General features: G+C 33.9%; 13 protein-coding genes across 26 annotated transcripts; 9 read left to right on the top strand and 4 right to left on the bottom strand.

Moving 5' to 3' along the window:
- On the top strand, window positions 1,856–3,501 carry LOC109330858. The gene has a single exon (XM_019565132.1). It carries the CDS (start codon window positions 2,025–2,027, stop codon window positions 3,183–3,185), a length of 1,161 nt encoding a protein of 386 aa, XP_019420677.1. The 5' UTR covers window positions 1,856–2,024; the 3' UTR covers window positions 3,186–3,501.
- LOC109330872 (nicotinamidase 2-like) lies at window positions 4,555–7,965 on the bottom strand. Its single transcript, XM_019565143.1, has 2 exons — window positions 7,935–7,965; window positions 4,555–5,256 (listed from the first exon to the last, which is right to left on the bottom strand). Exon 2 carries the CDS (start codon window positions 5,236–5,238, stop codon window positions 4,633–4,635), a length of 606 nt encoding a protein of 201 aa, XP_019420688.1. The 5' UTR covers window positions 5,239–5,256; window positions 7,935–7,965; the 3' UTR covers window positions 4,555–4,632.
- Window positions 8,006–13,338, top strand: LOC109330843 (abscisic acid 8'-hydroxylase 2). 3 transcript variants are annotated; one of them, XR_002105717.1, is made up of 9 exons: window positions 8,006–8,453; window positions 8,591–8,909; window positions 9,024–9,173; window positions 9,613–9,861; window positions 9,968–10,057; window positions 10,137–10,322; window positions 10,876–10,994; window positions 12,961–13,138; window positions 13,188–13,338. XR_002105717.1 is itself a non-coding variant. In XM_019565119.1 (8 exons), exons 1-8 carry the CDS (start codon window positions 8,203–8,205, stop codon window positions 13,064–13,066), a joined length of 1,470 nt encoding a protein of 489 aa, XP_019420664.1. In that variant the 5' UTR covers window positions 8,006–8,202; the 3' UTR covers window positions 13,067–13,338. The 3 variants fall into 3 exon arrangements, 2 of the variants coding, with proteins under 2 accessions (XP_019420664.1, XP_019420671.1); XM_019565119.1 differs by having other exon boundaries at window positions 12,961–13,338; XM_019565126.1 differs by lacking the exons at window positions 12,961–13,138; window positions 13,188–13,338 and having other exon boundaries at window positions 10,137–10,233; window positions 10,876–10,981.
- LOC109330829 (pentatricopeptide repeat-containing protein At2g35030, mitochondrial) lies at window positions 14,142–17,394 on the bottom strand. The gene is made up of 2 exons (XM_019565107.1): window positions 15,216–17,394; window positions 14,142–14,210 (listed from the first exon to the last, which is right to left on the bottom strand). Exon 1 carries the CDS (start codon window positions 17,339–17,341, stop codon window positions 15,470–15,472), a length of 1,872 nt encoding a protein of 623 aa, XP_019420652.1. The 5' UTR covers window positions 17,342–17,394; the 3' UTR covers window positions 14,142–14,210; window positions 15,216–15,469.
- LOC109330840 (geraniol 8-hydroxylase-like) lies at window positions 19,436–21,913 on the top strand. The gene is made up of 3 exons (XM_019565116.1): window positions 19,436–20,216; window positions 20,541–20,713; window positions 21,067–21,913. Exons 1-3 carry the CDS (start codon window positions 19,496–19,498, stop codon window positions 21,688–21,690), a joined length of 1,518 nt encoding a protein of 505 aa, XP_019420661.1. The 5' UTR covers window positions 19,436–19,495; the 3' UTR covers window positions 21,691–21,913.
- Window positions 26,302–53,844, top strand: LOC109330799 (sacsin). 2 transcript variants are annotated; one of them, XM_019565083.1, is made up of 13 exons: window positions 26,302–26,761; window positions 27,431–28,154; window positions 30,042–36,022; window positions 37,026–38,530; window positions 41,654–41,917; window positions 42,818–43,038; window positions 45,876–46,147; window positions 47,445–50,472; window positions 50,554–50,683; window positions 51,225–51,748; window positions 51,853–52,761; window positions 53,103–53,276; window positions 53,438–53,844. In XM_019565083.1, exons 1-13 carry the CDS (start codon window positions 26,418–26,420, stop codon window positions 53,633–53,635), a joined length of 14,274 nt encoding a protein of 4,757 aa, XP_019420628.1. In that variant the 5' UTR covers window positions 26,302–26,417; the 3' UTR covers window positions 53,636–53,844. The 2 variants fall into 2 exon arrangements, with proteins under 2 accessions (XP_019420628.1, XP_019420625.1); XM_019565080.1 differs by having other exon boundaries at window positions 53,097–53,276.
- Window positions 55,568–61,205, top strand: LOC109330809 (protein S-acyltransferase 11-like). Of its 2 annotated transcripts, XM_019565092.1 has the most exons (5): window positions 55,568–55,671; window positions 56,760–56,985; window positions 58,232–58,530; window positions 60,104–60,615; window positions 60,917–61,205. In XM_019565092.1, the coding sequence occupies exons 1-4, from the start codon at window positions 55,651–55,653 to the stop codon at window positions 60,584–60,586; spliced, it is 1,029 nt and encodes a 342-aa protein (XP_019420637.1). In that variant the 5' UTR covers window positions 55,568–55,650; the 3' UTR covers window positions 60,587–60,615; window positions 60,917–61,205. The 2 variants fall into 2 exon arrangements, with proteins under 2 accessions (XP_019420637.1, XP_019420633.1); XM_019565088.1 differs by lacking the exon at window positions 60,917–61,205 and having other exon boundaries at window positions 60,104–60,835.
- Window positions 63,123–72,439, top strand: LOC109330781 (transcription initiation factor TFIID subunit 15-like). Of its 4 annotated transcripts, none has more exons than XR_002105716.1 (9): window positions 63,123–63,210; window positions 64,198–64,365; window positions 65,567–65,922; window positions 66,029–66,211; window positions 66,817–66,900; window positions 68,298–68,376; window positions 68,454–68,580; window positions 69,401–69,665; window positions 72,321–72,439. XR_002105716.1 is itself a non-coding variant. In XM_019565068.1 (9 exons), the coding sequence occupies exons 2-8, from the start codon at window positions 64,246–64,248 to the stop codon at window positions 69,604–69,606; spliced, it is 1,155 nt and encodes a 384-aa protein (XP_019420613.1). In that variant the 5' UTR covers window positions 63,123–63,210; window positions 64,198–64,245; the 3' UTR covers window positions 69,607–69,653; window positions 72,301–72,439. The 4 variants fall into 4 exon arrangements, 3 of the variants coding, with proteins under 3 accessions (XP_019420613.1, XP_019420606.1, XP_019420619.1); XM_019565068.1 differs by having other exon boundaries at window positions 69,401–69,653; window positions 72,301–72,439; XM_019565061.1 differs by lacking the exon at window positions 72,321–72,439 and having other exon boundaries at window positions 69,401–69,758.
- LOC109330772 (probable xyloglucan galactosyltransferase GT17) lies at window positions 75,970–78,348 on the top strand. Its single transcript, XM_019565054.1, has 2 exons — window positions 75,970–76,959; window positions 77,700–78,348. The coding sequence occupies exons 1-2, from the start codon at window positions 76,015–76,017 to the stop codon at window positions 78,201–78,203; spliced, it is 1,449 nt and encodes a 482-aa protein (XP_019420599.1). The 5' UTR covers window positions 75,970–76,014; the 3' UTR covers window positions 78,204–78,348.
- Window positions 78,768–85,719, bottom strand: LOC109330754 (titin homolog). 2 transcript variants are annotated; one of them, XM_019565045.1, is made up of 9 exons: window positions 85,538–85,719; window positions 84,686–85,391; window positions 82,993–84,640; window positions 82,707–82,865; window positions 82,439–82,618; window positions 82,085–82,288; window positions 80,262–80,360; window positions 79,559–80,161; window positions 78,768–79,389 (listed from the first exon to the last, which is right to left on the bottom strand). In XM_019565045.1, exons 2-9 carry the CDS (start codon window positions 85,381–85,383, stop codon window positions 79,048–79,050), a joined length of 3,933 nt encoding a protein of 1,310 aa, XP_019420590.1. In that variant the 5' UTR covers window positions 85,384–85,391; window positions 85,538–85,719; the 3' UTR covers window positions 78,768–79,047. The 2 variants fall into 2 exon arrangements, with proteins under 2 accessions (XP_019420590.1, XP_019420583.1); XM_019565038.1 differs by having other exon boundaries at window positions 82,993–85,391.
- On the top strand, window positions 91,019–98,688 carry LOC109330738 (pyrophosphate--fructose 6-phosphate 1-phosphotransferase subunit alpha-like). Of its 2 annotated transcripts, none has more exons than XM_019565029.1 (19): window positions 91,019–91,146; window positions 91,268–91,440; window positions 91,971–92,083; window positions 92,450–92,524; window positions 92,626–92,739; window positions 92,829–92,896; window positions 93,076–93,159; window positions 95,299–95,352; window positions 95,437–95,517; window positions 95,603–95,696; window positions 95,784–95,857; window positions 96,063–96,173; window positions 96,275–96,319; window positions 96,409–96,465; window positions 96,858–96,962; window positions 97,058–97,174; window positions 97,305–97,408; window positions 97,507–97,672; window positions 98,283–98,688. In XM_019565029.1, exons 1-19 carry the CDS (start codon window positions 91,057–91,059, stop codon window positions 98,406–98,408), a joined length of 1,851 nt encoding a protein of 616 aa, XP_019420574.1. In that variant the 5' UTR covers window positions 91,019–91,056; the 3' UTR covers window positions 98,409–98,688. The 2 variants fall into 2 exon arrangements, with proteins under 2 accessions (XP_019420574.1, XP_019420567.1); XM_019565022.1 differs by lacking the exon at window positions 95,299–95,352 and adding an exon at window positions 93,994–94,047.
- Window positions 102,747–109,367, top strand: LOC109330727 (long chain acyl-CoA synthetase 2-like). Its single transcript, XM_019565012.1, has 19 exons — window positions 102,747–103,092; window positions 103,377–103,440; window positions 104,192–104,284; window positions 104,381–104,437; window positions 104,581–104,629; window positions 104,787–104,863; window positions 105,160–105,199; window positions 105,311–105,405; window positions 105,621–105,785; window positions 106,359–106,469; window positions 106,568–106,655; window positions 106,807–106,873; window positions 106,948–107,023; window positions 107,096–107,213; window positions 107,514–107,759; window positions 108,023–108,162; window positions 108,440–108,622; window positions 108,706–108,825; window positions 109,119–109,367. The coding sequence occupies exons 1-19, from the start codon at window positions 102,944–102,946 to the stop codon at window positions 109,155–109,157; spliced, it is 1,977 nt and encodes a 658-aa protein (XP_019420557.1). The 5' UTR covers window positions 102,747–102,943; the 3' UTR covers window positions 109,158–109,367.
- On the bottom strand, window positions 109,485–119,462 carry LOC109330697. Of its 5 annotated transcripts, XM_019564994.1 has the most exons (16): window positions 119,198–119,462; window positions 118,542–118,944; window positions 117,899–118,065; window positions 117,662–117,801; window positions 117,172–117,191; window positions 116,225–116,669; window positions 115,739–115,839; window positions 115,144–115,288; window positions 114,935–115,003; window positions 114,764–114,809; window positions 113,456–113,907; window positions 113,121–113,200; window positions 112,292–112,427; window positions 111,445–111,640; window positions 110,046–110,128; window positions 109,485–109,795 (listed from the first exon to the last, which is right to left on the bottom strand). In XM_019564994.1, exons 1-16 carry the CDS (start codon window positions 119,313–119,315, stop codon window positions 109,670–109,672), a joined length of 2,727 nt encoding a protein of 908 aa, XP_019420539.1. In that variant the 5' UTR covers window positions 119,316–119,462; the 3' UTR covers window positions 109,485–109,669. The 5 variants fall into 5 exon arrangements, with proteins under 5 accessions (XP_019420539.1, XP_019420531.1, XP_019420514.1 ...); XM_019564986.1 differs by lacking the exon at window positions 117,172–117,191 and having other exon boundaries at window positions 113,456–113,747; window positions 114,916–115,003; window positions 116,225–116,822; window positions 117,888–118,065; XM_019564969.1 differs by lacking the exon at window positions 117,172–117,191 and having other exon boundaries at window positions 116,225–116,822; window positions 117,888–118,065.

Genomic DNA, 121,896 nt, shown 5'->3' with positions numbered 1-121,896 from the left:
CTCCTCTTACTATAAGGTATTTACTTAGCCAATATTTAGATCCGAAGGAATTAGACAACCCTAACCAATTATATTTAATGATAATTCATTCATTGTTGGATTCTTTTACAAGTCCTATTTTAATTGGTATTGTAGATTTCTCATTTTCGGATAAGTAGTTGACAATGAACATTGAGAAATTATTATGGTTAAAGATTAATGATTCTGATTAAATTTTAACCATGATGTAGTAATAATTAAAAGTTAAATGATTTTATTTCAAATGAGTTCAGAGATTTGATTAAGATATAAAAATTTGTTTGAAAGAATGCAAAAACCAAAGCTGAATTGAAAAACAATATAACAAATGAATGAAAAATAACATATTAACTATGTATAAATGAATTACATTATAATTTATTTGAAAGAATGGAAAGACTAAAGCCACCAAACTGAAAAATAATATAACAAATGAGAAATAATATATTGACTATGTATAAATATTTACACTATATAGATATTCATGGGAATATTATCAAATCGACTGTCAATGCTAGATTAAAAGCAAGATGAAATCCCAAATTAAAAATATAGTTTATTTGGCTTTCACTCTCTTTAATATCTAATAGTCTTTAATCATTTTAAATAATTTTTTTATGAGATGCGAATACAAAAATATTTGAGAAAACAAAGGTTAGGATGAAATTCTTTAATTGTCCTGTGCGATGCATATGTATAAATGATAGTTTCATTTAAAAAAAATAGTATTAACATTAAGACACGCAACTCTAACATTGACGATGTAATTAGATATGATTAGATGGTGAGAACCGATTGTGTAATAAATACATTTCTAAGATAAGTTAAAATACTTAAATATCAATATCACTTGCAATTGAGTGGTCTTTAGATTTCTCATATAATAGATAAAGAATGTAATATATATTTTCATTATATATATTCAATATATTATTTATCATTAATTTGATTTAATTTTTCTCTAAATAATTTAATGACAATGTATAAAATTCTTATAATATTAGTGCATACATTTGTCTCATACATAGTTAAGAATAAACATTACAAAAATATTTTAAAACATTTTTTGTAGAGTATAATATCTATACATCATTAGTGTGAATGTTTATATATATATATATAGTTAACCCATCATACAATATTTTCTTATATTTAAAAAGAAAGTCAATCATGATTAGATTAAGTATAAATGATTTATGACACAATAGTGTAAAATACTCTTATATTGTTATACATTTTATTTTTTGGTATATCAATTTTTTGTTTCTTCATAGCTGTTATATACCCAACATTCTATATTACTTCATCCATCATTAATAAAAAAATATCCACTTCATTAAAAATTCTAATAAGTTATTTTTTCGATAGAAATTGATTTATTTATTTTTAAGGTGAATGTTTATTATTAGTAACAAAAGAATTACCATACATATCAACAACACGTTGATCTAGTGGTTTAAAACTCTATTGGATCCATAAGGTTGACACCTGTTGAAAGTAGCTGTCACGAACTCCAAAAGAATTAATTCCTAACCGAAAGAGACGAATGGATACCTTGGTAATAAAAAAAAATTACAAATATAATATTGAAATTTTTGTTAGACCAGACTGCTACCGGGAAGCCTCCAACCATCGGGAGCCTCCAACCATCGGGGAGTTCCATTGTTACATGAGTACGAGAAGAGTGAAGAGTCGTGAGACACCACATCTTGAACTCTTTCACTCTTCCCCGCATATATAATGTGAGACTTCACACTTGAATAAACCCAACAATTTTGTATTATAGTTTGGCAGCACATCATGCAATCAATGAATGGGTCATCATTCACCAAATAACATATCTTTCACTTTGGAATTACGTTGCCTTAATCTTAGTTCCCATTTCTTCACTTAAAATTCCAACAACATACTTTACAAATTTTGCTTCCATTCAACAACTTAGATAGCAACTATGTTCCTCTCTAAAAAGCAATTTACTACGAAAAATACAAATGAAAAGTAAATAAATGAAGCCACAAAGTTCTTTTAATGCTACCAAATTTATATTCATTAGTTGCTCTTTCTTCATCAACTTCAACTTCAAGTTGAATATCTCAACCAACACCAGCAATAACAAAAAATGTTCTTATTTATTTGAACAAAACATAAATTACTCACAGAACCATAAAATGAATACCCTTTTCTGGCTCTCAGAATATCCAACATATAAACCAAGTTTTGACCTAGAACACTTCCATGCAACATTCTTCAAATGCATCAGTTGGGAAGTGGAAGAAACCTTTGATGCTATCAACTGCCCTTATCATTATGTTTGTGATAGAACATATCCTTCAAATTATTCTCCTGTTATTGATATCTTGGTCCTTCTTTTCACTACAGCTTCTTATTTAGTAACCCTAATCATTTTCATAAAGGATATGAGTTCAAGAAGAGGAAGAATCTTTGTGTGTCAATCAAAAAGATACTTGTTACCTTCTGGTCCAATATCACTTCCACTTATTATCTTAGCCTTTGCAAAGGGTCCTCAAATTAATACAATATTTCCACTCTCTTGTGTTGGTCCTGCAATTCTTCATCTAGTTCTCATTTCTGCCCTATCTTTTGACAATGGATCTGACAAGGATATTAAGTATGTTTTTGTTGCAACCTCAACAGTGTCTGGTATTTTGCATGCAAGCTTATATCTGGATTTTGTTCTTCTACCTTATTACACAGGTTTTGATGCACTAATGTCTTCAACATTCTCAGGTCAGTGTGCATCTTGTGTATGCAGGAATGAACCTTTAGTTGTAGGAGGGAAACTAGTGAGTTATAGGGGTTGGTCAATGACCACTTTTTTGGTTGTTGGGGTATTATGTTTAAGGATTGTGTGTAAAATCTTAGGAGTAAATTCAAGGAAAGTTTTGTATATAAAAAATTTGATGGAAAAATGTAGCTGGATCTTAATAACTGTGGATTGTGTTTATCTGATTGCAAATTCACCACCAGAAAGAGTGATGTTGAGAGTTGCTGCTTTTGGAGGCATATTTCTTTTGATTTGCCTTCATGTCCTTAAAGAAGCATGCTTTCAAATTTGCACAATGGCTTATGTAGCCGAAAAGTTGAGATGGGCATCAACTTCATCGCAACCGAGAAATGACGACATAGTGCAGGAGACTCCTACCTAGTCGAGTATGGGAAAGGCAATAAATATATGCAACCTTACCTTTACAAACTTCGGTGCAAATGAAGATAAACAAATTGTCCGAATAGCAATGAAGTTTTCAAAATCAATAGGTTAGTTTTGTTCTTTGTCATATAGTTAGCATAGGATAAAGCCTATTCTTTTAGTTTTGCCAAATGTATCTCATGCTCCAAATAGTATAGTAGGTGCCATAGTATTTTCCCAACTTCTAATTTTGTATGAAGTTTTTTATATTTCCTATTTTACTCTTTACTTGATTTTTGTGCCAAAACTAATGCAAATATTAGATTGTAAGGTGATTTTTTAAAGGCTCTACTTGTTAAATTGATCATAACCATAGCCATTGGTATAGAATAAGGCTCTACATGTTACATGAAAAATCTTAATTAAATTGTTATTTTGAGTAAACTTTGGTGCATTCTCACTTAGTTTAGAATAAGCTTGAGTTATATACTATTTTGTGCAGATTTAATAAAAAAAGTTTTAGATAAAAATTAATACAATGTAAGATATGATGTGATAATGTTAACTCATTTGCTCCAGGATAAGATAAAATAAAGGTAATACAATGAAATATATGGTTTAATGGTATTTCTTATAAATAGATATGTTATGACCTCATGTGAGCAAAAATAGAGGGTGCTATTGAGGAATGATGATCTTCTATTCCTAAAAAACCACGTCTCCATGTATCAAGCCAATCAAACACTATCAACTAGCATAAAAAAGTTACTTTATCATTTTGTGATTTTTCTTTTTAAGTAGATGACAATTTCCCATTGAGTTGGGACACAATGGGACACAAAAAAGTGGGACAAGTGATCCCCATTCGCTATAGACACACATTCTTCACTACCCTATTATGCACAAAAATTAGAGACACGTTTTGATGAGGGTGCTATAGCAACTCAAAAAAGGATGTGACATTAATGAAACTTAATTCTTCACTTGACTCTTACTTTGTTGGCCAAATAAAAACCAGAATTGTAGAGATGGGTAATGAAATAACTGAAGCAGCACCACTAGAATAGTTACTTGGAACTTAATAATTTGAGCATAATATGTTGAGGAGAATAATGAAGAAGAAGATAGTGTGGCTTTGAACAAACACATTTTTCAGGAACCAGATTTTTGTCCTGAAATCTTTTCGTCCTCATATCCCAAGTTAATCATATCTTACCAAATCACATAAAAAGGTTATGTTATATTTTTTTTAATTTTCTTTTCTAGTATGTGTCAAATTTCTATTGAATTGAGACACAATAAAACACAGAAAAGTGAGATAGCTGATCCTCATTCTATACTCAAGACCATCAAATAAAATATAACCACCAAAACCAATATAGATAATCAAGATTATCAAATAACACATTATTTATTCAGAATTGATAATATCATACACAATAGAAACATAGAATAAACCTAAATTTCTAGTTTAAAGAAATTGCTTGTTTAAGCTTATGACAATCAAGCAAATAAGCAAAACCATAAGCCATGTTCTTCAAAGTAGCTTCATGAAGTTCCTTATCTGAAGTAGCAGTAGCATCACTAGAAAAAAACACCCTAAACCCTCTAACAAAAGCCTCACGCGCCGTCGTCTCACAGCACAAATTAGTCATCACCCCTGTCACTATCACCTCCTCCACCCCCATCTCCACCAGCTTCTCTTCCAGCCCCGTGTTCCTAAAAGCACTGTAAGTATTCTTCTCCACCACCATATCATCTCCGCCGCGGTCTAGCGCCTCCATGAGCTCGGCCTCAGGCGTGCCGTCGAAGACAAGGTCATCAAACCACCACTCACCAGGCATGCCGTAGTCGGAGGGGGATTTGTGGCGGTGGCGCGTGAAGATGATGGGGATGGAGGCGCGTCGGCAGAGGGAGATGGTAGTGTTGAGGAAGGGTAAGATAGGGGTGGCCATAGAAGAGAAGTAGTTTTGCATGTCGATGACTAAGAGTGCACATGATTTTGGGTTTGGGTTTCTGTTTCGGATTTCGTATTTGGAATAGGGTGAACATGATTTCAGAGAAGAAGACATTGTTGAGTTTTTCTGTGGGTTGAAGAGTAGCTGAAGTGTGGACATAGATGATATGTGATAAGGATGTAACCAGGAGGGTTACGCGGTCCGTTACCCGATCATGATCGAGTCCAAATAGAATCAAGTCTTATTGAGTTTAGGGTTGAGTTCGAGTTAAAAATTAGATCCAAATAATATTTAGGACCTAGTAGGAAACAAATATGATTCGGCCCAACTCGTTTCATTGTTACTCACGAATCATATTTGTATATGTTTTATTCAATTGTATATAGAATAATGTCATCTCTTTTTTCAAAATTATCATTGGTTTTCTAATTTTTTTGTCATAAATACATGATTTAATAATATATACATATTTTATTTCATATATTAAATTACATATCTGTAATAATAAGTAAATATTGATAAAACTTTATTTAAAAGATATAATTATATTTAATCAGGTCTAGGTTTGAGTTTGAAGGTTGTCCCAGTCGATATTTGGATCATATCTAGGGTTGGATTCAGGTTCAAAAAATGATATACCAATATTTAGGATTGGGTAAGGGATAAACCTTACTCAATCCAACCTGACTGATGCTCACTCCAAGATATAAGATTATTTTTTATCCCAAATCATGTTTAAACTAATAAAAATATATTGTGCTAATTAAAAAAATTAATGTTCATTATGATTATGATTGATGTGATTAACATAAGATTTGTTACAACAAATCCCTATTCAGGATGATCAGTTTGGAGACTGAAATCTCGTGACTTAACTGGGGCAGGTACAACCGATCATCTAGTTGCAAATCATAAGAACCGATCATTAGTTGCAAAGTTTCAGACACTAGAAACATCATAAGAAGGAACTTTACCTAGCAGGTTATTACAAAACAAATCAGAAAAGCAACTAATGGTGCTTTAGGCTACAACAATATTTTAAATTGCGCTCCACAACTGCAATTGCGGTAACAATATTATTTTTCGAAGACTCCGCAAAAGTATCACAACCACAATTACAATTGCATTCATTTTTGGAGACCCTTATAGGTTGTGCTACCTTCATGTCCATGTCCTCCACCCATCTATCTCTCTCAATTGATGTTTGTTTTACAATATATGGGAAGACAACAACCAAACAGGGAAGAGTATATCCCAATTCCCAAAATCAATTACCCACTTACCAACCCACCCGGCCCATATCCACCATAATATCCCATTTTATTTACTTGTATAATTTAAAGGGAAATAATATATATATATATATATATATATATATATATTTATTTATAAAAAAAGAATGATGAACAAAGTGTCTATAAATATTTAGATTGATACTACATATATTATATTAATAGTTGCATACAATATCTAGAGAAATATTTTCTTTGAGAAATTTGTATATTTTTATGAGTAGGAGCTACCTCTAGTCTGATAAAGTATCTTAGAGAACCAAGATCTTTGATTATAAAAAGATTGTCCAAGTGATGTCTAAATTTTCTTAGCATTAGTTCCACGCAAAATCAGGTCCTCAACATAAAACATTAAAATGATGAACTTGAAACTGTTTATCTTAGTAATGATAGGATTATTTGTAGGCTTAAGAAATAAGAGTCGTATAAAGCTTGTAATAATATTTCCTACTAGCTTGTTTTATGGTCGGAGTGATTTATAAAGTTTGCATACCAGATTTGGTAGAATTACCATATTCATTTCTTGGTCTAGATAACCATGTAAAAAAGCATTATTTACATAAGTTGATGAAGTATCCAATTTTAGGAAGTAACAATTGCTAGGAATAATCTTAGCTCACGTATAGAGAAAATTTGCCAAAATAATCCAATTCATCATATCCATACTTAACATGATAGACCCATTTAGCACTTATGGAATATTGTCATGAGCATTTAATTCATTTTTCATAGCTTCAATCCAATGCCAAGATTTAATAGTTTGGTTATAAGTTTTAGGCTGTTTTGCGGAGATAAACAATACCTAATGCAGATAAGTGGGGGAAAGAGAACAATATGATAAAATAGAAGAAATAGGATGTGTAATAAAAAATGCTTTTCTATCAAATTTTGGTCATTTGTAATGGATCTTGACGGTTGATAATAGCTACTTTTCTAGTAGTGAATGGAAGTGATTCTTCTAGTAGTGATTTTAGGGGAAGAACTGAAAGGTAGACCCTAGAGTCTACATAATTGATCTTTGGTTTTTAAATCGTGAAAGTAGGTGTAATCCTTGAAGGTTTGTTTGTGAGTCGAGTTTCAGAGTCATCTCACAAGTGTATTTCATGACTCTGAAGTATTTCATTTTCTTTCATTCTCCTTCAAAATCTAATTCACAAACATACCCTAAAAGGTTTAAAGAGTATTATACATTTGAAAGTGATTTAACCCCCAACTACCAAAGGTTATTCTATGTCATTTCATATTATTCTGTTCCTCCTATACATATATAAACCAACAAACAATATACAAATGTAAGAGTTTTATTAACACAACAATGTGGCTGCTTGTGGTGTGTTGTTCAGCTTCCTTCAAATAGTCACAAACATCTATAATATTTATTTTAAACTTGTCAACATGCATTGATTTATATTATTTTTATATGAGAGTCGATAATATTTGATAAATCAATAATGAATGATTCGTTAACAATATAAAAAACATTTACGATATCAGTATTTAAATATTAAATCCTATACTAAATTACATAAGACATATCACATGGGATAGAATCTTCTGAACTATCCAAACTCTTCAAAAATATTAACAGAAGATTCGAGTTCAGGATGTTCCCTTAAAACTAGTGACGCTTGTCCAAACCCTAAGCTGCCACTCTATAAAATCTGCATCACCCTTTCACACCTTCACATCACCGACTCCATTTTCCTTTTATATTAATATCTTCTTCACAAAAATATTCAAGTAAATTACCACTTTCATATCCTGTTTCCAAAACACTTGTTACACCATGCAACTTTTTTTCACACCTTCACATTTTGATTCTTATTATCAGTTCCTTATTAACCACCCTTCTTTTCTCACATCATTCATCTTCTGTTCCTTCTTTCTTATTCTTTTTCATTTCATGCAATGGTGGCAGCAACACCACCATAAACACAAAAGGTTACCCCCTGGTTCCATGGGTTGGTCCTACCTTGGAGAGACCCTCAAGCTCTACACTCAAAACCCAAATTTATTCTTCTCCAACAGGCAGAAATGGTACATACTATATATATATATATATATGTCATTTGGCTTTCATCTTATGCACAATATAGACAACAATTCAAAATCTTGATACAATTTTCATTTGAAGTTGTTATTGATATTTGATGACTCTGATGAATTGTACTTAGGTATGGAGACATATTCAAGACTCATATCCTGGGTTGTCCTTGTGTGATGATATCAAGCCCCAAAGCAGCTAGAACTGTGCTTGTGACTCAAGCACATTTGTTCAAGCCAACATACCCTCCAAGCAAAGAGAAGTTAATAGGTCCAGAGGCTGTTTTTTTTCAGCAAGGTGCATATCACTCCATGCTTAAGAAGTTGGTTCAGGCCTCTTTTTTACCTTCTACTATTAGGAATTCAGTCTCTGATGTTGAACAAATTGTCCTAAAACTGCTCCCAACTTGGGCCAATAGAACCATCAACACCTTACAAGAAATGAAGAGGGTAAGTTATACATTACATGATGAGTTACTTAATCACATAATCACACAACTTAACTAGGAAATATAATAATTACATCATGAATCTCAATGAAAATTTATTGCCTTGTTTTGTTAGTATGCTTTCCAAGTAGCTGCAATCTCGGCCTTTGGTGAAACAAATGAACTTGAAATGGAAGAAATTAGAGAAATGTATAGTTGCTTGGAGAAGGGCTATAATTCTTATCCTTTACATCTTCCTGGAACTTCTTATTGGAAAGCAATGAAGGTAACTAAAATAAAATTCTTTTTTGGTTTAATTATATGTTTTACATTTTTTTTGTGCACTTATTTAGTCAAGAAGAAAAAAGTGGTCCACTCCATATAGTGGAGTATAAGAATAAACGATATATATAAATAGGTCGTTTGCATTTGAATTCATGAACTTTAAGTCATAAACAATAACCTTATTGTTATGCGAGGGCTCACAATCTAATTATATAATAAAGAGTACTCAATTATTTTGAATGCATACTTATGCGCTCAAACGTCCATTTGAATGGAAAACGGAAGGTTTTACAGGCATATCATAAGTGTTTTACATAACTAATATACCTTCCATTTTAATTTCTTACTTTTCAACTTTCAACTCGTAAACTGATCCTGAATGATGTATCTTGGTAACACAGTACTTAACTATTTATTTATTGGTAAAAAAATATGTGAAGGCAAGGACGGTTCTGAATGAGACAATAAAGATGTTAATACATAGAAGAAAGGAAAGCAGGAACCATGGTGGAGGGTTATTGGGAGTTTTGATGAGAGCCAGAAGTCACAATTTATACCAACTCAGTGATTCTCAGATTGCTGATAATCTCATAGGTGTCATATTTGCTGCACATGATACTACAGCAAGTGTTCTAACATGGCTTCTGAAGTTCTTGCATGACAATGCCAATATATTGGAAGCTGTTATGGTCAATATTACACTTTTTCTACTATTTTTTTTCTTTTTATGTTTCTTAATTTTCCTCTTACTCATGATTTTGATTATTATTTTGCTGAATATTTGAACTTACGTAGAGGGAACAGAAAGGAATTAAAAGCAAATTAGCTTCAGAAAATGGTGGACTTTCATGGGATGATACCAGGCACATGCCATTCACAACTCGAGTAATTTCACAATCATAACCGTAATTTAAAACATTGGTATATAAAGGTTGTAATAGAATGCAATTAAAATGAGATTCAGGTAATCCAAGAAACCCTGAGAAGTGCAAGTATACTATCATTCACATTCAGAGAAGCAGTAAAAGACGTTGAGTTGGAAGGTTACACTATTCCTAAAGGTTGGAAGGTTCTTCCACTCTTCAGAACCATTCATCATTCACCTCATTTCTTCCCTCAACCACACAAGTTCGATCCTTCAAGATTCCAGGTAATAATAGTAATAATAATAATAATAATCCATGTAGCTACAACATTGAATTTTGTAATGTAGTAAAAGGATGGAACATTACATTAGGTAATTTAGTAGTAGTCACTTAGTGAAAGAGAAAGAAATGAAAAGAAAGACTTGAGAGCCATGAAATATAGTTGTAAGATGACTTTCAAGCCTTCAATTTTCCTTCTAAAATTCAACTCTCAAACTAATCTTCAACAAAAATACAATACTGCAAAATATCTAAGTTTAAAGGATAACACGTTCAATAAAATCATAAGTCTAGAAGAGTCGTATATTAAGACTGAAATGTTATATCACATAGTGATGTTTGAAGAAGGTAATCTTACCTATAAACAGATAAATTGTTTTCAGGATTTAAATCTATCACTAGGCAGCAACCAAAGATGTGAATTTTGTATTACAATATGATAACTAATATCTCTAAACATTTTGTTCAACAATAGTTGGTATATATAGTTCTAATTAAGAAAATAAACAAGAGTTGTTAAATAAATATGAATTTGAGTTTGGTTATGGAATGTTGTAGGTGCCACCAAGACCAAACACATACTTGCCATTTGGAAATGGAGTTCACTCTTGTCCAGGCAGTGACTTGGCTAAGCTTGAGATTCTTGTTCTCCTCCATCATCTCACAATTTCTTACAGGTTCTTAATTTTCTATTGAATTTCTAGGAGCAACACTTATTGAGAGTGACAATCATATATTCCGAAAGGGATTAGATTGGGGTTATCTTTTATCATGATATGAAGTCATATAGTAATGCAAATGGGAAAGGTTATGACTGGGTCATTTATTGATAGAGTGAAGGATACTTGAATACAAGTCTTATTCATAATGGTGGTTGCTTAAATACTTAGAATATAAGATTACTCCACCTAATTAATGAAGTAGGTGTTTTTGTTGAACTCTTCTTATGGCTTAAGTTATAACATGGGTTTAGTACAAAGAAAAGGCACCTCTCCTGGTTAACCCCTCAATCAATGAGTGAAATACCAAAAAAAAAATGTTGGTATAGTAGTGTAAGTCTATCTAAATCCTCAGAAAGAACAAAAGTTCAATGATTTAACTCTTGGGAGCGACACTTATTGAAATGACAATCACATATTCTGAAAATGATTAGTTCCTTACGTATACAATAAGTAATATTCTTATTAGTACAAAAAAAATCGACAAGTGGGACTTTACACTGAAACAATAGAAATGAGATGTTCTTTAGTTTCACAACCAAACTTGTGAAAGAATTAGGCAAAACTTCATACTCGTAGGACCCTATCAATCATAGAATGATACTTAGGAAAATAAACGTGCCTACTCTTTTGGGATAAATTTTGTTGCCTCATACATACGTATCACTTTGTGTGCTACACGTAAAAAAACAAAATTCTAAATTATTTAATTTAAACCTATAATAGCTTAATGATTTTTAACCAGCTAGATTATATAACATATGGGGTGGCATTACTTGTGAAATAACATATTTGGTCCTTCTTTAAATTTATAATTGGGAAAGTTAATCTTAAACTTGTTATCTATAACTTTGTTATAAAAATTCTCTATCCAAGACTCTAAGTGATCAATAATTGATGAATACAAGATAAAATGAACTCATACTTAATACTTCAAACCCTAAGAAAACTTAGGAGAATATACATTAAATAAACTATTTAAAAAATAGTATGTCCAATAGTTTGGTACGATATTAAGATCAGCAATAGTTATAAGGTTAATATTCAAATCCTAGAAACAATACTATATATCCTCTTCAGACTCCACTAAGTTAGCCACTACCCGTTTATCCTCTAGCCTATTGAGTCAACAAGTGTGGTACAATTTTAAAGCATTGTAATATATATTTATTTATCTATCTATTTGAATCATAAAAAAATTATTCCAGGCAATTTGCCACCTTGATCAAATGACAGATTCACATGTGGATTGCTACTAAAAATGACAAACTTAATGGGACATGGATTACCTATAATGACTAATAATGTCTCATTCTCTATCTCGGGTCAATCACATATTATCATATAAATAAAATAAAAAATTTAAAAATACAAACTAATATTCTGATTGGCTCATGATAGTGAATGAAACACCATTCTGGCCGATGATCTTCATCCAACATATTATTATTGTTAGTAGTTAGGTGTCAATTTTCAAAGGAACAAGTTTTACTCAAAACCACACACAGCTCTGCACAATTACACACGACATCATATTTCTCCTTGTCCTAATTTGGAACGTGACTCTGACCCACTTCCTAATTTTTCTCTTACAATCCAAACACATTAGTTCGAGAACATTGCACTAATCCCATCAGACAAAATACATTTCGTTCATGAAATTGACACATTACAAAGGAAAATTGGTTTTATAGTCATGTGATTAAAAGCATTGTATGACTTTAGCTGTTAATAATCTTTAGCTAATGTTTAAAGTTTTATAATTTTTTTTCTTAAAAGTTTAGTAGATATAACATGTAACACTCAATTTTGATAAGTGATGTAGAAGAGTAAGGATTGAAATTAATGATTTTCCGAAAATGTAAATTTATCATACAGATTTTGTCAAATTTGTACCCATCTTAGTTTTGATTGTATGCTTTAGGTGGCAAGTGGTGGGAAATGAAGATGGAATACAATATGGTCCTTTTCCAGTACCAAAACATGGATTACCATTAAAGATAACCCAGAGGAAGAAGATATTTACCTAAAGTTGCAAATTTCAAACTAATAAAGGAAGTTCAGATTCATAAAATGTTAAGAAAGTGGACCAAATCAATTTGTTCCTTGTGAAGATAATCATTGTTGACTTTTCTTTTTTCTTTTTTCTTTTGTAGTAGAGATTCTCCTTCTATGTTATAGGCCATTGATAGGATGGATATAGCTACCACTGATTACACTGTATGATCAAGATCTGTGTGTACAAATATTTGTGCAAAAAAATGTACAAGTGAATAAGATATTTTCAAAATGAAATGAAAATATGTGATTCTGGATACTTGAAGATAAGTGTGCAGATTATGTTAAATAACTTGATTTGATAATTGCTGGAATAAGAAAATTTGTATTAATTATGAACCTGTGTCTATGTTGTATAGGATCAATGTGGTTATAGATAAGATATGGTGAAGAAAGCTTTTATGTTGTATACTTAGACTATGCCAGATCCACATAAAGTTATAGTTCTCCACAAACCTTGATAACCCTTCTTATTACTAAGCAAAAGTTATAATTGGTGATAAGGATACACTTTAATTTCTTAGTAGTTCATAGTTTTAAATTGTGATTTCAATCAATTATGCATATAATCAAGAAAGGTCACATTGAATCCTCCTGTATCGTATTAGGGTAAGGTTAAAGATTTAATTTTTGGAAGCAACATTTGTAATGTAAGACAACTATATACTCAAAAGAAAGTTTGATTTTTGGAAGCAACATTTGTAAGGAAAGATAACTATATACTCGAAAGAAAATTAGTTCCTTATATAAAGATTTTTAGACACAATTGTATGTATAGATTGTTAATGGATTTGTTGGTTGTGTCAGACAAAACCAAATATGTTAAAATCTCTTGTCATTCCATGATTTTGCTTTTGTTAACCTAGAAATCAACTCTCCACTAACATATTCTTTGGACACAAATTCTTCCAACTATTTTCTGATAAGATGCTATGCTTTGTCTCATGTTAACTTTCATGATAAGCTATGAAAGATCCATGATGTTCAAACAATGCCGACCGCTTGTGTTGCCAGTTATTTTCTGAATCTTTTACAATTCATGTGATATTGGACCAGTCCAGCAGTGACTAGAATAGATCATTGGGTTGACGTGTGCTGCAAGTCTGTATGTTGAGTCTGCACAGATTTGAAGGGAGAAATGTTATCAGTCTAAAATCTTGGTTTTAACATAGAAAATGAGAGAGAACAATGACTCAACTTCTTTATTTAAGCAAACACAACTTTCTCCACATGTTTATCATGAAGCTATGTTAATCTGGTAAAACATTTTGTCTCACTAAAGTTATTGAGCGAAAGCAAAATATTTAGTAGTATATTATGAAATTGGTTTATGTATCCCTTGTTATTATGAATTAACTATTCCAAAAACACTAGCTGTTAGCAAAAGTTTGTGATTTATATCTAAATCTAACATGTTCCCTCCTGCCATGGGCACATACATCAGGCTTGAAGCATGACAATGCACATGCCAAAACAATTTTATGTTTCAGTTCAACTTCTTTTTTAATTTAAAAGAATGGGGCAACAAAGATCGAAATCCTAAGTCCTAACCACACGATCGTAAAGGCTCTGAACCATGTCAGCAATCCACTATTATAATAAAAACTTCAGCTTTTAGGTGAAGTTGCATGACTAATTTCACATCTAATACTTTCCTAGATCATTAAAAGGGTGAGCCAAGGTGTATTGGTAAGGTTGCCAGTCTTACGACTTGGAGGTCATGAGTTCAAATACTGGAAACTGCAGCTTTGTACACTAGGCCGCCTCTCACTTTCTAAGATCATTGATTCCTACATGCATCATATAGACATAATAAAGTAACTGAACTTGTTAATAATTTATTCTGTAAGTGTCTGATCACCTGAGCAAAAGCCATAGCGGAGATGAGCTAATATATCCCTCTTTAAGTAATTTACATAAAAGTCAATAAACATGATTTATGATAGAGCATTATGACATACTCTGATCCATGTAGCCAACCCCACCAACTGGGATAAGGCTTGGTTGTTTTATGTAATCTACATAACACTATACATGTTAGTGTGCTTGGGAGGGGATGGAGGCCAAATTATACAACCTAATTAATGATTTCGGTTGCATAAAGTTAAAGGTAGGACATACCAAATACCAGTAATCTTTAACAGATATCAATTCCATTGTCCAAGCTTCGAGCCAGACAGCTTTATATTTACTAAAATCCCACACCAACTAATAATTCATCATCTGGCTTTTCCCCAGCCTTCTTCAATTTCGCATGTAGAACAAGAACAAAAATGAAGTTAAAGCTGTGAGTGAGATGTACCAATATCAGTAAACTTTCTCAAATGTCAAGTTCACTGCATATTCCAAGCTTTGAGCAACACAGATTTATATTACTAAAATTCCGCACCAACTAAAAAATCATCATCTGTCTTGTCCCCAGCCTTCTTCATTTTTCTATGTAGATCAAGAAGTAAATATCCAAGCCGCTCAAATTGAGAATGCGACTTATCACCAACTACAAATACTTGCACTATATTGCCTACTTCAATCCAACTACAACCTGGCTGTTTCTTTAACCCCTTGTCCTTCATTTTCATCCTGACATTGGCAGCTTCTTTCCACTTCCCTACTGAAGCATACATATTTGAAATTGATAAATAAGTTCCTGCGTTGTCTGGTTCAATTTTCAAAATGTTCTTAGCAACAAGCTTCCCGATACCTTCGTTTCCATGCACATTACATCCTGCTAGGAGAGCTCCCCAAACAGACAATGAAGCCTCTTTCCCAAGTCTCTCAATGATATTGTAAGCTTCTTTCAGCCTTCCTGCCCGGCCACAAAGATCAATCAAACATGCGTAGTGGTCTTCTCTGACTTGTATACATCTGTTTTTTAGAAGCTCGTCGAAGTATTTAAGGCCCTCCTCGACTAAACCAGCATGACTGCAAGCTGTGAGAAGTCCAACAAAGGTGACATCATTAGCTTGGAAACCAAATTCTTGCATTTCATTATATAGGTTAATTGCCTCCTTGCCATATCCATGGTGTGCATAGGCGGCAATCATACCATTCCAAGATATCAAATCCCTTTGGCTTAATAAACCATCATCAAACATCTTCCTAGCAATATGCAGCTCTCCACATTTTGAGTACATATTTATCAGCGCGGATACAACATATGCGCTATCCTGAAAAACTGTTTTACTTATTAGTTGATGAATTTGTTGTCCCTCAGTAAGACCAGCTAAGTCGCTACAAGCACCTAACATTGTCACGAAGGTTCCAGTGTTAGGTTTTAATCCATCGTCATGAGCTTGCATTTTGTTAAATATTTTCAACGCTTCTTCACTTAGGCCATGTTGCACATACCCTGTCATCATCGCAGTCCAAGTAATGACATTCTTTTGTGCCATTTTATCAAATAACTTTTCTGCACGATTCAAGTCCCCATTCTGAATGAAACCAGTGATCATTGTATTCCATGAAGGCATGTCCCTCTCGGGCATTCTCTCAAACAACTCTAGAGCCTCATCCAATCTCCTATTTTGCGCATAACCCGTGATCATTGCATTCCACGAAACCACATTACGGACAGGCATCCTATCAAAAAGTACCCGAGCATCATCAATTCTCCCACTTTTAGACAACCCTGTGACCATAGTAGTCCACGAAATCACATCCCTTTCCTGCATCTTATTAAAAAGCCTCTGTGCATCCTCAACCCTCCCACACTGTGCCAATGCCGTTATGATTGTATTCCACGACACCAGATTCCTCTCTGGCATCCTCCTAAACAAATCCAAAGCCATCTGGGTTTGGCCATTTCGCGCATACCCATCAACCATCGTGTTCCAAGACACAACATTCCTCATCGGCATCTCATAAAACAACCTCTCAGCTTCCTTAATTTGATTAAACTTGATGTACCCACCGACCATAGCAGTCCAAGTGACCACATTTTTCTTCGAATCTAGTCTATCAAAGAGCTTCCTTGCTTCTTTAATCAAACCACACTTGATGTACCCACTTATCATTGTAGTCCACAAACCAATGTCCCGTTGAGACATTTCATCAAACAACTTGCGTGCATGGTCAATTTTCCCTTCCCTGCAAAGGCTTGAGATGGAAGAATTGCAGCGTTTAATGTCAACACTTAGACTAATTGTGGATGCTAATCTGATTGTAAGAGTGTTTATGATTGGTGGGTGATTGTAAGAGTGCTTAGAAATATGCAACAAAGTGAATGATAAATGATATAGATTCTTCATTGTTGAGTCAGTGAGTATCAGAGGAATGAGATATATAGTGCATAATCACTGGGTTACGAAATCATGGTTTTTAGACAAAAAGGCATACAATAAATTATTTCTCCATACTATAATATCATTTATCTCATTTCACTAATATATAGTATGATAAGTGTACTATTTTATTTAAGAAAAAAATGATTGAAAATGATATATATTATATTTTTACTGTTAGAAAGAAATAACTAATCTCTTTATACGAGAAGTGATTTATTATTCTTCAACATAAACTACATCATTCCTTTTTCTTTTTGATTGATTTGTATAAATCATTCAAATATTATATGTTTTCATTTAAAGTTCAGTTTTTTTTAATAAAAATAGTAAATCTAATACAATTTTAAGTAAAAAAATATCTATTTTAAAATAATAAGTTTAGTACTTTGGTAAAGTGCTGAATTCTCATAAAAATATATAAATCAATAATAAAATATTAATTAATAAATAATAAAACTTGTAATCTTGATTTAACATCTGAGTTCATATTTTCACCTTGGTCTCACTCCAATGCATGGATTTTTGTTGTTTGATCCAATATAATTGTGGTCATCATGGTCCTGCCATGTTTTCTTCTGCTTTAACTCATCTTATTTATTCTCGCATAATTCCTTTGAGAGGCCTTGTCCACCGAACACGTCTTTCACTCTCTTTTGCATAATGTGGCACCTCGACTAAGAGCCATCTACTAATTGTTGAGTACAAGCGATCAATCAAATAGAATAAGACTCTAAGGAAAAGAGAAAATAATATAATGAAATTGGTAATGAGTTTCAACCATATGTGTCTATGTCTCGGGAGCGCTGAGCGACTACCAATATATATTATTAGAGAATAAATATTACAATATCTAACACACCAATGAGTCCAAGTGCAAGTGCCCATCGAGTATTTCTATTTAGTGCGATGCTTATATTTGGTGCATGTTATAAGAAAAAATTGAGTCCAATATATAACGTTAATCACTTTATTTCATTTCACTAATCTAGAATTAATACAATAACATATTTGAATCATCCGATTCCGTAATCATATGGGGGTATTTCTCATACCTAACAACGTCCAATAATGAAATCTTGAATGGACAGATACCATCCATCTCTGTGAATTAAATATGCAAGGCCTCACTATCAACATATATAGAAGGGACAATGAACAGATATCATACAATATAATAACTTTTGTTTTAATATATCATTAGTCAATTACATGATTTAATACAATAAATACATGTCCATATGCAAGAATGCAAATATCACATATTTTCTTCTCCTTTCCTTTCCTCTTCTCTAATCTCATCCCTCTCCAATTAGTGTGATTTTCTGAAGATGGACACAATCAAACATTTAGAGAATTTTTAAAATTATTATTATTGTAACTTAATTTTAAATGAATTTAATTTTTATTACAATTTCCCAATCACAATTTTTTTTATCCCAACTTAAAATCTGCATCCAAAGATTAAAAAAATATGCTCATTAAATCAATTGAATTTTTATTATAAAAGTTTACAATTACAATTTAAAATTCAATTTCAAAAAAATGCTCTGATCAATACAAAAAATTAGACTCAATATGATTTTTTTTATACTTGCACGGCCAATGTGTATCATATACGTCCATGGCCTACTCTGTTGACAAGTCGTTTACGCGCAAAACGACGTCTCCCAAACCAGAAGTCGTCTACCTTGAATAAGACGTCATCCAAGCTAGAAGTCGTCCTGGCTCAAACCAACTTCTCTACACGGTGAAGTCTTTCTTCTCCAAACCGGCTTCTTTATAGTAAAAGGTTACCGATAACGAAATCAACGGCTCAGATCAACCACATTATAATCCAACGGCTATACACGGTTCAGTCCAAACCAAAGTGAAGTTGACAATTTAGAATTTGTCATATATGTATGCATGTGTGGATTCCATAATCATAAGGGGACCCTATACTTATTTTCATACCTAACATAGTCCAAATAATTGAAATCTTGAACCAACGGGTAACCCTACGTAAATTGAATATGCAAGCCCCACTATCAACATATATACAAGAGCAAATGTCACATATTTTCTTCTCATCCCTTCTCCCATTAGTGTGAACTGTGACACCTAACCCTTCTTCTGAAGATGGACACAATCACTTGTATACTTCTCTTTCTTTTCACCTTCACCTTTCTTCACAAACTTCATTCACTCTTCTTCAAAACCACCAATACAAATAATCACAAGCTTCCACCAGGACCAGTTGGTGTTCCCATCTTTGGAAATCTACTCCAACTAGGTCAAAAGCCCCACCAAACCATGGCCAACCTAGCCAAGATTCATGGACCAATTATGTCTCTGAAACTAGGCCAAATAACAACCATAGTCATGTCTTCACCTGACACAGCCAAAGGGGTGCTTCAAACCAATGATCAATTTATGTCAAATAGAAAAATCCCTGATTCTATGAAAGCTGCTAACCATGACCAATACAGCATACCCTTCATGCCAGTTTCTCCACGTTGGAGAGAACTAAGGAAGATATGCAATGGCCAATTATTCTCAAACAAGAATCTTGATGCTAGTAAAGAGCTTAGGGCAAAGAAGGTAGGGCAACTTTTCAATGAAATATGTAAATATAGCTTGAAGGGTGAGGCTGTGGATGTTGGAAGGTTATCTTTTAAGACTACAATAAATTTGTTGTCAAACACAATTTACTCACAGGATTTGATTGAGTCTGTGAGTGAAGCTGGTGAGTTCAAGGAATTGGTGGCTAATATTATGAAAGAAATTGGAAGACCAAACTTGGCTGATTGTTTTCCAGTGTTGAAGATTGTTGATCCTCATGGTATCAGGAGAAGAACAGGTAAGTACCGAGGCTCGGTCCAATGAAAAATTATCACTTAGTTAAAAACAAAAATATTAAAAATACATTTTAATATTTTATATTACTTAGAGGTTATTGATTGACTAAAAGATATCGAGACATAGTGATTTCGAGATAAAGGATTTCATTCTCGGTCTAAGATATGTTTCATGTACCCTTTCATTTTTATTAGTCAGAAAATATATAGTTAATTCACTAGAAGATATGTTTCTTTCATCTACTTTGTTGTATAGGTGTAGGAGAAGATAAAATAGATTCTATTTTTCAAACATCATATACCAAAATGCAGACATTTCTGTGCAGGTACTTACTTTTGGAAATTGTTGAACATCTTCAAGTCCTTGGTTAAGGAGCGATTGAAGCAAAGGAAAGAAAGTGGTTACTGTAGTAGAAAGGACATGTTAGATTCCTTGCTCAATAATGCTGAAGATAATGGCCAACAAATGTATAAAGATATGATTGAACGTTTATCATTGGTATTTCCTCCCTTACCCTATTATCATTTCCTTTTTGTCACTTTGCTAAATCACTATACCCTTAGATTTTAGGACCATTTCTTGATATTTAATTGCAACCAGACAGAGACAAATGAAGAAGATTTTTGCATATCTAAGAAAGAATTAGTCGAAAATATTTGATAGAGAAACATCATTGTCCCTTGTTTTATTATATATTTGAGAAAATACAATGAATAAAACATAAAAAATTAATTATAAAGATTAAAACCAAAATTTGACATATTTCTAGGTAAAAATATATTTAAATATGACTAAATAAAATAAGGTTCAAATCAAATACCATTTTTGTACTAACTATAAGTTCTTGTTAGGACTTGTTTGTTGCAGGAACTGATACAATTACATCTACTGTAGAATGGGCAATGGCAGAATTGCTTCAAAACCCAAATATCATGTCAAAAGCAAAAGTAGAGTTAGAAGAAATTATTGGCAAAAATAACCTAATTGAAGAATCAGACATTGCCAAATTACCTTATTTGCATGCAATAATAAAAGAGACTTTTAGGTTACACCCAGCAGCTCCACTTTTACTCCCTAGAGTAACTAAAGTCGATGTTGAGATGAACAACTATATAGTCCCAAAGGGTGCACAAATATTAGTTAATGTTTGGGCTATAGGAAGGGATCCAAATTTGTGGGATAACCCTAATTTGTTTTCACCTGAAAGGTTTTTGGGTTCAGAAATTGATGTTAAAGGTACAAATTTTGAGTTGATACCTTTTGGTGGTGGGAGAAGAATATGTCCTGGTATGTCATATGCAATTAGGATGTTGTTCTTGATATTGGGTTTGTTTATTAACTCCTTTGATTGGAAGCTTGAAGATGGAATTGAACTAGATGATATGGATATGGATGAAAAGTTTGGGTTAACCCTAGAGAAGGCTCAACCAGTTAGAGTTATTCCAATCAAAGCCAACAATGGGGTACGAGTTTAAAATGTACGCATCGTCATTGTAAAGTTTTTTACACTGTCAACACATTATTCACCTATTTAATGGTGGTGGTGGATGATTTATTAACAGTGTAAAACACATTATTAGTGTGTACATGTTAAATCCTTGTGGTAATGGAGAGTTTAGATAAGACAATATTGCAACCATTATAAAAGTTGTGGAGTGGAATTTAAAGCATATTAGGAGAACTTGTGTAGTCCATTATGTATTATGGATGTGAAACTTAAAGATCAATGACTTATATTGATTAGGAGTGAATAGTGAAGATTGTTAATGTTGAACTTATTTTATATTTGGTGGTTTTGTTTATATTTAAATTTGTAAAACAAGTATATTATTAATTAATGTGCAGTTCTTTATATTTTTATGATTTAAAAGCTAGGCAATGTCAGTACAAAGTTTTTTATACTGTCAGCATATCATTTACGAATAATTTATATTATTTTTGTTTGTTTTGAGAGTCAATAATAATTAATATATGAATGATTTGTTGATAGTGTAAAAAATATTACACAGTAAGTATATATATATTAAATCTTATTTTTAAAAGCATGAGTTAATTACGTGTTTAATATATAAGTAACAGTAATAAATTGACAGTTGCCTCTATAAAAAATAACAAAACAAATGGAAGCAGAGAAAATCTCTTACATTAAAAAAGAAAAAGTTAGATAACAAAAAATGAAATCTTACATTAAATAATCTGAAATCTTGTGTCACTTATTAGATAACAAAAATGAAGCAAAAGTAAGATAAAAAGTTAGTTAGGAAAAAAGCATCAAAGCCACCGTCAATTAAAACAAATAAAACTTGTGAACTTGTATTTAGTTCACTTCCATAAGTGGAAGCATTTTTCTAACTGGAAATGGTTGGCTATCGAGTAAAATTTCATTTTCATTTTTTCGATAAATATAAATATTTACACATAATCAATGTATCATGTCACATTTATTTATATTGTTTTTATTTATGAGTTAGTAATAATTAATAAATAATAGATAATACAGTAACATCCATACTTATATCTTTTATATTTATCAATTCCTATTTTGCAAAAGAGGGTGTTGATTAAATTCTAACAAAACCTGCATTGTTATCAATACTCTAGATTAATTTATATATTATAATAAATAAATATATTTATAATATAAATATTATTTTTGGATTGAAGTGATTCATTACAAACAACTATCAACTGGTTGTGACTAGAAAGGTACCATAGAATTTCATATATGGGCTTTGATAAATAATAAAAAAAGTGAAAAAGAGCTATAAACTAAATATAAAGAAATTAAATAAAAAAGTTTAAGTCTTTGAGATAAAAAAACAAATAAAAATTTAATATTTCTAGAGATTAAATCATAATATATCACATTTTATGTAAATTGTAATATTTTTTAGACATTCAGCCCACAATTATCTACATTGCCAGTATAAATGCTTGCTGGTTTTACAGGTGGATAAATAGCTTAAAATTTTAGATTTTAATATCTATATATTATTAGTATACTTTTATTTAAAATTAATAATAATTAATATATAAATAATAAATATATGTCGAGAATATAAAAAATAATTATATTCACAATATATAGATATTAAATGTAAAAAAAATTCTAGCAAGTATAATTGGCTTAGAAGACGAGGAGTTGAGAATAGGGAGAAGATTTTGTATTTTTTTTATTGTTTTAATAATGAATAATTGAAATAAATCATTAAATAACTTTTCTATCTTTGTCTTCTATTACTTCTAGGGGTGGCAATATGGGTCAGGTTGGGCCGCCCCAGTCTACCGTTGGCCCGCCAAAATATGACCTGGCCTGACCCGACCCTTATTGCTAAAAGGACTCAAAATGGCGGCCCGACCCATATTTGGCAGGGCTGACCCATTTTTTTAATGTTTAAAACACATTAAAGTTTTTAGACAAAAATAAATAATCATCGGGTCTCATTAATGTCTTTTAAAACAAAACATCACAAACAAAAGTCCACAATATCATAAAGTCTTAGTTTAAAATTTGTAAATTCTAAACAACAAGTCAACATAGTCTTAAACTTTTAGACTCTTAGTTCACACTAAAGCTTCTAGTTCCTAAGTTTTAAATATTAGATGCTTTGTTGGAAAAAAATGTCTCAACTTTTCTATTATTACTACCAATGTCTTTCAAATCTTCATATTCATTATGTATATGATTAAATTAATATATGGTTATAAAAATTATTAACTAACAAATAAATGATAGCTACATTGAAAAAATAATTTTTCTTCACAAACAAAACCATTCAACCAATTCCGAGCACAAATCAAAGCTTCCACATTTTTGAATAAAAGTCGAGTTCTATACTTGTTAAGAACATTGAACCAATGCTAAATGTAGATTCAGATGCAACAGTTATAATATGAATGCAAAGCTAGAAAGGGAGGTTGATCACTTTTTCTAAATAAAAAAGAGGCACTGAAAATAAGTATTATATGTGGGTCAATGATATTTGTATATGTACTACAGACTACTTGCTTAGACATTTATTAGTGTAGTGAAAATAAGTACTATATGTGGGTAAAATATATTGAAATAAAATGTGTATGGTGATTGACATACAAGTATTTGTAACAAATTATTGGATTAAATACTATATTTATGCATTATGATATGTAACAAATAATATTTAAACCTTTTTTCCTTTTTAATGTTGACCGACCCCCGTGGCCCATCTAAAAATGGGCTTCTAAACTGGGCTGAATTTGGGTTTTTGAGCTAAAATCTTCAACCCGGTCTGCTAAAAATACCTATCCGAATGGACCGGTCCATCGAGCCAAGCACATATTGCCATCCCTGATTACTTCTAAATAGATGAAAGTTGCCCATATTAGGCAATAACATGCACACATTAGATGAGTCAAACTAAAGCATTTTACTTAAGGGAATGAAGTATCTCCTGGTATTAGGAGATAAGTTATCTCCTCCTGCCAGTGAAATCATGACATGTGCCATGTTTCATCATTTTCTATAAAAATATTTTTAAAAATAAACAAAATAGCACACATGTCACATTTTTATTGGCTAGGAAAGATAAGTTATCTCCTAATATGATATAAGGAGATACATTATTCTCTTTACTTAATTAATGAATCAAAATCAATTTTTTAATTTAAAGCTCAAGGTGTATATTAGATGAACTTTGCAGAATAATTGGTCAAGAAAAATAAAATATATCTTTATCATAAAACCAATATTATAAGAGAGAAAAAACGTGTATGGAAGAGTTTTTTCTACTATTTATATTTACTTATCATTGACTCTTAAATATAATAATACAAATGAATGGTAGATGATAAATCAATTATATTTAAATTTTTGCACTAATAGTATTTGGAATGGCGATAGGGTGAGTCGGGTTGTGCTTACCCAACTCTGAACCCGAAATCCAAAACACGAACCCGAATTAAGCGGGTTAAAAATAATAATATTATCTCTGAACCAACGAGAACCAGGTCGAAACATGTATTTATATATATGATATATATATAGGTTTTATATACGTAATATTGTAATTATATATATATATTAATTGAGTTCGGGGTAAGGTATCAACTATACCAAACTCAAATCCGAAAGTTGAACTCGGGTAAAATCCAAACCCAATCACGTCGGATTTCCCATTAAATTCGGGTTGTGTTTAGATGGCTACCTACGAGTTTAGTTTTAATTGTCATTCCTAATGGTACATATATATTATTACAACCATATTATAAAACCTAAGGCATACATCAAATGAGGAGAGTTTCCCCCTAAGCAAAGTCTCGGGTTCGAGTCTTGTGGATAAAAAATATCCGCTAAGAGAGTTAGCCTCACATACCTATAAATGTTTCCAACTCGAATAAGATTGTGAGATACTGGTGTGAAACCAAAAAAAGAAGAAGGAGATCTCTCATATAAAGTTTAACTCCTTCAATTGTCCAATAAAAGGAGATCACATCATATATAATTATATTTTATTAATATCTCTTTTCATTTTTTGAAACACAATGAAGTAGAATATTGGATTAGCTTTTTTTCTTTTTAATTTTAAATAAAACGTTTGATTGGCTTTCTAGGTTAATCCAATTTAACTCCCACAATTTTTTTTACAATTAGAAGCAATTAAATTCCTCATTCAATTAAGAGTATAATCAATGTCATCAAGCCCAATCAACTTTTGAATAGTGACATCCAATACTCATCTCATTGTATAAAAGAGTTTTATATATGAGAAAAAGGTGTATACACAGACATATAAGAAATTTTTATACTGTCATTATATTGTTTATTATTCATTTTCAATCGTCATTGACTTTTCAAAAAAATATTCTAAATGAATAATGGATTGTACTGTAAATATTTTACATAATCACTATATAGATTTAACATTCTTTATATATATATGATTTAATATTATACTGTCACTTTACATTAACATTGTATAGATTTTAAACTTGTTATTCATTTTCGATCGTCATCGACTTTATACTAGCATTGTATAGATTTTAAAATTATATATATATATATGTGATGTATGTATGTATAGATATATATAATATATATGAATGTGAAAGTTTACATTGTGCAGCACTCATGGTAGAAAAGCTAGAAACCTTCTCCGCAGAAGAAAATCGAATCAAAATCCATTAGCATCACCATCATAGAAAATCGTAATCTCCGACGGTATAAATGGCGTCTCCGGCGCCGGAATCAATCTTTCTCGAAGACTTCGGCCAGACGGTGGACCTAACCCGCCGCATCCGCGAGGTCCTACTCAACTACCCTGAAGGAACCACTGTCCTCAAGGAGCTCATTCAAAACGCCGATGATGCCGGCGCCACCAGGGTTTCCCTTTGTCTCGACCGCCGCTCCCACGGCCGCGATTCCCTTCTTTCTGATTCGCTGTCGCAGTGGCAGGGCCCGGCGCTGTTGGCATTCAACGACGCAAGTTTCACGGAAGAGGATTTTGTTAGTATCTCGAAGATCGGTGGGAGTAGTAAGCAAGGACAATCTTGGAAAACCGGCCGGTTTGGGTAATTTCGATGATTTCTCCGATTTCAGCGTTGGTTTGATTGATATTCTTGAGTTGAATTATGACTTAGTTGATTATTGGTTATGTTTCTGTTGAGTTTGATGGTAGAGACTAAAGAATCAAAGCTAGGAATTAATTTTGAAGTTGTTGTAGTTAGTGGTGCTAGATATGTTTATTGATTAAGAAGTTGCTTTATTATAGTTTGAATGTTTTTGGTATTGTATGCATGTTTTGAGTATATTTTACCATAGCACTTTTTGCTGTCTTTTTATTTTCATCTGAAAGTCAACTATAAGAAGATAAACTGGGTTTTCTTTCCATACTACAATGGTGAGAGTTCTGATATTTGAGAGTGGCATGTTAGAATGTCATGACGGATTATATTATACATGATTATATATGATATGTTTTAGTAATCAACATTCACTTTCTTTTTCTATATTCTATTTGTGTAAATGTTTTTCATTTTACCATGAGGGGATGGACCTCGACGTAGCTGTATTGTTGATTGCCTTGTAACCTTGAGATCGTGAGTTCAAATTCTGGTTATAACCTCTGCCCTGGAGGGGGTGAAGCTGTGCACTTACCACCCTTTTAGCATTACCATTATATTTGGGTTACTTGTATTTTCCTAATTCATGTCTTCATTTTTGTTGTATGTGTTTTTTAGGGTCGGCTTCAACTCAGTGTACCATTTGACAGATCTCCCCTCCTTTGTCAGTGGCAAATATGTAGTATTATTTGATCCTCAGGGTGTTTATCTTCCAAGAGTTTCTGCAGCAAATCCTGGGAAGCGGATTGACTTCACCAGTTCATCTGCCCTCTCCTACTGTATGGACCAGTTCTCTCCCTATTGTGCTTTTGGGTGTGACATGCAAAATCCTTTTGCTGGAACTTTGTTCCGTTTTCCTTTGAGGAATGCCGATCAGGCAGCCAGAAGTAAGCTCTCAAGGCAAGCATATTCACCAGAAGACATTTCCTCCATGTTTGTTCAGCTCTTTGAAGAAGGAGTTTTGACGCTTCTCTTTTTGAAGAGTGTGCTGTGCATTGAAATTTATGTGTGGGATGCTGGAGAACCTGAACCAAAGAAAATTCATTCATGTTCTGTTAGTTCAGTAACTGATGACACAGTTTGTCACCGCCAGGCACTGCTTAGATTGTCTAGGTGCTTAAATACCACTAGTGAAATGGATGCATTCTCATTGGATTTCTCAACCGAGGCAGTATGTGGAGTTGAAACTGAGAGGAAAACAGACAGATTTTATGTGGTGCAAACCATGGCCCCAGCCTCTAGCAGGATTGGTTCTTTTGCTAGTACTGCATCCAAAGAATATGACATTCACTTGCTGCCATGGGCATCAGTCGCAGCATGCATTTCAGATAATTCACTGAATGTAATTTGCAATATCTTATACTCATGTTTTTATTTCTTTGTCGTTTTCTGTTGCCCTAGCTCCCTCTCAACCACAGAGAGGGGAGGGTGGTTTGCTGCGAATGTGAACACTGTTGAAAGTAGTGTCCAGTTGTGCTCCATTTTTGGTTTATCCAGCACATCAATCAATATGACCACAACTTTTGATAAAAATTAGGGATACATCTAGTTCAAGTTTATAATTATGATATCTTATTATTATTATTATTATTATCATCAACTAGGCATTTAGTAGAACTTATTCTTGACGTGGTAGGTCTTTAAATAAGATGCAATCGAAGTGATAAACTCAACCCATGACCAAGATATTCCATGTGTAATTTCATTGAGAAAGTTGGGCTTCAGTCTTTTACAGGCACTGTAGCCTGTGACACTGCCATCTAGTTATATGTCAGAATGATGTCATATTGCAATCTGGGGAACTATATTCTCCAACTTCATGTACAGGGTACCACTGCTCTATTGACAGTATTTTGCTTTGCCATTTTGGTACCAAACTGAAGTGCTTCCACTAGATCTCTTTGCAATATGTTAACTCGTTGCACGAGGCACTTCATCCCTTCCCTTCTAAACTAGTTGTTGAGCTCAAGCAACCTACAAAATTTCTTCAATTTGGCAAGAAGCGGCCAAACCCTATTGGAGATCATACCATACCACAAGTCACTAGGTTTAAGTATCTTGGATAACTCATACAATACGAGTGTAAATTGTGGGTGATGTAAATCATACTAGCATAGGATTCAAGTGGGATGGATGAAATGGCTAAGTGCCCTAGGTGTAATATGTGCTACTCAAGCTTAAGGAGAAACTTTACCGCACATCTATAACCGCAATGTTATGAGACTGAATGTTGGGTGGTAAAATATCAATTGGAAAATAAACTCAGTATAGCAGATATGAGAACGTTGTGTTGGATGAATGGACATATTATCCAAGATAAGATTAAGAATAAATGCATTAGGGAGAAAGTTGGGGTAGCTCCTATTGTAGAAAAGATGGTAGAGTCACTTTAGGTGGTTTGGGCATGTGAGGAAGATACTATTAGAAACTCCCAATAAGAAGAGTAGATCAAATGAATGTTATTCCAATTTCTAGAGGCATAGGAAGGTCAAAAGAAGCCATAAGCGAAACGATTAGGAGACATTTAGAGATCGATGTACATGATTTATGATATGACGTCGTTCGATCCTTATAGCCGACCTAATCTAGTGTGACTAAGCCTTGTTTGTTGCTGCAGTAAATGAAGTGAGTGGATCCTTTTCAAATACCAACATGACTAAGTCAAACCCTTTAAGTCATATAAGTGTTTTGATGAGTGAGCACTAGATACACTAATAAGAGACTGTCTTGTGGTCTGAGCTACCAAGGGAAGAGAAAAATGTATATTCCTGAAACTTTAAATCTCTTATATATTTGAAACCCCTTAATATAGGGCAGAAGTCTCAATACAACAGAAAATATTGCTCTTAAGAGTATTGGTCATTATCATCCCTAAAAAGCTAATTGAAAGACAAAAGGAAATAAAACAAAAAACTAAAGCTGCTACACTAATTTAGCCACTTTATGACATGAATGGTATGCTAATTCTTTAAATAAGTTGCAGAAGGGAAGTAAAAATTGAAGGCTTGTCCAGGCCTTCATGGTGACACTGAGAGTGGCCCTCCATAAGTAACCACTTTTCTTGCATCTGACTTATTAAATAAAAGATGGCACACAACTGGTGGCCCTTTAGTTTGGTGAAAGGACAATTGCAGTGTAAATTAAAATTTCCACTTGTTTTTATGCTGTTCTTCATTGATGTTTTATCTCCATGGTTGATGCCTGATATTGCCATGTATGATTTTTGCAGAACAGTGTTCTCAGGACTGGTCAGGCATTCTGCTTTCTCCCACTGCCTGTTAGAACTGGACTTAGTGTACAAGTCAATGGATTCTTTGAGGTCTCATCGAATCGCCGTGGCATTTGGTATGGAGATGACATGGACAGAAGTGGAAAAGTTCGTTCTAACTGGAATAGGCTTCTTCTGGAAGATGTTGTTGCCCCAGCTTTTATACATATGTTGCTTGGTGTGAAAGATTTACTAGGGCCAACAGGCATTTACTATTCATTATGGCCCGTTGGTTCTTTTGAAGAGCCATGGGACCTATTGGTTCAACCAATATACAAGAACATTGGTAATGCTGCAGTTTTGCATTCAGATCTCGATGGTGGAAGATGGGTATCACCAAGTCAAGCCTTTCTTCATGATGAAAAATTCATAAAAAGCACGGACCTTGGTTTGGCTCTGATGCAATTGGGAATGCCAGTTGTCCATTTGCCTAATTCATTGTTTGATATGCTTTTGAAATTTAATTCCAGCAAAGTAGTTACTCCTGCTACAGTACGTCAATTTCTTCGGGAATGTGAAACATTTAATTATTTGAGCAAACAATACAAGCTTCTTTTGTTGGAATACTGCCTAGAGGACTTGGTTGATGATGATGTTGGTAAAGAGGCATACAATCTGCCCTTACTTCCTTTAGCAAATGGCGATTTTGGATCATTTTTGGATGCATCAAAAGGAATATCTTATTTCATTTGCAATGAATTAGAATACAAGCTGCTACAGCCAGTTTCCAATAGAGTAATTGATCGGAGCATTCCTCCTAACATATTGTGCAGACTGTCTGCTATTGCCAAGTCCTCAAAGACCAATCTTACTCTTTGCAGCATTCACCATTTTGCTCAGTTATTCCCTGGGTTTATGCCATCTGACTGGAAGTATAAAAGTAAAGTGTTCTGGGATCCTGAATCCTGTCAAAAACCAACATTGTCATGGTTTTTGATATTCTGGCAGTATCTAGGAAACCAGAGTGAAATACTGCAACTATTTAGTGACTGGCCGATTTTACCATCCACTTCTGGGCATCTGTTAAGACCTTCCAGACAATTGAAAATGATCAATGGAAGCAATCTCTCTGATGCATTACACGATATCCTTGTAAAACTTGGATGTAATGTATTGAACCCAATTTTTGTAATTGAACATATGGATTTATCTAATTATGTATGTGGTGGCAGTGCAGCAGGTGTTCTGGAATCAATTTTTAATGCATTTGCAAGTGTTGATGTTATGCAAGTTTCACTTAATAGTCTGATAGCTGAAGAGCGAAATGAGCTCCGCAGATTTCTACTTGATCCTAAATGGTACGTTGGAGGCTCTTTGGATGAATTTAGCATAAGGTTTTGCAAGAGGTTACCAGTATTTCAAGTCTATGGAAGTGAGTCTGCTCAAGATTCCCAATTCTCTGACTTAGAAAATCCTCGAAAGTACTTACCACCACTGGATGTGCCGGAGTTTATTCTGGGCATTGAGTTCATTGTTAGATCCTCAAATCTTGAAGAAGATATATTGTCAAGATATTATGGAGTTGAGAGAATGGGGAAAGCACAGTTTTACAAGCAGCACATTTTTAGTAGAGTTGGGGAGTTGCAAGCTGAGGTTCGTGATAGCATAATGTTATCTGTTTTACAAAATTTGCCACTTTTGTCCCTTGAGGACATATCTATCAGGGGCTTGTTGAGAAATTTGGAATTCATCCCAACACTCACTGGCACTTTGAAGTGTCCTTCAGTTTTATATGATCCTAGAAATGAAGAACTATATGCATTACTAGAAGACTCAGATAGTTTCCCTTCTGGTGCTTTCCGAGAATCGGAAATACTTGATAGTCTGCGAGGCCTGGGTCTTAGAACTTCTGTGTCGCCAGATACAGTTTTAGAAAGTGCCCGGCGTATAGAGCATCTGATGCACGTGGATCAACAAAAGGCATATTCGAGAGGGAAAGTGCTTTTCTCTTACCTAGAAGTTAATGCATTGAAGTGGCTGCCTGATCAAGTTGTTGATAATAAAGGAGCAGTTAACCGGATATTGTCACAAGCAGCAACTGCTTTTAGATCTCGCAACATAAAATCTGACCTTGAAAAATTCTGGAATGACCTCCGACTAATTTCCTGGTGCCCTGTTTTAGTCTCTACTCCATTCCAGTCATTACCATGGCCGGTTGTGTCATCAAGTGTTGCTCCTCCAAAACTTATAAGGCCACTAAATGATTTGTGGCTAGTCTCCGCTAGCATGCGCATACTGGACGGTGAATGCTCTTCCACAGCCTTATTATATAGCCTGGGATGGATGTCCCCACCAGGAGGTGGCGTAATTGCTGCTCAGTTACTTGAGCTTGGAAAAAACAATGAGATTGTGACTGATCAAGTTCTTAGGCAGGAATTAGCCATGGCAATGCCGAGGATATATTCAATACTGACAGGAATGATTGGATCAGATGAGATTGAGATTGTAAAAGCTGTTCTTGAAGGCTGTCGGTGGATTTGGGTGGGAGATGGATTTGCAACTTCTGATGAGGTTGTCCTTGATGGTCCTCTTCATTTGGCTCCATATATACGTGTTATCCCAGTTGACTTGGCAGTTTTCAAAAATATGTTTCTGGAACTTGGGATTCGTGAATTCTTGCAACCCGATGACTATGCTAGTATTCTCTGTAGGATGGCAGCTAGAAAAGGATCATCTCCTCTTGACACACTGGAGATTAGGGCCGTCACACTAATAGTACATCATCTAGCTGAAGTTTACCTTAATGAACGGAAAGTCCACATCTATCTGCCAGATGTCTCAGGTAGACTATTTCTTGCTCGTGACTTGGTTTATAATGATGCCCCTTGGTTGCTTGGCTCAGAAGATCCTGATGGTTCATTTGGCAAAGTCCCTACTGCGCCTTGGAGTTCAAAGAGTACAGTACAAAAATTTGTGCATGGAAACATTTCCAATGACGTAGCAGAAAAGCTTGGTGTCTGTTCTATGCGCAGGATGCTGTTGGCTGAGAGTGCAGATTCAATGAATTTTGGTCTGTCTGGAGCTGCTGAGGCTTTTGGGCAGCATGAGGCTTTGACAACTAGGCTGAAGCATATACTTGAAATGTATGCTGATGGACCTGGGACATTATTTGAGCTGGTACAAAATGCAGAAGATGCAGGAGCTTCTGAAGTAAGATTTCTTTTAGATAAATCTCAATATGGAACTTCTTCTATTCTTTCTCCCGAAATGGCCGATTGGCAAGGCCCTGCTTTGTACTGTTTCAATGACTCGGTTTTTAGTCCACAAGATCTTTATGCAATTTCTCGAATTGGTCAAGAAAGTAAACTTGAGAAGGCTTTTGCAATCGGAAGATTTGGACTAGGATTTAATTGTGTCTATCACTTTACAGACATACCCATGTTTGTTTCTGGAGAAAATATTGTAATGTTTGACCCACATGCCTGCAATTTGCCTGGGATATCTCCGTCTCACCCTGGCTTGCGAATCAAGTTTGTGGGAAGGCAGATTTTGGAGCAATTTCCGGATCAATTTTCTTCACTCCTGCATTTTGGCTGTGACATGCAACATTCTTTTCCTGGTACCTTGTTCCGATTCCCTCTTAGAACTGCAGGTGTTGCCTCTCGAAGCCAAATTAAAAAAGAAGTATATACACCTGAAGATGTCGGATCTCTTTTTGCTGCTTTTTCTGAGGTTGTTTCTGAAACGTTACTTTTCCTGCGTAATGTGAAATCTATCTCCATTTATGTGAAAGAGGGAGCAGGACAGGAAATGCACCTGTTGCACCATGTACACAGAACCTCTATTGATGAGCCTGAAACTGGATCCACTGAAGCCCAGGAAATGTTCAATGTTTTCAAGGAAAAAAGACATGTTGGAATGAATAGATCTCAGTTTTTGAAGAAACTAAGCCTATCCATTGACCGAAACTTGCCTTATAAGTGCCAGAAGATCTTGATTACTGAGAAAAGCACATCTGGTCATAATTCACACTTTTGGATAACCACAGAATGTTTAGGTGGTGGAAATGCTTCAAATGGCACATCTGAAGCATCAAAAGTCAACTGTCACAATTTTGTTCCTTGGGCGTGTGTTGCCACACGTTTGAATTCTGTAAAGCTGTGTGGGGACCTGGTTGATGGTTCAGAAGTGGATGGTGATCATGTGGCTTCTCCTGATCTATTTCAAAGTTCTAGTTCGTCTACACATCCACTGGAAATTTTTGAAGGTCGAGCATTCTGCTTTTTACCTTTACCAATCAGCACTGGTCTTCCTGCACATGTGAATGCATACTTTGAATTGTCATCAAATCGTAGGGATATCTGGTTTGGTTCTGATATGACTGGGGGTGGAAGAAAGCGCTCAGACTGGAATATCTACCTCCTTGAAAATGTTGTTACCCCTGCCTATGGCCGTTTGCTTGAGAAGGTAGCATTGGAGATTGGTCTATGCGACTTGTTCTTCTCATTGTGGCCAACAACATTAGGCTTAGAACCTTGGGCATCAGTAGTACGGAACCTATATCGTTTTGTTGCAGAATTTAATATCCATGTATTATATACAGAAGCTAGAGGAGGTCAGTGGATTTCAACCAAACATGCTATATTTCCCGATTTTACTTTCCCCAAGGCAACTGAGCTTACTAAAGCATTGTCTGGTGCTTCCCTACCTGTGGTTACAATTCCTCAGTCACTTTTAGAAAGGTTTATGGAAATCTGTCCATCATTGCATTTTCTGACGCCTAAGCTATTGAGGACTTTGTTAATCAGAAGGAAGCGCGAATTTAAGGACAGGAATGCAACGATTTTGACTCTTGAGTATTGCTTGTATGACTTACAAGAGCCTTTGCAGCTTGATACTATATGTGGCTTGCCCTTGTTACCACTTGCAGATGGTTCATTTACATCAATTGATACGAAGGGGGTTGGAGAAAGAGTTTACATTGCACGTGGTGATGAGTATGGCCTTCTCAAGGATTCCATTCCCCATCAACTTGTAGATTGTGTTATTCCGGAAGAAGTTCATAGAAAGCTTTGTTACATTGCCCAAACTGATAGCACAAATATTTCTTTCTTGTCATGGCAGTTGCTTGAGAAACTTCTTGTGAAACTACTTCCTGTGGAGTGGCAACATGTTCGAAAAGTAAGTTGGACTCCTGGTATTCATGGTCAACCAAGTTTAGAATGGTTGCAACTACTATGGAACTATCTGAAATTATATTGTGATGATCTTCTAATGTTTTCTAAGTGGCCTATATTGCCAGTTGGGGATGACTGCCTAATGCAATTAACACCAAACTTAAATGTGATAAAAAATGATGGATGGAGTGAGAAGATGTCTTCTTTGTTGTCAAAGGTTGGATGTTTATTCTTGAGACATGACCTCCAATTAGATCACCCACAATTGGAATATTTTGTGCAGTCACCAACAGCAAGAGGTGTATTAATTGTGTTTTTGGCTATTGCTGGGGAGCCACAGAAGATTGAGGGGATCTTTACAGATGTATCTGATGGGGAGCTTCATGAACTTCGAAGTTTTGTTCTCCAGTCAAAATGGTTCTCCGAAGAGCAAATTGATGACACACATATTGATATAATCAAACACCTCCCAATATTTGAGTCATACAAAAGCAGGAAACTAGTAAGTTTGTGTAAGCCTATCAAATGGCTTACTCCTACTGGTGTTCGTGATGATCTTTTAAATGATAGCTTCATAAGAACTGAATCAGAAATGGAAAGAGTCATCATGAGAAGGTATTTACAGATAAAAGAACCAACGAAGGTGGAATTTTACAAAGATCACATAGTCACTTGTATTTCAGAGTTCCTTTCGAATCAAGAAGTTGTTTCTGCCATTATGCATGATGTGCGGCTTTTGATTGAAGAGGACATATACTTCAAATCTGCACTTTCAGCTATACCATTTGTTCTGGCAGCCAATGGAACTTGGCAACAACCATCCAGGTAATATTATAAAATTTTCTTTTTGCAATATCTTTGGTCTCTTTTAAATAGAGGTTTTGCTTTTGTCACAACAACAACTAAACCTTTATCCTACTAGGTGAGGTCGACTATAGGGATTGAGCAATACCATAATGCTCTATCATAAATCATGTTCATTGACAAACATTCATCTAAGTTTTTCTTAATCATTTCACCTATAGTTTTTTTTTGGTTTCCCTTTTCCTTTAGGAATTGGACTAGTCTCCATTTGATCTACCCTCCTTACGAACTTCTACCGATCTTCTCCACACATGTTCAAACTAACTAAGGCGTGATTCCCCATCTTTTCTATAATACGAGCTACTGAAACTTTCTCCATAATGTATTCATTTCTAATCCTATCTTATCTAGTATGTCTACTTATCTAACGCAACATTCTCATCTCTGCTACATGGTGTCTATTCTCTTGCAGTCATTTTATTGTCCAATATTCAGTCTCATATAACATTGCAGGTGTTATAATCGTGCAGTAAAACTTCTCCTTAAGCTTGAGTGTTACATTTTTATCATATATGACATCTGAAGCACCATGCCATTTAATCCAACTCGCCGAATCTTATGGTTCACATCTTCGTTAATTTCTTCTTGTATGATTGACTCAACACCCAAGATACGTAAGTCTGGTGACTTATGGTATGATATGATCCACAATATTTACCTTTATAGTAGGGTTTGTCCGCCTCTTGCTAAAATTACACTCCATATACTATGTCTTACTCCGACTTAAACGAAATCCATGTGCTTCTAAACCTTGTCTCCAAATTTCTAGCTTTTGTTTTATTTCTCTCTCAAGCCTCCCACCAGGACAATATCATCCATGAAACCATTCTAATATATACCATTTGAAATTGCTGATATGCCCCCTTACATGTATACCCCCTTTAAAGGGCTAAGTTGCTTGATAAGTATTTTACTTGCTTAAAAACTGACATTGTTTGGATTGCTGACTAGCATTTTATTTCAGGCTTTATGATCCCCGAGTTCCTCAGCTGAAAAAGATGCTGCATGGGAATGTTTTCTTTCCTTCTGACAAATTCTTAGATCCTGAAGTTTTGGATACTTTGGTTAGCCTTGGAGTTAGAAGAACTCTTGGGTTTACTGGTTTGATTGATTGTGCTAGATCAGTTAGCATGTTGCATGATGTTGGGGACACTGAAGCCTCCAAGCATGGTAGGGAGTTGCTGATCTTTTTAGATACATTAGCTCTTAAGCTCTCAAATACAAGAGAAAGTAATAATGGTGATCAACAGGATCTCATGGCTGTGGAAAGCAGCAGTGCTATGGATGATTCTGTTGTATATGATAGCTTTCCTGAACATGAGAATTCTCTAGTAAATGATGTTGATTCATTTGTAAGCAGCTTGACTGATGATATGGTTGAAGAAGAATTTTGGTCTGAATTGAAGCTAATCTCTTGGTGTCCAGTAATATCTGATCCTCTTGTTAGGGGGCTTCCATGGTTACAACCCACAAACCTAGTAGTACCCCCCACATTTGTGAGGCCTAGGTCACAGATGTGGATGGTATCTTCCTCAATGCACATATTAGATGGTAAATGTGATACAACATATCTACAAACTAAACTTGGATGGATGGATTGCCCAACTGTAGTTGTTTTATCAAGACAATTGATTGAGCTATCTAAGTCTTATCATCAGCTTAAGATACATTCATTGCTGGATACTGGTTTTGATGCTCAGTTGCAAAAGGAAATTCCCTGTCTTTATTCAAAAATGCAAGAATGTATTATTAATATTGATGACTTAAATAAACTGAAAGCTGGATTAGATGGTATTTCATGGGTCTGGATTGGTGATGATTTTGTATCACCAAATGCACTTGCATTTGATTCTCCGGTAAAATTTACTCCTTATTTATATGTGGTTCCATCTGAACTGTCAGAGTTTAAAGATTTGATGATAAAGTTAGGAGTCAGATTGAGTTTTGGAATTTCAGACTATCTTAATGTATTACAAAGGTTGCAGAGTGATGTGCATGGAGTTCCTCTTTCAATAGATCAGTTGAATTTTGTCCGCTGTGTCCTTGAAGCCATAGCAGAATGTTGCCTGGAGAAGACACTTTTTGAGCCCTTTGAAAGTCCTTTGTGGATTCCTGATGCTTCTGGAGTTCTGATGCATGCGGGAGATGTTATATATAATGATGCACCTTGGCTAGAAAACAGTTCTCTTGTTGGGAGACATTTTGTCCATCCAAGTATCAGCAATGATTTGGCGAACAGGCTGGGCGTACAGTCCGTTCGGTGCCTTTCTTTAGTCAGTGAAGATATGACCAAAGATCTGCCTTGCATGGATTATGATGTTGTAAATGACCTTTTGGCTCTGTATGGAAACAATGAGTTTTTATTGTTTGACCTTCTTGAGTTGGCTGATTGCTGCAAAGCCAAGAAATTGCACCTGATTTATGATAAGAGGGAACATCCTTGCCAGTCTTTGCTGCAGCACAATTTAGGTAAGTTTTTTTCAAACTTGGCATATTTCATTTACGGTATATAAATGTGTAGGCAATTATTTCAACAGCACTGCTTACATTAATATGGTTGGTGCTTCTTATACTCTTGTTATGCTCATCAGCTGAGAAGCTCAAGTTATTTCTCATGTAAACTCTTTTCAAATGATTATTTGATGTCTGGTGTTTAATCATTTCCCCACTGATAAATGAGGATTTTGTGGTGTTTCATGTACCTCTAGTATAGTCTTTATGGTTGGATGCTGTTTCCTTTTGAAGATCAGGTTATTCTGCTGCATGTTTGATTGTTTAATGGGGCACTGCCTCTGTTTCGCTCTCTCTGAATGAGGGCGGGGAAAGAACTCCTCAACAATTGGAAAGTTTTATTATTTTGAGAGTTTTTTGTGTGTATTCCGTATGCCTTTGGAATTTGGAGTATATCATTTTATTCTAGGTGCTGAGGTGGGCTGAGCTAGCCTTTAACGTAGGTGGCACCACCAATGTAAATAGAAAATGGATATGCTAGGTTGGGCTGGTGGTTTCACCATGCTGGCTTGCTCACTCAAAGTTGATAGTAATGCTGCACTTGTACTTGACTTATTATTAGGACCTGTTGATAACCAACTCTTCCGAAAAGCTGCTATTAGCTGAAGGCTTAAAAAGATTTTGATATCTAACATGGCTCTCAAGCAAGAGCTTTTGCGATTGATGTGTGGGTAATGCATAGACCTACCCTATTTTGTGCTGAAATTCAATTTTTATTTAGAAGAATGGACCAATAAGGGGTGAATTGTATGTTATTATGCAGATGGTAATAAATAGTTTTATATTGGGCTTGAATTGTGGATAGTGCCCAGGCCTATTTGAACTTGTTTTGAGATTGAACTTTAACTTAGAAAAATGGAGGTCACAAGGATTAAATTTCTGACCACTTTGCCTTTGATAACATATCGAAAACCAGTTCTCCCAAAAAAAAAAGCTACAAGGTAAAGTCTTAACAATGTTTTCTATGTATGACATTTAGTGTTAGATAAAAAAATACACTTGTGAGTCTTTTACATTGAAGCTTTTGGAAAAAATGTCCTTGATATTGTATTAGACCCCATTAAGGTTCCATTTCAAAACAAATTGACAATTAGAAAAATAGTCCGATAGGTATTTAAACCATGCCTAAGAGAACGAGACAGATGATGCAGGACTTATATCTCAACATGCACCCTCCACAAAAACCTGTCGAACCAGGCGAAGGGTTACATGTGAACCGATTAAAGGGCATATTTTGGTTCATGACAGTCAGAGAGAAGTTGGTTATGACGTTGATGCCATGTTAAGGTCTCACATCGCCTACCTCCCTGTCTCGGTAATGTTTTAAATACCTATTGGGCTACTCCTATGATCACCAATTGGTTTTGAGATGGAACCTTAATGTGGTTTCAGAATCTAACTTTTCTCCAGTTGTCTTGGGTTAAAAGATGCCCTTTAGTTATGGGTCAAAGGTAACCCTTCACCTAGTTCGACAGACTTCTGTAGAGGGGGCATATTGGGAAGTCTCAAATCGCCTACCTCTAATCGTTTAAATACCTATTTAGCCTCTAAGGATGAGCCTCGACACAATGGTAAGGTTCATTTCCTTGTGGCCTAGAGGTTATGAATTCAAATCCTGGGAAAAATCTTTTCGCTTGCGAGGGTAATGCTGAGTACATCTACCATTCCCATACCCCACTAGGTGAGAATCTCGTACACTGGAAAACCCTTTCTTGTTTTGTATTAGAGCCTCTATGACTACCGGCCAAGTGGTTAGGAGTTCGATCTTGCGATATTTCAAGATAAGGTAGGGTGTAGCTGCATTGTCCATAGTTCGAGGCTAAAGGGATCTAGCATCGTCCATTTTGTGTCATTCCCTGTTATGCATCTTTCCAGCTATGTTTCTTTCGTTGCTATCTAGCTTTCTAACAACCTCAACTTAGTTTCTATCTGTGGTGTATGTAACCCTCATCATCTTTAGTTTTATTTTCCTTTTAGTGTGTTTATTTGACAAGCAAACGCCGAGAAAACTTTCGCTTCTTGAGTGGATCATCCATAATATCTTAAGATTATTTTAGAATATCTTCTCCTATATTTTACCTTCCCTAGACCTTACTATGTGAGTGCCTCGTGTGTTTAGCCATCGTTTTTCGCATATCTTGATTATGGAGTCAATTCAATGAGTTGTGTAATTGAGTAAGCAATATTAGGACATAAGATTTGTTTCCCAATTTCATTATATTTCCTGATTTTGACCTTGTATGTTAATACTGCACTAGTAGTTGACTTATTTATTAGTATAAAACTATAGAGAAATAGGGGAGTATTTTGTCACATTATTACACATCATATCAATCTACTTTAATCCGATAGATGCTCTACTTTCAACTATGCTCTTTTAGAGTTTCAAGTGTATTCTACTTTAATCCGGTAATGATAATGTTCCTGCCTTGTGACTAGGGATGACAACAGGGTGGGTAAGGGTCGAGTTTTACCTTCCCCAACCTTGAACTTGGATCTCTCGGGGTTGAAAAAATGAACCCCATCCCTAACCCTATCGGATTTTGGGTCTCTCCGATCCCAATATAAGGGTAGTTTCGTAAAACACTTATATATATATAAATGAGGTTTGGGGCTGGTATCATTAAATCTGATCATTTATGAGGATTGGAAAAATAAAACAAAACCCAATCAAATCAGATTTTCCCTGTTAAATTCGGGTCAGGGTCAGGCGGATACCCACGGGTTCGGTCATACTGCCATCCCCACTTGTGACATGATGCTTGCTTACTGGTTCTTGATGCATAAACGTCTTCTATGCTCAAGCATGTAAAGGCTGCATACAATGAGGCTTTCTAGACCTCAAATGCTGGGAACATTGAGCTTAGGGTTTTCAATTTCTTAGAAAGAGAAGTTTCAAACATCATAGCAAGACATATTATTAGCAAGCTAAATACACTCATGGAATATTCAAAGTTCTTCTGCAGCTAAGGGTATTTCAAAGCTTATACTGTTTGTTGTTTGTGAAATGGTCATGCTCTGTTTGTAACTGTTTTTGACAACTTTTTTAAAACTGTCCTTAACATGGCATGATTTATACAGGTGAATACCAAGGGCCTGCTCTTGTAGTGATTTTTGAAGGTGCCTGCTTGAGTCAAGAGGAATTTAGTAATTTCCAGCTACGTCCTCCGTGGAGATTACGGGGCACCACACTTAATTATGGTTTGGGATTGGTTTCATGCTATTCCATATGTGACCTTCTCTCAGTTGTTTCTGGTGGTTACTTTTATATGTTTGACCCTCGTGGTTTGGTACTTGCTGCACCTTCAACTAATGCCCCTTCAGCAAAAATGTTTTCTTTGATTGGTATGCTACATATTCTGCATCTAAATTCATGCAAACTAGTTTCTTAGTTTTCCCCTTTAGCCTCAATTATTATTTTTATTTCATTTCACCTGATAGCTTTATGTTACTTTTCTGTAAGTTTGATTTCTAGGAAACATATTTTACAACGTAGCTGGTAAGGGCTGTTGATTCTGTACTAATTTCTGCATGTCTATACTGTAAAGTTTCAACAAGTACGGAAGTAGTATAATTCGTACAATATTAGCTCAATAACACTCAAACCAGAGAAGAGGGTCAGACTCTCACAATAATAATTGAGAAGTTTTATTTTTGTATACTTCTGTCCAAATTTATCAAGGCCCTAAAATCTGTATTTGTTTTTTTGGAAACTGTGAAAATGAAATTCTTGGTGAAAATATTTGTAGTTTAGGAACAATTAACAACTTATTGTTTTATTAGAAAAATGTTATTCTAAGATTGGTTAGTGAGTAACTGCTTGTTCAAAAATTAATCTTTTTGGTGGGTTAATTGTTCTTGAATTACATTTCCTTTTCTAAGTATTTCTGTTTTTGTAATTTCATTTTTGCTGTTCTTTTATGGTAGTTAGTTAATGGTTGTTTAACAGAGGTGACCTTATTAGATATACTACAAGGGTGGAAGGGTCCAGTGGTGATATCTTCTTTCTTGTATTTAGACTTATGTTTTAATATTTATAATTTTATATTATTTTCCTTGTTTGTTTTTTGGAGGTTATCTTATGCTTGTGTTTTCCCCCTTCTATAATTAATTTAGTTTTATCAAGAAGGTACATTACTTTTGTTAACTTTATACTTAATATTTAATTGATTTTGGTATTTTTTTAAAATGATAATCACTTTTCTCCACTGTCATTGAATTTTGAGTTTACTTTTGAGGTTTCAGGTACTGACCTGACACAACGATTTTCTGATCAATTTAGTTCAATGCTAATTGATCAGAATGACTTATGGTCATTATCAGATTCTACCATTATCCGTATGCCTCTATCATCTGATTGCTTGAAGGTTGGCTCTGATTCTGGCTCAAACAGAATAAAACATATTACTGACATTTTTATGGAGCATGGATCTAGAGCACTCCTATTTTTGAAGTCAGTTTTGCAGGTAACTTTATCTTCCATAACTTCCCTGATTCTTCCCACTATTATGAATACAAATTTATTCTTGGAATATATCTATATCCATCACATGAAAACTCGGTCCGAATCAGGAATTTCCAACGCTATTTATCCCAAAGTTCTTTTAGCTCATACTGAACCCACTTCTGCCAAGGCTGCTCTTGCTGATCCTTTTAGGAAATTAGCTATGCAAGAGGAGTATAATGTTCTTATTGGCCAAGGGGCTTGGACACTAGTGTCTCTTCCTCCTACAAAGCAAGCCATTTGATGTTAAATGGGTGTTTCGTGTCAAACAAAACCCAGAAAGTTCAGTAAACAGATACAAAGCTCGTTTGGTGCAATTTATCAAAAACCGGATGTTGACTACAAGGAAATTCTCACCTGTTGTAAAACCAATTAAAATCAAAGTTGGTCTTACTCTCCCTAACCCACAACTTGACTCTAAGGGTTAGTTTGGTAGTTGGATTTTGGAGGGGAAGGAAGGGAAAGGGAAGGCTTGGGAGTCATCTCACAAGTGTATTCCATGGCTCCCAAGCCTTCCCTTTCCCTTCCTTCCCCTCCAAAATCCAACTCCCAAACTAACCCTAAAGCAACTAGATGTTAATAATGCCTTCCTACATGGTATTCTTACCGAGGAAGTCTATATGCGATAGCCACTTGGTTTTCAACACCAGGAAAAATCCCTAGTGTGCAAACTCAATAAAGCTTTATTGGACAGAGAAGAAGGGAAGAGTTTGCCTAGGACCAGAAGATTTGGGGTCGAGTGCCGAGGGATAGCTGTGACAGAGTGGCTGAAAAGTGGGACTACTCTGAGTTATTGACAGAAGAATGGAAGAGTTTGCCTAGGGCCGACGAACAAGCCTTGGCAGTGGCTGGTTAGCTAGGGCAGGGAAACGGCTAGGGTTTATTTTATCGGGCTCACATGATATGAGCACTGATACCAACTTGAACAGGATAATTTGGTTATCTGAATTGCATGAGTCTATTGTGCACTCAGCCTTTGTATTTTAATATGAGAATCCCTTAACTTTTGGGGAACAAAATTATAAGATATAATTACAAGATATGATTCCCAAATCATATAGAGAAGCCTAATCAAATATAATAATTACATTATCATCTAATTAATCTAAAAAATCTCAATGGGAATTATTAACTAAATGTGGCAATATAATTTATATATTCAGATAGTCTATCCGGTTGGATAGCCTATCTGGCAGTTCAAATTATTTTCAACTGCCCAATGGCCTATCCAAATATATAGAAATTATATCTTCCTCATCTCTGTTTGTTCTCTTGTGCGTGTTTCAAGCTGTGTTCCTCTCCTATTAGGGGCACTCTGTTCATTCCAATATGAACAGCTTTCTCCACTTTTCTTTGGTTCACACCATTATATTTGAAGTAAATTGCAATCTTAATTAAAAGCCCATTAGGCCTGTTCTTAATTTTCCAAATTCAATTGCACTGCTTTTGTAAGTTTTGACACCGAAGAAAAGCCAATATCAATTGACTGGGTGGAGATAGAGGGTGGGTGAGAGTGAAGGAGGACGAGAGTGAGTGAAGATGGAAGAGAGTGGGTCTATGAGTAATGTTTATAAGGGTGTTAATAGAATTGTCCACTTAATATTGTTGGACTCCCTGTGTGTGTATATATGTGTATGTATTTTAAATGAGAAATAATGATCAAAACTGGAAAGAGTAGGCCCAACCCTAACATTGCATGTGAGCACATTGTAGTACCTGGTACAAGGTAAGGTATTTTTTTAAAATCTAGGGTATGGATAAATCATATGTGGAGACCCTCCTTGTTCCAACTCTTGTTGCCTCTTGTCAAATCACACGGAGAAATCAAGGTTTATTCATCATGGGGTGGAACCTTGCTAATACTTCAATGATTCTGCATTTTAAGTTTCATCATAGCAGAAGAGTTGTTGATTGGGTTTAGCATGGGTTCTGCTTTTTGCAAGCAATGGGTTAAAGAAAGAAGGAGAAAGTCACATGCATGAAGCATGCATGTTAAGGTTTAAGGGGGTGGCTGATACGAGTGCACTGTTCAAGGGTGTTACTCAATAATTAAATAAATCATCTCACAACAGAGCCACAAACTCACGTCATGATTATTAGTCACCACTCAAGAACATAATCAGATTTATAAATAAAAATATTAAGAATCACATAATAAAACAAGGCAAAAAAGCATACATTTGCTATCTAAGGCTGTCATGATTCTCTAAGTAGAAAATGTAACACAATAATATTTGTTAAAAAAGGAAATAAATGTACATGGATAGAGGCCAAGAATTAAGAAGCCATATTGGGGGGTGGGTCTGTCTGGAAGCGAGGAGGTATTGAAGGAAGAACTGAAGGACGAAGCTGCCACCACTGTATTCAAACGCAAATAGCTGATCAGTGCTGCCACCACATCAATGATGGTCCCCAGTTATCACTGGAATGGCTTTGATAATGGGAAAGTTGCCCAAGTCTTATCAAACAGGGCAAGAAAGAATGGAAGTGGGCACTGTGCACATGAAATGCTATTTTTTTTAAATTAGGAAGCTGTATCAGGGCCGTACTAAGTTGTATCCAACTTTTAATTTTTTTTAAAATATTGGGTGTACATGGTATGTACTGATAGGTACCCTGGGTGTACCCATACTAGGTACGTGGACGGGTGTGGGTTATGCATACCCATGCTTCAGAGGCCCCGTCAAGTAATCTAATAAATAACTAGTCTTGAACATCGTTGTTAGCAATGATAGAATTCTGGTTAGGAATACTTGCATATACTTATCTTCTGCTTGAATAAAATTGTAATGTCATCAGGTATCAATATCAACATGGGAGGTTGGAAGTCCACATCCGCTGAAGAATTTTTCTATCAGCGTTGATCCATCATCTTCAGTTATGAGGAATCCATTTTCCGAGAAGAAATGGAGAAAGTTCCAATTATCAAGACTATTTAGCAGCTCAAATGCTGCAATGAAGATGCATGTAATAGATGTCAGTTTATATTCAGGGGGAACTACAATAATTGATCGGTGGCTTGTTGTACTCAGCCTAGGTTCTGGGCAGACAAGAAATATGGCTCTTGATAGGTATGTTTTTATGTGAAGAATGTAGATGATATTATGTTTCTACTGTTCATTCTCAAATTTCATAGATGTCAAGAATTCATCTTGATATCTTACAGTAACTTTGTTTTTGATAGAGCACTATTTCATCATTTAAGCCGACCCCACCTGGTGGGATTAAGGCTTGTTTGTTGTACTATTTCCTCATTTGGTCCAAGTTAATGTTTTATGATAACTAGGTCTTTGTTATTGCCTATCTTCTTTTAACTTGACTTGAAAAACCTTTCCACTTATGACTTTGAGGATGCAGATGCTTGCTAGATAAAGCTCTTTCTCTTGCTCCAAAAAAAAAAGGCATGAAGAGAAAAAGAAAAAGAGCAAGAAGTTTAGGAATGTGTGTAATGTCATTCATAGTTTGGTTTATTTATGGGAAAATATTCCTTTCCTCTCGGCATTGCTTCTTTGTCTTGGACTAGTGAGAAAGTCCATACTTCACTATCCATGGAAGCCTGTAACGAGGGAAGCTGATACAACTGCTCATACTTTAGTTCAGTTGTTTTTTCAGAACATTGTGATTTACGACTTAGATGCTCTCTTTTATAGGGTGTATTAATTTCTATTGTCATTTGGTTGTCCATGTTTTTGTTGTTTTCTTTTATATTTTACTTATGAGAAAAAGAGAGGGTGTGTTTGACATAATGGTAAGGTTGTTGCTTAGTGACCATGAGGTCACATTGGTTCAAATCCTGGAAACAACCTCTCCACTTGTGAGAGTAAGGCTACGTACATCTACCCTCTCCAGATCCCACTTAATGGGAGCCTCATGCACTCGATTGCCCTTTTTTTTATGAGAAAAGGAGAAAAGGAGAAAAGGGAGGAAAAAGCCATTATTATCCAGAACCAACATCCTCATCTTTCACTATGATGTAGAATTTTAATCTAAACTTCAATTAGTGCTTTAAACAAAGATTGTCTGGGGGATTCCTTGATTGCATTGGTTTAATGGGATTGGAAATTTTGTTCTTTACTTTTTGTCCTTGATGTTGATATTTAGTTTCGACTTTCTTTTTATATATACCTTTTTAAGAGATCTTTTATCCTCTTTTTTGTGAACTTTGTTCTTCCGCAATTTATTTTTTTATTCTTTTTCAATTAAAGATTGAAGGAGGGTAAACAAGTCTTAATCTACTTTTGAACTTAGTTGAGTGAAAATTTGGTTGATGTTTTAGTTTTCATATTCTGTCTGTCTCACTAAAATTATTTAATCTGTAATAGTTTGTTTGATAGCATGTATTATTAAAGGTCCAAATTTTCTGCTCAGGCGGTATCTTGCTTACAACTTGACTCCTGTTGCCGGAATAGCAGCACTTATATCAAGAAATGGTCATCATGCCAATGTTTTCTCAATGAGCTCGATTATGTCGCCTCTTCCTTTGTCAGGTTATTTAAACATCCCTGTCACTGTCCTAGGTTGTTTCCTTGTGTGTCACAATAGAGGTCGTTATCTCTTCAAATACCAAGACAGAGCGTTAGCTGAAGGACATTTTGATGCTGGAAATCAATTAATTGAATCTTGGAATAGAGAGTTGATGTCTTGTGTATGTGATTCCTATGTCGAAATGATTTTAGAAATTCAGAAGCTAAGAAGAGACGTTCCAAGTTCTATAATTGATTCTAGTGCCTGTCCTGCAATCACTCTCTCTTTGAAGGCTTATGGTGATCAGATCTACACCTTCTGGCCACGTTCTGAGAGGCATGTTCTGATTGGTGAACTTGGTAATTGCGATAACACACCTTCAGGTGCAACAGTAGTGCCTAAAGCTGACTGGGAATGTCTTAAAGAACGGGTAATACGTCCATTTTATTCTCGTGTGGTTGACCTTCCAGTGTGGCAGCTATACTCAGGAAATTTAGTTAAGGCTGAAGAAGGCATGTTTCTTTCGCAGCCTGGGAATGGGATGATTGGTAGTTTACTTCCGGCTACAGTTTGCAGCTTTGTAAAGGAGCATCATCCTGTATTTTCAGTACCGTGGGAATTGGTGACAGAAATCCAAGCTGTGGGTTTTCCAGTGCGAGAAATTAGACCTAAAATGGTCCGTGAGCTCCTAAAGCGTTCTTCAAAATCAATTGTTCTGCGATCAGTTGACATGTATGTAGATGTTCTTGAGTACTGCTTATCAGATTTTCAGCAAACAGGTTCATCAAGCTTGTCTAGAGATGATGTACCAACTGATCATGTTAGTAATAATGTTTTATTCCAAGAAACTGATGTTAGAAGCACTTCTCAACCTGATTCTAATGCCCATAGACCCATTGGCATACCGAACCAGGGTGCAGCTAGTTCTGGAGATGCATTGGAAATGGTCACAAGTTTAGGGAAAGCTTTGTTTGATTTTGGTCGGGTAGTTGTTGAAGATATTGGTAGAGCAGGAGCACCCTTGGCTTACAGGAATGCTGTGTCAGGTGTGAGCCTAAATAGGGACCAGAAGCTTATTCCAGTTGCTGCAGAACTCAAAGGTTTACCATGTCCAACTGCAAGTAGTCATTTAAAAAAATTAGGCTTGACAGAACTTTGGCTTGGGAATAAGGAGCAACAATCATTAATGCTTCCCTTAGGAGAAAAATTCATTCACCCTAAAGTATTGGACAGAACTCTGTTGTGTGATATTCTTTCTAATTTATCACTTCAAGCACTATTGAAGCTGCAGAACTTCTCTCTTAATCTTCTGGCCAATCATATGAAACAGATTTTCCACAAAGATTGGGTGAACCATGTAATGGGATCAAATATGGTTCCTTGGCTTTCCTGGGAGAAGCTACCTAGTTCTGGTGGTCAAGGGGGTCCTTCCCCTGAATGGATTAGAGTATTCTGGAAAAGTTTCAGAGGCTCACAGGAATTATCTCTTTTCTCAGATTGGCCGCTAATTCCTGCTTTTCTTGGCAGACCAGTCTTATGCCGTGTAAGAGAGCGGCATCTGGTCTTCATTCCTCCACTACAGCACTTAACATTATCAAATGGTTCTTCAGAAGGAGAATCCACCGAAAGTTATGTGGATGGGGCTAGGGTAGCTAGGGATAATACTTCTGATGCTGAGTTGGTGGAGTCCTACATCTCAGATTTTCATAGATTCAAAAATGAATATCCCTGGTTGTTGCCAATGTTAAACCAGTGTAATATACCCATATTTGACGAGGAATTTATAGAATGTGCTGCTTCATGCAATTGTTTTCCTTTGCCTGGTAGACTACTGGGCCAAGTTATTGTGTCCAAACTAGTGGCAGCTAAGCAAGCTGGATATTTTACTGAACCTACTAACTTGTCATCTTCGAATTGTGATGAGCTTTTTTTACTGTTATCTGATGAGTTCTTTTCCAATGGCATCAGCTATGCACAGGAAGAAATTGAAGTTTTGCGTTCTCTCCCTATATATAAAACAGTTGTTGGTTCTTATACCAAGTTGCAAGGGCAAGATCAGTGTATGGTCCCTTCAAATTCATTTCTTAAACCATATGATGACCATTGTCTTTCTTATGCCACAGATTCAAATGAAAGTTATTTTCTTCGAGCCCTTGGGGTGGTAGAGTTGCTTGATCAACAGATCTTAGTACGCTTTGGCTTGCCTGACTTTGAGAGGAAACCTCAAAGTGAGCAGGAGGAAATATTGGTATATGTTTATAAAAATTGGCATGATCTTCAATCAGTTCAATCAGTGGTTGATGCTTTGAAAGAGACTAAATTTGTGAGAAATTCTGATGAGTTTTCGACAGATCTGTTGAAGCCTGTGGAACTATTTGATCCAGGTGATGCTATACTAATATCTATTTTCTTTGGCGAGAGGAGAAAGTTTCCTGGAGAAAGGTTTAGTACAGATGGGTGGCTTCGAATATTAAGGAAACTTTGTCTTCGAACTGCCACAGAAGTAGATGTAATAATTGAATGTGCCAAAAGAGTCGAGTTTCTTGGAATTGAGTGCATGAAATCAGGTGACTTGGATGATTTTGAGGCAGACACAACTAACTCTTCTACTGAAGTTTCAGCAGAAGTGTGGGCATTAGGAGGATCTGTAGTTGAGTTTGTTTTCTCCAACTTCGCTCTGTTCTTTAGCAACAATTTCTGTGATCTTCTTGGCAAGGTTGCATTTGTACCTGCAGAACTGGGATTTCCAAGTGTTGGTTCCAAGAAAGTGCTTGCTTCATATAGTGAAGCTATTTTGTCTAAGGATTGGCCTCTAGCTTGGAGTTGTGCTCCCATTCTATCCAAACAACACATTATTCCTCCAGAGTATTCTTGGCCTGCTCTCCATCTACGGAGTCCCCCAGCCTTTTCCACAGTTTTAAAGCACTTACAAGTAAATAACACTCTGGGGTAACTTTTTTAAATCTGTACAACTTATCTAATTGCATCTCATGCCAACAGTATTTTACCCTAGGTAATCGGGAAAAATGGAGGTGAAGATACTCTTGCTCATTGGCCCATTGCTTCAGGAATGAACATTGAGGAATGTACTTGTGAGATTTTGAAATATTTAGGCAAAATTTGGGATTCCCTTTCTTCTTCAGGTGCTTCACTATTCTCACCTTGTTGGATTTGAGCTAATGGTTGAGGAAAAGTAATCTGTCTGTTTTTTTCCAATTCCTGAAGTAGATAATTTTTATTTGCTATGTAATGCATCATTGTGAGGGTGAGCCTCAGTGCAACGATAAGGTTGTTTGCCTTGTGACCTGGAAGTCATTGGTTCAAATCCTAGAAACATCCTCTACCTTTGAAGGTAAAGCTATGCACATCTACCATCCTCAGACCCCACTAGGTGGGAGCCTTATGCACTAGGCCGCTTTAAAAAGCCCAAGATGTATTTTACTATATCTTTAAGTAATAGCAGTAGTATAATAGAGAACATAATAAAATGATAGCCAAGAAAAGATAATAAATTATTTGTTTTAAACGATTATTAACTAATTTCACATTATTATTTAAACACGTTATTAATATTCATCGTTGATTGTTTTTGCTCTAGTTACAGTGACCAAGCTACGTGAATATAAGCATAAAAGTTTGTAGATACTCTATTTTAATTAATTTCTAGTCACTTTTGCTTTGCAGATGTGGCAGAGTTAAGGGGAGTGGCCTTTTTGCCTGCTGCAAATGGAACACGCCTAGTGACTGCCGATGCTCTTTTTGCTCGTTTGATGATTAATTTGTCTCCATTTGCTTTTGAACTCCCTGCTGTATATCTCCCATTTGTGAAGATTCTAAAAGACTTAGGACTTCAGGACACACTAACACTTTCTTCTGCAAAGGATCTTCTCTTAAATCTTCAGAAAGCTTGTGGATATCAGCATCTAAATCCAAATGAGCTTCGAGCTGTGATGGAAATTTTAAATTTTATATGTGATCAGATTGTTGAAGGGAACACATTTGATGGGTATAACTGGAAATCAGAAGCAATAGTTCCTGATGATGGCTGCAGACTTGTTCATTCAGCATCTTGTGTCTATGTTGATTCTTATGGTTCTCGATATGTCAAATGTATTGATACTTCCAGAATTAGATTTGTCCATGAAGATCTTCCTGAGAGAGTATGTTTTGTCCTAGGCATCAAAAAGTTGTCCGAAGCTGTCATAGAGGTAGCATGATCCCAGATAATGGTCTTTTTTTGTTATTTTTCTATTTTTTGTTAATTATGTGCCTCTCATTTTACTTACTGGTATGTTTCTGCTTTGGCTTTTAGGAACTAGATGAGAATCAGCAGTTACTGACTTTGGGATCTATTGGGTATGTTTCGCTAGCGACCATCAAACACCGGTTATCAAGCAGATCTCTTCAGAGTGCTGTATGGGCTGTTGTTAATAGCATGGTCGGATACATTCCTGCATTCAATTGCCTTTCGTTGGATAAAGTACAATGCTTATTGAATTCAACTGCAGAAAACCTAGAATTTGTTAAGCATCTTAAAACAAGATTTATGCTCTTGCCCAATTCAGTAGATGTTACACGTGCAGCTGAAGATTTAATTATCCCAGAGTGGAAGAATGAATCTGGGCATCAAACTCTTTATTTTATGAACCAATCAAGATCCTCTATTCTAGTTGCTGAACCACCAAATTATATTTCCGTCATTGATCTTATTGCTATTGTAGTCAGCCAGGTACTAGGCTCTCCTATTGTATTGCCTATTGGATCCTTGCTTGTTTGTCCTGAAGGATCTGAAATTGCAGTTGTTAACGTTTTAAAACTTTGCTCTGAGAAGAAAGAAGTTGAACCCATAAATGGAAGCAATAATATAGTTGGCAAAGAAATTTTGCCACAAGATGCTCGTCTTGTGCAGTTCCATCCATTGAGGCCCTTTTATTCTGGTGAAATAGTTGCTTGGCGTTCTCAACACGGAGAGAAACTGAAATATGGTAAGGTTCCTGAGGATGTTAGACCGTTAGCAGGTCAAGCTCTGTACAGATTTAAGATTGAAGTTGCACCAGGGGTTACACAGGTTTTTCTTTCATCACAAGTCTTTTCATTTAAAAGTGTATCAGCGAGCAGTCCTCTAAAAGAAGCATTGGTTGATGATAGTCCTGTAGTAGGCAGTAACAAACCTCATGGTGAGTTGCCAGAGAGTTCAAGAAGGGGTGAAAGTAGCTCTCAGGTTCAGTTCTCTAAACCTGTTACTAATCTTAAAATGCAAAATGCATCCACAAATGAGCAAATAGATGTTTTAGTTGTTTTGGTTTTGATGAAACCTAAGGCATGTAATTAATATTTCTTTCTTGTCTTACATTTTTTATTTGGGGCAAATCTTAGAGAAACAAGAAACATATAATCCTTGTCAACTGCTAGCTTTTTCATGATGCTATGATCCTTTAGCTTTTCCAAATCTAGTTAGACATGATCTTTCTCAAAGAACGTTTTATTTATGATTTGAGATCTTACTTATGCTTGTGCTGTGCTTAAACTGAAATAGAAGGCTCTCTGTGTGGACAGGTACAACCGTTGAGAGAGCAGTCTGGCAAAGTTTCAGCTTCAGAACTAGTGCAAGCTGTTAATGAAATACTCTCTGCTGTTGGGATCAATATAGATGTCGAAAAGCAGGCTCTACTTCAGAGAACAATAAATTTGCAAGAAAATCTTCAAGAATCTCATACAGCACTCTTGTTGGAACAGGTTGGTGAATTCATAAATTTAAGTTTAACCCTGATTTCCGAGTGATCTGTGAATTTGTGATACCGACAGACACACCTTAAATCTTTAAATCGCATACATATTAAATCCATAATTTTCATATAAGTTTGAAATGACACGCTAAGTTATAATGACTTAAACAGGAAAAAGTTGAAAGGGCAACAAAAGAAGCCGATACAGCGAAAGCTGCATGGATTTGTAGGATTTGTTTGAGTGCTGAGGTTGATATAACACTAGTTCCTTGTGGTCATGTGTTGTGTCGTAGATGTTCTTCTGCAGTATCAAGGTGCCCCTTTTGTAGGCTTCAGGTTACAAAGGCTATCAGAATTTATCGTCCATAGCATCAAAGAAGCATTTTGGACATTGTATATATATAACTTCCACATGCCAATGCCAATGCCAATGGAGGTTAACTGTTGTATTCAAGAATTTTTGCAAGAGTTTAATCAGCAACATTGTAGAGTATCAGCATTGTGAATATCATATTTTGGGGTTGATCCTAAATAAATGGGTATGTATATAAACCAATTCATGCATATTCATAGCTCTCTATCTAATTTATCTTGACAAACACACCGATAGCATGAGTTTTATTACATTATCATTGTATCATTTACCATTTATATTTAATCATTGTTGATTTTTTCAAAAAAGATAATCCAAATGAATAATAGATGATGCAGTGTGCATAAATTTTACACTCAGTGTATTTAATTCACTTCTAAATATTGGGACATTCTTTTTGGTATTCTTGATAAACTCAGGGTGGAGGGACTAGTGTGAAGCATCCACAATTATTACACTTAATTATTAATATCAATCAATTTATCATCTATCATTCATTTGTATTACATGTATTTAAGAGTTAATAATGATTGAAAATAAATAGTAGATGAGAACTATTATATTATTCGTGTATATACTTTTTCTGAATCAATTACATTAATGGTGGAATTTTTTTTTAGCTATATCAATTTATACAAGTTATTCTAATTCAATTATACCAACTATTGAATGAATTATAGATTAATCAACTAATTAGATATCAAACAAGAGTATTAAGCCTATGTGAAATAATGAAGTATTAGTAAAGAGAGAAAATGAGAGAATTGTTCCTAAAGATAGTATTGCCAAAATTATAAGAGTATATATATATATATATGAATTGAAATATGGAATTTTTTTGACAATATTGGTTGAGATGTATCATTTATATCTTAATTATTTTATTTAAAATGTAGTAATTGTGTTAACCAGTGTTGTTGGAACCGGACCGGACGGTCCGACCGGTCTGACCGCTGACCGGACTTGAAAACGGCTTTGGTTTGCCGTCTTAACCGAATGAGAGTTGGACCGCTTTGAACCGGAAAAAATCCGGTCCGACCATGTTAAACCCGGTTAAACCGGATTAACCCGGGAAGTAAACCGGACGGCTCACTTAAAAATAAAAAAAATGGGACAATGTTCTAATATTTTGTTTTACTACGGTCCAGAAAAAGATAAAAAGGTATTATTTCAATATATTATACATAATTATTAATTATATAAAGTTTTACATTTATATATAACTATATATTTATAAATAAAAATTATTAATTATGTACAAAATCACCTGGTCAGACCGGACGGTTTAACCGTTTAAACCAGTTAAACCTAATACGGGACCTCTTCCGGTTTGACGTCCGGCTCGGGTTTCACAACACTGGTGTTAACCCATTAAAAAAGGGGAATGATGTGGGTTGTAATACATTTTTTTTTCAAAGATTTCAATATTTACCCAACTCACACTATAATCTTTTTTCATGATCCACTATTTATGTATATTAATTACGGTATTTATAAGTCAAATATAATTAAGACATAAATGATGTACAATGTAATAACAATTTAAACAATATTATACAATTGATATACCTTGACATTAAATTCTTTCTCATAACATAATAAAATAAGGTGTTAATTATAAATATTTCTTATTTAATTTTATAAATTATGAGTATTGATTAAAGTACAAACAGTAGTTATAAAGATAGATATCAATGTAAATTTTTTACATGTAAGTGCAATAAACTCTTATACTATTATTTTATATAATTTAATTTTTTATAAAGGAAATAAAGTTAAGAGGTTTATTGTTATAACTTATAAGTATGAAATTCAAAATATAATAATTTTTTTGGCATTACTACTCTTAGAAAATTGGAAGTTGGGATTCAAAAATATCAAAATTTAATTAATAAAAGTCTTCAAAACGATGAAGATTTGTTTCATAATGAGAAGCAAAACTTAAATTAAAAACTAAGTTTGAAGTTTGAGGTGTTAGTTCCACAATCCCAAAACCAAAAGCGATACTTCCATGGCTTCTGCTTCGCCTGAGGTTGGTTCTCCATTTCATTTTCATTTTCCAATGATTTTCTCTTTTCCCTTTTTGTTAGGTTTTCGTTTTTTTTTATTTGGGTTTCAACCATTTTCTTTTTTATATTTTTCTTGATAATGTTCTATTGGTCTAGTGGCGTAAGGTCCCGCTTTGATCCACAGGATGACCAAAAGGTCGGGTTCAATTTCTGTGAGCGACACTTGTCAGGAGGGGCCACAACGATTAGTTCTTTATCCATAGGCTGAGGGGTACCCTTGGTAGTACAAAAAGAAATATGTAAATTCTCTGTGGAACAATTGTTTCCGTTCCTAGACTGAGTATAAAACTATAACTATAATTCGATACTGCGTTATTTCATTGATTTTGCTCATATTTACCTGGTACATGTTACGGGTATGGATACATGGTTCAATTGACTTTGCATATTTCGTTAATTTTATGAGACATTCTTATTTATGACGAAACTGGTACGTGGTAGGGTGAATTTTTAAATTAATTTTATTAGACCTTCTTTAGAACGAATCCGGTACGTGATAAAGTGAATTTGGTATGCAGTAAGTATGGTAAATTTTGGACAATTATGTAACTATGGTTTTGCTTCCTTGTTGCTTAAGAAGTTGTTATTATGTAGTTAGTGGTTTTGTTTAGGAGTTACGACCGTTTGTTTAGACATTTTCCACAAAAAAGTGATTTTTTTATAAAGATATTTCATCTGCATTTACATGTTTGTTTGGTAGAAATCTATGTTTCACTGGGGAAAATGTAGGAAATTGAGTAGAAAATGTAGGACTCTTACAAACTAGTTCATCTGTTCCTTTAATGTTGGGAGAAATCTATGTTTCACTGGGGAAAATGTAGGAAATTGAGTAGAAGGGTACCTTATGCAACACTCAAGCTGTATTTATTATTTTATTTCATCATCTTAATTCAATATACGGGAAAATAATGTAAATTGTCCATCATTTAGTAACTAGGGGACTCCATGGATGTTACTGCTTTTGCTTGCCTTTTTTTCTTTATTTTTTTCCCTTTTCATACAGTTTGACAATTTTGTAGCTTACTCGGTTGCTTATGTAAGTCACATATAGGAGGATCAATCTGTAACTGAGGTTACCGATAATTATGAGACTACATGCTGGGGTTGTGGACTGCACATTTTGCTTCCATCTTGTACATCTATTTTCAAATGTGGTTGGTGTGGGGCCATTACAGATCAAAACAAAAAGAAACGTGATGATAAGTGCGTCAGGTGGAGACTACTGCGTGATCGATGTGTTCTTTGTGTTGTCGTCACATTTATGCTCCTTGTAATATGTAAGTCTCTGTTCTTTCTTCTGTTTTCTGATTTTTATTGTTTTCATTCTGTATGACTACACTTGCTTATATTTTCCATTGGACTCTAGGTTTCAATTTCAATTTTTCTCTCCGTGACGACTTATACAAATTTTATGTGTAGTGTCAGGGGTTTGATTGATACATTTGAATTGAGAGTAGACAGTGTACAATTATTCAGTTTCTATGATAGGCCGAGGGGTAAACTAACTATTATAGATGTATATGTTGGGGAGAATAAGAAGCAAAAGTAGAGTAGTTAGTGGCTTATCTGTTTTTTCTATTACTTGTAATTAGCTGTCAGTTAGTTAGTTAGTTAGTTACGACTATAAATAGTAGTTGAGTGAGGAAAGAAGTGAGTTTTTTGGGAAGTTAGGTTATTAGGTAGAACTGGGTCGTTGGGATTCAATTACAATCTTATGTCTGAGAGTGTATCTCCTTTTCATACAGAAATAATAAAATTCTTGGATCAGAATCACATTGATTTTGACGTCTTCTATTTCATTTGTGCCATTTCCATATTATGAGATTTCCAGTTTGTACACTCTATTATGTGCTCATAGTAGTATAGGGGAATGCTATTACTGATATTTATTGGCATCAAAAGCTTGAGTGAGACATGCAATGAGATTTGGAAGCTTTATTATAATTAAACTTTTGTTTGATTTTGCTGTTTTTCATTTCGGTGGCTTCGTTAAGGGATTTCTTTTTTGGAGAGGTGAAATATTATACGGGATGGAAAGAAATGGACTTCAAGAGTGGAGGAAAAAATATCTCCCTTAGGGGCGGACCCATGTTATGGAAAAAGTGGCAACCGGCCCCCTCTCCCGTGACAAATCATTCATTCGCACATACACACACACACACACACATATATATATATATATATTCTAAATGATAGTGACAGTATTTTTAGTTGAAATGTAGATTTTGTTTAATGTGTTAAACTCCTCCCCCACAATCCATTTTTTCTGAATCCATCCCTGATCTCCCTAGAAGAGAGCAGAAAGCACAACAAAAAAAGCCGGAAGAATTATTTCTTTAGCTTATGATTGTTTGTGGTTTAGTGTTGCTATCATCATTGATTTCTTCAGTAGATGCATTATTGCGATTTCCATTACCATGGAATAAGTTTCTTCATACTGTAATCCTTAACTTGACTACATGAAGAACTGAATTACTGTTATGCTGTATACTTCTCTTATACACTTGATGTTTTATTATGCAGTTGGTGGGGTGTGGGCAATCTATCCTATTGTCTTTTCTCTCAGTCTTCTTTGCGGGGTTTTTCATTCAACCATTATAGCAATCTTGTCCATAGCTACCATTTCCTTTTTCAGCCTTGCAGCATTTAGGTGTGCTGGCACACCACCAAATATATTGTGGGGAAGCTACCCCACTGTAGGGAAAGGTGACCTTGAAAATTATACTTTCTGTCAATACTGCTCAAAACCGAAATCACCCAGAGCTCATCACTGTCGTTCATGTGGAAAATGTATACTGGACATGGATCATCACTGCCCATTTGTAAGTTTCTGTCATCTTCTAATCATGGAAGCATTATTCTAGTAGTGCTAGTGAATTCTTCATCGATTTTTGTTTTATATAGTAATTTGATGAATGGCACCTTTAACTGTACTGCTTCTTATAATAGAATTAATAGATTGTTAGGTTTAAATATTAAGTTCTTTTTTAGCTGTATGCTTCAGTACGGGTCATAGTTATACTTTGTAATCTCTTGTTTAAAGTTTATATTTGTGTACAAAATAATAAATAAAAACTTTATACATGAGAATTTTTAAAGGAACAGTAGAATTTTCAATGATTCCTTTTCATTATTGATTTTGTTTGGGATAGGGTGACTTTTTTTGGCTTCTCTTTGGTGCTTCACACATGGGCTTTCCAGTGGTATTTCTTTAGTAGGCATGCAGAGAGATTGACTTGCTTGGTTTCACTTCCCCTTTGATTAACTTTCAGTGTTTCTCTGTTTTCTTGGGATGTACTATCCTCTCTCTGTAAACTTCTATCTTGTAATCCACTACTACTTTTTTATCAAAAAAAATTATTTGTGTACCTTATTCTTCATTAATAAAAATACACCTTAAAGCAATTTCATATGCAAGGAGTGTTTGAAATTGATGTTAAAAAGAAACATATGAAGCTAATCATTAGCTTCCAATGCAAGAGCAACTAAGTAACAAAGGATCATGGAAACAACCTCTTCGTTTGTGAAGGTAAGGTTACATACGCCTATCCTCTCCAGACCCTACTAATTGAGAGTCTCGTGCATTGGGCCGCTTTTTTTACTAGTGTAACAAATGATAGGCTTTAACAGCTTCATACTTATTTATGATGCTCGTGAGTCTTGAGTCTTAAGGGTTCAATTATAATGTTAGCATTCAATGGTAGAAAAGCTGCTTATTTCTCCTTAGGAGCTCGTATATTTTTATCCCATATATTAATTGTTTGGAGAAATTTTCCATCTAGGGTTCTTTAGTTTTGTAACGGAACCTATAATCTTTTTATGCATACTTTATATGGATAAGGCTTGTTTGAAGTGAGGTTGTCTCTAAAGTTTATCATATTGTTGGTCCATATTATAGAGATTCGACAAAGTTTTATGTTGGTTGTCGACTGCCTAACACAACCTTCACTAGAAGGTATGATTAGAAATGAATGCATTAGGGAGAAAGTTGGAGTAACTACTATAGTGGAAAAGATGGTAGAATCGTACCTTAGTTGGTTTAGACATGTGTGAAGATGACCGTTAGAAGCCCCCCGTAAGGAGAGTAGATCAAATAGAAGCTAGTCCAATTCCTAGATGAAGAGGGAGACCAAGAAAAACCATAGGATAAATGATTAAGAAATACTTAGAGATCAATTCTTTATCAATAAACACAATTTTATGATAGAGCATTATGACATCATTCAAAGCTCGTAGGCAACTTCACTTAGTGGGATAAAGGTTTAGTTGTTGTTGTCTCTAAAGTTTATAGTTGTAATCTTTTAGAATCAGTTGTGATTAAAGTTGATGCTTTTGTTTCAAACTTCTTTTTTCTTCATGCTAGTCTGATAATAGCTTTTGTAATTCTTTTGGCAGATTGGGAACTGTGTTGGTGCAGCTAATCACCGCAACTTCATTTTCTTCCTCATTTCAGCAGTGTCAAGCACAATCTATATCTCTATCATGGCAGCATATGCAAGCACACGTATATGGCCACCATTGAAATACTCCGTTGGACGACCAAATGCCATGTCTCAACAATATCTGGCATGGAGAGTTATAAAGGAAATTATTTTTGCCTTCCTTGGATCTGCTCTGCTTCTATCTTCTAGGGGACTTGTTCTTCTGTATCTGTTTATTTCAAGTCTTTCATTGCAGATAGGTTTGGTTGTTCTTCTTTGGCAACAGCTCTCTTACATATACCACGGGAAAACTTATTTAAGTAACCTAAGTTCATCAACAGATAATGAAGAAGAAAAGAAAGATTGCCAAAACATAGTTCGATTTTTTGGTTTTCAATATCCTGCCACAAGATTTTTGCCAACCTTCCATGTTGTTCGGAAGAGACATGTAAAGTGAAATCGTCTAGTTTTTCTGGCGAGTTACCGGTATGATTTTTTTGACAATTTGTATAAGAGTGTTTTACATGTATTGTTACACAGGGAGTTATTTTACAGAAGACCACTACAACACATGTATACTTGTTGATTAGCAATGTACTTATTGACAAGAGGTGTAAAATATGCTACATTGTTTTATCCAATGGGTTAGCCTCTTGATATTTTGAGTTTTTCAGGATTACTTTTAATATAATGTGGGATTTAAGGACATGTTCATCATTGTGGATTCTAACCAAAATGCTGACCATTGCACAATTTTTGTGCTCAAGGGTGTTCTATAATTTTGCAGGTACCCTTTCTCTTGTGATTGTAGAGATTTCTATATGGATAGAGGAAGATGTCAAAGGTTTGTTGGTACATAGGTTCTTGTTAACTTTATAGGCTTCTGAATTGTGTTAGATCAAACTAGTTACTTAAGACTATATGGGTGCATTGATTTGTTAGAACTGAGAGATAGCAGAAGATAAAAAGGGTTACCTATTTGATTTGTAAAATGATTTCAGTACAAGACAAAGCATCCTATGAAACAATACAGAAATCCTTATATTAGTCTCCACCAAACATGGGAATAAAAACTTCCATTGATCTAGGGTAGAGTATGATAAAGTCTATGGAATTATTGAGAGTATCATTTTAATATAAGTGAAATAGGTGCTAATACATTATCTAATCCTAATTGACTATAAAGCTCAGAACTTTTGTAGGGATACGTAGGATCAAGGGTATGAATGCTAATACATTATCTGATTCGTGAGAGTATCATTTTAATATAGGTGAAATGAGTGTTAATACATTATCTTATCGTAATAGACTATTGAGCTCAGAACTTTTATTCGATGACTGTATTTTTTAAGTTGGTCACAAAAGATGATTTCTTTTCAACATTTTGATTCAAAAAATATAATCTTGACTCCAAATTATGTCAGAATTGCGTTCTACCTTAGGGCAAGGTTCATGTTTATGATTTTTGAAACGTATGTGTAACACCAATCCTTTATTAAAAATCGATCCAAAACATATATAATTGTTTAGATTGGATTAGATTTTCTAAAGTAAATAAACTCAACTAGATTGCATGTTAATTTTGTCTTTAGAAATGATGATTTTTTGCATAAAAATTGATCCAAATTGATCACAAATACCTAGATTCTTTTTATATAAACAATAATGATGAAATTCTTAGTTTCTGAAATTATGTTTAAGAAACTCAAGTATCTATCAAATTGATAAAGTAGGTTTGAAAACTAGCAAAATCGTAATTTTGTGAAGCTACACCATGTTGCTTCCCCTCATGTGGATTTAAAGCAAACACACTTTTGTTCATTCATTTTTTTTCATTAATATTTATCTTCTTAAAGATTAAGAAGAATGATATTACATAAGGATGGAGTAAACCTCCATTTAATAATTTTAGGGTCAAGTACTCTTTCTTTTATTTCTCAGTTATATAAAATTTAATGTACACAATACTTTTCAGATGTTAAATAAAAGTAATATAAAAGCGAATTATATAAAAGATTGTAAAAAACTTTTGAGAAAAAAATATAATACCTATATGTTAATCGTCTAAAGATTTATATTCAATAATTATGTCATTCATAATTCATAACTAAATCATATAAACCCAAACCCTAGACCCTAACTTTAACCTAACCTCTAAACCCTAAGCCCTGGCCCTAAACCCTAAGCCCTAGCCCTAAACCCTAAACCCTAGCCCTAACCCTGACCCTAACCCTAAAGTCTGACCCTGAACCCTGAACCTGACCCCTAACCCTAAACCTTAAATCATCTACACCTAAAAATTATGAGTGTAATGTAATGACAATATAAAAAATTCTTACTACTTTTTTGTAATTAAATTACAAATTATGTACACGTTTCATATTTCTATAAAAATTTGCATTACATCAGCCAAATTACATCTTATTTTTTCCTATAAAAATATATAAAATTTGAATTCTCCAATATAATTCGAAAGTGTGGCTTCAATATTCAATAACAACACTCTGAACATAAAATATTTCTCAATTTCCTTATATCAAAGGAAATTCATTACTCGATTTATCATGTCTATTACTTTCTGTAATCATTATTACAAAATAAGAATGCAATTCACAAACATTTCATGAAGACCTTATTATATTAGGATTTATTTCAACGATTATGTCTTAATCATACAGTTTACCTATAAAAATAAACGTGAGTTACTAAACTATTTGAATGTTCAATTTTTAAAAAATGTATTCAATTACAACACTCGAATAAACACAATTGTGAAATACTCTTATTTAATATACAAAAGTACTACAATTCATAAATATACATGACAAACTACACGTTACAAACAATAGGAAAGCGGGTTGACAGACACGGTGTGCATGTCAACACGCTAGTTCCCATAAATTATATTGTATTACTATTAATGACCTAAGAAGGTGTGTTCCTTTAGACATTTACCCCACAACAGTTTGGTGTGTGTTGTGTTGTTTTAGGGTTTCTGTCTTCTTCTTCATTCCATTTCTCACTTTCCACTATTCTCTCAATCTGCTTCTTCTCTTGGATTTCACTGTAGCTCGAAATTGGGTATGTTCTCTTCTTCTTACATCTCTTCTAGGGTTAACGATTAGTACGATTCATTTTCATATTGTATTTATTTATGATATATTCAAATCAGAAATTCATTTTGAGTTCAGTATTTGCTTGGATTCAGTGTTGCTTATATTATGGCTTCATTTTTTTGTTTTTTGGAGATAGTATACGTTATAATTTGTTCAAAATTTTCAGATTCTTTAGGTTGTTTATGAGATTGGTGCTGTTTCAGTTTTAATTTTGAAGCATTGAAACACAATTGCTCAGTTTGGTACAGAACCACGAATTAGTTCTTGTGCAAATTGGATCTCTTTGGTTCTTGTATTGATTCCGTATATGGAACGAAAGAGTAATTGGTGATAGGGCATGAATGAGTTACAACAAATAAGAAAGAACATTTGAGCTGTAGAAACCCTACTAATTAACCTCATGAGCTTATTTTCATAAAATTTAAATTAGATTGGCCCAGTTATTTAGTTTTTTCATCACAATTTAAATTGACCCATTTATTAAGTTATTCTCTGAACAAAGTGATTTACTTAAGTAATTAAAATAAAATATTTTAAAATATATTAGTAATTATTTATAATTAATAGTTAACGGTAATAACTGAGAACATCCACAATATCATGCACATAATCATGCAGCTTGTAGTTATGCAACAAATGGGAAAAAAGCATTTGCAAGCAAGTTCAACCGCCCAATTCTGCAACAACCTGGCAGACCCATGTAGTTATCTGTTCCCATATTTTGTTTTTTGATTTGTAAAATCTATTTTATTGGAGTGATGTTTGCCATTGTGAACAATATTATACAAGAATATTGGGTGGTGATAGATATGTCTTACAATTTCCTTGCAATTTATTTGACTGGTTTAATTTCTGCTTTCACTTCCGTGTTTGTGCATGCCTGACAATGGCTGTGCTTCTCTGTTCTTTTATTAAATCTTCTTAAGAAAATGTTATTGGTATGTTTTCCCAGAGCTCTGTGGTGGTTCTCGTTGCTTCAACTTTATGAAATTTGGAGTCCATGGCTAGCTTTCCTGGAAAATTTGCTCCTTTAAATGGTTCTATTTATGTATGCAACTTGCCTTATGGGACTGATGAAAATATGTTGGCTGAATATTTTGGCACCATTGGATTAGTAAAGGTATGGAGTCTTTGCAGGTATCCTTCAAATTGATCTTATCATGTTGTCCTTTTCTCATGAAATTTAGGTCTTTAGAAGGACGGATCAGAAAATCTTACAAGAAATGTAGTAGTAGTAGTAGTAGTAGTATGTATAGGGTAATTATGGAATTATTGGTCTTATCTAAGAAACTTATGAATTTTGTTTTGTGTATGAATTATATTATTTGGATATTATTATAATTCAGTATTGATATAGATTCCTGAAGTAGTGACATCTAACCAGAAAAGAAAAAGAGAAGGTTGAATCGAAGGAGAGAGCGACTGATGGAGGGGGCTAGGAAATAGAGAAGAATAGAGGGAGAAATGTTATGAGGAACTGACATGCTTTATTGCATTGTTCTGGGGTACATTTGTAGAGGGATTATCATGCTTTGTTGCATCGCTCTATCTCCAGAGTAGTTGTTTCTCTTTCTTTCTGCTCTTCGTGAGGATTTATTACCCTCTTCTCTTGTACTGCTATACCTCTATGCTCTAATTCTTTGCACATCCCAAACATAGAATTTATGGTTCTGAGCCAATTCCAAAATTTGAGGAATTGGAATAACTATTCCAAACTGTAATTTTTTTGTAAGCCCTTGACTTGCATATAAAAGAAGATGAAGAAAAATGGGGTTGGAGGAATTTGGGCCTAAAGGAAATGGGTGTCTCAAAATGTCCACTTGGCAGCCAGCTATTGGAAAGGATAATCCTGCATTGAGTGTAGTTGAGAGAGATAGGAGGGAACTAGTATAAGGTGTAGGGTGAGTGTAGTTGAGAGGTATAGCATAACTTGTAGTGATTGTGGGTTGGTAAGGCGATTGGGGCAAAAGACTGCAACTTGATCTCTGATTCCCCTCCCCTTTCTGTATTTCCGTCACTTGTTTTCTACATTTTTTCCCCGTATTTTCTCTATAATCGAAGCTCTGCTCCTTGAGTTTTCTCTATATTTTCCTAGTAAAATAGCAATATCAATTGATTTTTATTTTTTGCCAAGTCGTTTTATTTGGCATTGTATGCATTGGTACTAAAATGAACATTTAGTTTCACTTTTTCATTAACTTATTGATTTGATATTTGTTAAATTTCTCTCTTTGGTTTTATATGCTCCTCTTTTCTCTGTTCCATTCCATCTCAACTCACTCCCTTTTAAATTTTCTGTATTTATTTTATCTGATCTGTAGAAAGATAAACGCACAGGGAGACCGAAAATATGGTTATATCGAGACAAAGAGACTAATGAACCAAAGGGAGATGCTACCGTAACATATGAGGACCCACATGCTGCTTTAGCTGCTGTTGAATGGTTTAACAACAAAGATTTTCATGGTAGTACAATTGGAGTTTATATAGCAGAGTCAAAAAACAAGGATGACCAAGCAATTAATCCAGTGGGTGAATCACTTGTTTCTGATAATGTTGGTGGAGTAGAGGAATCTCTTGCGGATGTTAATGAGGGTAGTGGAAGAGGTAGAGGTCGAAATGAAACTTCAGGCAAAGCATGGAAGCAAGAGGGTGATTGGATGTGTACGAATACAAGGTCTGTGATATGAGCTTGGTGAGCTGCTCTTTCTTGTTCTTTTACTCATCATGTCTTCATAGATGATTTGTTGTGGAGTGAATAATACTTTTTGTTATCGTATCAGTTGCAACAATGTGAATTTTGCTTTCCGTGGTGCATGCAATCGCTGTGGAACTGCTCGTCCAGCTGGTGCTCCTGGTGCCGCAGGTGGTGGTGGTCGTGGCAAGGGACGTGGTGGACAAGATACGGAGAGTGCTGGTCATCCAGGTGGTGGACTCTTTGGCCCCAATGATTGGCCTTGTCCAATGTACGATTGTTCACACATTGTCTTCAAGTTATTTTATCATTATTATTGTTTTTTATCATACAGTTCACTGACATGTTGATGATAGGGGGCTATTGGTGAAAGGATGGTAGGGTGAGGGTGGAGTGTACCAATGTAGGCAGTTTAGTATGGGAAAGTGCTCTTGGGTGATATATCAGGATGGACAAGTGCAATTTCTCCCTATTTTTTCCACTTCACCAGAAAATAACTCCCTTAATTTAAAAATAAATAAAATATTTATAACAACCAATGAGATAAGCATTGGCAGTTAATTTTGCATTGTCGGTATTCTTTGATTCCATACATAGTAATTTGTGGCAAGGTTAAATATTGCTGGGAGTTTAGTACATGCTGGCCTTTACTTATGGCCAGCTCTATCATTATGTACTGGTTATCTTGATTTAGTTTCTTCATCTGATATGTATGTTGTAATACACTTTAATTTGGCACTTGGACTGACATAGTTGCTTGTATTATATTTTATTTGAATATGTGACATTGACCTCACATGCATGCTGTTGTGGTTTATTGTGTTTTTTTAGTTTTTGTTTAATTTAATGAATAATCTTTGTTTACTTTTTGCATAGGTGTGCCAATATCAATTGGGCAAAGCGGAACAAATGCAATATTTGCAACACCAATAAGCCTGGCACTAGCGAGGGTGGAGTAAGGTATTGTATTTGATTCATTTGGTTCTTACTTGATGCCAGTTAAATGCGCATACTAATATTGGCACCTTGATGTGGTTGTAAGAAAAAATGCAATTTGTCTTTTTGGGAAAAAAATGTTTTTTATGTTAACACATGATGATGGCATGACAATACTTGTTTTATATTCTAAAATGAACGAAAGCTGACTTAAAAACTGTAACATATAGAAAATCGTTTGAATAATAGAATTCCCTGTGGCTATGTTTGGATAAAATAGTGGGTCTAATGAAATGGAGTGTAATGAGACTCGACTGTACTCTTGATTTTGATTTTTCAGAGATGTCTCCAATGCTGTCATATAAGCCTCCATTCGAGTTTGCATACATCTCTGTTGGAAAAGTGAAAACCTCTCAACGAGAGCAGCACTTGATAAACAGGGACTGTATTACTTAAATATACTGAAAAAGTTAACGAAGGTGCTAGAGCAATGCTCCCCTTCTGGAAGACGACTTTTTTCCAGGCCTTAGCAAATGCCAAAATGACAGGTTACCCTCGCTCAAATGCTACACCCCCTTTTGACAACTGTGCACATCTCTCCATAACTATAACTAACAACCAATGTAATAGTAAGAGGACAACCCATCCTATTCCAGTCGCCTATTTCATTTGTTCATTATAGAATAGGTGTGCATAATTCTGTACCTAGCAAATATCAACAGAACAAACTGGACTAGAGTAGCCTCAACCCTGTGTCTGGTGCTGGACAGCAATAGTAACATAAACTCTTATATTTGAATGTTGGCAATACAAATGTTGCCGGCAGTACAAAACTACAAATATTGCCAGTGTTTTTCTCCATTTTAGGAACTCACTATTTTGATATTATATAACTACCTCAAATCTAACGTCTTCATATATTTATACATTCACAGCTAGCTTATACTTTTGTGGTACCATTTGTAGGTTTGCCTGTAATTTGTGTTCTTAATTAAGCTCTCATGTAAATCTTATTGCATTTTATCCTGGCTGAGGAAATGAATAGTAAAGAACAAGAGGGAAAAAAAGAGCACGTGTATTGCTTTATGTTTTCTGGTAATACCATTACTATGTCCTTATAAGAGAGTTCCATCATAAGAAGTCCGGTGAACAAATTTCTACCTAGGGAAAACATGTTAGGACTTATGGTTAATCCAATTGTTGTGGTTAATGTTAATCGTGAACCATTATTTTTACTATGGTAGTTCTTTCTAATTTGAGAATGTGGGATTTCCTTGTTTTTTATTCTACCCATGTTTTTATTTTACTTCAAACTTGTATTATTGCCTGCTTCACTAGTCAACTCATTCTAATTCATTTCATTGTGCACAATTTATTGAAAATATATTGCTAAATTAGGATTCTACCTTCTGTCCAAACAGGGGAGGGCGAGGTGGAGGTTACAAAGAGCTTGATGAAGAAGAACTAGAGGAAACTAAACGTCGTAGACGGGAGGCTGAAGTAAGATTATCTGAAAGTGAGATAAGAAAATGTATACGTTTTACCTTGGTTTTATGATCTGTTTTTTTTACTGCCAGGATGATGGTGAGCTGTATGATGAGTTTGGAAATCTTAAGAAGAAATTCCGTGCCAAAGCACAGCAAACTGAAGCTCCACGAGTTCTTCCTGGTTCTGGACGTGCTGGATGGGAAGTTGAGGAACTAGGTATTTCTTGCATATCTAGGTTTCTTCTCCTTAAATTTATTATACCAGTGCCTTTAGGGCTACGGATGGAACTTAGATACTCCTGAGCTCGTTGACCTCAAATTTCTATTATATATTAATTTCAAAACTCTCCCTAGCATACTTGTTCCGAGTTCTAAAGCCAGCCTAAGTGAGTCAACCCAGGTTGAACACTTAAGTGAGTGTAGCCAGGTTGGCTCATTTTAGTGGTGAGCCGGGTTTTGGCCAACCTGGGTCAACCGACAATAGTTTGTTAGGTTAAATGGATTTGGTTCACCATATTCTTGAAGAGTAAAAAATGAGTTAGGGCTAGGGATTTGACATGGTTTTCAGAGGAGAGAAAGAAAACTGATTAGGATTACGGTTTTTATGTTCTGTTTGGTTGTTTCTGATTATGGCCTGTGCCAGGTAGCTTCAGACCATTCAAAATTGAGGTTTTTAAATTTCTTTTTATTAAGTTGTCCAACCGACCTAGCCTGGCTTCAATGCAAGTGAACTTTCCCAAGCTGAAGTGACTGGCTCAAATCCATGGTCAGCTGGGCTTCTGCATTTAAATTTTATTTTATTGCTTGTAAAAGAAAATTAATGTGCTATATATATATATATATATGTATGTTATCTAAGAATCATGGACGCATATCTCGTTATTACATTTTTGTTATTCCTCAAAGGCTGATTAGAGGCTGAATAGAAGCTAAAGGCAATAGCTACCCAATAAACCAAAGGAGTAGTGATTATATCACTGGCTCATGATCATTGATATGTTTGTATGAAATTATGAAATGGTTGGATCTGTTGGCAGGGATTGATAGGGATGCTCGAGAAAGAAGTAGAGACAGAGGACGGGAACATAATAATGGTGATAACAGGCACAGAGAGCGAAATGATAAAGAGAGGCAAAGAAGTCGAAGTAGAGAGCGGGACAGGGGAAGAGATCACGACTGGGATTATGATGACCGAGGTAGAGATTATGGGCGAGATCGGGAAGGAAGTAGGCGCCGTTATTGAAAATAGCAGCAAATAACACTGATTTATTGACATCCTTGAATTTCAGTTGCTTTATATTGAATCCTTAAATCTAGAGATTGTTAATTTTTTGGAGTGGAAACCATGTATTTTGGGGGACATGCTATTGCCTTTAGTTAGCTTCTTGTTTGAGATATCTACTTGTCCCACATAATACTCATACATCCTCCTATAAAATTAGCTTACAAATCTTCCTACACATAATAAAGTGGTGGTATCATAATACTTATCCCACATAATGGGTTGAATGACATTGTTCATGTGCACACTATTGTGCTGTTCTTAGGTGCTTGCACATTAGAATCCTATAAAGTAATGTGACCACAACTCTAAACATATTTTGTGTCTTATGTCAAGTATAGTTTGACTGTCATTTTTAATTTTGTTTAGAAACTTAATTTCATTTGATAGTCCGCGTAATACTTGGTTGAGACATCTAACCATCGGCTCTTATATCACTTATTGACGAAGTAAAAGGAGCATATAAGTATGTTTGACACTAAATATTCATCTAAAACCTTTAACTATGTTTGGGAGTTATGAGAGAAGAAGATGGATTAAGGGGCAACTAGGGGGAAGAAGGTAAGGACAAAAAGAATACATACCATGTTAAACCTCTCCCCTTGTTTGGTGTGCGAGAAGACTAAAGTAATGACAATACAAAATATAGTTTTACTCTCCCTTAAAAATTTATTTAACAATGGAGATAAAATATGATGTAAGTATAAAATTTTATTAAAGGCAATTTGATATTCTGACATGTTTGTCTTTCGAAAAACCTCAAATTGTAGATCATTAAACTGAGCATGTGGAGAGTTTTAGAGAGACTTGGAAAACTTTCAAAACATTTCCTCTTTCCCCCAACTTGCAGACAATGAAGAATCTTCTATGAATTCATGTACTTATTTTCTTTTAACTTATACTTCTATACAACGTGTTACTTCTTCAACACAATAATCAACTTTATGTTTCATGCATTTGTCTTTTGTTATTGGTATATGTACATAGAACCAATTATTCAGGTACTTTGAATTTGCTCATTTTTTTTCTGATTCTTCATTCTCTTTTTCCCCTCATTCAAAGTTACCCAAAAAAAGCAAGATATGAACTTTGTGCTTCAAATCTCCAAGTTGTGATGCTTTCATGAGCCATAGGAGAGAGAGAGAGAAACAAATTTAAATACAAATAAAAAAAGGACCATAGTGCAAAATAAGCATCTTCCAACATGTATTGGTTTACCAAATCACTAACAACAATATCACTCACAAACATAAATCTCAAATAAATAAACGATTTTACTTAACTCAATTCTAGCACTCTAGAATTATCTAGCTAATAAAAAACGTAATAGAAACAAAACTAAAAAATGACCAAGAACAATTAAATCATTATGAGTGGGTCCAACATTAATTGGAAAAAATAAAGGGAGAAAGGTTAAGAGACAAGACATGAACAACCAATTTATACCACCTACAACTATAATATATACACATTGGTCCTTCAATTCTGATGTTTTATTTAAGTCTGAAGATACATTTTGAAAACGGATTTAATATGAAAGTGTAAATGTTTTTTACATTGTCAGTCAATTATCCACCCTGGTTCTGGACGTGCTGGATGGGAAGTTGAGGAACTAGGTATTTCTTGCATATCTAGGTTTCTTCTCCTTAAATTTATTATACCAGTGCCTTTAGGGCTACGGATGGAACTTAGATACTCCTGAGCTCGTTGACCTCAAATTTCTATTATATATTAATTTCAAAACTCTCCCTAGCATACTTGTTCCGAGTTCTAAAGCCAGCCTAAGTGAGTCAACCCAGGTTGAACACTTAAGTGAGTGTAGCCAGGTTGGCTCATTTTAGTGGTGAGCCGGGTTTTGGCCAACCTGGGTCAACCGACAATAGTTTGTTAGGTTAAATGGATTTGGTTCACCATATTCTTGAAGAGTAAAAAATGAGTTAGGGCTAGGGATTTGACATGGTTTTCAGAGGAGAGAAAGAAAACTGATTAGGATTACGGTTTTTATGTTCTGTTTGGTTGTTTCTGATTATGGCCTGTGCCAGGTAGCTTCAGACCATTCAAAATTGAGGTTTTTAAATTTCTTTTTATTAAGTTGTCCAACCGACCTAGCCTGGCTTCAATGCAAGTGAACTTTCCCAAGCTGAAGTGACTGGCTCAAATCCATGGTCAGCTGGGCTTCTGCATTTAAATTTTATTTTATTGCTTGTAAAAGAAAATTAATGTGCTATATATATATATATATATGTATGTTATCTAAGAATCATGGACGCATATCTCGTTATTACATTTTTGTTATTCCTCAAAGGCTGATTAGAGGCTGAATAGAAGCTAAAGGCAATAGCTACCCAATAAACCAAAGGAGTAGTGATTATATCACTGGCTCATGATCATTGATATGTTTGTATGAAATTATGAAATGGTTGGATCTGTTGGCAGGGATTGATAGGGATGCTCGAGAAAGAAGTAGAGACAGAGGACGGGAACATAATAATGGTGATAACAGGCACAGAGAGCGAAATGATAAAGAGAGGCAAAGAAGTCGAAGTAGAGAGCGGGACAGGGGAAGAGATCACGACTGGGATTATGATGACCGAGGTAGAGATTATGGGCGAGATCGGGAAGGAAGTAGGCGCCGTTATTGAAAATAGCAGCAAATAACACTGATTTATTGACATCCTTGAATTTCAGTTGCTTTATATTGAATCCTTAAATCTAGAGATTGTTAATTTTTTGGAGTGGAAACCATGTATTTTGGGGGACATGCTATTGCCTTTAGTTAGCTTCTTGTTTGAGATATCTACTTGTCCCACATAATACTCATACATCCTCCTATAAAATTAGCTTACAAATCTTCCTACACATAATAAAGTGGTGGTATCATAATACTTATCCCACATAATGGGTTGAATGACATTGTTCATGTGCACACTATTGTGCTGTTCTTAGGTGCTTGCACATTAGAATCCTATAAAGTAATGTGACCACAACTCTAAACATATTTTGTGTCTTATGTCAAGTATAGTTTGACTGTCATTTTTAATTTTGTTTAGAAACTTAATTTCATTTGATAGTCCGCGTAATACTTGGTTGAGACATCTAACCATCGGCTCTTATATCACTTATTGACGAAGTAAAAGGAGCATATAAGTATGTTTGACACTAAATATTCATCTAAAACCTTTAACTATGTTTGGGAGTTATGAGAGAAGAAGATGGATTAAGGGGCAACTAGGGGGAAGAAGGTAAGGACAAAAAGAATACATACCATGTTAAACCTCTCCCCTTGTTTGGTGTGCGAGAAGACTAAAGTAATGACAATACAAAATATAGTTTTACTCTCCCTTAAAAATTTATTTAACAATGGAGATAAAATATGATGTAAGTATAAAATTTTATTAAAGGCAATTTGATATTCTGACATGTTTGTCTTTCGAAAAACCTCAAATTGTAGATCATTAAACTGAGCATGTGGAGAGTTTTAGAGAGACTTGGAAAACTTTCAAAACATTTCCTCTTTCCCCCAACTTGCAGACAATGAAGAATCTTCTATGAATTCATGTACTTATTTTCTTTTAACTTATACTTCTATACAACGTGTTACTTCTTCAACACAATAATCAACTTTATGTTTCATGCATTTGTCTTTTGTTATTGGTATATGTACATAGAACCAATTATTCAGGTACTTTGAATTTGCTCATTTTTTTTCTGATTCTTCATTCTCTTTTTCCCCTCATTCAAAGTTACCCAAAAAAAGCAAGATATGAACTTTGTGCTTCAAATCTCCAAGTTGTGATGCTTTCATGAGCCATAGGAGAGAGAGAGAGAAACAAATTTAAATACAAATAAAAAAAGGACCATAGTGCAAAATAAGCATCTTCCAACATGTATTGGTTTACCAAATCACTAACAACAATATCACTCACAAACATAAATCTCAAATAAATAAACGATTTTACTTAACTCAATTCTAGCACTCTAGAATTATCTAGCTAATAAAAAACGTAATAGAAACAAAACTAAAAAATGACCAAGAACAATTAAATCATTATGAGTGGGTCCAACATTAATTGGAAAAAATAAAGGGAGAAAGGTTAAGAGACAAGACATGAACAACCAATTTATACCACCTACAACTATAATATATACACATTGGTCCTTCAATTCTGATGTTTTATTTAAGTCTGAAGATACATTTTGAAAACGGATTTAATATGAAAGTGTAAATGTTTTTTACATTGTCAGTCAATTATCCACCATTGATTTATTAATCATTATTGACTCTCAAACAAAAGTAATACAAATCAAGGATGGAAATGATGTGCTGACAGTGTAAAAAACTTTACACTATCAATGCACATATTTTAAACTCTTTGGAAAGTAAGGAAGTTTCTCAAGTCTAATTCATTATGCATTTTATCTCTAACAATCAACATAGAATGATGGTACCCAATTCTTGACTCATTATTGTTTTTGTTTAGTTGACACTGACTCTACAAATTTGACATCAAAGCTGCATGTGATAAGAGACCACCTCTTTTGTCCTTTAGAGACTTATACACAATTATATATTTTTTATTAAATACTTATATAGTTTTTATTGTTTCATTGTTTAATATATTTCAATAGAATTAAATTTTACTCACATTTTTACACATCCAAGTTTTAGTTTTTTTCAATTGTAAAGAAGCATGAACAACATGTGCGTTAGCCCAATTAAATAATGAGAAAAAGATATATGTAAGAGTTTTTTACATTGTCACTGTATCATTCATCATACACTTTTAATCATTATTGACTTTCAAATGAAAATAAAAACAAATGAGTAGTGAATGATACACAGATTGTATATAAATCTTTACATTACTAGAGCATAGATAGTGCATTCTAAAAGAATCTAATATGTATACACTAACAACGTAAGTGTTTTTTATACTATTAGCAAATCGTTCATCATTCATATTTTAATTATTATTGACTTTCAAGCAAAAATAGTACAAAATCAATTACGAATGATGTATTGACAGTATAAAAAGCTTTACTGACGGTACATAAATTTTAAACTCTTATTAAAAATGTATACTTTCAAACAATTCATCAATTAATAAAATAAAAATCCTCCTAACATTTTATTAAACTTTTATGAGCAGAAATAAATGTGTCTGAGCTGTCCCCACTGCCACTATCCCTCTGGACCAATGAGGCAATGACCAGCATCACTCACTCATCTCTCACTCTGTCCCTACCTAATTAATTCCTTACATGGGACATTATATTTCAGTAACTCTTTTTTTTCGGTTTCCTACATGTATCTTGTACTAGAGGCAATACGAACTGAGAATATCCACAGGTACATGAGATTAACTCTCCAAGTAGATATTTTTTCTATTTATAAGAAGCGAATTCGAAACCTAGGTAATCAAGCATTAACTCGTTTCTTTACAAATTGCTTTCTCATTTATAGGAGAAAGTGGTGTTTTAAATGGAATATCATACATTTTCCTATTAAATTATCCTACAATTTTTTTTATCCATAAAAAAATGATATTTGTAACAATAATACTTTATTTATTAATGATTAGTTTATAAATGAAAATATTACTTTCTCATAAATATAGTGATTTAGTAAAAGAAATAGAGATCATCTATCTCACTTTTTTATATCTTATTATGTCCCAACCCAACGGAAAATTGTGATCTATTAAAAAAAAATCACAAAATTATAAATTAACTTTTTTATGTCATTTGATGGTGTTTGATTGGTTTGGTACATGAAATTTTTTAGATACAGAGGATCCTCATTCTAATAAAAGGATATAACATTACTTAATTTTAAATTGTTTCTTACCATCATAATTGTAGCCATAATATTATAGTTTTAGTAGTTCATGTAAAGACTCATAATTACAATTGGAGGTATATCAAACAAACAAATATCTACTCTCATAAATTTTGTCTTATTATACACTCTCTTAGATCAATAAAAATATATCATATTGTTACTATTATTTTTATTTTTGTTTGATGATACAATTTTTAAAACATAATTTGAAGCAATACAACTCTATTCATATAAAAACAATAAATATCAGCGGCTTTGGTTCAAGTGTTACATGTTTAATTCTCTTTAAGCAAGAACCCGAGTTTGAGTCTTGTGAATGGAAAAAATATTTGTTGGGAGAGTTAACCCCACGTACCTGTGGATATTCCTGACTCGGACAGAATTACCTCCAGTGCGAGAACATGTGGGAAACAAAAAAAATATAAAAACAATAAATAGAATGTTAGTAACCACAAACACAACCAAGATATTGTGACAAAGTGTAAACCACAACTTGTGTTGTTCCATTGTGCTTGAATTCCTTCTCCATGTTGTTCAGAAAACCATTTCCAACTTCATCTCTATATTCTCTTCCATCCACTAACACTAACACAATTTCACAAACTCTCTCAAAATCCAAACACAACCTTATTCATTATTCTACCTTCACTCTCTTCTCATTCCTCTTCCTCATTTCATGGCTACTTATTCTATTCTTCTACCTCCCAACCACCACCACCACCACCATCACCACCGTCACCGATACCCCAAAGGCCGCCACATGCGACGGATCAGGCCCTGTCTATATCTACAACCTCCACCAACGCTTCAACATAGGACTACTCAAAAACTGTGAAAACCTCAACATCTACACCAACATGTGCCCCCATGTTGTTAACAACGGTTTAGGTCAACCTATCTCCACCACCACCACCACCACCAGCGCAACCACAGCAACACCGTCGTGGTTTGCCACCCACCAATTCATAGCAGAGATGATAATCCATGCAAGGCTAGAGAACCACCCATGTCGAACATGGGACCCATCTAGGGCACTTATATTCTACGTACCCTTCTATGGTGGCCTCTATTCTTCAAGCGTGTTTGGTGAAACCAATCATACACTAAGAGATTCCTTAGCCGTTGATTTAGTAGAGTTTCTTGAAAGTCAAGAATGGTGGAAAAGGAACAATGGTGAGGACCACTTTGTTGCACTAGGGAGAACAGCATGGGATTTCATGAGAACAAAAGAAGGACCAGATTTTGGTGCAAATGTCCTATTGAATATGCCACATGTCCTAAACATGTCGGTGCTAACAGTAGAAAGAAACCCTTGGAAGGGTTCAAATCAAATTGGTGTTCCTTACCCTTCTTATTTTCATCCTACTATGCTCATTCAAATGGTGGCATGGCAAAAAAGAATCAGGGAATTCGAGAGACCCCATTTGTTTTCTTTTGTTGGTGGAAAACGTAAAGGCTTGGAAAAAGCCAAGGTATGAGTTCAAAGTTCAAACAATTTCATTATTTGTTTCTTTACATTTTTTTTAATAGCTTATTTTTATAAGTTTTTTATTTTATTTTATTAAGTTAAAAGTAAAAAACTTTATAAGATTATATATTATTTTTACTACCAAGTGTATCCCTTTACCTTATATGAATGAACTAATCTCTTTCGGAGTTCGTAGTTGTCACTCACATCAAATATCGATCATTAAATTATTTATTTTTTGATAATATTAGGATCTAGTGGGTGGGGCTTTGTACTACTGGGGCAACGACTTTGTAGGAGTCATCTAATAAAAACTTATTTCAGTAATGATTTTAAAGTAAAAGTTGACATTAACTTGGTTGATTAGCCACTTGTAAAGTAATGTATGACTTTTACTTCAATTTTTTTTTAATGTTTAGCACTACTTGATCAATAGTAAATTATGGGTCTATAAAAAATTAATAATCAATTTCATGAGTATAATATTTATGTTTTGTTAGTGTAAAAAATTATACAAACTTACTAGATAATTTATCATTTTTTTGAATTAGTTTTTTTTAAAAATAATAATGATAATATATAAAACTTATACACTTCATACTTTTTTTTTCCTCCAATTACATTGTGGGTTTACTAACATATTTGTTACATGTATATATTATATATTGTGGGTTTACTTAACATATATTTGTTACATGTATATAGTTTTCTAATATTTGATATTTTATGGATTTGTATAATAAGGTACGTGATGAGATAGTGAAGCAGTGTAGTGAATCATCAGAATGCATGTTGTTACAATGTGGTAGTGGAGGTAGCAAGTGCCATGAACCAATGGTGGTGATTGAAGTGATGAAAAACTCTAGATTTTGTCTTCAAGCACCTGGTGATTCCTTCACAAGAAGGTCAACTTTTGATTCTATATTAGCTGGTTGCATTCCTGTTTTCTTCTCTCCACACACTGCTTATACACAATATTCATGGTATTTGCCTCAAGATACACACACTTATTCTGTTTTCATTCATGAGAAAGATGCTTGTGGGAAAAATAAGATTGAACAAGTGTTGTTGAACATTTCTAATGAGGAAGTTAAGAGAATGCGTGAAGTTGTCATAAATTTGATTCCTAGGATTACTTATGTGCACCCCAATGCTAGTGATGTTGGGTTTAAGGATGTTGTTGATGTTGCACTTCAACGACTTTCTCACCTTGTTGGTGCCAAAGTTAAGAGATTTGGAAGTGTATAGATTTAGTGTTCACAACAATTTTAGATTGGATTTGTATGCATGCAATAGAAAAGTGATAGTAGTTATGTACATTTATGGATTTCATTTTGGTCTAAGTTGTTTGGAAGATATTTGAAAAATTGGAAATTGAAAGCATAAGTAAAATGAGTTGTTAATAATAGTCATGTTTGTATTTTAAAGTAATAATAATGGTGGTGACAATGGTGGTGGCGACACTAGCGATAGTAGTCGCGATGGGATGATAGGGATGGCGACAACATTAATATTAATGATCACAATAACAATAATGTTAATATTGGGATGTCTATATCAACGATATTAATGATGGAAAGAATGAGTGTATCCCATATTTTTTTAATAAATCAAACACACCCTAGTTCATTGTAACTTTAAGCCAAGGTGATGCTTATATATATAGTGTGCTTAAACATTTATGAGTATTAGCCATGTTAAAGTTTCTAAGAATTTATTGGGTTTTTTTTTGTTAAAACAAATAAAATTGTATTAAAGTAACTAAAAGTAACCACGATTGAAAGATGAAAATCAAACTATAAACGATGAATATAAAAAAGCAAAACCACAATAATTTATTATCATAATTATAAGCAGAAGCATTCAACATTTAAACTCACATCACATCCCAAAGTAACAAAACTTGAAAGAAAAAAAACAATTTCATAACCAGAAAACCAAAACTAGCAGGAAAACTTTTGCAAGGGCATGAAAAAATTGATTTTGTACATAGATCATGTAATAATGTAAACAAAAGTGTTAAAATCGGCCCCCCCAAAAAACACTTAGAGATTGCTTAGTATCTAAGCAAATTGACTTTGGAGCTTACTACTCAGAAGCCATAACCTTGCAGCCAAGATCTCAAAGAGATGTTGTTGCCTATATAAAACAAGGCAGCAACAATCAGAACTGCTATTAGAGCCCACCACATCCATGGCTGAATTCGTCTCTTCCCACGGTTGCGAAGGGGGAGGGGTATGGATTTTGACTTGGTCTGTTTTGTGAATTGAGATGGTTTTTTCGGCCTTTTTGTTACCTCAGCTGGTTTCTCACTCTGATCTATTTCTTCAGTACTTCTTGCGAGAATTTCTGGTGCAGGAGCAGGTTCTTGTTCTGTATTTTCAGTAGTAGCTGCCTTTCTTTTTTCCTTCTTCCTTGCCCTCTTCTCCCTTTCCTATTCATCCCAATATATGCATGGTATTATAGTTGAAGCACAACAGATAAATAAATAGATAAAATCTAAATCACACGCACGCACATATATATTTATATATATATATATATATATATATATATATATCATATGCTCAAATCACATTTTATAATCACATATACATTATTACCTTCTCCTTTTGCTCAGCTTCTTTTTGAGCCTTGGCTACAGCCCTTTGTTGGGCTTTCTCAGCATTACGCTTTTTCCTTTCCATTGCTTCCTTAGCTTTTTCTATCTCCTCTTGCCTCCGCTTCTCCTTTAACTTTTCTGCTTCCTCTTCCTTTCTTGCTTTTTCCGCCTTTAAGATCAACTCCTCTTCCTCCTTTGTTCTCACTGGTTCTTCAATTGTATCTTCAGGCTCATCCCCCCAACGAGGAACTACAACCAATGATTTCTCCAAAGGAGCAGGTTTTGCAGGCTTTTTTGCTTTACTTGTCTGACTATTTTCGGTTTTTTGTGCCACAACCTTTGGAACAGGTTCATCCTTTATATCAACAGATTCTGTAAATGTTGATTTCTTTTCTTGTCCTGACATTGACTGCATGATCGGAGAAGTGTTTTTAGAGGCTCTATCAGTGTTGAAGGCATTTGGAATTACTGGTGGCTGTTCATCGGGACCAAGTGCTCTACCATCCAGGGTTTGAAGTCTCCTCAGTATACTCCTGGTGTTGCACCGTATATAGTCCTTTCTGAACTCATCATTTTTGTTCCAAAACTCCATTATTCTCTCCACCTGAATTGTTCATTGGTAAGTGCTAAATTCATGTTTATTTGCTTACTGGATTGGAAGGAAAAAAAATCATCTCTACTTGTTCCAAGTGTAAAAGGATTACCTGATCAATACAGAAGCATTGCAGTTCCTCTTTCTTCCCTTCTGCTGCCAGTTCCTGCCCTTTCGCAACAGCACCTTTGTATTCCCAAAAATATTTCTTCTGCAATATCGGTAAACAAAAATAGGCTCAGTATTTGTTAATAAGCACAATTATCTGAAAGGTATCTAATTTCCACAACACTCAGAAATTAATCAAGGTCAAATATTCAAGTATCTAGTTTAAACATCATCTAGTAGAAAAGAAAGAGTTTAGCTGATTATATTGATGTTTATACAAATATTCATTGTCTAAGTGCAGCCTACACATTAAATCCAGAAAGACATATAGGTCATTTGCTGCCGAATTTAAAATTGCAAGCTACACATGACTACATATGCTATGTACTAGCAAGAACTATATTGTCTTGTCCCAATTAATGTAGTGTTATTACACCATGGTTATAATCAAAACCCTTTGGTGCATTGTTAGTGAGCAACACCTTGCTATTAACTATGCCCCAGGTTGTTACTACTACGAGGCAGTATAGTGCACGAGACTCCCACCTAGTGGGGTTTGGGGAGGGTAGATGATCGCGAATAAAGCTATTTCCATCCACGAGACTTTATGCAATTTTTTATGTCAAAGAAAAAAAAATAAATGGAATAAAATGTTAAAGGTTGGTCTAGCTCTTCCTCTCAACATATATCTTTCATACAATTTTTTTGTGAGAGAAAATTCAAAAAGTAAAAGGAATAAAATGTTCAAGGGAAAGTATAATATACCTTTTCATGCAATTGGCTTTTTAAAGCCCTTAACTTTGTATATCCATCTTGTCGAATTTTATCAGCAACATTAAAACGACCTTGCAACTCACTCAGTTTATCCCATTCATAATCATATTTCTTCTTTGCAGCATCAGTTGTTGTTTCTGCCTTTTGAAGATTATTTTTAAGCAAGTCAAATTCCTTCTTCAAAAGCTCTGAATGCTGAAAATATTGAGACAATGATATTGTGTTAAAGCATCAGAAATCCCCTATAAATAATTCCAAGTATTTGACCTGAACGGTCACGGGATTGGAAGATGCAATCAAGTAGTTAATTCAAGAAATATTATAAGAGCTATCAGAAGATGGTACCTTAATGTGCTCCTCAATACTGTCATTTTGGTCTGAAGATTTCTGTGATTGATCCCGCTTTCCTATTATAGAAGAAAGCTCCCCATGAAAGCACAATTATCTGAAAGGTATCTAATTTCCACAACACTCAGAAATTAATCAAGGTCAAATATTCAAGTATCTAGTTTAAACATCATCTAGTAGAAAAGAAAGAGTTTAGCTGATTATATTGATGTTTATACAAATATTCATTGTCTAAGTGCAGCCTACACATTAAATCCAGAAAGACATATAGGTCATTTGCTGCCGAATTTAAAATTGCAAGCTACACATGACTACATATGCTATGTACTAGCAAGAACTATATTGTCTTGTCCCAATTAATGTAGTGTTATTACACCATGGTTATAATCAAAACCCTTTGGTGCATTGTTAGTGAGCAACACCTTGCTATTAACTATGCCCCAGGTTGTTACTACTACGAGGCAGTATAGTGCACGAGACTCCCACCTAGTGGGGTTTGGGGAGGGTAGATGATCGCGAATAAAGCTATTTCCATCCACGAGACTTTATGCAATTTTTTATGTCAAAGAAAAAAAAATAAATGGAATAAAATGTTAAAGGTTGGTCTAGCTCTTCCTCTCAACATATATCTTTCATACAATTTTTTTGTGAGAGAAAATTCAAAAAGTAAAAGGAATAAAATGTTCAAGGGAAAGTATAATATACCTTTTCATGCAATTGGCTTTTTAAAGCCCTTAACTTTGTATATCCATCTTGTCGAATTTTATCAGCAACATTAAAACGACCTTGCAACTCACTCAGTTTATCCCATTCATAATCATATTTCTTCTTTGCAGCATCAGTTGTTGTTTCTGCCTTTTGAAGATTATTTTTAAGCAAGTCAAATTCCTTCTTCAAAAGCTCTGAATGCTGAAAATATTGAGACAATGATATTGTGTTAAAGCATCAGAAATCCCCTATAAATAATTCCAAGTATTTGACCTGAACGGTCACGGGATTGGAAGATGCAATCAAGTAGTTAATTCAAGAAATATTATAAGAGCTATCAGAAGATGGTACCTTAATGTGCTCCTCAATACTGTCATTTTGGTCTGAAGATTTCTGTGATTGATCCCGCTTTCCTATTATAGAAGAAAGCTCCCCATGACTCTGCTTCAATTGCTTGATTTGACGTATCAATTGCTTTTCTTCATTTAGAGGTAGAGTTTCATGCTGGATCCTGTGTTCCATGTTTCTTATCTGCCAATAAATCATATATCCAGACTTCAAAAACAGACAGAAGAATCAAGATCATATAAATATTTCTGAAAGTATATTGAAAGCGAACCTTGTTATCTATATCTCCAACAGAAATTGCATTGTTTAATCTGCTAATTGTGGATTTAACTGAATCTATTTCTTGACGTTTGGATTTGAGAAAGTCCCGAGCAGTTCGCTCTGCTAATTTTGCAGCTCTAAACTCCTGAAGACACTCATTACAGATATCCTGATCATAGCATAACATTTTTCAAAAAATTATCTAATGTCAAATATTGGTCTCGAAGTTATAGAAATGTTTTCATCTTTTGCAATCAAAATAATATTAAAGTATGTTGTATGCACTGATTGCTGACCTTTCTACTGTTGATTTCAGCTCTAATTTTGCCACGAAGTTCTGTCTTTTCTTCTACCTGCTTAAGAGCATCATTTATCTGCTCTTGTATATTCTCATCATCGTCGTATCTTGGAAGCCTTATCAGATAGTAGAAAGGCTTTTTCACTACCTCTGAACCCACATTCTGCCCATCAAAACTATCTGCAGCAGTAGATCCTTCTTGTACAGGTCTTGTGTTTCCCTCTTCACGATTGCCAACTTCGCCTTCAACAGAAATTTCACCTTGAACTGAAGGTTTAGTTTCACTATTCACGACATTGTTTTTCTTGTCAGGGATATTAATAAAAGGTTCACCTTCACTTTCCACGGCGTTGTTTGAAGGCTCAGCTTTGCCCTCTGATGCAATGATTTTAATGTCAGATATATCAGCAGAAGGTTCAGCATCGCTCTCTACTTCATTGCCACTCACTTTAGAGACGACATTATCATCTGCAGTCTTATCTAAGCTGTTTAGAGCTGAAACTTTTTCTCCTTCAAGAACCAGATCATGTATTGTCTCTTCAGAACTCTTTGGTTTGTTTTTCACTTCAACAGGAACCTCCTTCATGGTGCATTCACCGAGCTCTGGATCTGCTAAACTGTTTTGAACATCTACACCATCTACACTTTTCTCCACATAAGCATCAATTACAACCTCAACTTGTGGCTTCTCTAAGCCATTTTGATCAAATTCATTTGCACACTCCTTTACTTCCCTAGTAGCAGAGACAACATCAACATGAACAGAAACCATATTCTTCTCAAAGCATTCACTCAGATTGGAATCCTTCAAACCATTAGGAACATCTGCAACAACTGCACTTTCAGATTCCCCAGCTTGACTTTCGTTAGTTACAATGTCCTTCTCATATGAAACATCAGTGCTGACTATATTTTCGAATTCTGGAGTTTTATCCACATCTGTATGCGAGACAGACACACTTCTTTCCTGCAAAACAGTCCCACTATCCTTCTCATCTCCACCTCTGGAATCAAGAGGCTCGATCTGCGCCTTCTCTCCTGAACTCGCTTTATCACCTTCATCAGTACATTCTTCCACATCTGAGGCAGAGACTCCATCAACAACAGGAACAACACTCTCTACAGTCAAACCACTTTCAACAGCTACACTTTCAAATTCACCATTACTTATATTCTCATCTTCAAGTCCCTCCAAGACAGTCACACCGTCCTTCTCATCTCCCAAAACCTCCACAGCACTAGAGACATCAACTACGTTCACCTCATCATGGATCTCGTTGTCCACATTGTCTTGCACACCAACTCCAGCATTAGCATCTGCATTGGTTTCTCCATTAGAATCACAGTGAATCTCATTCTCCACACTGCTATGAATGTCAACGTTATTAGCATCTGCAAGAGTGACTCCGTTAGAATCGCCATGATTCTTCACACTGCTATAAACACCAACTTCATCATTAGCATCTATAATGGTATCTTCATTAGAATCACCAGGAACCTCATTCTCGGCGCTGTTGTGAATACCAATTTCACCATTAGCATCTATAATGGCAACTCCATTAGCATCACCATGAATATCACCATCTACGCCGTTCAGAACATCAACTGGACCATTAGCATCTGTAACTGTGGTGACTCCATTTCTAGCACCATGAATCTCGTCCTCCACACTGCTCTGAACATCAACTACATCATTAGAATCCATGACAATGGTGTTAACTCCATTAGCATCACCATGAATCACATTCTCCACAACCAGCTCGCTCAGTTCCTTATCTGCCACACCATTTTGAACATCTTCTACACCAGCTTCGATCCGGTGATCATGATCATTAATTTTACTCAAATCCTTAACTCCTACCTCTACAACACTAACATCAGCAACGCCTATATCACCAGTGACAGATCCCAAATCTGCATTCTCTCCGGCAACATCAACATCCACTGAAACCGTACCATTACTAATTCCATTTACTCGAATTTCTTCTTCTGATGTACAGTTAGATACAGCAGAAGCATCCAAGGAAACATTCTCCGTGTTATTAACATTAACCGTTTCACACTTAGCTTCATCTTCAGATTCAGCCACCTTCAAAACCGTCACGTGAGACTCACCATCGCCAACCTTCAACACCTCCACTTCAGCACCACCATCACCATTGCCGTCAATAACAGCAACGAGATCCGATTCACCGAGATCACCGTCAGCAACAACAACATCACTTCCATCGACAAATGCACCAGTGACGTCATTTTCGATCTTTCCACTGACATCACTATTCTCCGTCTTCTCATGAGAAACGCCATTACAATCACCACCGACTTTAACCTTCTGCTCATCCTCACCGTTCACCGCGACGTGCAAATTCACCACCGAATGCTCCGTCATCGTTGTTTCTTCAAAATCAAAACAATTACATCAAAATTGATACAAACAACAGGATCAAATAGCGCAAAAATCGGATCAATGAATCAAACAAAAATCGAAAACAGAAACATATCAAAACAACAATGACAGAAATAGAGGATTGAGATTTACTTACAGAAATTAAAAGTGGAATCAGAAGTGTTGTGAAGGGAAAGGATCAAAGTCGAAGAAGAAGAAGAAGCGCAAGTGAGAGAGAATTAGAGTGTGATCGCTAAAATACGCAATGAAAGAGAAAAGGATGCAAATTTATAAAGAAATAAATAAATCAAAACTTACGATTTCGTAATTCGCTTTAAATATTTGATACTAACCTTTATAACTAATTTATTATATCTTCATTGATTTTTAATTTGTTTTTATCAAAATCATATTTGTTACTATTTATAGGTAATATAAATCTAACATTAATGATTGATTTAGACATAAAATAAGAGTTGATAGTTGTAATTTGTAATCAAATATTATGACTATTGTGGAGATATAAATTGGAAAGTTATAAAATATTAATTAACTTAATATAAATAGAGATATTAGTTGCTTTTTTTTTTTTAATTTTTGCATCCCAATTTTAGAAGAATAGTAGTAATTGTAGCAACAATGTGTTATAAGGCCCTACCGGATCGATGGTTCGATTCCTGATAGTGATACTTATTAGGAGGGGTAGTCATCAAACCCGAGAGTAATGATTTGAAACAATGGGCTTATTAAGTCTTACAACTTTGTAAACATGTCATTTGTCTTCACTAAGTTTTTTATGCTTTTAATTCTTACAAATTCAAAATATTTATCAGAGGTTTTTGTCAAATTTCATTATCCAGTAAGGAAGCTTACCAAATATCATCGTAACAATATTACCCTATATATATATGTTTAAATAAACACTTCAATATGTTTTTCAAGCTACTTCAATAATATATAATTTTTAAATTTTTTAATCGAATAAAAAATGAAAAACTTAAAAGAAAATGACTCATATTCAGATGAACATGAAACTTAATTAAGCCAAAATATTATTAAACTTAACAAATGTAATATTTAAGTATTTATCAGAATATATGTGATCATCTCTCTAATAGGATTTATTTGATTTGTAATTTTATGATTTATTTCTTATTTTAGCATTCGATTGTTTATATTATCACCAATGAACAATAATAAAAGGGTGGTCCACTCCTTGTCTGAGTCTTTCATGTAGTGGAGTCTAAAGATGATACACGTATACACCGGCAGATTTAGGACCCAAAGTCAACGGTATAAGTTGCAATAAATGCAGTATTATTAAATTCGATTGGACCAACTAATGTAATCTATAATGGACATTCAGCTTATTCGAGTCGGTCATTTGATCAACTATAAACCAAAAGTGATATGAATCAGTTCGACTGGACTATTTTGGGCATAAAATTGGTAACTTATCAATCTAGCTAGTTGCATTGGCTGAATTGATCTTTTTTTAACATCAAAATGATATCTTATGAGGAAAAAATCGTGTGCTTTCAACTTATTTGTGTTTATGTTTATCATTATCGAAATTTCATTTCTTGTTTTTTTTGCTTACTTTATAACAAAATTTAATTTGTTTAATTAATATTTAATTTTATTTGTCCGCTTTTGTTGCAATTAAATCATAAAAATTATGTTATTTAGCGATGTTTTAAATTTATTTGTGACATTTTATTATCGTAAAACTTTTTTGATCGATTTGATGATTGGTTCAAGTATAATAATAATGGTTAAGTGATATAAAATTTTATAATAATAATAACACAATACTTTAATGTATGTAATCTTATCTCACAAATGGAGAGTCTATTTCCAAGAAATTTTTTTGCCCGGTCAATCAATGGAATCAACCCTATTAAAACTATGAATATTTCATCTTAAAACTAAAATCATGTCCATTAAATGGATAAAAATCTCAAACTATTTTAATTACTTTTATTTTTATCTTTCCTAGGAGTGGCTATAATTTCATAATATGGTTTCTCTTACGCTATTAAGCGGTTTTTTATACTAAATTTAAAAAGAGTTTATATTTATACACTAAATGGTAAAAGTTTTTACAATATTGGATCATTATTCATTAAACTAATAAAGCGTTTGTCTAGTTGTGTAAGACATCATTGAGATGTAACACTTGTTGGGGAGAAAAAAATTGTCAAAGTTTACACAAAAGACAACATGGAGCAAAATATTGGTAACGTTTTCTTTGTCCCTAATTTGAAAACTAATATTCTTAGTGTTGGACAACTTCATTACTATAAAAGATGGAGTTTGTTGTATTCAATATAAAGAGATGGGACTCATTGCTCACATCAACATGACAATAAATCAGATGTTCCCCTTGCATCTCAACAAAACTTCTCAAATATGTTTTTCATCATAATTGAAGGTTGAAGCATGGTTATGACATTTTTGCTATGGTCACTTGAACTTTGGAGGATTGCAAACTCTTCAACACAAGAATATGGTGAAAGGTCTTCCGTCAATCCAAAGACCATCCCAAATATAGTAATTTGTATTAGATATTATATTAACGTGTTGATAAGCACCCCTATGACTTATGACTGTTAACCTGCTTTCCTATCGTTCTTAACATGTAATCTACACGCTATAAATGTCAAATATAGTAATTTGTGTTAGATATTATAATTTACCGTTGAATATATTTAATTAGGATAATTACTTAATCTTATTTTTAAAAAATTGGACATTCAAATAATTGAATCATTCACAATTATCTTTGTAAATGAAGTGTATAATTAGGGTGTAATAATTGAAATAAACTTATCATATTTAGAACGTAATAGCTAAGATCAACATGAAATGTTTTGTCAATGGTATTTTTATTTTATTTATTCACATTAATAAGTAAAAAAATTAACAAAATTTAGTTTGTTAATATCATGGTGAACTAAGTTTTGTTAAAAGACACAAATGGAAGATAATATTCAAATAGTTTATTATTATTGAACAAATTATTTTATATGCATTAAGTTTCTCTTGGCCAATAGTAAGAGACAACAGCACATAATTACTACCATTAACAATATCTTTGAATAGAATTTTTTTTTACTTATTTTATGTTTATAATTTTTTAAATAATTGTTTTTTCTGAAAAAGCACATAAAAATATGTTCAATTTTGATAAGTTGATCTGTTTTTTAGTTTATAATCTCATAATTTCTCTATATTTATATTTATATCATATATAAATGCAAAATATAGTGTAATTATCTTAGGTAACCATCAACACATTAACAATTCCTCTTACCTTAGATTAAACATTATAATAAAGACAAAAAATACTTTAAAATACACTGAATACAAAAATATATTTTAATTTTTTGAAATAAAATATATAAAATTGAATATTTAATATGTAGACCGGAAGATACAAAATGTTAGTCGATACACTAGTAATTATAATCTAAAAACACTTAACCACCTCACCAAACTTGAACATATTAGTTATTGTTTGCTTGTTTTTTTTGTATATAACTTTTTTCCACATAAATTAAACATATTATCCAAACAAGTTTATTTTATACAAATATTATAAAGAAAAAATATAAGAAAAATATTTGTTTTGATCTACCCAATGTATCTAGAAGTTCGTTTGAATTCTAACACATCAATTTTTATAGTAAACCAACTTAATTGACCATTAAAAAATTGTTTAAGAAATATTTCAAAACTATTTAAAAAAAATAAGATAAGGACCTAAACTACTTTTAAGCAAATAATCTAAAATTCATTTAAAATATAATTTTTTAAATTGGATAATATACCTTTTTGGTAATAAATATTGGCCTAATCTTCTTCCTACCATGGCTGATCCATAAACTCCTGAGTCTGTTTAAGATTAAAATCCATACAACCTATTATAAGTAAATAAAAGTTTAATTAGAACATGTATATAGCAAATTTTTTGTTAGAAGTCTATACATAATTAACATATATAAGGTATGTTAGATCCTTGGGATGACTAAAAGATCAATAGTTTGATTCTTGAGAGCAATACTTGTCGGAAGATGCAACCACATATCCCGAAAGAAGAGATTAGTTCCTTACCAAAAAAGTGAGTGATACATTTAGTAGGAAAAAAATATATTCTATACATTTTTAATATATTATACGGGTAAAGATTGTAAACAAAATGGTAAAAATAAATATTAATAAGATTTTTCTATAGGCCATGATTTTTCTTGACTATGTTTGTTACAAAATGAATTGGGGTACCTGTCTCCAGCATTGATTTCTGGTTATTAGTATTGTACCTATTATCACATATATTATTAAATTATTTATATAGTGATATTTCAACTTATACTCAACCAATTAAATTATTTTTTAATAATAAATATAAATATTGTTACTTTTAATAATTTAATTATTATATTGGTAGGACCATAATTTGAACATAAGTCAATATGTTTGACCAGTAAAGTCACTTTACCTTAACAGCAGTAGATTTGCCCAACTTTTTCTTCTAGTCTCCCATGGAAAATGAAATTCCCTCCGAGTTTATTCATATTTAATTATTATTAAATTTGAAAAAGTAATATAATTGAATAATATATGATATATTGAGTATATATAAATTTTTATATAAATATTACTCAAAGATAATATAAAAAGAAGAAACATATCTCGAATATTCGAATATGAGGAGACTCATAAACAATAGAAAAGGACCCAAATCTAATGAGTTTGATGAGTCAACTCCTCTCCAAAATATTGAAAAATTAAATGATAATAACACTTATATTCTTTAATTTGAATTGAAGTTACATTTTTATTCTTAAAAATACACTAAAATACAGTTCATATCTAAACATATCCTTAATATATAGTGCATATCTATACACGTATGAAAAGAAGATAATTGTTTTTATTATGATAAAGGTAAGTATTTATCATCAATTAAAGATAAAATCATATTTTCTTAAATGATTATATGGATATTAATTAACTTTTTAATCATTTGACCACCATGTAAATTTATTATTCTCGCAGTTTTTTTATATAAGAATTATTCTTAGTTAAGTCATTATCATACATATATACATGATATAATTATAAATTGTGAAATTATAATAGTAAAGAAATAAATAAATTAGCTGATCAAATTTGAGCATGTTATCTTTTTATTTATTTATAAGTTTTCAATAGATTAACTTTTTTTTCCAAATAAACTTCCTCATAAATAAATAATCAAAAACAATCTACGAAAGTTAGGTTAGATAGGTGGGTTTTAAAAATTTTAAAAATGAAAATTGATTAGGTATATCTTCAACTAAAATAAAAAGGGGAATAAATATCTCAAAAATTATATCAATCCAAGTATAACCAATTATAATTGGTCAAAAAGTGTATTAATCCACGTATAATGAATTATGATTGGTCGAAAAAATACACAATTAATAATCTTCTAACTTTCTAATATCTTTTCAACCATAGAATAATGTGCTTCATAAAAAGTGGTTCCAACATGCAAAAGAACACAACTGTGTCAGTGTCACTATCATAGTATCATAGTACAACTTTCAACAACACATACAACGTTGTTTTCTCCTCCCTTATTCTTCTCACAACTTCTCAATCCAAAACCATCAACAACAAACATAATCAATGGATTCTGATTATGGTGTTCATAGAGAACTCTCACACCTTCAAAATATTCGATCTTTGTACCAACCTGAACTCCCTCCTTCCCTCAAGGTATTCATAATAATTATTTGAAGTGTTTTGTGAAAAACTATGATTGAACAAGTTTTGATATTTTTGACTTGGGTGATGAATTTTCATGAAGTTGGGTTGACCCATTTGATTTTTTGTGTAGGGAACAAATGTGAGGGTTGAATTTGGTGATGCAACCACAGTTGCTGACCCTTCTGATGCACCATTAGTAAGCCATTTATTTCCAAACACTTACGGACAACCTTTGGCTCACTTTCTAGGGGCTACTTCTAAAGTCCCTGATGCTAAGGTCATTGCTGAGCACCCAGCACTTAGGTAAATAGATTTTAATTATGGTTGATTTTGATGGAAAGTTTAAGCTGCAGGTGTAAATTGATTTTAAAATTATGGTTTTGGAGTAACTTTTTGAGATCTTATAGAATAGGTGTATTTTTAATAAAGTCGTGGAAAACATTCCTGATTTCCAATTATTTTCTATCACATCTTTCATAAAGTCGTATACGTAACACGATTTGGCTATATATATATATATATTAATTTTTTCATCAAGGAAATTCGAGTATAAAGTACACAATTTTTGATGGAAAAATATATATAGCAAAAATCGTGCATAACGTATACAACTTCATAAAAGATGTGATAAAAAATAATTGGAAATCACGGATGCTTGCCACTACTTCAATAGAAATACACTCACTCCTTAATATCTCAGAAAAGTACACTAAAACCGTAATTTTAAAGTCAAATTATACTTATCACATACCTAGGCATTGTTATGAATCTGTTTATGGTGGTTGTTTGTTATGAATCTTATGGATTTTGTTGTTGTTGTTGTTGTTGTATAGGGTGGGAATTGTTTTTAGTGGCAGGCAATCTCCTGGAGGACACAATGTTATTTGGGGTCTTCACAATGCCCTCAAAATTCACAACCCTCACAGTGTTTTGCTTGGATTCCTTGGTAATTATAATTTGCATTAAGTGATTTGAAAAAGTGATCTGCATTATAATTATAATTCCTTGGATCAACAGTTTTTTTGTTGTTTTAGTTTGAAAAAGTGATTCTACAAAAGTGATTTTAGGAAAAGTTGTCTTGTAAGAATCTAGAAAATGATAGCTTGAGTCTTTTTGTTAAAGCTCAACTAAACAAGATCAGAAGTGATTTTTTCTTCTTCTAAATAACCACTTTCATTTTTGAAAAAAAAGTTTCAACAAACTTGCACTTATTTTCAACTAATAATGTCTCAATTTCATGTTTCAATCATGTTGATGCATATCTTTTGACAATTGATTAACTTAACCTGCATGCCCTTATTTCTTTCCTCAGGTGGTTCAGAAGGTCTATTTGCACAGAAAACTCTGGAGATAACTGATGAAATTCTCTCCACATACAAAAACCAAGGTTGGTTGTGGCAACTGAAGTTGTTATTAGTCAATCAATTTCAATTATCTTCTAGAAAAGTATTAATGCCGAGTTATCGTACAATGGCTTTTCTTTCTTAGGCGGTTATGATTTGCTTGGGCGGACAAAAGATCAGATTAGGACCGAAGAACAAGTTAATGCTGCACTTGCTGCATCCAAAAGTTTGAAACTTGATGGCCTTGTCATCATTGGGGGTATACATAATCTTCCTATATGTTCATGTTTGTGTTTCCTTTACTTCTTCAAAATTGGTTTCTAAATGATGAATTACATGTTCTTTTAGGGGTGACATCGAACACGGATGCTGCATACCTTGCCGAAACATTTGCCGCAGCAAAAAGTCCTACAAAGGTATATTTAGCTGTTGGTTTGGATTGTCATTTTGTCCTATAGATGCAAAATATGAGCTTTTCATTTTTCATGATTAAGTAAGTTGGTTTAAAAGTTAATTGTTCTTTATGTTGTGTGGTTTAATTTGTGTGTATGATTTCATAAGTAATTTATTCCTTATGGTTGTTGCGATTTCGCAGGTGGTTGGTGTTCCTGTGACTTTGAATGGAGATCTTAAAAACGCATTTGTGGAAACCAATGTTGGTTTTGATACAATTACTAAGGTATTTAAGTTTGAACATAATCATAAGTATTAACATTTGAGGATGCTTAATACATGCTCCTCTTTGTGCTTTATATGTGATATTTGATGTGATGATGAAGCTAGTAATTTTGATAGAAAGGTGCCACTCAAGTTTAAGGTAAAATTTGACGGAACAAATATAAGGCCCACAATGTTGTGAGATTGAATGTTCGATGATAAAATGTTAACAAGAGAATAGACTGAATGTAGTAAATATGAGAATGTAATGTTGAATGAGTGGACACACTAGACAAAATAGGATTACGAATGAGTGCATTGGGAGAAATTCGGGGTAGCTTCTATTGTAGTAAAGATTATAGAATCGTGTCATGGGTGGTTTGGGCATCTGCGAAGGATATCAATTGAAGCCCTAATTTGGAAAGTAGATTAAATGGAGGTTAGTCCAATTTCTAGAGGCATAGGGAAGCCAAGAAAAACCATAGGCAAAACTGTTAAGAAAGATTCAGAGATCAATTATTTGTCAATAAACATAATTTTTGAAAGAGCATCAAGATATCGTTCGATCAATGTAATTGTTCCCACCTAGTGATACTAAGGTTTTGTTGTTGATCACCTATAGTAAAATGGGATAAGGGACAATTTGTTATCAATACTATAGTTGAGTGTATTGTATTTTTTTCTTGTGTATTGTGTTTGATGAAATGATTGCTTATTCTCACTTGAGCCTTTTAAAGTGACATTCCTCACCAAAAAGACAGATTATGATCATTAGGGCCATATCAGCTTGCAAGATTGTGCTATGTAATAACAAGTAATTGATATACCTTTGAAATTTTGCTCTTTCTTTACTCAGGTAAATTCTCAACTCATCAGCAATGTCTGCACTGATGCTCTCTCTGCAGAAAAGGTAATGGGTCTAATGCATTAAATAAGCTACTTTTCCCATTAATTTTATTTTCAAGCACCTTCCTGACCAAATTTTCTTTCTTTTAGGGGTGACATCGAACACGGATGCTGCATACCTTGCCGAAACATTTGCCGCAGCAAAAAGTCCTACAAAGGTATATTTAGCTGTTGGTTTGGATTGTCATTTTGTCCTATAGATGCAAAATATGAGCTTTTCATTTTTCATGATTAAGTAAGTTGGTTTAAAAGTTAATTGTTCTTTATGTTGTGTGGTTTAATTTGTGTGTATGATTTCATAAGTAATTTATTCCTTATGGTTGTTGCGATTTCGCAGGTGGTTGGTGTTCCTGTGACTTTGAATGGAGATCTTAAAAACGCATTTGTGGAAACCAATGTTGGTTTTGATACAATTACTAAGGTATTTAAGTTTGAACATAATCATAAGTATTAACATTTGAGGATGCTTAATACATGCTCCTCTTTGTGCTTTATATGTGATATTTGATGTGATGATGAAGCTAGTAATTTTGATAGAAAGGTGCCACTCAAGTTTAAGGTAAAATTTGACGGAACAAATATAAGGCCCACAATGTTGTGAGATTGAATGTTCGATGATAAAATGTTAACAAGAGAATAGACTGAATGTAGTAAATATGAGAATGTAATGTTGAATGAGTGGACACACTAGACAAAATAGGATTACGAATGAGTGCATTGGGAGAAATTCGGGGTAGCTTCTATTGTAGTAAAGATTATAGAATCGTGTCATGGGTGGTTTGGGCATCTGCGAAGGATATCAATTGAAGCCCTAATTTGGAAAGTAGATTAAATGGAGGTTAGTCCAATTTCTAGAGGCATAGGGAAGCCAAGAAAAACCATAGGCAAAACTGTTAAGAAAGATTCAGAGATCAATTATTTGTCAATAAACATAATTTTTGAAAGAGCATCAAGATATCGTTCGATCAATGTAATTGTTCCCACCTAGTGATACTAAGGTTTTGTTGTTGATCACCTATAGTAAAATGGGATAAGGGACAATTTGTTATCAATACTATAGTTGAGTGTATTGTATTTTTTTCTTGTGTATTGTGTTTGATGAAATGATTGCTTATTCTCACTTGAGCCTTTTAAAGTGACATTCCTCACCAAAAAGACAGATTATGATCATTAGGGCCATATCAGCTTGCAAGATTGTGCTATGTAATAACAAGTAATTGATATACCTTTGAAATTTTGCTCTTTCTTTACTCAGGTAAATTCTCAACTCATCAGCAATGTCTGCACTGATGCTCTCTCTGCAGAAAAGGTAATGGGTCTAATGCATTAAATAAGCTACTTTTCCCATTAATTTTATTTTCAAGCACCTTCCTGACCAAATTTTCTTTTCCAGTATTATTATTTCATCCGTCTTATGGGTCGCAAGGCATCACATGTTACTTTGGAATGTGCCCTTCAGTCCCATCCTAACCTGGTCAGTATTATTGTCTTGCATCATTTATGACTGATTGTGGTATAGTACTATGCTGACCAACTATTGTTTGATTTTGTCTATGCAGGTTATTCTTGGCGAGGAGGTTGCTGCATCGAAGCTTACCCTTTTCGACATCACGAAACAAATTAGCGATGCAATTCAGATTAGAGCAGACCAAGGTTTGAGTTATTATCTGAATGGTCTCTTTCCGGTCTTGAAGTTTTGTTCTTTTGATATCTAATGTCTCATTCTTCGGTTTTGCTCAGGCAAAAACCATGGAGTAATCCTCCTGCCAGAAGGGCTGATAGAGAGCATTCCTGAAGTGTATGCACTCTTAAAGGTAACCTCACTTTCTCTGGACTCTCCCAAGCATGAAGCATTTTGAAATTTGCGAAAAAATATTAATGTCTTTGTGTGTTTTCGAGCCGTTCTTGACTACTGATGTCTCGTAAGATGACAATTGTCAGCATTACATATTTTATTAGTCTCCTACTATTGAGGATACACCCTTAACCCATTCTTCTTACTACCCTTTTTCATCTCAGGAAATTCATAGTCTACTCAGACAAGGTGTTGCTTCCGACAACATATCTTCTCAGCTTTCACCATGGGCATTCGCTTTGTTTGAATTTCTGCCACCATTTATTAGGAAACAGGTTAACTAAAAATTTATGTTTTTTAAACTGGCCTTGAACCATTTCAGTTTAAAGACTATTGACAATGAACATCTAACTGTATATTATCTTCAATATTGCAGCTGCTCCTTCACCCTGAATCAGATGACTCGGCACAGTTATCTCAGGTAAGAATCATCAGATGCTTTGTTGTTCATATGAATTGCTAGATTTTCAGTTCCTTCATGTCTTTGTTCTCTCTTTGTAATGACTGCAGATCGAGACCGAGAAACTACTAGCATACCTCGTGGAGGAAGAGATAAACAAGCGTGTGGTATGGTCACTTGATCTCTGTTCCTTTCTGTCTCATATATTCCCTTTACTGGCTACTGCCTACTTACCACAGATTATTATGCATGAATGGATGGTTTTATTTATTTATAGTTATTTATAGAGTAAGCCTAGTCTTGTTATTAATGAGTTATTCTTTTGCTCCTTCGCAAACTACCTCTGACTTTTCTTTCTTTTTATATTCCCCATGATTTGTGAAAAACTGAATTTGCATTGACAAAAATAGTGGTTGTTTTTTATATAGATTAGTATTGTGATGAAATCATCATGATCATAATTATAATGTTGAATCACATTTTTTGGTGCTTGATAGTCTGAAATGTACATTTATAGACCTGGCCTTAATTGTCTTTTGTCACTTTGTTCCTTTCACAGAAACTAGGCACATACAAGGGAAAGAAATTCAATGCCATTAGCCATTTCTTTGGTTATCAAGCTCGTGGATCTCTGCCATCAAAATTTGACTCTGACTATGCATATGTACGTTGATCCGATTACCTTCGATTTGCTTTTCTGAGTAGCACGATCTGCAGCCGCTTCCCTCTTTTGTTAGTAACCATTTGATTTTATTGCAGGTTCTTGGAAACATCAGCTACCACATACTGGCTGCTGGTTTAAATGGATACATGGCAACGGTAACTAACCTGAAGAGTCCTGTGAACAATTGGCAGAGTGCTGCTGCTCCAATCTCAGTATGTCTTTTTCCGTTTTCATTCTCTTGCTTGTATTCCCAATTTATCGGTTATTCGTGATGATTTTGGATTATATGTGAACGCTTTCTGTGGCAAGAATGTTTACATATCTGCTTTGGATGAACTTTAGGCTATGTTGACAGTAAAGCATTCGTCTTCAAATCCTGGTGCCTCATTAATCGGAAAACCTGCTATTCATCCAGCTACTGTGGATTTAAGAGGCAAAGCATATGAGTAAGATCCTTTTTCATCTGCATACTTGGTTTTTCACCTCAGCGTACTTCGTCTTAGTTATCGGTAGTTGCCTTCTCTGATGCATCATTTCCTTGCAGGTTGTTGAGACAAAATGCAGTGAGCTTACTTTTGGATGATATTTACAAAAATCCAGGTCCACTTCAGTTTGAAGGTCCTGGTGCAGATGCCAAAGCCATAACACTTTCGGTTGAAGACCAAGACTACATCGGTCGAATTAAGAAACTTGAGGAGTACATTGAACAGGTCTTGACAATTAATTCTATGTTATTTTAACACTACAAGAGCCTTTGAGACATGATTTTCTTACTTAATGTTTCACTAAATTGAAAACTTTATGATATATCAAACCTTTCTAAACAAGAACCTGTTAGACTGAATCAACTAGATAACTGAAATCTTTTACTATCATCCAAATCATGTATTGTGATATCATATGGTTGCATATGATTCGGTGATGATGTAATTTTTTTACACCGATAGTGCATCAAAATTGAACTCGTAGATAAGTTCATTTAATGAACAAACTCTAGAAACCAATGAATGCTCAGGTTCATTATGCTGTGCTGAATTAGGATGAGGTTTTATATTGATTGTCTTATCAATGATCATTACTTGCTCCAAATGTTTTAAATTGCATTCCATAACCACAACATTTTAGTTTCGAGAGTCTTCGCAGTTACATTGCGACCGCAACTGCGGCTGTATCAGTTGTGTTTTGCTGCTATTTTTCGTAATTGCCGTAAACGCAACGTAAAAAAACACTGGTTCCCTCCAATGTATGATGCAAAAACTACGTCAATATCTTAAATCAAAATTGTGATTCTCATGGAATTATCTGCGCTTTTTGTTTCAGGTTCGAAGCATTGTAAAGCCAGGAAGCCCTCAAGAGGTTTTGAAAGCTGCTCTTAGTGCCATTGGATCTGTTTCCGAAGTTCTAACCGCAATAACAGCATCTTCAACCAAACTACCATCAATTTAAGAGAAAACAGATCAGATTGCATACTTCTTCTGAAGTTTTCTGGTATTTCGATTCGCCTTTTGGCCTATAGTTATGGAAATAGTTGGTGTTTGAAATAAGAGTTCAATACATGGTGCATGTCAATGTGAGGTTTATGTATCCAAACTTTTTGGCTCTACTAGCTACTGTGATTGGGTGATTCTTTTGAGAAATAAGACATGCTGCTTGAGACTATCCTATTCTTATGAGACTAGTTATTTTTTCATATTCAATATAAGACATGATTTTTGATTTATCGTTATGAGCATTATGGTGTCGTTCGATTCATGTAGTAGTAGATCTTACCTTATGAGATTAATTCTTGGTTGTTGTTGTAATTTTTAATAATATCAATTAATTTTTAAATCAAAGGGTGTTGATTGTAATTTCATTAAACTTTGAATGGATGAGCTTAATTCATTTTATCTAAACTTGGAATGGATGGTACTATTCAACCATTTGGTAAAGAATTAATCCCTTGAGTTGTGACTGCTTCTCCAAATAAGTGTCGCTTTAGGAATTGAATCATTAACTTTTTGGTCATCCTAAAAATTTAGTGAAATCTTATACTACTATACTAATACATTGTTGGTGGGCCAAACTCGATTTATCCAAGTTTTGGTGTCCACAAGTGTACCTAATTAATGCTGCATGGAACATTGAAGTCAACAAAAGGTTAGGTAAGAGATATAAGTTGCTATCTTTTTAATTGGCCACTAATTTGATTTAGAAAAAAACAGTATCTACTAATAGAATAATTGTATTATCTAAAATTTTCGTTTAATCATAATTACTTTTTTTTTTATAATCATGATTACTTTTATACATAAGTAATTAATATAAAAACAATATATAACATATTAACTGTGTATTATAAGTGTCACATTATTCTAATGTTTTATTTTATTTCAATCCAAAAAGATGGATAATGTTATTTTAATATAAAAATTTGCATTTATATATAATTACATACTTATAAATAATTATATATAAAATCATTTGATATGATTTAACTGTTTAAAATTGTTAAATCTAATAAGTTGGATTCAAATTTCCCAACATTTTTAAGGATTTTGAATTATTGCAATATCAATAAAATAAGAATAAAATGTCGTGCATTACCCAGGCTAAAATACTAGCAATAATATATGATTAATTGATGAAGCAAAAAACTACACACCCTCAAATTTATAGTTTTAAATTTACTATTGAGTTCCTAATTTTCCCCCCACCTAATATATTTATTAATCGACTATTACCACTTAAGAAAGTTCACTATTACCACTTAAGAAAGTTTGGCATTAATGTGAGTTTGAAAAAAGGTGTATCCAAAGGAAAAATGAACCATTATTCTCATCCAAGAAATTATTCTCATACAATTGTCCATATTAATGTGAAAGCACAATTTATCCATATAAAATTTGTTTTTATGTTTGTGTAAAAGAAATTTTATTTAATTGAAATTTAAAGTGGTGTACGCGTTTTGAATTATGTTTTATATTTTTTTGTCATTCTTATTGTTTTAAATAACATATATGATGAAGGAAATAAATACACAATTTCATAAATTGCTTATAATTTTTTAAGTATTTTATGATTTTTTTGATATCTAAAGACCTCTGAATAATAGACCCAGTAGACATCTATGAAGATCAAAAACAGGAACGAGTCTAAATATAAATAAATTTGTCGGGTCAAAATAGTACACTATCATATCTATGGAGTATCAATTATAAGATTTGTTCAATCATGTAGTGGAATATAAAAACTTGTATTAAACTACTATATATTTTTAACATGTGTATATATCATATGTTGTTGTATATATGATGACATCATATGTTGCACCTAAGAACGAGTTGTTATACCAATTCCCAACTACATTAATTAATCGATTCTTGTTCAAACCAAACTATATCTAACTTAACTAGCAAATCTTGCATTTTTTTTCTTCTTCTGTGGTTTGCTTATCTGAAATTGATTATTTCATTAATTGGATTCAATTTTCAACTCATTCCTACCACTATTAGAGATATAAAAAAGTAAAAATACATCACCTTCTCTCTTTTATAAGCAAATTTCAATAATTTCACACATATTGAAAATTATTTAAAAATTAATTAATTCTTTGATTTAATAAAAAAAATATTCAAATAATTCCAATTATTATTTAACATGATATATGGAAAGTTGTTTCAATTAAATGTGATATTAAAAATATGTAATTTGTAATTTGCTTATAATTGAGACAAAATATATTAATGTTTTTTATGTTATAAGTTTGTAAATATTTTATGTTAAAGTGGACTTTTATGATTAAAACACCGTTATTTATTTATTGAGAGAAGTAAAAAAATAAAATAAAATGATGTATAATTATTAAATGGTGATAAGAATTAGAACGTTTAACTAAATACTGGAATTATTAATTAAAGTAACAATAATTTTGAAGAGAAAAAAAGTCTAAAACAACTAAAGTTATAGAATGAATAATGTAGTTTATATTCCCATCAATGACTGGTCCAGATTATGTATAGTGTGGGCACAACCCCATCAAAGTTTTAATTTTTTTGGGCCATATGCATTTTTGTGTTGAATAAATTATTTGCCAAACTCACTCAAAAGTTTCTAAAACGAGAAAATGTGGTCAATGTATTAAAAATGAAAATATATATTAGATGTTTCAACTTATTAAAACTTATAACTACAATTATGATTATCAACCTTTTATATTTCATGGTCTAAATGTCTAGTTTGAAAGGTGTATTAAATAGTAAAGTCTTACATACATTGAATATGTAGGACATAAATCATTTATTATATATCTTGGACAAGTATCCCTCAACAAGTTTTTAGAGTGAAATTAAGTTCAATTATTCTAGAATTGTATTAAAGTTTGTCTTGATGCTAGATCACCCTCAAACGCCAAGTCATACAAAATGTGTATATGATTTACGTTTTGTAAGGATTGAGTACTCTTGTATACTCACATTAATAACTAATATAATGTTTTTATAAACTTCACCCTAGGGATGACAATAAAAACCGAACCTGTGGGTACCCGCCCGAACCGAACCCAAATTTAACGGGGAAAATTCGATGTGGTTGAGTTCGGGTTCGGGTTTGGTATAGCAAAGACCCTAACCCGAACTCGCCCCGAAGTAAGATAATTCAATTTAAAAGTGAAATTTTTATCATTTGCTAATTGTTTTTAATTTCTAATTTTACTTTGCACACTATTTGATCGTCAAACATAAAAGAAATGAAATAATACAAGAGAAAATAGAAATGTTAGAGAAAAATTACACGAAAATAATATCATATTTTCCTTAATACTTTATCATTTTCGGGTTTTTTTTCGAGTTCGGGGATGATATTTTTATTTTCAACCCCGTTGAGTTTGGGTTTTGAATTTTGGGTTCGGGTATGTGCAAACCTGACCCCGACCCGTCCGGTTGCCATTCCTACTCTAGATACTCCATCCTCATATTAAGGGTGTTTAAGTGTTGAAATTTAATTGGTGTTGTATGATCCTATTATATATAAAAATGTTTAAGTATTATATTTTGTGAGGTTGAATATCTCTTTATACTCACATAATCAATATATTTCTCTATAAAACAAATTGTTATACTTTTAACACTATGCATTCAATATTAACTGATAAATTAATATGCACCACAAATATTAACTGGTAAATTTGGAGTATTAATTGATATGCACCACAAATATTAACTGATAAATTATCAATATTCATTGTTATTTCCCCCTCTCATCATTAAACAAGATACTTGTGAGCACATTTAGTGTCAAATAAACTTTTCATTGTTAAGTGCTTAAAACATTAACTCTTATGTTTTTTACACGATTTGAAAGTTGCAAAGCACAATTCCTTTAATTTCTTATAATAAAATTTATTTTGTAAAAGATACAAATTATTAAAAGATGCCATTAATGATATATAAGCATATCCATCATTGATTTATAATAAACTCATTAAACATTATCAATGATGATGATTTTATTAATATCATCGATCCTGAACCATGTAATAATTTCTCGGCATATAGATACGATAAAACTCTTTTTTCTCTCCAAAAATATGATGACTTTTAATGTAGAGTAATAGGATGCATGACAATAATATCAAGGGTAGCTTCACCAACTTTCACAGCAAACATAAATGCATACATATAGAAGGAGGTTGAGTTACTCAAAACATGCAAAAAAGAACAAACAAACAAAGAAGGTACTAAGAAAAGTGGTACAAAAAATGTTGAGACATATCTGACAAAACCAATCTTACAATTTATTGCATTGGTTGAACCAACATCCTTAACCACTTCCTTGGTTCACATGCATTTCTCTCTTTCATATTTACTTCTAACTAACTACCCTTTTACCTCATTATTATTTATTACATGCATCAGATAAATTCCCACTAGTGATTGATAAAATCATCATTATCTGAACCTGCAAGACAGAGTTCAGAAACAGAAGCCTGAATATAGTTGAATATGGCAGAGATTTATACTGTGAAAGTTGAAGAAGGAAGGGTAGAAATTGATGGAAAGCCATCACTAGGTCCTGTCTATAGATGTATTTATGCTAAACATGGTCTTTTGGAATTGCCTCTTCATTTAGACTCTCCATGGGACTTTTTCAGGTCACTTTTCTTTTCTTTTGGTGCAACACTTTTTACTTACATAGGTTTAAAACCTTTGCCTCAAACTACTTTAATATTTGTTCTCTTATTAATATTTATATTTTATAGTACAACAATATAACATTACCTCATTTTACACATTGTCAATCAAAATGAAGTTTGATAGATTGTTTATTTTTCACTTTATAATCTCACGTGATTTAAAAACACAATTTATATTAAAGAAGTTTAGTATTTGGATTTGAGGACTTATTTGTTAGCATTTTTTATGTTTCCTTTGATAGGGACACTGTTAAGAGGAACCCCAGCAACCCAATGCTGGGTAGGCGTCAAAAAACTGATTCAAAGGTACCAACTTCATGTATTTTTGTTACTCTTATAGCAGAAGATACTTTATTCTTTTATTATACTCATAATTATAGTTAGTGTTTTAAATTGCAGTTATAGTTAATGTAATTATAGTCATTGTGATCATTATAGTGTAAATATTTTTATGATTAATAAATGTTTTTATAGTTAATGTTATCCAATGCGATTAATATAGTTCGATACGGTTGCATTACAGTCACATGATTATGAATTAATACAACGATTGCGGTCATATGCACTTAATTGGGACTAGGGGCAGAACCGGAAAATGAATTAGAGGGAGAAATTTATGTATGTGAAGTAAAATTAACAATAATTAATTTCTAATGTAAATAATTATTCAAAGTTTAATTTAATGAAAACATATATGTGACTATTTCTTATGTAAAAAATGATGCACCTGATTTTAGTCATTCAAATTGTACTAAGAAATTTGGAAGAATATATCATATAAGTAGTATAAAAAATTGCTTCATAAATACCTATTTAACTTCAAATGCAAGAGGAAATAATATAAGAGGAAATAATATAAGAATTTAAAAGAGTGAAAATTGTATCGTATGTAGTTCATCCCTTACTATGTCGAAGTATGGAAAAACATGACCAATGTGACAACAATCGCGAATACTACTAAAATACTATAATATTACAATCGTAATTGCGGTTGCGAAGTACAATTTAAAACGATCTCGAAAACATGGTTAACATTTATTTTGATCTGAATTTGCAGGTTGTGGGTCCCTATGTATGGCTGACATATCAAGAGGTTTATGATGCTGCAATCCAAATGGGTTCTGCTATGAGAAGCCTTGGTCTCAATCCTGTTAGTCTTCAACACTTGTTGCTCTTCAATGCTACTTTGTATTGTTAACCATTGCATGAGAAATTTGTAATCTAACTTGTGTTTTTGTATCATAAGGGTGATTGTTGTGGCATATATGGCTCTAATTGTCCTGAATGGATCATTGCAATGGAGGTATAGCACAAAGGCTGATGTTTTAATATAGAGTATTATGGTGTTGTTCGATGCATGCAGCCGATCTTATTAATGCTTATCTGTTGTTGTTGTTGTAATTATTTCAATGTTACTTCACATGATTCAAATGTTTTCATTTGCAGGCTTGCAATAGTTGTGCAATAACATATGTTCCATTATATGACACCCTTGGTATGTGTTTTCTGCACCTAATATATGTCTCAATATTCAACCATTTCCTATTAAAAGCTTGTGGACACAAATGAGAGCATAGTTTGTCGCGCGTCGCTTGCTCGACATTAGTTCTGTCAGGTAGGGAACAACATTAACTCGGGTTTATGTGTAACAGGTCCAAGCGCAGTCGAGTTTATCATAAACCATGCTGAAGTTTCAATAGCATTTGTGCAGGAAAAAAAGATCTCATCAGTATGTTCCACTTCTTTGATTACAACCTTTTTCACCACTTCAAAATGGAGTATTTAACATGATTTATTTGAAGATATTTCTGTATGCCATTTAGGAAAATAATATGAACCTGGTTTCACATTTTGAAGCTGATAAAATGCCACATTTATTTCAAGTCCTTCTTTAGGTTGTTATGTACTTGCACTTGATTGTAATTAGTAACATATCCAATGAATTTCTTGAAGATACTTAGTTTATTATCTGTGACAGAACTGCACTATATATTGTTTTGTCTCTAATGAACTTTGTTTCTACAGATATTGTCATGTCTTGATCAGTGTTCTTCAAATCTTAAAAGTATGTCAAGTATTGCTATCTTAGTTACACTGTTTTTTTGAAAGGATCTTAGTTACTCATAGTTTAAGTGTTTTTCCAATAGTGACTGATCTCTTTAAAATAATGGTGCAGCTATTGTGAGCTTTGGAAATGTTTCAACCACACAAAAGAAGGAAGCCAAGGAGCATGGCGCGTCCTGCTTCTCGTGGGAAGAGTTTCTCGAGCTGGTAAGATGCTAAATCTTGTTCTCATTTTCCTATTTATGTTTCAAATTAGGAGCATGAATCGTTTTGATTTTGTATTACGAGATATTAGAATAATAACATGAAGGTGAACTTCGACGTAACGGTAGAGTTGCTGCTTAATGACAAAAAGGTGAACCTCGGTGGCCCTTTAGATATTACAATAACTTTAATAGCTTCCTTTATCTTCCTTTGTCTAGGGAAGTATGGATTTGGATCTACCATCAAAGAAGAAGAGTGACATTTGCACAATAATGTACACAAGTGGAACTACTGGAGAACCCAAAGGTGTCATAATCAAGAATGAGGCTTTCATGGCTGAAGTATTGTCTATTGACCACATACTTATGTTGACTGACAGAGTGGTAACATAACCATTTTCCTTCAAGCTTCATTACTTTCATGTTCCATCCATCTTTCTTTGGACTGATATGATTATAAAAGTTGAAATGATTCTCAAACAGTAACATAATAGTTAAACCCTATGGGATGAATAAATGCTCCAATGATATTATGATTAATGTGTAGTAAGAGTCTGGATATAAGATATGTGGAACAAAGCTATGCTCATTGGTTGTAAATGGTACATACCCTTGAGGTTGCAGATTCAACACTGCAACTTTTTCCAATCATTAAACAAGTAGTTAAAACAATTGCATGACAGGACTTAGTAAATTTTCCTTTCTAATAAAAATGGTGGCCCAGTACACGAGACTCCCACTTAATGAGGTCTGAGAAGGGTAGATGGACACAGTCTTAACCTTGTAAGTAGAGAGGTTTTTCCCAGGATTTGAATCCGTGACCTCATGGTCACTAAGCAACAACATAACCGTTGTGCCAAGAAATATTACTTGTAATACAAGGATTAAGAAGACAAGGTTGAGTTTCTCATATTTGTATAATGCTACAGTATTGATAAGAAATATTACCTTTTGTAGGCAGGAGAGGATGATGTCTACTTCTCCTTTCTTCCTCTAGCTCATGTATATGACCAGATAATGGAGACCTATTGCATACACAAAGGCTCCTCAATAGGATTCTGGCAAGGCGTAAGATTTCGATTCATTTCATGAAATTAGTTTTTTGTTCCTTCTTAAATGATCTCTCTTAATGCTTCATCTCTAATTTTTCACATTAAATCTTGCAGGATGTCAGGTTCTTGATAGAAGATATTCAAACACTGAAACCAACTATATTCTGTGGTGTTCCTAGAGTTTTCGACCGGATTTGTTCTGGTATGACAAGAATTCTTCTTATGCTCTTTTCTTGTGGCATGACTATGATATTAAAACAATGCTGTTAACATTAACTTTCTGAACCTTATTTTTGTATAACTACATTATAGTATTATACACTAATTACTGACTACAAGCTTTGCACCTGAAGGTATTAATAGCAAAGTTTCTTCTGGAGGAGCACTTCAGAGTACATTATTTCATTATGCATATAACTAGTATGTTTTAGCACTAAGATTTGAGTGTTTTGAATTATCTATCCAAGTGTAAACTAATCTGAAGCCTAATGCAGCAAGTTAAGATATCTGGAGAAGGGTCTTCCACAACATAAAGCAGCACCTCTGTTTGATAGGCTTGTGTTTGATAAGGTATTCTACTTTATTCTTATGAGCTTTTCACATGGTTTGGTTTCAAGACTAAAATATTGTGTCTATTGATAGACAAAACAAGCGTTAGGAGGACGAGTTCGGATCCTGTTATCAGGTGCTGCTCCTTTGCCTAGGCATGTGGAGGAGTTTTTGAGGATCACTAGTGGATCAACATTATCACAAGGATATGGTATGGTGTTTGAATCTTCTGTTATAAATATTAGGGGTGTGTAAAACATTTTGATGATGACTCTTAAACAAAGAGCTTCATAGAAATTTTTTGAACTAAAACTGAATTTACATGAAGTCATCTCTAGTGAGAAATATTTCCATCCTATAGTTCTAGCCTGATTTTTTGTTTTCTTGAGGACTCGATTGTGATGCGATTATGGACCAAACTGTAACATAACAGCTGCGATTGCGATTGTGGACCACAATTTAAAACCCGATATGTCGAGTTAACTAACATATTATGATTTTGATGTGATAGGTCTTACTGAAAGTTGCGCTGGTTGTTTCACGGCAATCGGTGATGTGTTTTCTATGATGGGAACAGTTGGAATCCCCATGACAACCATTGAGGCCAGGCTTGAATCTGTGCCAGAGATGGGATATGATGCACTTTCGAGTGAAGCTCGTGGAGAAATTTGCCTGAGAGGAATTACATTGTTCTCTGGGTACCACAAGCGCCAAGATCTTACTGAAGAGGTTATGGTTGATGGTTGGTTTCATACAGGTAGATCCACATGTTGTTATGGATTCAAAAAACAATCTTTAAATAGATGAAGAATACCATTTTTGAACTTCTTTAGTATTATTAACTAACCTCTTAGAATCTTGAGAAAATGCTACATAACATGTGAGACATTACTGAACAAACAGTGGACATTATCTAATTAGTTTTGTCTTGTCTTTACTTGCTTCATTTTTTGTACATTTACATTATTGAAGTTGTCATATATAGCCTCAAAATCATATTCAATTTGGAAATCATTGCAGGTGACATTGGAGAATGGCAACCAAATGGAGCAATGAAAATCATTGATAGGAAAAAGAATATCTTCAAATTGTCTCAAGGAGAATATATAGCTGTGGAGAGTATTGAAAACAAGTATTTGCAATGCCCTCTTATAACATCGGTATGCTTATGCAAAAATAGAGAATCAAGAATATGTTGCATTTTTTTGTTCAATATTCAGTTTTTAATGAAAAGAAATGACTCGGAAGTCATATGCTCAAATCCTGAAAAACAGTCTATTCGCTTGTGAAGGTAAGTCTATGTACATCCACCCTCCCTATACCCCACTAGGTGGGAGCCTCGTGCAAAAGTTCATTTACAAAGCAGCATTACAATGTAGATCAATGACTAAATTTGTTTAATGTGACATTGGATAATAATTTTTCTTTTCTATGTAGATTTGGGTGTATGGAAATAGTTTTGAGTCATTCTTAGTGGCTGTGGTGGTCCCTGAAAGAAAGGCTCTTGAGGATTGGGCACTAGAGCATAATTTGACTGATGATTATGAGCATTTATGTGATAACCTGAAGGCAAGAAAATACATTATGGATGAGCTCAATAGCATTGGTCTAAAGCACCAAGTATGTATAATCCCTTAGTTTCTAGTTCTATAGTATATTTTTGCTCATTCTAGCTACATCTAACATTCAAGAAATTCTCTCAGCTTAGAGGATTTGAACTGCTAAAAGCTGTTCATTTGGAACCAATTCCCTTTGACATTGAGAGAGATTTAATAACTCCAACATTCAAACTGAAGAGACCACAGATGCTCAAGTACTATAAGGTTTGACTCGTGATCAATATTTCATAATTATTAATTTTGCATTGCTCCCATCATTCTATAAAGTTCATAGTACACTTTTATCTTGTTTTGACTCGGCACAACGGTAAAGTTGATTGTCTCGATACTATGAATTCAAATCCTGAAAACACCCTTTTATTGACAATCTGTAGCAAATGTAAATTGGTTTTGGCATCTATGCATCAGATGCAATGCCTATCTATGAATTCAAGTCAAATTGTTGGAGTGCTTTACATGAATAAATTCAAGTTAATGTTTGCCATTATTATTTACAGGACCATATTGATCAACTATACAAGGAAGCAAAGGTGTGAATCATGTGGGCATGCTATATGCATCAGTATTAATTTCTGTTTGTAGAATCAAAAGCTATCTATGTACCTCAAAAAAGCTATCTGGTTTCTTGTATATTTTGGCTTATTACTGTATTGACTAAAATGAAAAGCTACAATGGTCAAATATTGTCAAGATTATTTAATAAGATTATGGGAACATTATTATGGAAATGCAATATGTGATTTGTTGAAGGATCACTTCTTCTAACATCATTATTATAAAGAATACCAATGCTCATTGGTGAGTGAGTAAAGAATATTAACTATATATTATAAAGAATTTGTAAATGCCCTGAGAAATTAGAATGGAATCCACAAAAATGATTTGCTTATGTACACAATCTATGTCTAAGTTTACAAAACTATTTCCCAAGTTCTCAAGAGAAGAAGAAACCATAACCAATCACATAAAAGGATACAAGAAACATGGTTTTCCCAATCTCAAGATCTGATCTTGAACATAAGCATGCCACTCTAACTGGTTGGCGATTCTATACAGGTTGGTGAACATGCATATTCTCATGAACACTCATCACAACATTCCTCATCTCAGGGAAGATGGATATAAGTAGAAGTTCAAAGATGGCATAAGCAAGTTGCTTCACACATATAGAAGACTACAATCAAATAAGATAAGTGTAATTGTTAGTTTAGAAGAAGAAAAGTAAGTTGCCAAAATAGACAAAACAAAACTAAAACAAACACAAGAAAGAACAAAAATGTTTCCTGAATAACCATTCTTGACGCCTGCCGAGCAACTTTGCGATGTATAATGCCAAATACTTATACTTTACATTATAAAAAGTAAAGTTGTCCGAATCAGTTGTACATATATATATCATCCCAGAAATGAGAAAGAACTTTAACCTGACTGAAATAATATATATCGCTGGCACATCGTCTGTACTGTTTCTGCCCGATTAAGCTGACTAAGGCTGCTGGAGCTCCGTCTGACAAAAATGGAGGCGACTTTATATGTTAAAGTCTTGTGATGTAAATTATGAGAATGAGAATGATATGTACTTCAACTATCACATGGTTCAAAAGATTATATAAATAACATGAAATTACCATAACATTCGAAGGCTGTTCTTTAGAAATAATGCAAGCTTGGAAGGCTTCTTTTCAAAACATTATAATATTGTGGGGACTATATGAAAATTTTAGCTCATTAAGTAAAGATTCTATCCACATCAGTTCTTGAGAAGCTAGAGCTAAACTTTTGTACTCAATCTCTATGCTGGACCCGGATATTGTATGTTGTTTCTTGGACCGCCAAGTAATAATATTAGGACCTAGGAATAAATATATACCAGAAGTTGATTTCCTGTCATCTAGGTCTGAGGCCGAGTCAACATCACAAAATGCAAGTACATTTAGGGGAGCTGTAGTAGTAGTTGATTAAATGGATAACCCAAAGGAAACAATATCCGGTAGATACCTAAGAATCATCTTCACAATAGTCCAATGGGTTTGAAGAGGCTGACCAATAAATTGTCAGACATTATTTACAATGTAAGCTATGTATTATGTATGTTCTTGTCACGTTAGGACATATTGTAAAACTCCAACAATTAACTTGTACATGGTAGTCTTCATAATAATCCGCCGAGCATGGGTTTGGCTGAGGTCATATGAGCTCTTTCTAGGAGATCTCTGATGTATTTAGATTGAGATAGAAACAGAGATCCATCGGAAATATGTTTGACCTCTATACAAATAAAATAATCTAGTTTTCCAAGTTGTTTAAGAGCAAATGTTGAACTAAGCTCTATGATGACTTGATTAACATGAGAAAGGGAACATCTTACGACTATAATTTCATCTACATATACTAGCACATAAATCTTGTAGGTCAGACAAGTATGAATAAAGAGAGAATTATCACATTTGTTTACTTGAAAACCAATTTTGAGAAGAGACCCTTTTATTCTTTCAAACCACTATCTAGGAGCCTTTCTGAGACCATAGATTGCCTTGTGTAACTTGCATACTAAGGTTTTATCACTGTGCCGAAAACCCACTGGTTAAGTCATGTATACTTCCTCATCAAGAAATTCATTTAAGAAAGCATTATTGATATCTAGTTCCTCAATAGGCCAGTTATAGGAAACAACAAGAGTTAACAAACATAATAACTAACTCTTAGTACTATTCTCTAATACATCTTATTATAATAAAGGTTAAATATAAGGGAAAGAAGATTATAACTAAAATTACAATCTTAAATAAATCAACTTAGGACTCAACAGAAAATAGAACTAACCAAAAAGCAGTTTCTTGACATCACTTGCTCTTCTTGCAGCCTCAAGCTGTTGCTCAAAAGACCCTGACCCTGATTTAGCCATCTTAATTCCACCAGATTCACTTAATGTTTGCAGCTTTTGATCAATTCCGCTGCCACCACTTAATACCTGAGGAGCCCGTAATCTTACAAAAAAGGTACCTCCAGGCCAGAGGATCTGCAAGTACAAGTAGATAACATGAAACATTACCACAAGCCAATGGCAATTATTTTATAAATTTTCCTTTTGATTGGTGAGACTTGCATCCATCTGACTTGGAGAAGAGTTAACTTTAAGATTTTTAAGGGAACCTTTTTCTCACAAGACAGATCAGAATGCTCGGAATTTTAAAGGGAGCCTTTTTTTTTCTTTCCCTTGCTATGGTATAAGATTCTGTATATGTCTTCTCTTTAGTGTTTAGATAAGAGTGTAAGACACAAATTTTATCCACTTAAGTATCTATTAACAAACAGCTTGAACAATGATCTAGTGCTCTATATGCTCAACCAGATAGAGAAATGGTTACTCGATAAGACTATTGACAGTCATTTAAGCAGCGTCTCAGAGGGTGAAGTCTTATATGAATCGAACGACGTCATAATACTTTATCATAAATCATGTTCATTAACAAAACATTGATCTCTAAGTCTTTCTTAATCATTTCCCCTATGATTTTTCTTGGCCTTCCTCCAGGAATTGGACTAGCTTCCATTTGATCTACTCTCCAAATTGGACTATGATATAATTTTGCATCGGAAAAATGATTTGAGTCAGAAAACAATGTCCAAGAAAAAAGGCAGTATAAATTTTTGGCTCCAAAATCCTTACATCTTGGATCCACCGAATCCCTTGGGCGACAGTATCCTCTCTTCTGAGCCAATGAATCTCCCGCAAGAGACAATCATCAATAGCATCTTCCATCACCAACTGTAGTATTTGCTTTGAAATCCAAAAGACCTGTCTTCTGCTTGAAAAGAAATGAACTAGCATTAGAAACTTCTAACTGATGGAAACTATTAAAGGAATCAACAACATCACGAGATTTAATATTTTACTAAGTCAAATCCAATTTTCTCAGAAGTATAACAAAATTTCAAGGGGTTGAAATCTGATTATGGACTTATGGTTATTGCCATGCAGAACAAGGTGGAGAAAACATGAAAAACAAGTCAAGATAGTAAAGCACCAAATAATGGATTTTATTTCTACCCCATCCATTCAGTGTCATAAAATTTCGATTTAGGCAAGCTATGAACATAAAAATTCCCCTTGGGCTTAAAGTATGACAAAGCAATAAGCATAGGTTCACCAATAATAATTGTGTCAAGATTTAATTTAATTGTCATATTGAGACTTGAGAGTGTGCAAGGAACAAAGAGCAAACTAGTTCACACTCAAAACTATCATCACCATACATGTCAGGGAGCGCAACACTCTAAAGCCTTAAGTTGTGGGGTAAAAGTCTAGAAATCAGTCCAGTTAACATATAAAATCACATTTACATATATTACATAACTTGCAAGGTCGAAAAAACATTGAACACAACACCAGAAGAGGCATCTCTAAATTGGCATAACATTAAAGTTTTAGACAATATATGAACAATATTTCATAGCATGTACTTGAAAATACAGAAAGACCAAACAAAGTAATGTACCTTAGCCAGCCCCTTTTCTTAAGCTGAAATATGTTGTCAACCAAATTCAAAATAGGAACACTCACATTTGGTGGGGTCCACTGAAAAAATAGTCAGACTAATGAAGGTTAATAGAGTATCTTCTAAACCCAAAAAGACGTGTTCTCATCAAAGAATGGATCATCATGTTTGCCTCATGGTTCATATTTTTGAGCAGGGCTTCTTTCATTTGTTTGCAGCTAATGAATAATCTAAGCACATACCAATAAGAAATGGCAAGCCAAATATCTCAATCTGAAAAACAAAGTGTTACGTGCACAACAAAAGAGAAAGAAAATCCAGATGACTACACAGACCTCGGGTGGAACTCCATCTGGATCCTCCAAATTATCAGGTATTAGAGTCAAATTTGCAGCTGAAACATCCTTACCAACCTTAGCTTCCATCATCACATCATGTTTTCTATCTTGATCCAAGTTACTAGACTCTTTACCATGATTTACTACCTGTTGTGAATAATCCTTCGAGCTCAATTCATTGTCGGAATGCCACCCATTATCTTCTGCTACTTCTCCATCAATATTCTCATAGCCAACATGAGCTTCTTGCTCATTATCAGAGCTTAGCACACTTTCTGAAGCAATATGCCTGGAAATATTTTTATCCAGTTCATCTGCGGAGTTCCAAGTGTTAGACGTAACAGAACCTTCAGTGGTGGGCGATGTTGAACAACCAGCTTTTCGTATTAAACCATTCGGAACTCCTTTAAACTGGCGTGCAATATCATCCACAGCATCATCTACATTGACTGCCAATATAAAAAAAATCGAATGTTACATTTGGACTAAGGCTTCATTTTTGTTGTTGCATATTTGGAATACACGAGAAAAATATCAAGAAACACTATAGGTAAAAAAAGTATGCAAATCATAAGTTAAAAATAAATGCTTTGTATGTTGGAAAACAAAGGAATGATGCAAATATGAGAAAATGACATTAAATTTCTTCTAGACAGTTCTCTCATAGTAGCATTATAGCCATCCAGTTACAAAGAAAACTGAAGAGAAAGGTCATTAATCAAAACACTACTTTATCAATTATGGGTAAATAAATTCATTGGAGGAGTTTTCTATGATAAAAACAGCAAATATCTGCATTCAACTTCGACCGAAAACTTCAATCAGTTGCTAAAAATAAAAATTTATCCAGCTGCCTTGTTCCGCCATGTTCCACAGCCCTGGTGCCTACACGGTCTGGCTATGAACTATCCTTCCGACTATCCCCAGGCAAACACATGCAACACAGGTTCGAGAAACACAGTGGAGTGCTTTAAACCAATTAACAATGAGCCTTGGAAGAACTGCACCACAAAGGCCATATAAATCCCACACTGGAATTTGGAATCTCATACTTCTAATGTGGGACTTAAGTCCCATAAGTTGCAATTGTATTCCCGATTCTGACTGGTAGAACAACAAACTGAAATTGATTTCAGAAGTTCTGAAAACAGAATTGCTAGTCCAATTCCACAAACTCATCAAGCATATTCATACGAGAACCAACCGAATCCTAACTTGCAGGTCACCTCACAGTGAATATCTATAACCTGAGCACTTAAACTACAAGAATGACAGAACAATCCAAAATGTTAAAATCATATATACCTGCCAGGGTCCTCATCATTGAAGAAGATTTCCCAAAAGAATAGCTCTTCAAGGGAAAACAGGAAAAAATATTATGTCAGATTGTCATTTTCCCATCTCTAACAAAAGAAATAATATAAAGACCACTAGTCTGATGTTATGATAAGAAATACCAAGCGGACGAATATACACCTTTGAGGACACACTCAAAAAGTCCCACACTTCATGTTGTTCGGCAACATTAGCAATTGACAAGAGATCCTGAAGCAAGAGAGCACAGTTGATCGAATGATATAATTATTAAGTAAGTACAAATGAAACTATTTCTTTAAACAGTTATAGGCAACAACAACAACAATAATCAAGCCTTAATTCTGCTAGGTGGAGTCGACTAAAAATACCTGAAGATATTTATTAAGTTGAATGCAACGCTGATGCACAAAGGCATCCTCTGTGCTCGAGTAAAATATCCTTTTAGGAGGCAAATGTAATGTGTAATTGGGGATTTCTTTTAGATGTCGATGTAATCTCTCAAAATTCCTGTATCTGAATGCCACCAAAATAAATTTTAGTAATGTCAAAGCACAAAAATAAATATGGAACAAAACAATTTTGAAACTCAATCACATTTATTCTCAATCAAGGATCAGTTTGTTTTAAGAAATGGAGGAAAGAGAATGATTCAATAATAAAAAACAAACCAATGATCACAGTATTTTGCTGTATGGTTAGAACTTCACACCTTCAACATTATCACCTTCGTCAACTCAGTTCTAATTAACTTTGTAAAATACGGCAACTCAGTACACTAGACTCCCATCTAATGGGGTCTGGAGAGGGTGGATATATGTAGCATTACTCTAGCAATGTTAATTGCCTAATGGACTATATTTTTATGTAATTGTTTACAATTGTAATAAACGCAAAGCAATCGCAACCACAATTTAAACTCATACGTCCATTGGTAGAAATGAAAGAAAGAAGCAAACCATATACCTTCTCTTTACAAACCAAGTCTTTTCTTGCCCGTTAGTCACTGCGATTGAATATACAGCAAAAGATTTGGAACTAAGTTTCTCAAAATATGCTCCCATTACCTAAAGTGTAAATAGACAATAAACAACAATCAAATTAAGTGAAAGGAAGTGACCACAGAGAAATATTTCATTTATCAAAACTCTAACCCATTCTAAAAATAGCGGCCCAGTGCACGAGACTCACACCTAGTGGGGTCTGGGAAAGGTAGTTGCACACAACCTTACCCTCGCAAGGGAAGAGGTTGTTTACAGGATTTGAACTCATGACTTTCCAATCATAAGACAAACAACCTTACCATTTGTCCTGGTTAAAGTTTATCCTTTTATTTTTATAAAACTAAAGAGATTAATGAACAATGTGAAATGAGGGTGTCAATAATCTTAGTCTCCTGCACATATATATTTCGTAAGTTTTACATTAAAATGAGAGTGTCAATACTCATACCCGGCACCGAAGCTTGGGAACAAAATGTCCCTGGCCACTCTTACCCCGAAATCCTTCGCCATGCTTCTCAAATTCAGAGGTATAGAACTCTGACATTGTGGATCCTCCTTTATTAGTTTGGAATCCTAAGGCAGAAGCACTGTTTGATCTCATGAGAGGAACTTTACATTTATTAGCAGCAGCAACATCCTTGACATCATTCACTTCATCCACTTGGTGCCGCGCTGTTTCGAAACATAATTCCATGTCAGGATCCAATGAAGACTCCGACCTAATAGTGCTTCCAACATTTAGTTGAGATTCTGAACCCACACTATTCAGTGGTTTATCCTTTTTCCTATTGTAATTCTTTCCCTTTGTCCACATGTTGTCAAGATTCTCGGGCATAAGAACTTCAGTTCTTCTCTGAGTTGCAGCTTCCAGCATTTGTGCCCAATCAGCAGAGCCAGTGTGACTATCATGTCGAACCCCGCCATCGACCGAATGACCATGATTTTGATCAGTTGCTGTAGTAGTCGACTGATCACCACCACTCATCCAACTTAAACCATTCTCATGAAGGACAAGTATAAGAGACTCAATCACTTCATTAATATACCTGATCATAAATTTTCATTATTAGATCACCAGCATGATAGATTTATTCAAGAAATCAGGAATAAAGTCCACATTTTACAATGTTTCTGAATTAAAATGTTTTCAATTTTCTCAACTAGAGAATAACCGACCTCACCTAGTGGGATAAGGGTTTTGGTTGTTGTTGTTGTCTAAACTAGAGAACATGTTACACACTTTTTTTCTTGGATAAACCGACAATATATTTTGAGCTTGTTATTAGATATTAACTACAAGTCTAACAGCTTAGCATTTCCATTGAGTTATAGAATGCGGTAGACTTTGAACTTCTGATTAGGACATTGATCATTGTACATTGGATCTTCACATAGGTTTCAATTATGTACCAAGACTTATCCAATAATAAAAACAAAACCTCAAAAAGTATTCATTTATATCTGAAATAATGGGTGCAAACAACTATGAGATGCATAAGCACGGCATAAAGATTAGTTAACTGTAATAGAATAAATGTCTCTAACAGACAGTTATTAGTGGAAAGGTGTAGCAGTTATGAATGAGTTACAGGAAGAGAGTGAGAGCATTAGGGGATCGGGAGAGAGGGAAAGTGTAAAAAGCCCAGGTGTCTCTTGGAATCGGAGAGTCTGTATTGTCATTGTTCTTCACATCTGTCTCGGTATCGTCTTGATACAGTTTCAGAGATAGTATCCTATCAATAATACGACACTTTTACCGTGAATTCAAGTCAAGTGCTATCGACTAGCATCAACGATTGACAAGATATGTACTGTTAAGGCACACCTCACAACAAGAAAGCCTTGAAATAAATGAAATATAGAAACAAAATATTCAATAACATACCCAGGGCTTGCCAAATCCAAAACAGGTTGCAATACCAAGCAAGTTATAATTTCCCGAGCTATAGATCGAATGACCGGACATTGAGCTTCTCGTTGTCTTAGCACTGTAGCTAATACCCCACTCACTAGCTGCTGAAGAACCTACAAAAAGTGTAATCATTAGTTAAGGTATGAGACGTGCTTCTCGAAAGTGAAACATAGATAATATCCGAACACTCCACTCACACCTTGTACTCACTCTCTGGTGATATTAATGCTGGATGAAGTTCCTTAGAATTCAAGAGATGGAATTTCAACCTTTCATCCCTCTCCTCAGAAGATAATGTTAACATAACATCAACACCTATGGCAGCTTGGTTTCTTCTGAAAAGGTCTATGTGATCACCTATTAAATCAACTATATCCCTGGAATGTACGAAAAGCAAAACACAAATAAGTGGCTTTTTTCGGTATCTTGTACCAACCAAGCTAGGGAGCACCAATATAAATAAAAGACATGGATACAACATGACAAGGATACATTGATATGATACAAGTACAAAAAAATAACTTAAAGAAATATAGATAAAGTATATATGCATATAAAAGTAATGGATATGGCACCAACACCTATTGATTAGAGTGGCAAGGAACACAATTCACCTTCAGCAATGTTCAAGGTACGAGATTTGTGAGTGGAAAAAATAGGTGTTGGAAGAACTTTGCCATTTAGAATCAAATTGTGGATATCATTGGTCTCGAATTTAAAAAGTAAGGACACAGAAACCATTTTGAAGTATTTGTACTACGTAGCAACAAGATATCATGACAATAGGTAATGAAGAACTCGCCAAATTCCTTTCCTTCTAGAAGCAAATATAGGAGGGAGAGAAATCAAGTACCTAGTTATCAAGTCAACAAGGTTTATCTCTTTAACTCTCCCCGTCACTTCAGCAAGAGCATCCATGACTAAGTCGCGTATCTGCTCAGGAAACTCCCTATCTGAAGTAATTTCTGAGTACCACAAATCTACGACGAAATCTTTCAAGATCAAATCAATGAAATCGTTCAAGGCAGCTTCAACAACAGGAGAATCAATCTTCTTCTTCCATTTGGGACGCGGTGGTGAGGATGAGAGGCGTCCATCGTTTGGCGACAACTGTTTTTTCTCCAAATGAGATAGATAAGTCCTTCTTGTAGGTGGCTGAACCTTCCAATGGAATTCCACCTTATTCGAAAGAATTCGCAGAGCAGCCACAAATACAATGGAAATGGGTATATTCATCCACATTGATTTACTTGTATCTATCATTAACAACAAAACACACCAACTTAATCTTTTTTCTTCAAAATTTGCAGTCTTAAAGCATAACCAAACAAAGCAAAATATCAAATATGAACCAAATATTCAAAATTTGTAACCTTGACTCTTAAACAAAAACCCAGATAGCAAAATGAAAAATATCAATCAAAGATTCAAACTTTTCAGCCTAGAACAAAAACCCAGATAGAAAAATAGCAAATGTGAATAAAAGCAAATAAAAAAGGAATAACTTACGAGTGAAGAAATAGGAAATGGAGAAAATACAAAGTGCCCACCATAGAAAACGGAGCTTGGCTTCTTCAATGAGATCATAGATAGTATCCATTAATGGTGTTGGTGTTAGAGGACCCATTTCCTCTTTCTTCTTCTTTCTTCTTTCTGTAACTCAAACCGAACTATATGGCACCTTTGAATGTAAACATTACATGCGACAACCTCGCTCTTTCTTCGGTTTCAATTCGCTCTCCACGTAAGCTACTCTTTCTCTTTCTTTTTATATTGTTTTTTCTTCTTTATTTATAAATAAAAGTACACAAGCTTTGAGTATATACAAATACAAATAAAGAAAGTAAGCACTTTACCATGTTTAACTATGGCTTAACTAGCAATCAACCAAACCAACTCGCGGTATCCGTTCGAAACTCAATTCGTTATTTAGTTTGATAAACTTGATTTATGAACCAAACAAATCGAACTTGGGCTGGAAATTGAGCTCGCTCAATAAACGAGTCGAACTTAAGCTATATACAGTTCTACTCGTTAGATTTATGAGCCGACTCAATTTATATATCTATACTTCTGTACTATATATAAAGCCAAAACTTGAAATAAATAACTATCACCATCATTCTATTTTCCAATTTTGCTCTTAATATTTTTTATTTCTAAAGTAAAATCATATAATCTTAGATAACTATAATTAATACATATCACTTTAAGTTGGATATTATAACAAATACAAAAATTATTACACGGAGTAGATCCAATAAAAACATTTTAATTCTCTAAAATAAAAAATACAAATTTAATACTTAATATCATAAAATAAAAATGTCGGTCGGCAGACACGAAGTGTCTGTCGAAACGCTAGTATATATAAACTAAGTTTTTATGTTTATTGTTATTATATCATGACTCATGCAATTTTTTTATGTTTATTGTTATTATATATATAAACAAAGTTATATATATATATATATAAGAATTAATTATTTAAGTTGTCTAAATGAACCAATTCGAACTGAACCAAATAGTTTGCGAACTTTAATTGAGTCGAACTCGAGCTAAAAAATAATTTGTATCAAGTCGAGTTTCAAACAGAGCAAATACTTATCAAGTTGAACTTTGTTTCGACTCGTTTCCAGCCCTAAGCTTAATATTAAAAGCTAAAGCTAGAACTTGAAAGATGAATTGCTTATTGATAAAGTATTAATCTTTCTTAATTATTTTTGCTGTGGTTTTTTTGACATTTTTTGTCCTTTAAGAATTGGACTAACATTTATTTAATCTATTATTCTCCTTAAAAGCTTCTATCGTTTTTCTTCACACATGTTTAAATCAACTAAGATATAATTCTACCGTCTTTACACAATATAAGTTACTTCAATTTTCTATATGATGTATACATTAATACCTTAATTTTAGTAAAATAAAATCATTATGTAATTTCATAGTCAAGTATTTAATAAACCTTCTAATTATCCTGATAATCTTCTATTTATTTCGATAATCTCAACAATCCCCCTCAAATTGGAACAACTTGTCACATATATATGGTATTCTTGGACCTCATAGAAATTTAGTGAAGATATATGCTAATTGATTCTTAAAATTCATGAATGAAGAGTTGATCTAACATGCAATGACCTTTTAGCAAATATAATGATATTCCACCTCCATTTGCTTAGTTTTTTCATGAATATCAAAATTAGAGGTTACATATAAAGTTGTGTGATTATCACAAATAAGATTCATATATTCAACTTTACATAACTTTAAATCAAAGAGATTATGTTTGAGTTAAGTTAGTTCTTATGGAGCAAATGACATGGTCATATATTTTGCTTCTATACTTGATCTTGTACCAATATTTTTTTTTGTTTCTCCATGAATAACCTGAAGTTGACTTCATGTCATTTGGGGTGCTAGCTCAATCTACATCAAAGTAGGTATTAGAAAGTAAGTCATACATTGCCTATCTTATTGTCTTGAGAATGATTTAAATATATGTTGAGTTACTCTTCTCATAACCAATTGGTTTTGAGATGAAACTTTAACATGATATCAGAGTTAGAGTTCAATTTCTTCCCGATTGTCTTGAACCAAAAGATGTCATTTAGTTATGGGTCAAAGGTAACCTTTCGCCTGGTTCGACAGACTTATGTATAGGGAGCATGTTGGAAAATAAATATCACATTGTCTACCTCATTATCTCGGGAATGGTTTAAATATATGTCGGGCTACTCCTCTCTTAGCCAATTAATTTTGAGATAGAACCTTAACAGGTACAATATCAATATAACATTTGTTTTCATAGACCAATTCTCTTCTAAGAAAACCTTTAATATACCTTAAGATTCAAACAAATGCATTCTAATGACTATCAAGTAGCGAATTAAGGAATTAACTTACAACATTTACACCAAATGATATATGGTCTAGTCATAGTCAATTAATTTAGTTTAGCATTAAGATCCATTTGAGTATCAATAAGATTGCAATATAACATTTATATGTACTTTAGGATGTTTAGAGCATATTTCCTTTGGTTTATGGAAATACTTGTACATGATTAAGCTACCTCAACTTAAAGAAAGTAACACAATGTTACTATACATTCGTCACTTAAGATGTTTGATTTCGACCTCATCATTTATGAAATGACAATGTGAAAACTCATTGAGTATTTATTGATCTGTCTCACTATAAATCAT

Source organism: Lupinus angustifolius, chromosome LG02 (genome assembly GCF_001865875.1).
Source record: "Lupinus angustifolius cultivar Tanjil chromosome LG02, LupAngTanjil_v1.0, whole genome shotgun sequence".
In the NCBI taxonomy this organism is placed as follows: domain Eukaryota; kingdom Viridiplantae; phylum Streptophyta; class Magnoliopsida; order Fabales; family Fabaceae; genus Lupinus; species Lupinus angustifolius.
The sequence above is the reverse complement of the archived record's forward strand: the minus strand, read 5'-3'. Positions and strand labels throughout refer to the sequence as shown.

Excerpts from the sequence above, each read along its gene's own strand:
- LOC109330829 (XM_019565107.1), bottom strand. The coding sequence starts at position 17,341 with ATGAAGAATCTATATCATTTATCATTCACTTTGTTGCATATTTCTAAG.
- LOC109330809 (XM_019565092.1), top strand. The coding sequence starts at position 55,651 with ATGGCTTCTGCTTCGCCTGAG. Across the intron at positions 55,672-56,759 it reads TGGCTTCTGCTTCGCCTGAG|GAGGATCAATCTGTAACTGA; the intron begins GTTGGTTCTCCA and ends AGTCACATATAG. Across the intron at positions 58,531-60,103 it reads TGGATCATCACTGCCCATTT|ATTGGGAACTGTGTTGGTGC; the intron begins GTAAGTTTCTGT and ends TTCTTTTGGCAG.
- LOC109330781 (XM_019565068.1), top strand. The coding sequence starts at position 64,246 with ATGGCTAGCTTTCCTGGAAAATTTGCTCCTTTAAATGGTTCTATTTAT. Across the intron at positions 68,377-68,453 it reads GTCGTAGACGGGAGGCTGAA|GATGATGGTGAGCTGTATGA; the intron begins GTAAGATTATCT and ends TTTTACTGCCAG. Across the intron at positions 68,581-69,400 it reads ATGGGAAGTTGAGGAACTAG|GGATTGATAGGGATGCTCGA; the intron begins GTATTTCTTGCA and ends ATCTGTTGGCAG.
- LOC109330738 (XM_019565029.1), top strand. The coding sequence starts at position 91,057 with ATGGATTCTGATTATGGTGTTCATAGAGAACTCTCACACCTTCAAAAT. Across the intron at positions 92,084-92,449 it reads TGTTTTGCTTGGATTCCTTG|GTGGTTCAGAAGGTCTATTT; the intron begins GTAATTATAATT and ends TTCTTTCCTCAG. Across the intron at positions 97,673-98,282 it reads TTGAGGAGTACATTGAACAG|GTTCGAAGCATTGTAAAGCC; the intron begins GTCTTGACAATT and ends TTTTTGTTTCAG.
- LOC109330727 (XM_019565012.1), top strand. The coding sequence starts at position 102,944 with ATGGCAGAGATTTATACTGTGAAAGTTGAAGAAGGAAGGGTAGAAATT. Across the intron at positions 107,024-107,095 it reads ATAGGCTTGTGTTTGATAAG|ACAAAACAAGCGTTAGGAGG; the intron begins GTATTCTACTTT and ends GTCTATTGATAG. Across the intron at positions 107,760-108,022 it reads TGATGGTTGGTTTCATACAG|GTGACATTGGAGAATGGCAA; the intron begins GTAGATCCACAT and ends AAATCATTGCAG.
- LOC109330872 (XM_019565143.1), bottom strand. The coding sequence starts at position 5,238 with ATGTCTTCTTCTCTGAAATCATGTTCACCCTATTCCAAATACGAAATC.
- LOC109330799 (XM_019565080.1), top strand. The coding sequence starts at position 26,418 with ATGGCGTCTCCGGCGCCGGAATCAATCTTTCTCGAAGACTTCGGCCAG. Across the intron at positions 26,762-27,430 it reads TGGAAAACCGGCCGGTTTGG|GGTCGGCTTCAACTCAGTGT; the intron begins GTAATTTCGATG and ends TGTGTTTTTTAG. Across the intron at positions 28,155-30,041 it reads TTTCAGATAATTCACTGAAT|AACAGTGTTCTCAGGACTGG; the intron begins GTAATTTGCAAT and ends TGATTTTTGCAG.
- LOC109330843 (XM_019565119.1), top strand. The coding sequence starts at position 8,203 with ATGCAACTTTTTTTCACACCTTCACATTTTGATTCTTATTATCAGTTC. Across the intron at positions 8,454-8,590 it reads TTCTCCAACAGGCAGAAATG|GTATGGAGACATATTCAAGA; the intron begins GTACATACTATA and ends AATTGTACTTAG. Across the intron at positions 10,995-12,960 it reads CATCTCACAATTTCTTACAG|GTGGCAAGTGGTGGGAAATG; the intron begins GTTCTTAATTTT and ends TGTATGCTTTAG.
- LOC109330754 (XM_019565038.1), bottom strand. The coding sequence starts at position 85,383 with ATGACGGAGCATTCGGTGGTGAATTTGCACGTCGCGGTGAACGGTGAG. Across the intron at positions 82,866-82,992 it reads CTGAAATCAACAGTAGAAAG|GATATCTGTAATGAGTGTCT; the intron begins GTCAGCAATCAG and ends TGCTATGATCAG. Across the intron at positions 80,162-80,261 it reads AATGCTTCTGTATTGATCAG|GTGGAGAGAATAATGGAGTT; the intron begins GTAATCCTTTTA and ends TGAACAATTCAG.
- LOC109330772 (XM_019565054.1), top strand. The coding sequence starts at position 76,015 with ATGTTGTTCAGAAAACCATTTCCAACTTCATCTCTATATTCTCTTCCA. Across the intron at positions 76,960-77,699 it reads AAGGCTTGGAAAAAGCCAAG|GTACGTGATGAGATAGTGAA; the intron begins GTATGAGTTCAA and ends TTGTATAATAAG.
- LOC109330858 (XM_019565132.1), top strand. The coding sequence starts at position 2,025 with ATGAAGCCACAAAGTTCTTTTAATGCTACCAAATTTATATTCATTAGT.
- LOC109330840 (XM_019565116.1), top strand. The coding sequence starts at position 19,496 with ATGGACACAATCACTTGTATACTTCTCTTTCTTTTCACCTTCACCTTT. Across the intron at positions 20,217-20,540 it reads TGGTATCAGGAGAAGAACAG|GTACTTACTTTTGGAAATTG; the intron begins GTAAGTACCGAG and ends ATTTCTGTGCAG. Across the intron at positions 20,714-21,066 it reads TGATTGAACGTTTATCATTG|GACTTGTTTGTTGCAGGAAC; the intron begins GTATTTCCTCCC and ends AGTTCTTGTTAG.
- LOC109330697 (XM_019564969.1), bottom strand. The coding sequence starts at position 119,315 with ATGGGTCCTCTAACACCAACACCATTAATGGATACTATCTATGATCTC. Across the intron at positions 116,823-117,661 it reads TTGGATTTGGCAAGCCCTGG|GTATATTAATGAAGTGATTG; the intron begins GTATGTTATTGA and ends ATTTATGATCAG. Across the intron at positions 109,796-110,045 it reads ATATATATTATTTCAGTCAG|TCTTCTATATGTGTGAAGCA; the intron begins GTTAAAGTTCTT and ends ATTTGATTGTAG.